Source organism: Aethalodelphis obliquidens, unplaced genomic scaffold (assembly GCF_003676395.1).
Source record: "Aethalodelphis obliquidens isolate GAN/ISIS:26980383/991018 unplaced genomic scaffold, ASM367639v1 scaffold10, whole genome shotgun sequence".
Taxonomy (NCBI): domain Eukaryota; kingdom Metazoa; phylum Chordata; class Mammalia; order Artiodactyla; family Delphinidae; genus Aethalodelphis; species Aethalodelphis obliquidens.
The window spans coordinates 2461615-2605793 of NW_020837954.1; positions in this window are offsets into that span (position 1 = coordinate 2461615).

A 144179-nucleotide genomic window follows, 5' to 3' on the forward strand; every position below is an offset into this window, starting at 1 on the left:
ATGTTGTTTAATGAGGGAGGACCTGATTACTGTGCTGGGTTGAGGAAGTCACTCTGGGTAGCATTACTTACCTTTACTATACTTGGCAGGTGAACAGTGACATCATACATCACGTCCGGTGCAACTCACACACCCATCCTGAGGTCCTATACAGGACAACAGAGGGATGAATGGAACTTTTACAGAGTACTTGGTGTTACTCCAATAAGTTATAAATGTGAGTGAGTAGGAGTCTCTGAAGGCTGGTGTTCAGAAGAATATCATAAATCAAAATGTCTTCATCTTTGAGAAGTATTCTGGAGGAAATATATAATACAATTCATCTTTATTCATTTTTTAAAGGACAGGGCAGGAGCAATTTATAGAAGCCATGGCTATCATTTTGTCTACCATATTGGGATCTATTCAGATTTTGCTGGTGTCATAGTTTGGTAATTCTTGGAGAAGAGCCAGGAGAGCCTGGAAGAATGACAACAACACATTTGTTTTGAAGATGAAAATGGAAATGGTACCATCAAAATTCAGCTGCAGGAATAAAATTCATCGTGAGAGAGTTATGCACAGGTACCAGGCCCATTAATAGGATGCTCTTAGGGATAAAAATGATTTTAGTAAGCATTTAATGATTTAATTAAAAATTGATTTTGACTTGGTCAGACAAAAACAGTGGTGTGTATGTAGTGTACCCATGCCATTCGAAGACAGGTTTGTAGACTTAAGCTTCTGTTTTCTAGTGAATTATCATCTGTTTACCCTGTTTTTTCTTCCAACCTTATATTGTCCACCTTGGCATATCCAAAGTCAATTAAAATGCATTCATACTGGCAATATCTACACTGATACTTGTGACCTTCCCATGATCAAGAACTAAGGGAAGAGTGATAACGTTTCCGGGCATGTTAGGAATCCTAAATTCTAGGTCCAGCTCCATCCCTAATAAGCTCTGTGACCTTGGGTAAGTCACATAATTTTATTAACCTTCAGTTTTCTCATCTGTGAAATGAAGTGGGACCATATGATTTTGAAAGTCCCTTCCATCTCTAAAATTATACTGTACTGTCAGCTGTCATTTCTACCAATTTGGAGGAGTAATGAGCTGCTGCTATACACAGTAGATTAATCCTCGCTGTTTCTACCTAATTGGCATGGGAAATGACAGAAACTAGGGTAAGAAGCAAGGATGTAACTGAGGGAGATGCAAGTGGGCACAGGCTGACAGCTCTCTGTACTCTGGTTGCCTTCCTATTATACATTAGCCCCATTGCCCAGATGCTCTTGACCACTTGTAGAGATGGCATCTGACCTTGGACTCTAGTGACCTCCAGTGATGCCTTTGGGCTAATGCTTGTTACCTGAAGACCCTTCTCAAATATATGTAGATTCCAGAACTGAATTCTGGGAATATCTTTGCTACTGTGGACAAGGAGTGAGTTGTTTAAGGGTGCCTCATCTATTACACATGGCAGAGTTATGGATTCAGAGTTTGTGCTATGAACATTTTTGTCAGTCTAGGGAAGCCTCTGGGACCACATGTGAGGGTAATGTTTTTAAATACATAAAATATACAAGATTACAAATAAGCCAACTGAATTGAAATATAGTTCCATCCATAAACCCTAGGTTCAGACCACTATAAGTATCCTTTTCCGCCAAGACTGTAAACTTCCTGAGACTGGGGACTGTGTCACTGGTTCACTGATGTGCCCTAGGTGCCTAATGCAGTGAATGGCTTAGACAGAACACTCTCTAGATGCATGCCTATGCATTTAACCACACTGTTTTGATACTCTCCCTTCTTTTAAAGTAAGTTCCTTGGAGATAAGAGCTGAGGTGTATCTACTGTTGCCTCTTCAGGTCTTGCATGGTGCTTCACACATAGTTGGTGCTCAAATAATATTTATTGAGTGGGTGCATGTATGAGCTGGCCCTGCACGTTTTTCACTGTCTTCTGGCAACTTTGAGTACTGGGTTATTGGCTGGTGATTCTGTTCTCTGGAGGTGCACGTTGGCCTGAAGTCTTGAAGAACTGAAGAGGAGGGTCAGTGTGATCATTAATCTTGTGTGTCAGCTTGGCATGTGAGATGGTCAGCTCAATAAAGTAAATTGCTCTTCCCAGGGTGGGTGGGCATCATCCAATCAATTGACGGGCCTGATTAGAGCAAAAGAACAAAAGACTGAGGGAGGGGAAATTCAACCTCCCCTCCCCCACCTTTTTTTCCAGCCTCAATGGCTGAGCTGTGACCTATCTCATCTTCCCCAGCCCTCAGACTGGGATTTACATCGCTGGCTCCCCTCGTTCTCTGGCCTTTGGACTCAGACTAGACCAGCTTGCAGACAGCAGATCATGGGAATTTTCAGCCTCTGTAATTACATGACTCGATCTCTCGCGATAAATATATATAAATATATTCCCCCCTCCACTAACAGTTAGCACTCTGTGATGAGGGAGTTGGCCCCTTCACCCAGGCCCCTCTCAGGAAATGTTTTCCTTTATGGAACACCATGGGGGACCTGATCTGGGCAGGTGGAGTGTGGGGCTTCCCAGGAAGCAAACGGCACAACTGGAGCCCACAGGGTGTGCTTCGTGGCTCTGGGTGTGTGGCGGGAGAGTGAGTGCAGGTCCAGATGGAATGGCAGGGAGAGGATGGGCTGGGATGTGCTGAGAGCCAGAAGCTGCTTAGAGGACAGCAGAATCAGCCCAGAGGCTCTGAGCAGAGTGCATCCACGCTCCCCAGAAAAAGCCTGATCTTGCGGGAGTTTTATGAGGCAGGTGTGGGAGTCCTGGAATGAGAAAAACCTGGGTGCCCTGGGTGTTGGAGGCCGCTCATCCCAGGCTTGCGAGGAGGCCGGCTCACACCACCTATCAAGCAAACACCAATCCTCCTGGATACCTCCCCTGATGCCACAGTTAGAATCACAGGGCACGGGTACCTCCCCAGGGGCATGGCCATATATGAGGGACCGGGCTGTGGACCAAAGGCTGTACAGAGGCAGGACAAACGCAAGCCTTAGCCAACGAGTGAACTGCGCATGTGCGCAGTGCCAAGTATATCACCTTCCAGGGGCCTGAGGCCCAGGACAGTGATGCAGGTTTAGGGGATGGCATGGTCCCCTGGTGCTCCAATCCGACTTTTGCCAAGGTTCAAGACTGCAGCATTCTGAACACACTATTCCATTACACATCCTCAGGGCCAAATGTTCCTCCTGGCGGTAGTGAGCTGTCTAGAATTAATCCCAGGAGGTGATTGCTGCCTCTTCCTCGAGCCTTTCCCCTGAAGATGTATGTATATCTCCTATTGTTTCCATTTCTCTATATACAGCCTTGACTACTACAGTCAGTGTAGTGCAGTAGAATGTGCAGGGAACTCCAAGGATAGAAAACCCCAGTTCTCCTTCTGTCTCTGCCATTTTTTAAAAAAATATCTTTATTGGAGTATAATTGCTTTACAGTGGTATGTTAGTTTCTGCTGTATGACAAAGGAATCAGCTACACATATACATATATTCCCATTTCTCCTCCCTCTTGCGTCTGCCTCCCACCCTCCCTATCCCACCCCTCTAGGTGGACACAAAGCACCGAGCTGATCTCCTTGTGCCATGTGGCTGCTTCCCACTAGCTATCTATTTTACATTTGGTAGTGTATATATGTCCATGCCACTCTCTCACTTCGTCCCAGCTTACCCTTCCCCCTCTCTGTGTCCTCAAGTCCATTCTCTACATCTACGTCTTTATTCCTGTCCTGCCCCTAGGTTCTTCAGAACAGTTTTTTTTTTTAATTTTAGATTCCATTTATATGTGTTAGCATATGGTATTTGTTTTTGTCTTTCTGACTTACTTCACTCTGTATAACAGTCTCTAGGTCCATCCACCTCACTGCAAATAACTCAATTTCGTTTCTTTTTATGGCTGAGTAATATTCCATTGTATATATGTGCCACATCTTTATCCATTCATCTGTCGATGGACACTTAGGTCGCTTCCATGTCCTGGCTATTGTAAATAGTGCTGCAATGAACATTGTGGTACATGACTCTTTTTGAATTATGGTTTTCTCAGGGTATATGCCCAGTAGTGGGATTGCTGGGTCATATGGTAGTTCTATTTTTATTTTTTTAAGGAACCTCTATACTGTTCTCCATAGTGGCTGTACCAATTTACATTCCCACCAACAGTGCAAGAGGGTTCCCTTTTCTCCACACCCTCTCCAGCATTTATTGTTTGTAGATTTTTTGATGATGGCCATTCTGACTGGTGTGAGGTGATACCTCATTGTGGTTTTGATTTGCATTTCTCTAATGATTAATGATGTTGAGCATCCTTTCATGTGTTTGTTGGCACTCTGTATATCTTCTTTTGGAGAAATGTCTATTTAGGTCTTCTGCCCATTTTTGGATTGGGTTGTTTGTTTTTTTGATATTGAGCTGCATGAGCTGCTTGTATAGTTTGGAGATTAATCCTTTGTTGCTTCATTTGCAAATATTTTCTCCCATTCTGAGGGTTGTCTTTTGGTCTTGTTTATGGTTTCCTTTGCTGTGCAAAGCAAAAGCTTTGAAGTTTCATTAGGTCCCATTTGTTTATTTTTGTTTTTATTTCTATTTCTCTTGGAGGTGGGTCAAAAAGGATCTTGCTGTGATTTATGTCATAGAGTGTTCTGCCTATATTTTCCTCTAAGAGTTTGATGGTGTCTGGCCTTACATTTAGGTCTTTAATCCATTTTGAGTGCATTTTTGTGTATGGTGTTAGGGAGTGTTCTAATTTCATTCTTTTACATGTAGCTGTCCAGTTTGTCTCTGCTGTTAACTAGCCAGAGACCAAACGAATGTCTGCTGTTTTCTTCTGTGTAATGTCCACTGTTTTCTCATGTGTATTGGATGAGATAATCTATTCCTTCCACATTCAGATTCTTTGCACCTGTGTGAAGGTCCATTGAATCTCAATAGAACAAACTTGTTGCTTAAACCAAATGTGGCTGTTGAGAATATTATTATAAGCATAGTTTCTCAAAATACCATGCAGTAAACCTAGCTTTTGGTAAGAGGTTCTCAGAGCTTTTCAATGAAGTTTAATAAACAAGATGTGTTGATAAATTTATGCCCAGGTGGTAGCTCAGAAATCTCTATAGCTTCCTGGAAAATGAAATGGCTCGTGTCTATAGCTGGGATTAGGAAAGCTGGCCCTGCCTGACAACTGAAACTAACATTCTCTTTTACTTTTTTTTTTTTTTTAATGAATTTATTTATTTATTTTTGGCTGCATTGGGTCTTCGTTGTTGTGCACGGGCTTTTCTCTAGTTGTGGTGAGTGGGGGCTACTCTTGGTTGCGGTGCACAGGCTTCTCATTGCAGTGGCTTTTCGTTGCAGAGCACAGGCTCTAGGCACACAGGCTTCTGTAGGTGTGGCACATGGGCTCAGTAGTTGTGGCTCGTGGGCTCTAGAGCACAGGTTCAGTAGCTGTGGCACACGGACTCAGTTGCTCCACGGCATGTGGGATCTTCCCGGACCAGGGTTCGAACCCATGTCTCCTGCACTGGCAGGTGGATTCTTAATCACTGTGCCACCAGGGAAGTCCCTCTTTTACTTCTTGAAGTTTGCTTCTTTTTTTTTTTTTTTTGCAGTACGCGGGCCTCTCACTGTTGTGGCCTCTACCGTTGCGGAGCACAGGCTCCACATGCACAGGCTCAGCGGCCATGGATCATGGGCCCAGCCGCTCCGCAGCGTGTGGGATCTTCCCGGACTGGGGCGCGGACCCATGTCCCCTGCGTCGGCAGGCGGACTCTCAACCACTGCGCCACCAGGGAAGCCCAAAATTTGCTTCTTTTGATCATCTCAGGATCAAATTGATTTTTTTTTCTTTTCCAGTGGAACTAGATGATAAATTATTACTTCTATAGTGTATTTTTGAAATGTACGCTTAGGGAGCTAATAAACAAATGTGAGTAAAAGAAATGTTCATTAGGCATTAATCTGATAGCGTCAGTATTTTTTTAAATGTTTACCTCTGTCCACACACACTTCCCCTCTGATATCTGTTGTGGTTTAAAGTTCTTTATAGTAGGATTACGCAAGGTGAACTAACTGATAAGCGGTACTTTGCTGAGAATGTCAATACTTTATTGCTTGATTAGGACCAGTGTTTCCTTTAGTCAGAAAGACAAAGACTGACAAAGCATACTCACTAATATTTACAGAGCATTTTGATGACTGTTAGGGTTGAAAAAAGGCAAGCATTTGATTAGGTCTCCTAAGCCTTAAAAGTAGCAAAAGCTTTCAAGTTGACTCGGGCCGTTAATTTCACAGAATTTCTAGAACCGAAAGGACCTTGAATGATGGTGTAATAGAGCTTGATTGTATAATCCAGTTTTCACACATTACAATGCTCACAGATTCTCTACGGCTTAAAATTATTCTATTAGTTCTGGTTGTTACTCGTTCACTCATTGCTCGTTTATTTATTTGTTCATTTATTTATTCATCATGCAATCAATGAGGCTGTGTAGTGTAGTGGGTAACAGCATGTGCTCAGGGTAAAATCCTGGTTTCTTCATTGTTAACTGTGTGACCTTACTCTCCAAGCTTCAGTGTCCTCATCTTTAAGATGGGGCTAATGAATGTGACTACTTCACAATTTTTTTTGAATGATTAAATGAGATAGCATGTGTAAAAATCTTAAAAGAGTACCGGCCACATATAAGTGGCTCAATAAATGTCAGGTACTCTTATAAATACCCCACAAGGTTGTTAGAAAGACTAAATAGATGATGAATATAGAGGTTTCAGCTAATCCCTGACACACAGAATCCTTCAATAAAGGTGAGTAATATTATTAGGACATTATATATATAGGCTCTGGGAACAGAAAGATAGGTAAGAGTCTCTTGAGTTTTTTATCTAAGGCTTCCTCTACATTCCTTTACATCTTATTTCTTTCTGGGAAGGAAACTAGATGAGAACATAACTTAGATTCCCTCCAGGTGCAGAAAGCAGCTAGAAAATACTAACAAAAGAACCGGAAGAGCTCAGCAGAGCCCATTACATTTCTTCCAGATCCACTGTTCAGTAACTTTCCCATAAAAGATAAAGGAATGAACTCATCTTAATTTAGAAGTTTCAGACTAAGGAAAAGAAAATGATAAAGGAGATTGAGTAGAGGTGGAAAAATAGTCTTTGATGAGAGATTTTTAAAAATTATTTTTTAGAAAGTGAATACCTAGAGGGGGATTGAATTGAATCCTATAATAATGAGCAGTGTGACTAAGGAGATATAAGAAACACTAAATGCTACCCAGAACTAGGAAGAGGGAGGTACTTGTTGAACTCTCATGGAGGTAAATTTGAGAAAATTAAGAGGGTGACTTCCACACATAAATGATAACATACTATAGAATTCATCATTTCAAGAAGTAGTGCATTTTTAAAAGATTCTGGGGAGATGACAAGAAGGTCATAAGTGGTTTTTAAGAGTAGCTGGATAAAGGTGATATCATGGAGGGAGGCCATGTTCTTATGGGATTTCCCATGAGACCTTTAGCAGCAAAGTCTACATTGAATGGACTGAAATTCTAATCCAATAAGGCCTTGCTTATGCTCCTGTGATTTTTTTCCTCCTGCTGCTGTGTGGGTGGGTCATTAGTTATTCTGCTAAATGGGGGCTTTTATTACAATTTGGAATACTTACAAAGAAGAAAATTCTACAACATTCTCCATGTTAACAATTCAGTGTGTAACTCTCTCATTTGTGGATGTTCATGTTTAGGATAAATTTAAGGTTGTCATAATCCAGCTGAAGCCATATTTTGCTTTCCTCTTAGAGGATGTTGAATTCAATTGCTCTTTCTAGTTAAATAATAGCCCTTAGTGTGCAAAGAAATAAATAATCAGGTTTATTTCATCTTTTTTGCAGAGATGTTATTCTCCACCCCTTTAATTATCTAGGTGACTGTCAAAATTTTCAGTAGTTCTCACATTGTGGAACATTCCATAGAGGTCCTACCTGTAGGTTTATATGTTCATTAACCCTTGTAAAGAAACACATACTATTTTATCTATTGAATCGCTAAGCATTTATCTACAAGCATTTATCTACATTTATCCCTCCAGATATATATCTTTTTACACATCTCTTGAACCAATGCGTTACTTAAAACTTATCTTTATTTACCTCTAGTGCCCCCATTAATTTACCGTTATCACTGCAATTCTGTTTTTAAAATTTAAGTATAGTTGCTTTACAATATCATGTTAGCTTCAGGTGTACAACATAGAGTGATTCAATATTTTAATAGATTACACACCATACAAGTTACTGTAAAATATTGATTATACTCTCTGTGCTGTACATTACATCCCTGTAATTTATTTATTTTATAGCTGGTAGTTTGTACCTCTTAATCCCCTTCACCTATATTTCCCCTCCCCCAACCCCTCTCCCTTCTGGTAACTACTAGTTTCTTTCTTGTATTTGTGAGTCTGTTTTGTTATATTTGGGTTTTTTTTTTTAAGATTCCATGTATAAGAGAAAACACACAGTATTTGTCTTTTAAATAAATAAATCTGTCTGATTTATTTCACTAGGCATAATACCCTCTAGCAAACATGTTGTTTTAAATGGCAAGATTTCCTTCTTTTTCTTATGGCTAAGTAATATTCCATTGTGTGTGTGGGTGTGTGTGTGTGACATATTTTTTTATCTATTCATCCTTTAGTGGACACTTAGGTTGCTTCCATATCTTGGCAATTGTAAATAATGCTGCTATGAATATCGGGGTGCATATATTTTTTGAATTATTGTTTTTGTTTTCTTCAGATAAATAGTCAGAAGTGGAAATGCTGGATCATAGGGTAGTTCTATTTTTAATTTTTTGAGGAAGCTCCATACTGTTTTCCACAGTGGCTGCACCAGTTTACATTCCTGCTAACAATGTTCTAGGGCTCACTTTTGCTGCATCCTTGCCAGCACTTGTTATTTCTTATCTTTTTGATGACAGACATTCTGACAGATGTGAGGTGATCTCTTGTTGTGGTTTTGATTTGCATGTCCCTGATGATTGGCGATGTCAAGCGTCTTTTCATCTGCCATTGCACCTCATTTTACTTTTTTCTGTGTGTATGTTGGTATTCACTTCCATTTAGCCATTTCATTATACTTTCTCACTACCACGTTCTCTTTGATTAGTTTTGGATTTCTCCCTGAGATAGAAGAGAAAGAAGCATGTTTGAGAAGAGAAAGAAGCATGTCTGCTTTCCCTTTACCCTTCAGTATGGCCTCAGTAAGGTTTTCTAATTTTGGTAGCCATGTTTGTGTGGTCACCAACTGGCAGGATCTCCAGGGCTTATTCTAGAAATGTTTTTTTCTGAGAGGATTTTCTGCTGTGGCTCTTTTCCATTCTTTGCCTGAACTGTTTACCGTCTAAGGAAACTACTACTGAATACTATTCATTCAAAACCTTCACAGATTTTATTCTAGTAACTTTTATGGGGGGAGGGGTTACCAGGTATTTTAAGTTTCCTTATAATCTAGCATTGTTGAAGTAATAAAAAAGATGACAAGATAGGCTGTCCATGTAGACTTCACTTTGTGTGATCTGTGTCAAAAGAAAAAAGATGAAAAACAGCTCTTATTTATTTTCCACAACATTTCTAACCAATTCTATGTTTCAATCTGTCAGCCTTTTATTGGGTCCTAAATGGAATGTCTCAGGCAGGGCAAACACTTTTGCAACGTTATTTGCTGAGATCCTGCTCAGAGGCAGATGTTCAGTGTTCCCAGTAAGATTTTTATATATGTAGAATAAGCAAACACGAATGTGGGTGACGTGCAGGACCCAAATGCTGCCCACCTTGTTTCCGGCGTGAGCCCGCTATTGCTTGAAATTCTCAAAAGTACAGTTACTGGCAAAATATTTCCTCATGGCATTGATTCAAGTTCAGATACCAATTAACATAAAGTAACATTAGGCTGGTTTAAAATAAAGTCTGGCTACCAACTGTTGCTGCAGTTTCACAACTTTCTTTGAAAAATGCCTCTCTTCATTTTTTATTCTTTTATCCATTCAGTAAATACTTACTGCATGCCTGACATGTGCCATGGCTCTGTAATTCCAGCCCAAATTGAAAAAAGATAAAATTATATCACCACTCTAAACAGACATTGAGAGTCAGTCTGCTGGCGGGGAATGGAAGAATTTCCATTATTTGGAAGGACAATAAAATTGCATGCAGACAAACACTTAATGGTCTGCACCTGCTACAACCTCTAAATTAAAACAGCCCTGTCAACCTGAAATAATTTTGGAAGTTATTTATTTTTCACTCCGTGTTCGCCTTTGGGTCAGGCCTAAGCAATCCTCAAGTTGAGCAGCTGCCCATCATCAGTATGGGATTTACTGAGTCAGTGCAGCTCAGGGGGGCTGGATGTTGAATCCTATGAGGTAAAGGTCCTCCCAGTAGGGGGCTGTAGATAGTGTCAGAGAACAAAAGAATCTCTGTGATGTTACTCGCTGGAGATGACGATTTTGAACGCACTCCAGTTGGATCCGTGAATCAGAGGGCCCTGTAGTGGGCTGGAAGGGCTTTCTCTGTGTAAGGAGGCTCTGGGTGAATGCCCAGTGGGTACTGGAGGCTGCCCTGGGAGCCTAGATGTATGTTCTGTTTGACTTTGTACTTCTAAACATGTCAGCTTGCTTTTAATTATTTAATCATAGTAAACACAGTTGTTTTATAATCTGAATCTGATAATTCCATTTATCGGATGACTGTGTTTCTATTTGTGTTTTTTATGTTCATTCTTATGTGGTATCTTGCTTCCTTTTTTTTTTTAACATGGTAACTTTTTTTAATTGAATGAAAGATTCTTTAAATTCTATAGTACTTTACAATTTTCAAAAGTTTTACACACGTGATTTCATATAATCCCATAATAATCCTTTTCCACTACAACTATATTGCCTCCCCTCCCCTCTCCCCACTGTACCTGTGAGTCTGCTTCTTTTCTGTTATATTCACTAGTTTCACAAACTTATCTTTTGTAAACCACTGATTTTAGTGTTTACAACAAAACTTGGGCTAAGCTGTTTTACCTCCTCCATAGTGAGAGTTACACAAAGACTTTTCTTTAAGGATTTTCACCTTTCATTATTTTACATTATTCTGAACGGTGTTTAACAAGGTTTGTTTGTTTATTTATTATTTATTTATTTATTGCGGTACGCGGGCCTCTCACTGTTGTGGCCTCTCCCGTTGCGGAGCACAGGCTCCGGACGCGCAGGTTCAGCGGCCATGGCTCATGGGCCCAGCCGCTCCGCGGCATGTGGGATCTTCCCGGACCGGGGCACAAACCCATGTCCCCTGCATCGGCAGGCGGACTCTCAACCACTGCGCCACCAGGGAAGCCCTATTTATTTATTTTTGAATTTTATTTTATTTAATTTTTTATACAGCAGGTTCTTATTAGTCATCAGTTTTATACACATCAGTGTATACATGTCAATCCCAATCTCCCCATTCATCACACCCCCGGCCCCCCACTGCTATCCCCACTTGGTGTCCATACGTTTGTTCTCTACATCTGTGTCTCAATTTCTGCCCTGCAAACCGGTTCATCTGTACCATTTTTCTAGTTTCCACATATATGCGTTAATATACGATATTTGTTTTTCTCTTTCTGACTTACTTCACTCTCTATGACAGACTCTAGATTCATCCACGTCTCTACAAATGACCCAGTTTTGCTCCCTTTTATGGCTGAGTAATATTCCATTGTATATATGTGCCACATCTTCTTTATCCATTCGTCTGTTGATGGGCATTTAGGTTGCTTCCATGACCTGGCTTGTAAATAGTGCTGCTATGAACATTGGGGTGCATGTGTCTTTCTGAATTATGGTTTTCTCTGGGTATGTGCCCAGTAGTGGGATTGCTGGGTCGTATGATAGTTCTATTTTTAGTTTTTTAAGGAATCTCCATACTGTTCTCCATAGTGGTTGTATCATTTTACATTCCCACCAACAGTGCAAGAGGGTTCCCTTTTCTCCATACCCTCTCCAGCTTTTGCTGTTTGTAGATTTTCTGATGATGCCCTTTTTAACTGGTGTGAGGAGATACCTCATTGTAGTTTTGATTTACATTTCTCTAATAATTAATGATGTTGAGCAGCTTTTCCTGTGCTTCTTGGCCATCTGTATGTCTTCTTTGGAGAAATGTCTATTTAGGTCTTCAGCCCATTTTTGGATTGGATTGTTTCTTTTCTTAATATTGAGCTGCATGAGCTGTTTATATATTTTAGAGATTAATCCTTTGTCCGTTGATTCGTTTGCAAATATTTTCTCCCATTCTGAGGGTTGGCTTTTTGTCTTGTTTGTAGTTTCCTTTGCTTTGCAAAAGCTTTTAAGTTTCCTTAGGTCCCATTTGTTTATTTTTGTTTTTATTTCCATTACTCTAGGAGGTGGATCAAAAAAGATCTTGCTGTGATTTATGTCAAAGAGTGTTCTTCCTATGTTTTCCTCTAAGAGTTTTATAGTGTCTGGTCTTATATTTAGGTCTCTAATCATTTTGAGTTAATTTTTTTGTATGGTGTTAGGGAGTGTTCTAATTTCATTCTTTTACATGTACTGTCCAGTTTTCCCAGCACCACTTATTGAAGAGACTGTCTTTTCTCCATTGTATATCCTTGCCTCCTTTGTTATACATTAGTTGACCAGAGGTGCGTGCGTTTATCTCTGAGCTTTCTATCCTGTTCCATTGATCTATGTTTGGTTTTTGTGCCAGTACCATATTGTCTTGATTACTGTAGCTTTGTAGTATAGTCTGAAGTCAGGGAGTCTGATTCCTCCAGCTCCGTTGTTTTCCCTCAAGACTGCTTCAGCTATTTGGGGTCTTTGGGTCTCCAAACAAATTTTAAGATTTTTTGTTCTAGTTCTGTAAAAAATGCCACTGGTAATTTGATAAGGATTGCATTGAGTCTGTAGATTGCTTTGGGTAGTATAGTCATTTTCACAATATTGATTCTTCCAATCCAAGAACATGGTATATTTCTCCATCTGTTTGTGTTATCTTTAATTTCTTTCATCAGTGTCTTATAGTTTTCTGCATACAGGTCTTTTGTCTCCCTAGGTAGGTTTATTCCTAGGTATTTTATTCTTTTTGTTGCAGTAGTAAATGGGAGTGTTTCCTTAATTTCTCTTTCAGATTTTTCATCATTAGTGTATAGGAATGCAAGAGATTTCTGTGCATTAATTTTGTATCCTGCAACTTTACCAAATTCATTGATTAGCTCTAGTAGCTTTCTGGTGGCATCTTTAGGGTTCTCTATGTATAGTATCATGTCATCTGCAAACAGTGACAGTTTTACTTCTTCTTTTCCAATTTGTATTCTTTTTATTTCTTTTTCTTCTCTGATTGCCGTGGCTAGGACTTCCAAAACTATGTTGAATAATAATGGTGAGAGTGGACATCCTTGTCTCATTCCTGATCTTAGAGGAAATGCTTTCAGTTTTTCACCATTGAGAATGATGTTTGCTGTGGGTTTGTCGTATATGGCCTTTATTATGTTGAGGTAGGTTCCCTCAGTGCCCACTTTCTGGAGAGTTTTTATGATAAATCAGTGTTGAATTTTGTCAAAAGCTTTTTCTGCGTCTATTGGGATGATCATATGGTTTTTATTCTTCAGTTTGTTAATATGGTGTATAACACTGATTGATATGCGTATATTGAAGAATGCTTGCATCCCTGGGATAAATCCCACTTGATCATGCTGTATGATCCTTTTAATGTGCTGTTGGATTCTGTTTGCTAGTAGTTTGTTGAAGATTTTTGCATCTATATTCATCAGTGATATTGGTCTGTAATTTTCTTTTTTTGTAGTATCTTTTCTGATTTTAGTATCAGGGTGATGGTGGCCTCATAGAATGAGTTTGGGAGTGTTCATTCCTCTGTAATATTTTGGAAGACTTTGAAGAGGATGGGTGTTAGCTTTTCTCTAAATGTTTGATAGAATTCACCTGTGAAGTCATCTGGTCCTGGACTTTCGTTTGTTGGAAGATTTTTACTCACAGTTACAAATTCATTACTTGTGATTGGTCTGTTCATATTTTCTATTTCATCCTGGTTTAGTCTTAGAAAGTTATACCTTTTTAAGAATTTGTCCATTTCTTCCATGTTGTGCATTTTAGTGGCATAGAGTTGCTTGTAGTAGTCTCTTAGGATGCTTTGTATTTATGTGTTGTCTGTTGTAACTTCTCCTTTTTCATTTCTAATTTTATTGATTTGAGTCCTCTCCCTGTTTTTCTTGATGAGTCTGCCTAATGGTTTATCAATTTTGTTTATCTTCTCAAAGAACCAGCTTTTAGTTTTATTGATCTTTGCTAGTGTTTTCTTTGTTTCTATTTCATTTATTTCTGCTCTGATCTTTATGATATCTTTCCCTCTGCTAACTTTGGGTTTTGTTTGTTCTTCTTTCTCTAGTTCCTTTAGGTGTAACGTTAGATTGTGTATTTGAGATTTTTCTTGTTTCTTGAAGTAGGCTTGTATTGCTATAACTTCCCTCTTAAAACTGCTTCTGCTGCATCCCATAGGTTTTGGATCATGGTGTTTTCATTGTCATTTGTCTCTAGGTATCTTTTGATTTCCTCTTTGATTTCCTCAGTGATCTCTTGGTCATTTAGTAACGTATTGTTTAGCCTCCATTTCTTTGTGTTTTTTACGTTTTTCTCCCTGTAATTGATTTCTAATCTCATAGTGTTGTAGTCAGAAAAGATGCTTGATAGGTTTTCAATTTTCTTAAGTTTACTGAGGCTTGATTTGTGACCCAAGATGATATCTATCCTGGAGAATGTTCCGTGTGCACTGGAGTAGAAAGTGTAATCTGCTGTTTTTAGGTGGAATGTCCTATAAATATCAAATAAATCTATGTGGTCTACTGTGTCATTTAAAGCTTGTGTTTCCTTATTAATTTTCTGTCTGGATGATCTGTCCATTGGTGTGTGAGGTGGTAAAGTCCCCCACTATTATTGTGTTACTGTTGATTTCCTCTTTTATAGCTGTTAGCACATTGCCTTATATATTGAGGTGCTCCTATGTTGGGTGCATATATATTTATAATTGTTATATCTTTCTCTTGGATTGATCCCTTGATCATTATGTAGTGTCCTTCCTTGTCTCTTGTAACATTCTTTATTTTAAAGTTTATTTTATCTGATATGAGTATAGCTACTCCAACTTTCTTTTGATTTCCATTTGCATGGAATATCTTTTTCCATCCCCTCACTTTCAGTCTGTATGTGTCCCCAGGTCTGAAGTGGGTCTCTTGTAGACAGCATATATATGGGTCTTGTTTTTGTGTCCATTCTGTGAGCCTGTGTCTTTTGGTTGGAGCATTTAATCCATTCACGTTTAAGGTAATTATCGATATGTATGTTCCTATTACTATTTTCTTAGTTGTTTTGGGTTTGTTTTTGTAGGCCCTTCTCTTCTCTTGTTTTTCCCACTTAGAGAAGTTCCTTTAGCATTTGCTTTAGAGCTGGTTTGGTGGTGCTAAATTCTCTTAGCTTTTGCTTGTCTGTAAAGCTTTTGATTTCTCCGTCGAATCTGAATGAGATCCTTGTCGGGTAGAGTAATCTTGGTTGTAGGTTCTTCCCTTTCATCACTTTAAGTATATCATGCCACTCCGTTCTGGCTTGTAGAGTTTCTGCTGAGAAATCAGCTGTTAACCTTATGGGGGTTCCCTTTTATGTTGTTTGTCATTTTTCCCTTGCTACTTTCATTAATTTTTCTTTGTGTTTAACTTTTTCCAGTTTGATTACTATGTGTCTCAGCATGTTTCTTCTTAGGTTTATCCTGTATGGGACTCTCTGTGCTTCCTGGACTTCGTTGGCTATTTCCTTTCCCATATCAGGGAAGTTTTCGACTATAATCTCTTCAAATATTTTCTCTGGTCCTTTCTCTCTCTCTTCTCCTTCTGGGACCCCTATAATGTGAATGTTGTTGCATTTAATTTTGTCCCAGAGGTCTCTTAGGATGTCTTCATTTTTTTTTTCTTTATTCTGTTCCACAGCAGTGAATTCCACCCTTCTGTCTTACAGGTCACTTACCTGTTCTTCTGCCTCATTTATTCTGCTATTGATTCCTTCTAGTGTATTTTTCATTTCAGTTATTGTATTGTTCACCTCTGTTTGTTCTTTAATTCTTCTAGGTCTTTGTTAAACATTTCCTACATATTCTTGTTCTTTGCCTCCATTCTTTTTCTGAGGTCCTGGATCATCTTTACTATCATTATTCTGAATTCTTTTTCAGAACGGTTGCCTATCTCAACTTCATTTAGTTGTTTTTCTGGAGTTTTATCTTGTCCCTTCATCTGGTGCATAGCCCTTTGTGTTTTCATCTTGTCTATCTTTCTGTGAGTGTGGTTTTTGTTCCAGAGGCTACAGGATTGTAGTTATTTTTGCTTCTGCTGTCTGCCCTCTGGTGGATGAGGCTGTCTTAGTTTTTTTTTTTTTTTTTAAATAAGTCATTCACCAATAGGATAGAACACTATACATTCATTATAAATTATGGGTTTTTTTCCTCTTTTTATTTAATTTATTTTCTTACACAGCAGGTTCTTATTAGGTATCTATTTTATATATATTAGTAGATTTATGTCAATCCCAGTTGAAAATTATTTTTTAAGAATATTTCCAGGGCTTCCCTGGTGGCGCAGTGGTTGAGCGTCACCCTGCTGATGCGGGGGACGCAGGTTTGTGCCCCGGTCCAGGAGAATCCCACATGCCACAGAGCGGCTGGGCCCATGGGCCATGGCCACTGAGCCTGCACGTCTGGAGCCTGTGCTCCGCAACGGGAGAGGCCACAACAGTGAGAGGCTCGCGTACCGAAAAAAAAAAAGAATATTTCCATTTATTTTTATTTATGGAGGCAATGTTTATGATGTTGTGAATTGAAAATACCCCAAATAATATGTACTGTATGATTGTATCAGTGTAAAAAGAAAATGAATAAAATGTACATTTCCTTTTTATAGTTTTCTACATTTCCAAGTGTTGTACAGGAGTCATGCATCACTTTTATATTTAGAAGTAAAATGTTATTGAAATATTACTTTCTAACACCATCCCTATTTTTTCTAGGCAAAAGTTAATATTCTTTTGTTTCTGAATACATACTGTTTAGTGATATTATATTTTTAAATGTAAATCTCTTACCTTAAACAATAGAAAGCATACCTATCTTATAATGTTTTTGGGAGAATCAAAAGAGATAATTCATGTAAAGCAATTAGTACAGTGCCTTGCATATAGTAAACAGTCAGTAAGTGCTGTTTTATAATCCTGTTTTGTGTCTTGAAAATTTTTGGAATGGATATGCTTTTGAGGGGGTGGGGAAAGTTGAGTGACACAGTGACTTTTGGGGTAATCACTTATTTCCATTGCCCTTAGGAGGTTGTCATCTCTTGCCTGTGAGTCCCCATCTTCTCATATGGGAGACTAAGGCTGTCCCCATGAGATCTGAAGAATGTAAGGGGCTGTTTTTTTAGAAAGGGTGTATATCTTCCTTGGAGTGCCATAAGAGTTTCAGAGCCCATATTCTTGCATACACACCTGTATTCCCTGTAGCCAACATGCTCCATTGGCAGGTGCTGCTGATGCAAAAGAGATGGGAGATTAATCAAAGCCAATTTATTTCTGTCAATTGCCTCTTAAAATTTTTTTCAGAGATGGTAGCTTTTTTCCTGCCCCTGGATTACTTTTCCCCCCACTCATAAATAATGGATATTTTAAGTATAAAAATACATATCCAATTCAGAGACTTGCAGTGCTGAGTTCAAGACATTAACTCACCCTAGATTTTTCACTCAGAGAAATGGCTTCTCCATGCCCTCTTCCAGTTCATGCTGAAGGCCTGATTTGGCAGATGGCCCATCTTTGGGGAAGTGGCTGTGTTAGTCTCCTCTTACCTCTGCACATGCTCACTGGTTACTTTTTTTTTTTTTTTTTTTTTTGCGGTACATGGGCCTCTCACTGTTGTGGCCTCTCGCCGTTGTGGAGCACAGGCTCCGGATGTGCAGGCTCAGCGGCCATGGCTCACGGGCCCAGCCGCTCCGCAGCATGTGGGATCTTCCCAGATCGGGGCACAAACCCGTGTCCCCTGCATCGGCAGGCGGACTCTCAACCGCTGCGCCACCAGGGAAGCCCTCACTGGTTACTTTTTAGACACTGCCAGGATGGGGGAGGAGGAGGAAAGAAGAGGTCAAGGGAAAGCATAGAAAAGTTCCTACTATGTTGGCGTCTGGTGTCCTCTCTAGTTTTTCTTTATTTGTTCAGCATCGAGAAAATATTATTTAATCTGAGAAGCTGGGTTTTTTTGTATAAGTTTAAAACTTAATTTTTTTTACTTTTAAACAATTTTTAAAGTTTACTTTTCATTTACAGTTATTACAAAATATTAGCTATGTTCCCCATGTTGTGCAACACATCCTTGAGCCTGTCTTACACCCAATAGTTTGTATCTCCCATTCCCCCCCGCAACTGGTAACCACTAATTTGTTCTCTGTGTCTGTGAGTCTGCTTCTTTTGTGTTATATTCACTAGTTTGTTTTACTTTTTAGATTCCACATATAAGTGATATCATACAGTGTTTGTATTACTCTGTCTGACTTATTTCACTTAGCATAATACCCTCCAAGTCCATCCATGTTTCTGTAAATGGCAGAACTTCATTCTTTTTTATGGCTGAGTAGTATTCCATTGTGTGTGTGTGTGTGTGTGTGTGTGTGTGTGTGTGTGTGTATACATATATATATACCACAGCTTCTTTATCCATTCATCTATTGAACATAAGTTGGACGAGACCATTGATTAGGCCAGCCACTTCTCCCCACCCTCTGCTTCTTTGTGGTCCACCCCACACACAGGCTCTTGATGGTAGAATCCCTCACCTTCCCAGGTGTCCTCTTGGGCCAGGCTCACTCTCCATATGGCCCACGTTTGGTCCATGGGAAAGATGCATATGCTACTGACTTCAACATGGGTGGCAGTGTGGTAATTTAACAATAACCCAGATAAGCCTGGATTTGCATCTTAGCTCTTCCACTGACCAGCTGTAACACTGGGCAAGTAAATCAACCTCATATTTCTTATTTAAAATTGGGATACTAGTAATACCTGTCTTATGGCTGTTGTGAGGATTAAGTGAGATAACGCACGTAAAGAACTTAGCACAGTGTCTGGCATGTGGCATGGTAATAGGCCAGTTAGTAAATGTCATCAAAATATAATCATGCCCATGTGGCTTTGTGACTGCAAAGCTATTTCAGGTAGTATCTCTCTGCCTCTAAAAGCCACCCTCTCCTCACCCTCTCTCTGGCCCTGTCGCCACTATACAGAGTGAAATGCTCCATCCAGTTTTCAGCCGAAGGTAACACCTGGGAGTTGATTCAGGCAGAGTCTGAAGCCTGGTTTATTAGCTCAAGACCATAATCTCTACAGGAACACAAATTCCTGTATGAGTCTGCCCCCCTGGCTCTAATCTGTGTAATTCCCTTCTCAGCCTTGATGCTAAAATGACCTTGGATAACTTTTCCACTCTGCTTTTTTGCATTCTGTCCCACCGTCTACTACAATGCCGCATTGATTTGACTAAGATGACAGCTTTGTCATTTGGAGAAAAAATTTTACATGTTTCCATAATACTTTTTGTAAAGCACAAAGCAATTTTGTCATTAAATCCTGAATGCTCTGTTTAGTTCCATTTCAAGATGGCTTTCCCAGAGCCAGATGAAAGTCTTCAAAATGACTTCTGACAACGATCAAATGACAATGGCATTCCTGCCACCATGTTATGTTGTTGCTAATCTGTGAGAAAAGGGTGACAGCCATTGAAGAGAGAATATAGTCAGTTTGACTAGAGAACTGCCCGTTTTGTAAGGTTATTAAAATCCCCCAAATTACCATTTTGAATTCTTTCATTTAAGATTTCACTACCTGACTTCTTTAACACATAATTTGGGGGCAGGGATTATATTAGTTTTTCATTTCCAAATAATCAGGGCTCAACATCTGTTGACACTAAATTGGACCACCCTATATTTGGTTCAGCGGTGTGGCAGAGTAGCTCATTTTTATATTAAAAATGTATGTGATAGTTAATAGATGTGGTGGTTTGTCCTTTTCTTAAACGTCAGATAAAATGCCTTTAAACTACTGTTCCCCTTTAACTTTAGCTGATAGAAATGTGCATTTAAATTTTCACTTGAGTATTTAAAAGATACATTTAAGATCAATACCCACGTAATAGACCAAGTTATTTGAAATTTTTCTTTTCAAGTGTTTTCTTCATTATTTCATTGATGCTATAGAGAAAGAACCTGGGCATCTGAGTGCACTGCACTTGTCTGGTGTCTGGATCAGTGTAACCTAATAATGAAAAGCTAGGCTATGATGGTACCACCACCTTCATAGGATTTCACAGAGGAAGGCAAATAGGATTTATGAAATACTACCATCTTATATATGTGACTCTTTTATAAATGTGACATTTATTCACCTTAAAAAATGCTTTCCTCCATTTTGTGTTAAGAGTGTAGAAATGATGCTCAGAAGTTCCTGATGTTTGGAATCTTGTTTTATCTAGTGAGGAGCTCTAAGTTTCTACCCTCATAACCGTGTCTCTCATGCAAGAGGGTTTCTGCAAACAAAGAGGAAAACAAAGGATTGCAAAATTAAATGGGAGGTAACAAAATACTTAGCAACTTTCCTTTCAAGACAGTAATACTTCGAATGATTAAAATTTTTTTTTCTGGTTTTGTTCCATAGCACATCTATGGTGTGCCGTGGTGTGCCTAGGAGTGGTTTTTGTTACATTTACCCTGCTTGAGTTCTATGACACACACTTCTTGAATCTGTGGCTTGAAGTTTTTCCTCATTTTTGAAAAATTCTTGGCTAGTGTCTCCTCAGATGTTGCTTCTGCTCCCTTTTTGGTATCTATGCCTCCTGGGACTCCAGTTACATTCGCACATCACCTTTTTATTGTGCCCCTTAGTTATCTTACTCTTTTTTTCTACAATTTGTAATCCTTTTTCTCTGTGTGCTTTAATCTGTATATCCAGTTCACTAACCTTTTCTTCAGCTGTATCCAAGTTGATGGAAAGGATGCTTTTTCTGCACATTTGTTTGTTGAGTAAATAGGGAGGAACCCCCACATGGCAAGCACTATTTTATGCATTGGGGGTGCATTAGTGAACAAAACAGACAAAAATTCTACCCTTGTGAAACTTATATTCTTGTGGAGGGAGACAGACTATAAACAAAAATATAATAAGTAGGACTTCCCTGGTGGTGCAGTGGTTAAGAATCCGCCTGCCCATGCAGGGGACAGGTTTGAGCTGTGGTCTGGGAAGATCCCACATGCTGCGGAGCAACTAAGCCCATGTGCCACAACTACTGAAGCCCGCGCCTAGAGCCCGTGCTCCCCAACAAGACAAGCCACCGCAATGAGAAGCCCACGCACCACAATGAAGAGTAGCCCCCACTCACCGCAACTAGAGAAAGCCCGCACAGCAACAAAGACCCAATGCAGCCAAAAATAAATAAATAAATTTATAAAATATATATATATATATATATAAAATAAGTATAGTATGTAGTATTGTAGAAGGTGTTAAGTACTATGGGAAAAAATACAGCAGAGTAACTGTAGCAGGTTAGGTATCATTAAGAAAGTGACCCTTGAGTAAAGGCTCTATGGAGGTGTGAAAGAGTGAATGACAGGGGGACAGCCAGTGCAAAGACTCTGTGTTTTAACTGGGTCAATCTGGCTGCTATTGAGAATATATTATAGAAGCAAGACTGGGAAAAAGAGACTAATTAGGGGAAATTGAAACAATCCTGGCTCTGACCAAGGTGGGAGCAGAGGAGGTGGTGAGAAGGGATTGAATTCTGGAAATTTTTTGATTGTAGGATTGACCGATGTGCCAATGGACTGGTTGTATAATATGGGAAAAAAAGAGATGTCAGGGTTGACTCCAAGCTTTGCTGCCAGTAGCTGAGATGGGGACAAGGTGTGAAGTGAGGTCCGAAGTTCAGTTTGGGGCACATTCAAGTGCTGATGCAATTAGGAAAACCACCACACTCTCAACGCTTTAGCAGTTTAATTTACTCATTGATCTTATCATTTTTTCACATGTTGTTATTATCTGTTTCTCCTATTAAAATATGAACTCCAAGAAAGCAGGCATCTTTTCCAACTTATGTCCCATTGGATCCTAGAATATTGCTTGACAAAAAGCATATGCTCTATAGATGTTTGTTAAATGAGTTAATGAATAGTTTTCCAAATTTGCAAAGTGAGTAGATTGGTATCTGTAATGCCTAGTTCTTCAGGGTAGTTGTGAGGGTTAGATATTATGTAAGAACACATAGATTTTCAAGCATAACATAGACAGAAGTGCCTCTTTGTATTTGTGACTTTTTGAATTAATACTGACATCTATATGACTCAGGAAGCAGACTAGCATAGTGATTAAAAGCCCAGGCTTTGGAGTCAGTGAGACTTTGGTTTGAATCTCAGTGGAGCTATTTTCTAGCTGAATGACTTTGGGAAAATTGCTTAATTTCTCTGTGCCTCCATTTCTCCTGAAACTTGGGGAAAAAAATATTATCCTTATAGGTATGTTGTGACTACTCAATAAAATTATGCTCATAAAGGGTGTGGATGACATAGTAAGTGCTCCAAAGTCAGAGTTATTATTATTATTCCGTCTCCTGGTTGATATGTCTGACTGTGAATATTCGTAATGTTTTCAAATGCCCCTATTATAGCTTTTCCCTTTTTATGTCTTCTGTGCAGACCTCATGCCTTCCCCATTGCATTTTATTTTTTCCATTTAATAGGGCTTCCCTTTGATCAGCCTTTTCCTTCCAAAATTAACTCCGTACTGCACATTTTTGAATGATGATTTTTTTCCCCAGGGACTGAGGATTAATGAAAAAGATAGGGGGAAATGTAACCAGATATATTAGGCAATAAAAGTGAGCAAAAATCAATTACCTGACTTTAAACTCAGGTATAGGGGCTTTTCATCCCCAAACCAGTCAGCATGCTGGGGTTTTTATCTTCAGGAAAAAGAAGTCCTGAAGGTGAAGTTCTGTCCTCTTGCTTTACACAATTACAGATGGGAAAATCAGTAAGGTGCTACAATAACACAGAAGGACTGAATGCAACGTGAATATTCTCAGTGTGATTGTATAACTTGTGACTCTCCCCACGCTCATTCTCAGAAGGCTGCCTCCTTACCTTTGTCTTACAAAGCTGTAATGAGTGAGTGAGCTGAGGGGAGAGAGGAAGGAGGAGGGGTCGGGAAGTGAAGGTTGATACACCACCCAGGGTGAACCCTCCTCTGAGTGGGACTCTACCCCATTGGGAGCCTGCCTGGAAATGCATGTTAGATCTTTTTCTGGAGGGTAAGCTATAAACCAGCAGTTACAGCTGCATTAAATGACTAACAACTACCTCCAATGACACTCTGTCCTTTCACGGGAAGTTTTTTGTTTTTTGTTTTTGCTTTAAAATTCGGGGTAGTAAAATCATACGCAACATACTGTATAAATGAAGTAGTAAAACTAACTTCAGCATACAACAGTTTGGTGGAAAGTGATGAATATCACACATGCTATTTGGTGCCTTTTAAGAAGGTTTCTGTCAAAGAGCTTTAGAAGTTAAACAAAAAAGGTGTTCTGTCCCTGTACCTGGTGTCCTGGGGAACTCCCTAGTGGGATTCTAAACATTTCTCAGGTGCCAAAAAAGACAGACTGGGGGCTGGGATGGCACACTCAGGGGGTGATGACACTCCTAGTTGAGGCTGGCTCGTGGGTCTGTCTGTCTATCATGTCCTGGATGGTAATGAAGTTGTATGGACACCATGAGGTCAGCTAAGGTGTGGGGTTTTTTTTTTTCTGTTTTTTTTTTTTTGTAAATAACACTGCAAAGTGGTATAACAGATGGTGTTATACCAAAGGACAAAGTTTCTACCCTGAGGCGCCGATGCCCTGGGAAGGGAGCCCAGGGAACAGAACAAACACAGCTTGCCCTGTGCTCGTTAAAGTTAAAACCCTTGACAGGGAATATAGAGATACAGGGCGATAACAAGGAGAGAATTTTACCTTCAAGTCTGAATTTCTTGACTTGTCTTGGGATAGGTACTCAGTGTTACCTGCATCAAATAGATAAAAGAATATCTCCTCTGTTGGCTATATTATTGGGCCCTGTAATTTAAGACCTCCTCTGCCCCCCCCTCCGGCTTTTCCTTCCTTCCTCTGACCCCAACCTACCCATTTTACTAAAACAAAGGCAAATCATATATGGGTCCACTGATTTGGACACAGAGGTAGTTGGCAGTCTGGCATTTCTGCTGTTTGCTTAGGACCATTATGACTGATTTTGTGGGGTTTCTGACCTCATGTTGTTTGGCTGGAAGAGAAAATGGTCATTATGTTGACTCCTCCTAAAGACCCGATTGTGGTCTTTAGGACCCATGGGTAGAAAAAAATCACAGCTGCATTAAGTGCCCCCAAAGAGAGTTACCTGAGGTGTTAGGGACATGAGAGGGGCATGCGATGTGTTTGAGGAGTCAGGAGAGGCTCCTTGGGGAAGTGATGCTGGAGGTGAGGTCTGGAGGAAGGGGAGCAGGGGATGAGGCAAAGAAGGAAGGTGTGAAGAGTAGAGGATTTATGCCTATTTTAACTTGATGAGTGAAGTTGATTTGGTTATGGTTGCTCGAAGAAATTCTCAGATGTTTTTCGTGATAATGCTCATTTCACTTGGGCATATAAAAACTAGGGCAGGAGACTATGGCGACAGCAAAAGAATCATGCCTAGAATTCTCTGTGTGGATTCTGCTAACTCAGGGTAACATCTCTGAAACTGGGACTATTTGGAGACTATGTCTTCTTGTTGAGTCTGTAGTTTCTTTTGGGTAAACGTCCAGGCCCCACTCCTGAGATTCTGAATTATTTCAATGGATGGGGCCCAGGCATTGGTACTTTCAAAATCTCCTCAAGTGACTTTAATGAGAAGCCAATGTTGAGAACTTCTATTTTATAAGGTCATCAAGAAAATATTGACAGGATTAAAAAAAAATGATAATATTCAATGTTGACAAGGGAATGAGAAATGTATAATTTACACACTTCCACTGAGAGTTTGAAATACTATGAACTTTCTGGAAGGCCATTGGATAATAAATTTCAAACACTTAACATTTTTGAGTACTTTGTTTTCCCCCCTTTCCACTTAAAGGGGTTTATGCTAAAGAAATCATCAGGTGTATGGACCGAAACTTTATAAAACTTTGTTCTTCAGAGTGTTTCTGTGGCAGAGATTAATTGGGAACCATTTAAAAGACTGACAATAGCAAACTAGTTAAATTAATTTTGATACCAATTATCTTTATAATGATATACACCTCTTAGAGATGGTACAGCAAAATGCTTAGTGATGGGAAAGTGCTCAAGAAATACCATAAAATGGGAAAAGCAAATACAAAGTGTAGTATGTACAATGCCTGTATTTTAAAAAAATGGAAAAACACATTATTTAGCTGTTAAATAAAATTACAGATATTTTTTAAGTTGTTTTTGCTTGTCTGAATTCTCTAAAGTCTTTACGTTTATGTATTATTTTCATAAAGAAAAGTTACAATTTTAACGTGAATATTAGTAAAGGAACGCGGGCATTGTTAGAAGGACAGATAGGTTACCCCATCAGGCATACCTCAAAGGACAGTATGAAAGAGGTATCCCAACTGGGCTGAATACCAACCTGGGTGCTTGATAAACATGCAGATATTGGATTCCTTGTTTATCAAATTCCCCAGGCAGTTCTGATATAGGGAGTAACTAACAAGCTTTTGGGAATTCCCAGGAGAATTTAGCCTTTGGGCATCTCGGTGGTCTTAGTTATTGTTCCTATCCTTTCCTAAGTCTCATGTTTTCTGATGGAGTTTCAGAGAATCTCAGCTAACGTGGATTTATTTGCCTGACAAGGATGAATTAGGTTGTGGTTTGGAGTTCAGTGGTAGCTCCGAAGGCCTCATGGATAACTAGAAAGCCATCCAGGACCCAGGGCAGCTAGAGTGGGGGCACCTCCCCGGAAACAGGTATCTGAGTTCCCTCTGCTGATTATGTTACGGTCACTCAGCTACTCAAGGCTACTATGCGTTCACTCCAGCCTTTAAATCACGTGGCTTCTGCTTACCTAGTTCTTCTCTTCTGCACAGCTTCTTGGGCTCCATTTGCTTCTCTTTTCTCTCCTCATGTCTTGCTGCTTCTGCTCTTTCTATTGAATCTCTCTTTCAGCCTCTAGTACTGAACACTGGGCTCAGTCATCCTGCTAGAGCCCCTCATACACCTAACACCTGCCTAGGAGCATCTGCCTTTGGGTCAGGCATTCATCCATCATCCTGTCCTGTGTGGTCAGGGCAGTGGGACATATGTTACAGAGTGTGGGCTATGTTGGGGAAAGCACAGACTCATTCATTCATTCATAGATGTGTTATTGAGCACTTGCTGTGTGCCAGGCACTGTGTTGTCCTCTCAGAAGCGGTTGTGGCTATGGCAGATCCTCAGAGCATTTTAGAACCTTCTATGCTATTTCCTTGTACCTGTGTTCAGCATTTAGACATTTTTAGTGGGCGTGGCTTATTGACTCACGATGGAAACGGTCACGGAGGAGAGGAGTCAAGGTTCTCTTTGGAACTCTCTCCTCCCTCTTTGTTGAGCCTGACCAACTGATTTTTCCCAGGGAGAGGCTGCCAAGCAACTTACTGCTCATCTCCACAGCAGCCTAGCTGGATCCTGGGATCAAACACTCCTGTGTGTTGTTCCTTCCGATATTTCAGTGATTTGATTATGGGGGTAATTAAAGGATTTCCCCCCTCTTGCCTTTCTATTTAGTATATGTTAATATCATAATGCAAATCATTTTAATTGCACATTTCCGTTCTAGCATGACCTTGATTGGTTGGAAGGCTGAGGCACAGTTCTTCCTTTAGGGCTGTCAGGGCTCCTGACACCAGCTTGAGGTGGGCATGTGGCAGATAAACAGATGAAGTGAGAGGCCTGCTACCCAGAAGAGGGAACTGCCCATGGAAAACAGACATCAGTACCCTGTCTCTATACTTCTCTTTTCTCGCCCGGCATTTGTGTAGACTTTATAAACCCAATTCCTTCTTTGGGGCAGTGATACCGTCTTCGCATCTTAGAAATTGGAGGCTCAGAGAATCAGTGCCCCATTATCAAATCTCAGTCCAGAACTTGTGCTTTTTGAAGCTTGGATTTTTATTAGAACTGGGCTTCTTGCTGCTCAGGGGGTGAAGCCTATGGAACCCACCTTTCTTCTATGAATTGGCACTACCTTTGGCTGTGGCCCAAAAAGCCTCAGAAGACCTCCTTCTACAGAAGCCAAGACCAAATTCCTTTTGTGGGAAACTAGAGCATGAATGCTTTCTTCTCAGTTCCCTTCCAAGCTCTGGACACGGAAAGCTCTGGTCCGTGCTCAGGTGGTCGCTTTCTTAAGAGATGTGCAGCCAGTCACACAGCTGAAAGGAGCTACCAGAAGTTGTTCAGAGGAGAGACCCCAGGAAGCAGGCAGAGGAAAAAGCATTCCTCTGTTGGTGCCTAGAAAAGGGCACGTGTTCAGCGTGAACAACATAAGCATTGTGTCCAGCAGTTCCAGATTCCATCCAGGGCTCGTCCATCTACTTCTACCTACTGATCATGCTTTAGCATGCTACTTAACCCGTCTGAGCCTCAGTTTCTTCATCTGTTAAATGGGAGTAATAATAATAGTCCTCTTGTGGTTGAAAGGATTGTCTGCTACATTGCCTAGCAGACAGTAGACATGCAACAAATATTAGCTATTTTATTACATATAGCAATACTGATTATTATAATTCTTAATATCAATTATCTTTATTACTCCTACTTGCAGTGAACTAATTTAAGGACCTTATTACTGCCTAATTTATTTTATCCAGAGCTTTAAAATATTCTCTTTGTTTATAGGTTTCTACCTTTGAATAATACTAGCACTTATTGAATACAGTAAATGCTGGTCACTGAATCTGAACTATCTCCAGCTACTTCTCAGTCTTTATTTTTTCCCACGGGACTTAGAAGCACTGGGAACATTTTATATTTATTAGTTTATTTATTGATAAATTGTTCTCCCACACCAGAATGCAAGCTCCAAGGGAAGTGGCTGTATAGCTCTTAGAATGCTACTGGTACATAGTAAATTGTTCAATTGGTGTTGAATGAATGAATGGATAAAAAAATAAAGAAGAACCAAAAAATAAATGAATGAATAAAGCAAGGCCTAAATTTAAATACCATGGATAAACAAAGGTAAACTGGACTGGCTTCTTCCCTTAAGGATTTTGAAGTCTAGATGTATGAGAGAATATGTAAAAGACTAATAGAGGGGAAAACATGATGAATGCTGAAAAGGAGGGAAAGATAAAGTTCTGTGCAAGGTCAGGAGTTAAAAAGATAACTTCCATCCGGAGGATCAAAGACTGCTTCTTGGAGAAGGGGTCTCTGTGCTTAGATTTGAAGGGGGTGGGGAGCTGTGGACGTGAATGGATGAAGGGCATTCCAGCTGGAGGGACAGCAGGAGTGAAGCCAGGTGAGGGAGACCTCAAGGACACTCATGGGTAGCAAATGAAACATGTCTTTTTCACTAATGCCACCCTACCCCATGCTCATGCCCACCTTCATCCCCCTTTGAAGCATGCATTATTCTTACAGTAGAACTGAAATTCTACTTTTCCACGGAAGCTTTTCAAGACCTCCTTAGCCTATCTGAGGTTTATCTGATACGAATTTTTATTGTTTTACCATTCATTTGGGGCTCTCATTGTATCTGTATTATTGTTACTTATTCTATTATTGTATGTCTTATCAAAATAGACAGCTGACAAGTTCTTTGAAGGGCAGGGGACAGGAACCTCTTCTTGTGAATTACAGCTGTGTATGTTTGCATACAGTCGTTACTCAGTAGATACTGGTTGCTTGACTGACTTAGGAAAGTAACCTAAAAAATGTTGCAAGAAGCCTTTCTTTTCAGCTTCTGGGCAGAATTGCTGCCTCAAATACTATTCCGTTTGGGCGGAGCTTGAAGAGCAAGTCCCTTTAGATACAGGATAAGAAGCTTCATTTGTGCAGGGGTTCACTTTATGGATCATGAGACTGAAGGCTAAAGAACTTGCTGCTTTCCCATGTCCTGGAGCTAGAGGTTCATGATGATATTTTGGGCTTGAAAGCTCAAAAAGGATTGTAGGACTTGATGTTTTACATCAGCCCAGGGAAACCTCCTGCTAGGAAGCCAAAACATAAAGCCTTTCAGAGTCTCCTGAGTATAAAGAATGTACCCACAGACCCTCTAAACCATGAATATTACTGAAATGAGCCTTTTGACTAACAGAGGGCTATTTTTGGGAATTGGAGCTGGAAGAGAAATTTGGAGCAGGGATCTGAGTCATTCCCTATTATTCCGGTTAATGACCACAACCCTGCTTGAGGGAAACTGACCATTGCTAAGTAATAAAAATAGATAAGGCCCAGGAGGCAACTAGGTAATTGTTATGGAACCTGAAGGCATTTTAAGAAGATAAGACTAGATGGAAAAGAAAATCTTACAGAAAAGAAAATCTAGCAAGAAATGAAAGTGCTCTGATACTTTTTAAAGCCTATGCTTAGGAATTAAAGCACTATCTTTGTTTGCAATTCAAACATTTATTACAATTGTATTTATTTCCATTCAAATAGCTTATTAGTAAATATCTCTTGGAAGGTTTTTAAAAAATTGCTAAATCATGACACTTTCACATGGAAGAGCCCAAATCTACATTAAACAAAAACTCAGATGTGTAAAGTCTCTTCCACAGAGAATTCGCAGCTGTTAACGGCAGCTGTTAAGGTCCACCAATGTGGGCCTTCAAAGTGAAAAATCAGCAGGTCAAAGGATAAAAAGCAGTTACAGAGCTGTGACCAACAGTGAATTTAGTTATGGTTAGTCTATGCTAAGTGATAGCAAGCAGTACATTGACCTGTAGACTCTCGCACCAATACTTCAAACTGTTGAATTTTCTTCCTTCTTTTATATGCTTTCTTCATCTTCTTTTTCACTCTTTTGTTTTGCTTTTCTTCTGTCTTTCTACCTCTAACTTTACCTGAACGTTTGTATGAATTTTTTTTCCTTTCTATTTTCCCTCTATGCCTTTTTTCTGTTTGCTGCTGTTGCTGTTGTTAAATCTTCTGATTCTCTCCCTCATTCCTCCTTTCATCCTCTTCTTTCTCTACGTGCAAAATTAAATGGCCATAATAAAATATATAATAATAATAAATTATTATCTATTTAATGGGGTATAATTTTCCATACTTTAAAATTTTAAATCAATTTAAATTTCTGTATGCTTATTTTTGGCCTCTTGAATTTGTTGCCTCATGACATTATGCCTGTTGTAGAACTTTATGAGCAATTACCACATCCCAGGGGCTGCAGGTGGTGGAGCTAAGAAGATACATACATCATTTTCCCTGGGCTTGAACCGCCCTCAGGGTATTGAGAGACTCAGGTTTGTGAGCAGATACTGCAGTGCAAGAGTATCAAGTACTGTAATACAAATAGGAATTCTAGCTGCAGGAGAGAAGAGAATGCAGAATTAACTCTGCCTGGGGTTGGTGAGGAAAATTCCTTAGAAAAGAGGATACTGCGGCTGGGGGTGGGCAGTATCCGAAAACAAGGATAGGGCTGCAGGTGGAAAAGAGAGAAGAGGGTATTAGGTTTTACTTGCATTTGACCTTCAACAGATTTTCCTCTGCAGTCCTCAGTGGCCTTAATGAAAAGGTGTTCTAAGTGATAAGTAGCTGAGACCCTTATGGCTTTTCCAGATTGTACCTTCCAGTAAAAAACACATGCAAATATATATATATATATATACACACACATATGTGTGTGTGTATATATGTGTATATATATATATATATATATATATATATTTTTTTTTTTTTTTTTTTTTTTTTTTTTTTGCGGTACGCGGGCCTCTCACTGTTGTAGGCTCTCCCGTTGCGGAGCACAGGCTCCGGATGCGCAGGCTTAGCGACCATGGCTCACAGGCCCAGCCGCTCCACGGCACGTGGGATCTTCCCAGATCGGGCCACGAACCCGTGTCCCCTGCATCAGCAGGCGGACTCTCAACCACTGCGTCACCAGGGAAGCCCAAGACATGCAAATATTGATAACTTCTGCCAGGAATAAGGGTTTCAGAGAGTTCTGTTGTGGGTTTCACGGCAGCTGCAGGGCATCATGAGGAGACAGAAAATGCTCACAACTTCCATTACAGCAGAATTTCTAAAACTATTCCAGAGAGATGGTAATAAATGTCAAATAGTTGGGGAAATAGTGAGATTTTTTTAAATGTCATGTGGGACTGTTCTAATATGCTATTTACCAAAAATCTTCCAAAGGGGATACATTAAGAAATAGTTTTCAAACTGATTTGACCTAGGCTTTTTTGCCCCCCATGGATTGGAATTGGGCATTCCTGACACAAAGCCCATGGCTTTCCCTCTAAACCAGGTCACCAGCACTTTCCTAACCACAGAAGAGAGACACCTTTCTTCTCCACCTTCTTCCTGGAGCCACTGCTCTAAGAACATGGTAGTAGCTCTTTGAACTGTGTGCCTGCCTGCCTGCCCACAGCCAAGAAAAGAGAAAACTGACACAGAGCTGGCTTCCTGGCTCCTTCCAAAGGCTCACTGTTAAGCGCTACATGGATTTAGCCACTTACAAGCTGTGTAACCTTAGGCAAGCCTCATAACTCCTCTGAACTGCTGCTTTCTTCCTTGATACTTCGTTCAAGGAGGTTAGGGGAATGCAGATGTTGCTAATAAGCCCTGGAGATGATACCTTTCCCAAGGACATTTGGATTTGGTTAGGGAGCTAGAAAAATAGGTCTTTCAGAGGCAAAAAAAGAAATCTTCTAGAGGTAGATTTTTAGGCATTTTGTCAGGCAGGAAGAAGCTTGTTTGGAAATAAATGGGTTAACAGGAGGCCCCAAGTTCCTGTAAATCAATACCACATGGTCTGTTTCATCTGGGCCTTTGTGTAAACTTTGGTTTCCCAGACTCTGCTCTAGAAAAGGATGCTCAGGGTGGACCAGAGAGGCAAACAAGGACATGGAAATCCAATTAATCCTCACCCTTCAGAAAAAGGCCATCTGGAGGCTTAATCTTGTGTCTTACAAATGGGCAGCTTTTTCCCTAGAAAACTACATTTGGTGGTGTTTACTGAATTCATCCAGTGCACCTTTATGGAGCTCTAAACATTTAAGAGATGTTCAGGAAAATGGCAGGCTTAAAGTGTTTCTGGGTAAACCTGCAGCTGTAGTGGTTTTCTTTCCATTCCCGAGTCCTAAGGAAGAGTCTTCTGAGTACAAGTGGAAGGAGAGATGAACTAAACAATCAAAGTAAGACCTTTGGCTTTCTGGAAGAAACCCAGGATTAGTTAAATGGTCCATCTGAATTATTTAATACAACTTACATAACTAGATTTTTATGTATGGCACCTACAACCTTCATTGCATTATGTCTCAGCAAGATAAGCTATTAGAAAAATAACTCAGTGAGGAGAGAATGTTTATAAGAGTTCTTAATTGCAAAGAAGCACGAGGGTCTTTGCGTTGAGGACAAAGGGTTAATGAGAGATTGTTCTGTGTTTTCTTAAGAGTCTTAGAAGTCAACCTGTGTTGTGTCTGTTGTGTTTGTCAGCACTCCTAGTCGTATAGAGGTCAATCTGCAAACCCATGGTTAGGTCCAGCTTTGGAAAATAACAAGCCTATAGTCAGGATCAGGGAGTTGGAGATGAAATAAGAGAAAATGAAAGAAAATAAATTTGAAAACTGGTCTTAACTCTTTGTCATTCTCTGAAATATCTATTTTTACACGGAACTATGAATTCTTGAGAATCCCCAGACATTAAAAAGCTTTCACTAAATATCATTCGAAGCATGAAAGAAAGGAATTCCAGCAACTTTCTTCAGTTTTCTACTCTATAGCCTACCCTCAAAATTTCTACATTTCCTCCTTACCATAACCATGTCCTGATTGTGCCCAGGTCAGTAGCGCTGAAATGTGTTCCCTGCAAAGCATGAACAACACACTTGGTTTTCTGAGAACTCTGTGTCTATATTGCGGGCTGGGTAGTGGGAAGAGGGAGGAATAGCATTTGGAGGTTGCTGCCTGTTCATCCAGGGAATATTGAATGTGGTAGAGGAGCTGCAGTGATCTTAAGGCTAGGTGTGAGCTTTACAGAAGTATCCCTAATGCCTATAGTGACACAGAAAGACAAGGGTTATTTGAGGCCGCTAACCTATCAGTTACAGAGACAGTCCTGAGTTGGTGGGAAACCCAGCTCCCTTTCACCTGTGTGCAGCTTCTAACGGCAGATATCATGACCTCCACTCAGCTATAGCTGAGTGGTAAGAAGCGTAAGGAACTAGTCTTTGTGGGGACTGGAGATGCTGGCGCACCTCTTCGTTCATTACCTTGGTGACATTGAAGGTAGGGTCCAAGGTCAGATGTAGGAACTATATAGCTCTGAAACGAACACTTCCACGTGGTGGCATACTGGCTGTGCAGGGTTCAGCCAGGGCAGTAGCAGGAACTGAAGCCCTCTAGTTACATGTGATTTTTTTCTTTAAGTCAAGGGCACAAATTGTTGGTAAACTTTGACTGATGAGTTATGTAAGCATCCACCTTTCTACTAAGACGCCATAGGGCAATTGTATCAAAAGTACGGCAAGAGGGCCAATTTTAGTCCTTTGATAGTTGGGAAGAAAGGAAAGAAAATTGTTCACCTTGACTACTGATAAGAACGAGTGCCATCTAGAGGCCCTGTATAGAAATGCACTTCGGTCTCAAGAATCATCCTTCCATGTGACCTTGAGCTGTGTCACTCGGTAATTGTGGTGCTCATGATTGATAATAAGGGAGAGGGAGCAGTAGGCATAGCTATATGGTAATGAAGTCAGGTATTATGAGGACTAAATTGTGTTGACACAAAGTGAGGAGCCAGACCTTATTAATTCCTAAATCCCTTTATCTCTTTCCAGGGTTGCTTCTAGTCAGTTGAGAGCTTTTTTTACTCCAGTCGTCTGATCTAGACTTTGGACTTTTAAGTTTTTTGGATTTTTTTTAAGCAGAATTAAAATGCTTAGAAATTATATTTCTTCTTTTGTGTTAGGAAAAGTAAATTATTGAGGTGACACATAATTTAAAAAGAGCCCTATGGGGGGACTTCCCTGTTGGCGCAGTGGTTAAGAATCTGCCTGCCAATGCAGGGGACACGGGTTTGAGCCCTGGTCTGGGAAGATCCCACACGCCGCGGAGTAACTAAGCCCATGAGCCACAACTACTGAGCCCACGTGCCGCAACTACTGAAGCCTGTGCACCTAGAGCTGCAGCGAGAGAAGCCACCGCGATAAGAAGCCCTTGCACCATGATGAAATGTAGCTCCCACTCACTGCAACTAGAGAAAGCCCACGCGCAGCCATGAAGACCCAATGCAGCCAAAAATAAATAAAATAAATAAATTTTAAAAAAAGCCCTATGGGGAGAAATTGTGGGAAATAACAACATAGGAAGTCCAAAACCATTCCTAATTTTGCTTGACTCATCTAATTGGATTACTGTATAGGCCATGTTCCTAAGGATTAGTTTCTTTCCCCCGTTTTGAAGCATACTCTTCAATAGTATCAAGCAAAATACTTCCCAACTTAGCTCTGATGTTCACCCTCCAATTTTCAGGCCTACAGTGAACCATAGATTTTGATAAGAGATCAAAAAGAGGTTTGAAGTCAATACAACATGCCACCATTATAATGCTATACACATGTGTTAGGATTTTCTTAGATTCTATCATTACGTTCAATGATTTCACCATTACCGTGTTAATATAAAGAGTAAGATGACCGGAGATAGTGACCAAGGTGGAAATTACCCCCAAAGAAACACAAATGAAGTTGGCAACAGACCTTGGAGTCTAGAGCCCCAGACTAAGAAACTACCTCTAAAATAAATTGCTTCTCCTACACCAGAGGAAACAGGCAGACACATGTTTGAGTTTAATGCCTGTAGTATTGGATTTTTCTGTTGTGGCTGTCACATAAGAAGTTTGGGCAAACTCCTTTGTTCTTTAGAAAAAGTCTGGCTCTTACAGTGGATGTTTCTGGATTCTGCTATAATAGGTGAGTTACAGAGAAGCAGTGCAAATGTCAACATCTTCAATGATATTATTTTTAGAATTTGTTCAGGAAAATACACACCCCTTGAGATGGTGATTAGTGGTATTCAGCTTACCAATAACATATAAAAAAATTATTGTGTCATTTGTCTCCAAACTTCAGTAGACAGTTGTAAAGGCTCAGTTTGCTTACCTCATTCTTTCAGTTAATTAAAAAGACTTTTTTATAGCCTCCTGTGTAGTGTAATTTATAACCAGCCTTTCTCCCTCCTGTTTTAATTACCATCTTTGCATAGTGATATTGAGCGTTTTGCCTTTTATGGACTGCTTATGCATTGTTTCCTGAGACCAGCCCTATAGCTGTTAATTAGAAAATAAAGAAGTTTTATGTATTTTAGTCCTCTTCAGCTAAGCAGATGTGTGGAATTGCCTGATTTATTTCTCCTTCTTTTTCCCCCAGTGAAAAGGAAAATCTTCCCTACCAAATAACAGTTTTCTTTTCAAAGCATGTTGTGTGTGAAGGTTAGGAAGAATGAAATGAGAGCCCATATATAAGTTAAAAATCTTCTGTCACTCTGACTACTACACGGAGAAGGCAGAAACTTTCAGGGTCTGAAAAAAACTCTTGACATTTCCGATTCATTGAATAAATAAATGAATAATTTCTTTGCTGATTAATGAGAATTAATAACAACATAATTCAGTGGTGGTGGAGAAAAGAAAAGCAAGAGGAAAACATTAGATGTTTTGGAAATACAGAATTTCAGACAATGGAAACTCTGGGGTAAATTTCTTGGTGTCAGTTTTGTTCAAAGAGTGTTAAACAAGTGTGTACAATCAGTAGAAATGGGCACCACTACGTGCTGGTGCCACTGGCTCCCGTATTCATTTCAAGTTTAGAGGTGGAGCTGGGAAGAGCATTCAGGGAAGAAAGTAACAGCACAGTCAGCCCAGGATATAGGAATGCAATGCTCTATGTTTACATGCTTTCCTTTTTATTCCTTCCTTCCCTTAAAAAATGAAGGAGAAACCCAAAACGGTGGAGGAATTTGCTCTGAATCCTCACAGCAATATCCCAGAGCACTCTTAGGCATAAGAAGGTATATAAATGTTCAAGTAATAAATGCAGCTGATTCATTTCTCATTTAAAAAATTAGGGCATTGTCGCAAAGTACTCTGAGGAGCAAGCAGAAAGATTGTATTTTAATTACCACAATATACAGATATTATTATTTCCAATTTAGAGATAAACTACTGAGTGACAAAATTAAAAGTCAAATCAAGGACTTTTCTTTCATCTGATTCATGACTGAGATGACAGGTGTGAGCAAACCTAAAACAGTTTCATTTTCTTCTTCTTGGGAAAGGTAAAATCAGGTAAAAAAGGTAAAAAAAAAAAGACTTCACCTTGCCTGAGCTTTGCCAAAAGACTCCCAAACATGAATCCAGTGGTAGAGAGTGGGGCTGTTTGGAAACCTGGAGATGGAGCTGGGTGGTTGAGTCACTCTATCATGCACACTTACTCCCCAGGCACAGCCCCCTCTAGATGGGAAGAGTTGTTAGTCTCTTTTCTCTTTCCAGCAAATCTTCAGGCCACACATATGCTTTGAGGCAGCCTTCACTCTCAAAGGCACTTTCTTGCCTTCCAGTGGGAAGCGAGTTAGCTTCATCCTCTACAGTTTTATGAATAAAGTTTTTATCTTCATGTTTCTATCATGTTATATTCTCTCATCATGGTACCAATCCCCCATTGTTATCCTCTAACATCAAAGAAAATGTATCTGAAATCTGTTGTATGCTTAGATTTTAGGAAGATGCACTAAGAGTTTTAGTCTGTTTGCACTATCTTAATAAATTCATGGGCTTGATGGGAAGAAATTCTAGTGATAGAGTTGTTGTCTTGCCCTAGATTCCAACATTTCTGAACATGAATTTTAGGATCAGGTTGTCAATTTCTGCAAAAAAAGCCAGCTGGGATTTTGATAGAGATTGAATTGAGTCTGTAGATTCACTTGGGAAATATTATCTTAACATTATTAAGTTTTTCAATTCATGAACATTGAACGTCTTTCCATTTATATAGATCTTTTAAAATTTCTCTCAGCAATGCTTTGCTTCTCAGTGTACAAGTCTTTCACTTCTTTTGTTAATTTTATACCTAAGTATTTATTTTTTTAGATGCTATTGTAAATGAAATTGCTTTCTTAATTTCATTTTTGGATTGTTCATTGCTAATGTGTAGAAAAATTGATTTTTATATATTGATCTTGTATCCTGCAACCTTGCTGAACTCATGTGTTAGTCCTACTCCTTTTGTGTAGATTCCTTAGAATCTTGTATATACAAGATCATGTCATCTGTAAACATGTCATCTGTAAACAGTGTAAACAGGCTAAAACCTTCAGTATAATGTTGAATGTAAGTGGCAAGAGGGGACATCCTTGTATTCTTCCTGTTTTTAGGGCAAAGCCTCCAGTCCTTCACCATTAAGTATGTCAGCTGTGGGTTTTTCATAGAGGCTTTTTATCAGGTTGAGGAATTTCCTTTCTATTACTACTTTGTTGAGTGTCTTTGTCATGAAATGATAAATTTAAAAAGCAGATTTTGTCAAGCTTTTTTTTTTTGAGTCTATTAAGATTATTACTCTTTTTTTTTGTCCTTTATTCTATTACTATGCTGTACTGAATACATTGATTTTCATATGTTAAACAATCTTGCATTCCTGGAATAAATCCCATTTGATCATGGTGTAGTGTAATCTTTTTTATACGGTGCTGGATTTAGTTTTGCTAGTATTTTATTGAGGATTTTTTTTAATATTCATAAGGGATATTGTCTGTAATTTACTTTTCTTGGGATGTCGTCCGAATTTGGTATCAGAATGATATCGACTTTATTATCCTTCAGTTGAGAAGGGTTCCCTCTTTCATTTTTGGGGAAGAGTTTGTGTATTTAATAAGAGATGTTATTTCTTCTTTACACTTTACCCTTGGTAAAGTTCACCAGTAAAACCATTGAGCCTGGTTTTTCCTTTTGGGAAGGGTTTTGATTATTAGATCAATCTCATTACTTGTAATAGTCTAGTCAGATTTACTATTTCTTCTTGAGTCAGGTTCGGTAGTTTGTGTCTTTCTAGGAATGTGTCTGTTTCATCTAGGTTATCTAATCTGTTGGCATATGATTATTCATAGTTTTTCTTTTTGATATTTTTATTTCTGAAGGATCAGCAGTGATGTCCGTGCTCTCATTTCCCGTTTTTGTAATTTAAGTCTTTCTCTTTTCTTCTTGGTCACTGTATCCTAAACTGTTTTTACAATCCTCGAGTGGTTTCAATCTGTAGTTTGAAAAACATGACCTTGGGCACATTAAGTAACCTCTTTGGCCCTCTATAACAAGAGAGCCTCTTAGGGGCCATTCAAGTTCTAACACTTTAAGACTCTATGGGATTTTTTTCTAGAGGATTTTAGGTTTCTTGTTACATTTTTCCCAAGATGGAGTCCTATTTAGGTAAACTGGTACATCTACAATAGTGATTCCCTTAATGTAATTCCCTGTCAGCAACTTCAGCACCACTTGGGAGCTTGTTAGAAATGCTAATTCTCAGACCTATGGAATCAGAAACTCTGGGGTGGAACCCAACAATCTGTGTTTTTTACAACCCTCCAGCTGATTCTGATATATGCTAAATCCTGAGAACCATTGGTCTGGAACAACTATCTTCTCTCAAACAGGCTCCTTACACCTTTAGTCTTCTGGTTTGAGTGTCTCTGTTTCCACAGCTCTTCCTTCCATCCCACCCCACACCCATTTTCTCTTGTGGAAAATCAGTTCTACAGTATCTCTAGGTACCAGCCTAGTACAGCAGGGCACTTCAGATAAAAAGTTAACTCCAGTCATTCCTAGCCTAATGTGTGCAGAGTTCCTGCAGAGATACCCCAAGGGTCTTGGGAAGGGAACAAGTCCAGTTTAGAGAAGAATTTTTGTGCACTCTAGTGGAAAAGAGCTACAGTTCCTCTTTACTCCCAGTTGTTGCTCATACCTTGTGCCCTGATAGATGCACTGGAATGCTGGGCTGTTTGGTTGCTGTTTTTATAGATATATAAGAATCGTTGCTTTTTTGTCTTCACATTTTTCATTTTTGCCATCTTAGGTTTTGCCAGCATAGGTGTTTCCCCTTCCCTGGGTCAGAAAAAGCCCCTTAAGATGTCTGTAATGTAATCGGGGTCCTCTAAACTAGTAAACACTTGTGACGGAGCTCTGTAGAGTGAGCTTTCATTCAGATGTTTATATTTCTTTGTGTTTATCTCCATTTTACTTCTTTGCTTGACATAGTATATAGAATATAAGTGAAATTTTTATGTTGAACAGTTCTAAGGAGCTAAAGGAAATGGATATTTAGCACATAATTCTCTTTTTTTTTTTCGAAAAAGAGGATGCCTACTGTATTCTGTGAATTTAGCCATTTTGATTTGTTAAAGCTAGTTTTCTGTTTCCATGGCCACACATTACTGCGTAGTTAGAAAGTCAAGAGACCTAGATTCTAATCTGAAAATTAGAAAATAGTAAATTAACTAACCATTAACTTGTACTCTTAAACAAATCACATACCATCTCTGACTCTCAATTCCTTTATCTATGAAATATAGATTACGCCTTCTTAAACCTACTCACAGCATTGCTGTTGGAACTTAATTAGCTACTTCAACTCATACAGTGCCTCTTATATGCTAGGCAACAGGAATAAAACAAAATGGGTGGAGTGGGGGATTCCTGTCCTCTTGGGGAATATATTCCTATTGGCAGTGGATAGACACTGCCAATAGGAATATACTCCCCGGAGTTAGGGGTATGCCTGGATTGTTCAAGGAGCAGAAAGGGGGCCAGAGTGCCTGGAGTGGAGTTAAGGTGGGGGAAATAGCAGTAAGTGAGGTTGAAGAGGTGACGTGGGTCATGGGGAGGACATGGCGAGTCTTGAGGCAATGGCAGGACTTTGACTTTTACTGTGAGTGATATGGGAGCCATCACAGAGTTTTAAACAGAGGAGTGATGTGATCTGGTTAATTTTTAAAACAATCACTCTGACTTCCACCATTGGGGTGGAAGGAAGAGACCAGTTATAAGGATGGTAGCGGTTTTCTATAGAGACGTTACCAAGGAGGTGGTGAGAAGTGGTCAGATTCTGGATATAACTTTGAAGGTAGATTCAACAGGTATGGCTGATGGATTAGATGCGTAATTTGAGAGAAAGACAGGAGTCAAGAATGACACCAACATGTCTAAAGTGAGGGAATGGACGGATAGAGTTGTCTCTCCATTTCTGTCTTCTCCCTTAATTGACACAATGTAGAGCAGAGATCTGTAGATGTCTTCTTTAAAATGACAACCTCTGTCCCTTGCTTCAGGCCACCCTCAGTCATCCAGAGCTTTTATCTCGGAGTGCTGGTCCCATAAGCTGCACTGTGGAAAGCAGTTCAGTTGTCAGCTAAGTAAGTTTGGGAGATGCTCCATTTTACATCTCCTTCAGAGGCTTACTGTCAAGGCTCTGAGATCTGCAGAGAAGACACCCATTTTACTTTGTTTAGTTCAGTATAGGCTTCCTTTCTTTCACTTTACAATATCTTGGATTAATTCACCTTCTGCTTACATTCCAAAGAACACGTTAAGATATATGTTGAGCAACACTGAACTAGACCACCTTCCCTTCAGGATCTCCTCCAAGCCTCTTATTAACTGTTGCCGCATAAATTTTTCCACAACACCCTTTTGACGTGTCATTCCTTTCTCCAAGGCCGCATGGGGAGACTCTTGTCCAGAGAATTAACTGTGGACTCCTCAGCCCCACTCTCAACTTTGTCCACAGTCCAGTCCCAACATTCCACCTGCAACCCTGGTGCTCATGTGCTCTCAGTCGTTTTCAGCTCCACTGGGTACATTCTGGTCCTTTCTCTGGGCCAGCCCATGGCTTTTCCACTTCAGTAATTTTTACTCATCATACATTGCCCAGCAAAAAAACTACTTCTTCAGGGCAGCTGCCTATGACCCCCACAGGCTGTGGCAGTCTTCTCCTGTCAAATCCTCCAGCACACACTGAACGTGTGACTCATGTCATCCTTAACATACATTGCCATGTGTCAATATTAACACTGAAAACTGTGTGCTTTTATTTAAAAATATATTTCCTTAAGGGCAAGGATTATCTCTTGGGCTTCTTTGTATCCCCCAGGATACCTTACCTAATAGCTTGTGTTTTATTGTTATTTTTAATTTTTTAATTAATTTTTTTATTGAAGTATAGTTGATTTACAATATTGTGTCAGTTTCAAGTATACAGCAAAGTGATTCAGTTTCATATATATATATGTACATATGTATGTATATATATGTGTGTGTGTATATGTTCTTTTGCAGATTCTTTTCTCTTATAGGTTATTAAAAAATACTGAGTATTTTCTCTGTGCTATACAGTAGGTCCTTGTTGTTTATCTATTTTATATATAGCAGTGTGCATATGTTAATTCCAAACTCCTACTTTATCCCTCTCCACCCCCTTCCCCTTTGGTAAACCATAAGTTTGTTTTTATGTCTGTGGGTCTATTTCTGTTTTGTAAATAAATTCTTTTCTATCATTTTTTTTTTTAGATTCCACATATAAGCGATAGCATATATTTGTCTTTGTCTGGCTTACTTCACTTAGTATAATAATCTCGAGGTCCATCCATGTTGCTACAAATGGCTTAGTAGCTTGTTTACTGTTTTTATAGACATGTTTATAAATTATTTCCTGAATTCAAGTGAGGTTGAATATGTTGTAAGAGCATAGTAACAGGATTTACTGTTTTCCAGTTTTATAGCCCTTTGTATTTGCCCTTATCCTGACTCACATTCTTCCCTTCTGTGTGCCTGGGGGCTTGCATGTATTTTGGTGGGTGGGTGCCTTTCTTCATGCAGCGCGTTGGTGATACCGTGACTGGAGCAGGCTCACGTGTGAGGAACTTACGGTGGTGGGAACTGAGGAAAGTTGGAACCAGGAAAGAACAGATTGGGGGGAAATCGAGGCAATTGTAGGGCTGGCCTTTTTGGAAAGGGCAGCCAGTAGTGGTGTGCATGGTGTCTATGAGACTTGATAAATGTGGGCTTGCTTTACCAGGGGTTGTACATTTGAGGGGGAGTGGATTGCTGGAGGGGGTACAGCAGTGAGTGATTCTTGAGGTCAGGCAAGCTGCCCTGTCATGGCCTGGAGGATCCATCCATCAGAGCAGTGCACATGCCAGGACCAAAGGAGGTAGGAAACAGGATTCAGCTTCCTAGGGAGGGGCTTGCAGGTGTCAGCCAAAGCATCCCAGGTAAGCCGGCCAGTCAGCTGTGCTAACAAGGACCTGGATGCTGGGCAGGGCCCCTGGGCATGCAAACTGGACCATCAGTAGCAGTTAGAGTCAGAGACTGGCTAGGTTTGCCCAGAGCTCATCCCGGGGAACAATTCATCTCCTAGACTTTGGAGGCACCCAGGGAAGTATGCCACTTACACCTTTACCTCTTTAAGACGCAGTTTCCTCCTCTATAAATTAGAGAACTTAATGCCTAGCTTGGAGTGTTGTTGGGACAACACTCCAAGGAAACGTTTTCATACATTCCAGGAAACGTTTTCTGGAAACGTTTTCATACATACATTCCAGTATCTGGCAACGGGGCACTGAAGCTCCTGTTGTGATCAGCATTAGCTCAGAAAATGGGTAGACAGAGCCTGTAGGGAAATCTATCAATAACAACAAGAGCTGTACAGGCCTGGGGAAGGTGAGGGCCGACAGGTAAGACAGCAAGCTAGATATCAAGCCCTAGACTCAGCGTGATAGATCACTCTATCTTTGGGGACCAAAAATGAAAAAGCATATGCTAAAAGAAAAGCCAGAAGAGGGTAATAATAAATGAGACAAATAACAAGCATCTTAGTGCTTACTAAGTGGCAGCTACTGTGCTAAGCACTTTCCTCTCCCCAACAAATCTACAGGGTAAGTACCATCACAACCCCATTTATTCATGTCAAACGGAGATATTCCAAGGCTGGGTTATGCAGCTAGTAAGCAGCAGAGCGTGGACTCAGGCCAGAAAGGAGAAGTCCCTGATGGTCTGGGATTTTGGACACTAGAATGGATGACTAGAATAGATGTTTAAAGCTTTTAGAGTCAGGAAAAAAACTTGCAGAGCCGGGGGAGTTGAAGCACAACCCTGCCTAAGATGGAAGAATGGACAAAAGCCCTGGGTTCCCACAAGGCAGTCTTTGGACTAGGTGAGACTTAACTGCATCAGAATCATCCAGAAATCTTTTTAGAAATACCATTTCTCAAGCCTCATCCCTGGAGGCTGTAATTCAGGAGGCCTTGGTGGTCCCAGGGGTCAGTACTGGAAAAGCCACAGGGAGGTTCTGAGAAGCAGCTGCCCTTGAGGGCCCCTCGGCCAGGTGGCTTTTCAAATTAGCATCCAGGGCCCTGTTCAAGGATACTTCCTTTATCCTTGCTTTGCAAGTTAGACAAGTAGGCTGTGCAGCTGAGATGGGCTCAGACTGGAATAATGATTTCTTTGGGCCCCAGTTACCTTCCAGATTCAGAGCCGGCAAACTGTATTCTAGGGCTTTCGGTGGAGGTGGTGCCGAGGATCACACAGGCGGCAAGGCCACGGGCTGACCACTGGATGGCATCCCTGTCCTTTCTTTTCCGGCCACATCGCTGCTTAGCATTCGCAGCTCCTGTTAGAGTGCTCAAGCCGCCTCTTGCCAGCGTCTGTCCTGACAATGGTGACATGCAGTCACTGGTGCCCACCAAGCCCCTCGACCTGCAGGGGTGAGGTTGCAGACCTAAGCAGACCCTGGGTGAATGGACAGAATGGGCACTTCTGAAGGTGAAGGAAAGTTTTGCATTTTATAAAAACAGCCTCCCCTAGTTCATCCTGGGATATGTTTACAGGTCATGCTGTCCATGACAGAATGAGGATGTTAAAGAGAAGCCCAGGAGCGATCAAATAATCATTTTCAACCCTGATCATCTCTGAGCCCATCATGCAGGTTAATGGGAAAATAAAATTTGTTTCCGTCCAAATGTTTAGAAGAAATTTTGTTCAGTGAGCAGGTTGTTTGTTTGTTTGTTATTTACTGCCCTCTGGTGGAAACACATTAGAAATTTAATTTTCTTAAGATACGCAAGATAAAAGGGAGCAAAGGGTGAGGTAGTATTTCTAAGACGAACAGAGTCTGGGAAAGTTAAACAAGTTTCTTATTTGGAAGGGCACTTTGAAAAGGGGTCAGTTGCTTTGCTGAGACAAACATTAAGCAGAATCTGTCATTTGGCTTAGATTTTTATGCCGTTCAAAGGATCAGAGGTCGCACAAAGCTTGATTTTTGAAAAACTGGACATTGAAACATGTTAGAACCATGCGTTCTTGCTTTCAAGAGCAAGGGTTTTATAGGGTTTCAAAAATCATTTTGTATTTCTGACCTTTGTTTTTTTCCCTTTGGTCTTCTCTTCTTTCATTAAATTTTTGGCTTTCTTTCAAAGTGAAAAATATCATTTCCAGGACATCTTCGCATTTCTGGAAGATACTGTGACCATGTTGGGCTTTCTTTGAGTTTGTCTTGCTGATAGGCTGTAATTCTTTCTAGAGTCTTGTGAATGCACTAGGAGAAAGGCCAAACTTAATTCCTGGAATTGAACCTCAGGCTTGCCATGGGGACACATGGCCAAATCCTGGATTTAGAGGAAATCTCAGCTCTGGGAACTGTATGGTATTTGGTGGGAAACAGAGAGAGAGAGAGCTGGACAGCTCCCAAACCTGCTATCCTTGTAGCATTTTACAGCCTGCAGTTTCTTTTCTTGGTGTTTTCAGCTCCAGAATAGCAACAGAGAGAACACCGAGCAACCAAGGGGAAATGTTTAGTCCCTCATATTTTCCCTACCTTAAAAATAATATCACATTCCCTTGCCTTTCCTCTCCCCTCACTTTCAATACCTGGAAAGTTTACTTATTGCATTAGGTTGCATACACATTCATGCTCTAAAACTGATATTATTTACTGCCCCTTAAAATAAATTAATCCACAACCCCTTTGCAATACCCAGCACAATCCAATCACAGTCCAGCTCATAGAGATCATAGAGGGTTCAAAGAGTCATCGGTTGTTTTGTTGTCTATTTCCCTGCTGGGTATCGTAAGCTCCTTGAAACCGGAAACAGTCTCATTTCATCTTTGTGAGAAAACGTGCTCACCTTGTATAAAGTTTAGAGATGGTAGATTGGGTTGTGCCTCTCTGGAGTCTTGTAGATTTGTGACTTTATTTATGGCTGTCAGATAACTGTAGGAAAACCCAGAACATATTTCTTGTCATAACGTGTATCATCCACATGCCATTTACCGAGGTCTCAGAAACTAGGATATCAGGTAAATAGAATGCTTTTTGAGGTTCTCATGCCCTGTAAGGTGTAACAGAGGAGGCCCCATGTGAGATGGCAACTAAGAATTATTGAGCATTTGCTATGAGCTGGATCACTTTTCCTGTTTAATTCTCACCATGGTTCTGTGAGGTGAGCGTGTTGAAAGTTTTTTGTTTTGCTTTTGTGGTGGTTCAAGAAGGCATATGATATAAGGAAGCAAATCTGTCTTGCACATAGAAAGATGCCTAGCCCCTCAGTCAGATGCCCAAGGGGTGCCACTTATCATAGAGAATTCGCTGGGGTTCAGGCTCTGCTCCTCCAATCTGCAGGCCTCGGCATTTTGCATAAGGAATCCACTGAAAGGAGACCTGAAGCTGACTCACGTTAACTAGATTTGGGTACGCACACGCACGTGCACATGCACACTCGATGGGCCGTGATCGTTCATTTCAGCCCGACCTACCTAGCACCTTCCTTAAAGCAAACTATGCAGGAAACTGGTGTGGCGAGTCTGATATCAGATCCAGAGTGAGTTTGATGATGTCGCAATTTTAAGGAGGCTTTGGGTCGTCTCATCTCGCATGAAGTGGGTCTGGCCAAACTCCTAGTCTCTCGGGTGAGCGCTACCAACGTCTGTTGCTGTTACTCTCCTTTTAATTTCTGTTATTTCTTATAAACCTCCTGCTGTTCACGTGATCTTTCTTCAAACATGGTTTAACGGCATTGCTTGTATTTGTGCTGAACTAAATTGCAATCTCGTTTCGGCCTCACTTCACCTCCTTGAGATTCTCTCCTGTTGCCTTTTTTGGAGCTTGAGACATTCCCAACTCACTACCAATGTGTTTAAGAAGTTTCTGAGTCTGTTCCCCTAGACGGCTGCTGTTTACCATGGCATGGGGATTTTGCTGCCTTAAACTTTCAGGGCACAGGTGTATTGTAAAGATTTTGGAGACAACTCATGGTATCCCCGTGAATAAACAATGGCATTGCCCTGCTATTTGTCCTCTTCTGTTCTTATTAAAAGGCAGTGGCTCCTTTAAAAACGAACAGTCTATATTCAGAGCAGGTTAATCCTGCTATGTTCTGGAAACTTGGCAGAATCATTAATAAGGGAACCAGTTGTGTGTAGATTTAAATTAATCAGCAAGCAACCAGCAGCTAGAAACCTAAGGGGAGGGGAGGCTCCTTCTCCTTGAAAAGAGACAATATACTCCCCTCTCACTGGGAAAACACACACACACACACACGCACACACACACACACACACACACACACACACACACACACACACACACACACACACACACACAGTCATGGAGAAGCAGACATATGGAGTGGCCATAATCTTTTCTCTCTCGTGGTTTCTGTCAAGCTGCATGAAAGAAAAAGTTGAAATCTCTGAAAGATGAGCTGCACCCCCAGGAGAATGTTTTCAGATTCCACAGGATGGAGAGACTGAGGTGGATTATATTCACCATTGTGAAGAGAGCTGTTTGGACTTCAACACCAAGCACACAGGGAGCCACGTTCAAGGTTCCATATCAAATTTGGTGAGAGTAGAATTGCAGAAGGAAGGAATAGAGAAAGGAGCAGGCCGTCAGGAAATCGGGGTTTTCCTGTCTCCAGTACTATGGGCCAGGCCCTTTCTCAGAATGCGTACTGATGACAGCTGGGATTAATTCTCACTCAGTAGTTTTGTTTTTCTTCTTCAGTTAAGGCATATGGAGACCAGTAGCGATGAAAAACTGAGAGCTTGACATTTGAAAAAGTTGTCTAGGACCTTGGATGTTTGAGTAAGTTCCAAACAAGGCCAAAAAAGATTCAAGATAAATTAGACAGCTGTTTATTTTGATTTAATTGAGATTTGCAAGACATCCAATTTACCCCTTTGCATTGTCACATGCTGTTTAATCCTAGTACTCCGTACTCTTAATGTTTAAGTGTTAATATTAATTACTCCTGTTTTTCTTTTAAAGGCATAAGTTAGTAGACAGTCAAGTGGTAGCCTCTTTGACTAGTGTTATTTGATATCTATGGCAAAAATTTCCACGTGAGTCATGAGGTCACTGCACAGTGGATAAAACTTTGAGCAGTGTGCCAGGGGACTGCCATTGTGACCCCGCCTCCACCGCCTACAAGAAGGTTCACTTGGGACAAATCCTTTACCTCTCTGAGTCTCGATTTCTCATGTGTAAACCTGGGCTAAGAAAAAATGTATCTTGCCTGGGTCACAGATTCATTGTGTTCGTCAGATGAAATAAAGTCAGAGCAATTCAGAAGTGCGCAGGAGCTTAGAAATTACTGTAAAAGTGCAATTTTTATATTTTGAAACAAATGCATTTTTTCAAACAGATTCACAGATCTGTCACTATCTCTGTGATCTTGGAGAAGTTGCTACACTGCCAAGGACCTTAGCTCCTTCACCTAGTCTATAACAGCAGAGGGGGCACGCCAGCCCTTCAGTGAGCTCTGGCTCTGAGGCAGGGGCGGTGTGAGCTGGGAAGCCTGCACTGTCCTCCACTGCAGCCCCTGCCCCGGGGGCGTCCTGGGGGAGACACTTGTCCCTCAGTTCACCAGAGTAGCTCCACCTTTATCTGATTTAATTAATCTTCTGAATAAATTTTTCTTTATTGAAAGGATTCTGCAGCTGAACAGGAACATAATGTTTGGAAACCATTGGATTAAGTTATTTATAATTTCCCTTCAAAAGTCCGCAACTGTATTTCTATTATCATTTTTGCCATAGTTGTTATTGTTCGTATCACAGGAGAGGCACCACCCCCGCTGGTGGCAGCACACTTAAAGGGCAGGCATAGAACTCAAGAGAAAATGTCAGCTCTTGGAAGACCGTCTTGCTCTGCCAACCTAAATGAATGCAGTGGTGGAAAACATTACGAAGGCTTTATTTAGGTCAGGCTAACTGGTTAGCAAAGGTGGGCCACTACTCGAGTAAGGAAGTGTGTATGAACCAGCATCCTCCGTCACCGAGCGGCTGTTGGTGATGTCATCACATTCAAGGAAACAGTGTTTTCATCCAGGTGTTTCCTTCCTGACATGGCACCAACACTCGTTCTCTAAGGCTCAGTCCTCTCCTGGACTCTGCAGGATGCCAATCGCCCAAAGCTTCATCTTTTAAACTAACAAGACATGCTCTAATCTTTTAAAAAGATACCGACTTATGTTTGTTCATTTTATAAAGTTGAGAAAAGCTAAGTGTGGATAAAAAAAAACTCCACAAATAAATGACCAGTCTGGGTGGTAAGAATAAGTGGAAATGTGACAAGAGGGCTATTTCTATCAGGTCCTATGTAATGTACATGATCAATCTCACACAAGCGTTCCTGCCTAAAGAACTGAGCTGAGATAAAGGTCTCAGATAAAGCTGTATTATCTCTCCACCTATCTATCTATCTATGGATTAGCCAATTAATCGGTATAGCTTGTATTAAAATAGCAAACAGGAGTTGAAATCTAACTGCATATATAAGGAGAAGATAAACAGCAAAATTGAATAGATTATTATTAATTTTAGCCATATATTGCCAATTAAAGATTAGTTAATATACAGTCATGGAATTTACTATTAGAGTACCTCATTGAGTTAAATGACTTAGTACTGATTTAATAGAGTCTTCAGAGTCTTCCAAAATCCTCCAAGAAATTTCTAATTTTTTCTCCTTTAAAAGGAATCTACCCATGTGTGACATACCTTGTGATTTTTCCTGCAGAGTATACTTCTCCATCATATTTACTGCTTCTAGTCCTCTAATTCCACAGTTTCCTCAGGCTGTTGTAGACAAAAATGACAAGCTTGATGCTAATATTATTGGGAAATGGTTTAGATATTGTGTTAATCTGAACCACAATGTACGTAAAAACTATCAACATTTAAAACATAGTTGATATTTTCTTTAACATTATTCAATATCATAAAACCTCACTGAAGATGTTTAATACAGTTTTTCTACAAAAGGATGTTAAACATTTGGATTAAAATAATGGCAAAGCAGTTAGGAGTTGAAATTTTCTTGTTTATTAATATTATGTTCTTATCTCTTTCCTCTAGTCTAACACAACCTATAAGGCTGACATGGTTGTTATTTTAAATTGCTTCTTAGTGGCTCTTGCTCTAAGACATGCAATATCTATTAAAAATATTAATGAGGGAGATTACAAACCTTCTTGGCAAAGATAAACAACATAAATGTTTTGATTAAAATGGATAAACTGAAATGGGATTGGAAGCTGGGGTAACAGCAGCCAGCTAGACAGAGATTTATTTCCACTCGAGGGCAAACTTCTACCATTTCCATATGGAGTCTGGAAATCGGGCCCTAACCTCTTAGAAAAAGGGGGCTGGGACTTCCCTGGCAGTCCAGTTAAGACTTCGCCTTCCAATGCAGGGGGTGCGGGTTCCATCCTTGGTCCGGGAGCTAAGGTCCCATATGCCTCGTGGCCAAAAAACCAAAAAATATAAAACAGAAGCAATATTGTAACAAATTCAATAAATACTTTAAAAAAAAAAAAAGAAAAAAGGGACCATTTCATTGCATGGAGGAGGTTATTGGCATATCTGTCCCTTTAAGAAAAGCATGTCCTTTGTGCTCTGAGTGCCGGGATATTTCACATTAAAATTTTGTTCCTTATGTTGCTGAGGTTTTGAGATTTAATGCACTATTTTATCTCTGGCACTTGGAGAGCATATAAAGAAAGCTAATTAATGCTCAACCATTTTTTATTTTCCTGTTGATTTTAAGAAATGATTTTGAGCTGCATAACATGAAAAACAGGGTAGGTACAAGGAAAGAGCTCCTGTAAAGAACTAGTTTGGCTAAACAAGTGTGTGAACACATACACATATATCAATGTAACATACATATGTGAATAATTTCATAAAAACAGAATCATATTTTACGTGGTGTTTTATAATCTGATTTTTATCATTATTTTATGGAATCTTCATGTACCAGTAAACAGAGTATTACATCATCTTTGTCTGTTACATAGTAGATACTCAATGAATGTTTCTTAAATCAATTTTTAATGGCTATGAAAGGCAGGATAGATATTCAGTGGACTGCATGATTTAGGCATTATTATACCTTAAAATAAAAGCAAGGAGGGGGATGAAATATGTGATCTCCAGTATCTAGAATGCAGGTTTCTAAAAGCTGATATATATCATAAAATCCTTCCAAATCTTTGAAGCACCTGTCAGCATTCTTTCATATTGATGCCTATTTGGAAAATATTTTCTTCTGCAGATCTTATGGTTAAATAGCTGGAGGGACATTAGAAGATCCAGGATAGGCTTCTAGTGGTATTTGTGGCAATTAGTCAATCAACAAACTGTGGCAGTTAGTCAATCAATAAACTAAGGTGCATGTTATTCTGATCTCAGCACTTATTAAGTATTGAAGGAGATATGGAATGTTAAAAGACATGATTGGGACTCTCTTGGTTGATCTGGTTATGACTATCAATGTTACCCATTCTTCAGGGCTTAGTTCAGGTCCTATGTATTGACCCCGTTGATCCTATTTCTTCTTCTGGAAAGTCAACAATTTTTGCTCACATACCTCCTCTCCCTGACTTCATGATGTGGCTGCTGACTCATCAACTTCACACAACCTGTGCTTCAACCACTCAAGTCTACACACAGTCTTCTAAAACACAGAGTTTTCTCTAAGTATATATTTTCCTTTCTCTTAAATGACTTCCCTAACTCTCTTCTCTTTTTGTTGAATCTCAATTATTTTTCAAAGGTCAGCTCAAACATTATCTCCTCTGGAAGGCCTTCTTGGGACCTCCCTAGGAAAAATTAATGATTCCCTCCTCAGTGCTTCCATATCATTGGTATATGCTTCTATTTTTTTTAACACTTAATCATAGTACTCTATTGTTTGTCTGTGTTTCTCTCCCAAGGAGGAATTCATCTTTCCATCTACAGCGCTGAGCATGTTTCCTGACAAATATGAAATCCTTAATATAACCAGTATATGAGTGGGCCTCCACGGAGAAACTCTGTTCTTGGGCTGGCATCAGCCTCAAGGACAAACTCTTCATACATGAAATCTTCAGAAAACAAATCTATCTTCAAAAAGCATTAGCAGTAATATAAATTTTATTAAAGATTTTGGGGAAGAAATAGAACTAAGTCTTTATGTCAAACACCAAATCGCTAACTACTCGATTAAAAATCTTTAGCTTTTTTCTTCTTACTTCTTTCTGTCAAACTTCTCTTCTGCATCCTCTAAGCAGAGGGGACATATCAGAATCTTCATGTGTGTATGTAATGGTGTTGGTGTGGGTGGCTGGTGGATGTAAGATGTATATAAAATGCACATAGAATTTAAACTGTTTATACATGGACTCTTGATAATTATGTTCAAGTGTGCAAGGCCCCCTGTGACTTGGCCACCCATCGCTCCAGCCCCATATTTTATAGTTCCCTCCCCTGGCTATTAAGCTTATAGTTCATAGTGCATAACAGGATGTTACATGACACTGTTTCCTTACTCATCTGCTTCCTTTTTCAGTAGTGCAGCGTTTCCCTTCTATATGGTTAGGCCACTCAAGATGGCTGTTCTTTTACTCTCTGTGCATCCCCTGATCAACAGTGCCTGCTTCACCTACACCCTACTTACATGACTGACCTTCCTACATACTTGCCCCAGGTCCCAGCTAAGTGTTGTTCTAGATTTAGATCAGAATATATCCACTATGGTAGCTTATCAAAGGGGCGGTGAAGGGCGTGCCCCTCTGCTGGTTTCCCTGGTAACTGAGGAGCCACACTGACATCAGTTCCCTCTATAACCTCCTCCTACCCCTAGGAGCCAAGACTGCTGCCGCGTCCTGCCCCGCTGTCCAGTGCACACAATGGGGTGTCGCTCCAGGACCTTGCTATCCATTAAACCATGGATGTCTCTGTCACTGACTCCAGGCTCTTTCTTCAGTCCTGAAGCTGGGTGAGTACAGGCCTCGGAGGCCTGGGGGGTATAGCCCAACACCATCTTTGCGTGAATAATCTCGATTCATTCTTCAAGTTCTCAAGAGTCCTATCTAAAATTTGCAAGTGTTCCTTCTCTGTGCACTTACATTAGTGGGAGAAACTGCTCTACAGAAAAAGCGAAAAGCATGAGTGAAAAATCAGACAAGGAGCGTGTTTTGCGCTGCAAACTAGAGAGGAAACATGCAGGGGAGGGAGGTGCAGATTATTACATGCTTTGCTTCATAGTCCTGCTGGTCTGTGAGCTTCTCAAAGTGGATACTACCTTGTGTACTTTTGCCTGGTGTATAATAACTCTTAATAAATGCATGTTGAAATGAACAATAATCTATCCCAAGTAGAATGTAAACTTTTCAGAGATCACAGCTTCTATGACTCTAAAAGCTTCATACGTGCTGTACTGGCACATATGTAATGTAAGGTTCATTATTCAGAAAATGCTTTTTGATTGATTTCACAGTTTCTCTCTTTGTTTTCTACCCAAAATTGCAAACTACATCTATAGAGATAAATCGCTAATTTGAGTTTTCATAATGCAAAATTTATTTGAATAGTTCACAAGAAATTTACCTGTGATGGGTCAATTCCAAATCTGCAGCTTGTTAAAGGCAATATTTGGCCTTAGTTGGACCAATTCAAACCTATCATTAAGATGAAATCCACTTTGTCTTGATCTATTTTTAGGTGATTATGTGGGGATTTGTAGGTGATCAGGATATTCCATTTGGTGCACTTAGAAAAGTTATTGCCATTGTTTCAACGAATAAGAGAGCTGTTTATTTTGTATGGCCGCGGGAAAATCCTTTAATCACTTTGAAACTCTGTTGTATTATATTCAAAACTGGAGATTATACCTCTATAACTGTCTGAAACATATGACTCACTTAGGCTCCATTTAGTTCTAAATATTTGATTCAACTACCTTGATTATCTACGTTAGGGATCAGCGAAGTGCAGCCAGTAGGCTAAATTTGGACCACCACCTGTTTTTGAAAATTCAGGTTTATTGTAACAGAGACACTCTCCTTTACATACTGCCTATGGCTCCTTTCAATGGCAGAGTTGAGTAGTTGCCGCAGAGACTCAGACTGTGTGGGTCTCTGACCATTTACAGAAAAAACGTTGGCCAGCTTCTGATCTCATCCCATTTTTATTGATGTATACTGATCAAATACATAGATCAAATAGTTGCTGCTATAGACTGAATGTCTGTGTTGTCTTCCCTGCCATCCCCCAAATCGTATGTTAAAATCTAAGCCCAAATGTGATGGTATTTAGAGGTGGGACCTTTGGAAAATGATGAGATCATGAGGGCTCGGCCCTTAAAAAAGTATTAGGGCCCTTATAAAAGACCTCAGAACCTCCCTGCCCCTTCTGCCCTATGAAGACACAGCAAAAAGACAGTTGTCAATGAACCAGGAAGCAAGCTCTCATCAGACAACTGCCTTATCAGAATCTGCCAGAGCCTTGATCTTGGACTTCCCAGCCTCCAGAAGTGTGAGAAATACATTTCTGTTGTTTGTAAGTCACCCAGCATGTGTGTTTTTTTTTTTTTAAAGATTTTTTGACGTGGACCATTTTTTAAAGTCTTTATTGAATTTGTAAAACACTGCTTCTGTTTTATGTTTTGGTTTTTTGGTACCGAGGCATGTGGGATCTTAGTTCCCCGACCAGGGATCGAACCTGTACCCCCTGTGCTAGAAGGCGAAGTCTTAACCACTGGACCGCCAGGAAAGTCCCTATGGTATTTTGTTATAATAGCCCAAATAGACTAAGACAGTTGCCAAATATCCACTTGGGTTTTTAATACCTTTTCCCTCTAGTCCACAACTGAAACTAAAGCAAGATAAAATTACTTAAAAAAGCAAATGTTTCCATAATACTGAAGAGCTTAAAAATTTTGACAATTGGACTTTTTATTTCTATCTGGACGCTGGTGTGCAGATGGCTCTGAGATGCCATAACTTGATGTTTTCTTTTTGTAAAATTTGAAGATCCAGTAATAATGTTCCTTACCATTAAAAGTGAACTTAAAGGTCTTCTTGTCTCTCCTGTCAAGCAAGAGAGTCATTACCTTACAACCTTCCTGACCTCTGTTGAGATCTCAGTTACTCTAGCTTTAGGCATGGACCATGCCGTAGCTAAACCAACAAAACTGGGAGATCCTTTCCTATGTTGTATTAAAGATTAGGTACTGAGAATATCAGTCATGCCTCTTCCCCAAATTAAAATGAGTATGAAAAATAGAGAGGAAACAATAAGAAAAATTTAATGCTGGGAAAATAGGTGCTACTTACAGTTCTAGTCAATGGGATCAGTCAACTAAAATTATAGATCCATAGTCAGACAACAAATGTCTGCTGTGAGTTATCTCTCTTGGCAGAAACATTAGGCGCTATTTAAGAACTTTCACTCAGATGCATAATTTATATATCTTTGAGAAAGTATGGTATTTATTTTTCATTGTATTCTGATAACCTACCCATATGATTATCATTATGATTATTCCCCTTGTCAGAGCCCTTATCACACTGTACACAATTAATGCAGTTTTTCCTCCATTTATTAAAAATTGAACATTTTCAATCAGTGGACCTAACCAAAACAAATAGCCTATGTTCTTTGCATATTTTTCTATGTTGGCAGAATTGTTTTATTTTTGTCTTTTGATTTAGACAAACAACAAAGAAAAAGAAAATAGGAAAAGAACGCAATTTGTCAGCAGAAGTAAGTAGGATGTCAAAAATAAAAGCTTTTTGATACTCATACCCATTATGGCAACACAGGGGTGTTTAATTTAGAAGTCAGGTATTTTGAAATGGAAAATCTCAGCATTCTGTGGAGGTCACACTCGCCTTGATATTTTCCCTTCTCCTTCATCCTTGTGCTTGAATCAAGGAAGAATTCCCAGTGCTATCATGCATTCCCTTCCATGGCTTCTCCCCCACTCTCCCATAAGCGATTTGCTCTTTTTTTTCTGGGCAAATGGGTCTGAGAAATGGAAGGGTCTGAGAAAAGAAATATTAAATCCAAGAAAAAATATTGCGAAAAATGGAGCTACTATTTGAAGTGTACTGAAAGTACAGTTTGGAATTGGTCTTAATCCCCCAGTTGCCTTCCCTTCAGCTCTACCTCAGCAGGTTGGCCTTTGTTTGTTTATAGGCTGGCATGATGGATGAGCTGGTACCAGGCCAATGTGTTTAAGTAAAACCTGGGAGGTCCTGGGTTAGCAGAACACAATTCGTGTAAAGCCTTGGGAACATCCAGCAGCTGTATTGCTATTTGTAGCATCAAGGAAACTGATGGGCCCAAATCACATCCCAGTTTTGTCTTCAAGAGAGAAAAGGAAATAATTTGAGAGCACATTCCCAAGCTTTGGACTCAATTCTTATCCAAGCAGAAAACTTTGAATCTCATTCTGCAAAACAGCAACAGAAACACATGGAGAATTTATAGTGAAGAATACTCTAGGCTTCAGACTCATTACAGACTTTCCCATCTGTCCTAAGATGGCAAAAAAGAATTACCTTAATTTCACAGGCAAGAAAATAGAGGTAGAGAGAGAATAAATGATTTCAGCAAATTGGAAAGGGAGGAAACTGAGCTTTAATCTGTTGGCATTCGTTTATCTAATCCTAGGATAGTACACTTTTAACATGGGGAAGTTTGCTTTGTTGTTGTTTTTGTTTACGCAGTCCAGATGTCATTGAATGCAGGGATTTTACAACATTCTCACTTGGGCATTCGGTCCTTGATTGAAAACCTATGGTGGGGCAACCCATTCAATCTTTGCATACTTTTTTTTTTTTTTTTTTTTTTTTGCGGTACGCAGGCCTCTCACTGCCGTGGCCTCTCCCATTGCGGAGCACAGGCTCCAAATGCACAGGCCCAGCGGCCATGGCCCACGGGCCCCGCCGCTCCACGGCACGTGGGATCCTCCCAGACTGGGGCACGAACCCGTGTCCCCTGCATATGCAGGTGGACCCTCAACCACTGCGCCACCAGGGAAGCCCCAATCTTTGCATACTTTTGATTGTTAGAAATTCACCTTTAGATTAACTAAACTCTGTTTCCAGTAGTTCTAGTATTTCTACTACTTGGAGCCATATGGAACAAATTCAATATCTATGTCACATCCAAGCCTTGAGAATATTTGAAGATGGTAGTCATATTCTCTTTGGGTTAAAATGTCCTATGTCCTTCAATGTTTCCTCAATCAGTTTGGGCTTAAGGCTTATCCTTACTGTTTTATCTTCCTAAGTGATTTCCTTTTCAACTAAAATCTGTTTTAAAAAACGCAAAATCCAAAAAAAAAAAAAGGCAACTCTTTAGGAATTATCTGAATATGGAAGTGTAGGTTTATCAATTTCTCTATTCCAGAGTGTGTGCTTCTGTGAATATCATCTTGAATTGAAAACCTCAGTGATCCTCCTGTGTTTCTCCTTTGCTCTCACACTACTACCACATTCACACCACTTCTGACACCGGATGTGTTTTTTTTCCCCACACCAAACAATTCTGTGGCTAGGTGTCCTTACAATTTCACTCAATTCCGTCACTATTTACCTAGAGATAGCATCAGATCCCACAGGTTAAGTACTGAAGTCCCCCTGACTTCAGATGCCAATCACAAGTAGTGGGTCTCCAGGTTACCTGCAGCTTCTGCCCGACTTGGCTACAAATCAGAGGTTCTCATGACCTCCTCCATCCTTGGACTTGATTAGTTTGCTAGAACAGCTCACAGAATTCAGGGAAACACTTATGTTTGCCACTTTATTAAAGGAAATGATAAAGGATACAGATGAACAGCCAGATGAAGAGATACATAGGGTGAGGTCTGGGAGGGTCCCAAGGGCAGTAATTTCTGTTCCTGTGGAATTGGGGTACATTATCCTCCTGGTACATGGTTGTATTCATCAACCTGGAAGCTCCCTAAACCCTGTACTTTTAGATTTTTATACCGACTTTGTATGTAGGCTTGATCAATCATTAACTCCATTCCCAGCTCCTCTCTCCTCTCTCTGGAGGATAGGGTTGGGACTAAAAATCCCAAGCTTCTTATCATGGCTTGGTCTACCTGGTGACCAGTCCCTGTTCAGGACACATCCAGGAGCCCACCAGAGTTGCCTCATCAGAACAAAAGTTACTCCTAATGCTCTTACCACTTAGGAATTTACAATGGTTTCAGGAGCTCTGTGCCAGAAACGGGGCCAGAGACCAAATATATATTTCTTATTATAAATCACAATATCACACACCTTATTAAAAATCACAGTATCACACACAATCTCAATATCATAAGAAATATATAAGAAATATATATCAATAAGAAATCCATATTTCTTATTATAAATCACAATATCACGCACCTTATTATAAATCACAATATCACACACAATCTCAATGTCACACATAGTCTCTCATTCTCTTTCCTTTTTCTTTCTCTCTCTTTTTTTTTTTTGAGGGGTCTCATTACTCTTTTTACTCAAACTCAGTTTATTGTCAACTAACCTCCTTAAGACCTTATCAGATGCCATGCTGTTGTGTCGTATCATTACCCCATCTTTTCAGGCTTGGTTGCTTTTCTAGTCTGAAATGCACATGCATTTATCTCCGTTGAACTTCATCTTATGAAGCCCAATTTCTTGGTCCAGTCTAACAAAACTTTTGCAGCTTCATTCTAACATTTAGCATGTTTAATATCCATCGTGAGTTTTATGTTACCCAAAAATGTGATGAGTTACCATCCAAGACTTAGAAAACAATTTGAATAACTAATGCCAGAACTAAAGGGAAGAAGACCTTCTTCCTTATCTGTATCCATTACTTAGTACCATTTGGGTCTGGATATTTGAAAATTGTAATCTTTCATCTAAATTGTTCATGTTTCCAGTTCAGTACACCAGGTTTTTGTTCAGATGATGGTGACTGACCTCATTAAACCCCTTGCTAACTTCCAAGCATACCATGTCCATGCTTGCTATGCTTCCTGCATGCTAAGTCTATCTAATCTAATAATCCTTTTAAATGAAGAAATTAGATCCAGTGACTGTAACTTGTTGGTAATGAATCTAAACTGAGTCCAGTAGCTCTCACTCTAGTGAAACTTTATGGAGAGTGACGTGTAGTGGAGACTGAATAACATTCATTAATTATGGCTCAAATATTGTCTGAAGTTTTGGGTTTTTAAGGATTATTCAACCAGCTACTGAAATCTTTTATTTTACATGCTTTGATTGAGGAGAAAATTAAGCACATAGGAAGCTGATATCACAACTATTTTTAAACAATTCCAGTGAAGCGTTCCAAATTTTCTGGATATTGAAAAGCTATATCTCAAACAGCCAGAGATATAAACATCTTGATCAGAACTTCTATGTACTGAGAAAACAGACAGGTAAAATCTGTGAAATCTATCTGACCCATGGGAAATTTGTCAAAGAATTTTTAGGAAGGAATAAGAGGAAATGTTTTCAGTTAGCCCAAGAAAGCTTCTTATTAGTCTTTGTATTTCAAAGGGAGTAGAGGGGATTACCAGCTTTATTTATTTTTTCTCTGCTCATTTCCCCTCGCTCAGCAGATGATTGCTTTGTTCTAGTGGACATGAGATGGAAGATAGAATGAGTCTGAGACTATGAAGAACAAAAACCAAAGAGCCATATAATCTTTGGAAGATTCCTTAGATGTCTCAAAGTCCAGATTTCAAACAAGGTCATAACTCTCTGTGATATCCCTGACAGATGGCCGTCCATTCTTTACCTGAATATCTCATGTAATAGGGAACTCATTATTAGTAAAGGAACTACGCTATTTTTAGAAAATTCTAAGCACTGAAGAGCTCTTTTTTATGAGTGGAAATTTGCCTCCCTGTAGCTTTCACCCTCTACTCTTTTGTGTGAAGATAGAGTAAGTTTAATGTTTCCTTTACCTGACAGCTCTTTAGATCTTAAAGGTTATGATCTAATTTTTTTTTTTTTTAAGTTGGGTATTTCAGTATGGACCCTCTTCCTGGGTCCAGAGAAAGGGTGGGGGAGGGCATGCAACTTCCATAGAGAAAGCATTGTAGGTTGGACTTAAGATCAGTGGACTTGCAATTTACTCTCAGTTCTTCCATTAAATGTGATTTGGAGTTTCTCATCTTTATGCCTCAGCTTTACCACCTGTAGAATGAAACTCAGCGTCTCTCTCCTAATTGCTTCAGAAGACTGTTATTGGGATGTGGTAAGAGAATGAATGATAAATATCTCTTTAAAAGTTATGTGTTTTGTAAATATACACACTTCAGAGAAAAAACAAAAGAAGCAATACTTGTGCCCCTGGCCAATGATCTGCATTCTCTGTCTGGGGATGCCTTCCCAATGCCTGATACAGTGGAATTGCTTCCTCTAGGCTCACTCTGTCCTAAATACATCTCCTTTATCATTCTTTTTGTCTCCAAGTCTCCTTTACTTGTTTTTTCCTAGCATCTCAGCCAGGAGATCTAAAGCTCTTCTTGTGTGTTGGTCCTCCTCTTCATCCCCGATCAGCTGCCATCAGTCGGGCACTCAAGCTTGTTCAGTCCCAATCAGTCAGACACTCAAGCTTGTTCTATTAGGAAAAAAACTTTTAAAATTTCAAATCATAGCTCCTATTCTGTTCAGTCCATCCTGCTTCATCATAATTTCAATGTTCACAAATATATTTAATCCCTAATTAAAGTGAAGTTAAATACAAGCTTCTTTGGGGTTGGCCACATATCACCTTATTCTTTCTTCTCCTCCTCAAACCGCTTACTCCTGCTCTGTAATCCTTGCTCCAAATCCTGCTTTTATATTACAAAAAAAATCAAATACCTACGCCTTCTCCTGCTAAAACCTTATTTCTAGTTTTTTAGTCTCTGTAACTGCTCAATACCTAGTTCCAGTTCCAATTTAAATCAGTCTTTCTGTAAGAATAATGCTGCACTCGTCTTTTTTTTTTTTTTTGCACTAGTCTTTTAATCTGCATGCTGTGAATATAACCAAAGGGGTCTAAAAAAAATAAAATAAAAACCAAAGAGCTTCTAGAATTGGAGAGAAGTGACTGTACATTGAGGATTCCAAATCTTTTTGTTTAAGAGGTACCAAATCTGGGGGCTTCTCTGGTGGCACAGTGGTAAAGAATCCACCTGCCAATGAAGGGGACACGGGTTCGAGCCCTGGTCCAGGAAGATCCCACATGTCACGGGGCAACAAACCCGTGCACCACAACTACTGAGCCTGCTCTCTAGAGCCCGCGAGCCACAACTACTGAGCCTGCATGCCACAACTATTGAAGCCCACACGCCTAGAGCCCATGCTCCACAACAAGAGAAGCCACTGCAATGAGAAGCCCATGCACCACAACAGAGTAGCCCCCGTTCACTGTAACTAGAGAAAGCCCACGCGCAGCAACGAAGACCCAATGCAGCCAAAACTAAATATATTAAATAAATAAATTTTTAAAAAAAGTACCAAATCTGGACACCAGGGTGAAATATTTGGGATAAGCCCACGTTATCCAGGTCTTACTTACCATGATCTCTCCAAAGGAAGAAAGAAGGCCAAGGCAAAAAGGAAATGGTGTGTCCTAAGAGACAGTATGTTTTTCCTCCCATAATATCGTTACTGGTGATGGTAATCACATTGCTCTGAAAAGAAAACATATTTCCATTTTATTTCATGGTCCTAATGAATAGATCTCCATTTATGCTATTACAAAGTCGTTTCAGAGTATGGGCTCTTTGCTTCCAGAGTAGTTAGAATAATGGATGATCTTTTCTGCAATTACTTGGGTATAATTAAATCTGTGGATTTTGCTGACGACTCTAACAGTCGGGCACTCAAGCTTGTTCTGAGGTTTATTATATCAATCGAATGGCAGCTCTCCTGCCTAACTCTGCTCTTAAAGATGGGTTTATGAATTTATGATATACAGTGCCCTTTTCAGAACATCCTGGGTACAGCTGGGAAGGGTTAGGGAGGAACAGGGAAACATGTTTTTACTAGGATGTATTCTAGTTGTACTTATGGCTGAGGAAGACATAGAACTTAGAGGTTTCATATGTGATAAATCTGCTTAGCTAGGCAGTAAACATCTAAGGGGAAATAGAACATCTGGGCTTAATCACTAGACTGACCAAAAGCAGCTTAAGAGCAGGGGTCTTGACCTATATATTTTTGTATCACTGACACCTAGCATGGTGATTGGCATATGGAAATTTCTCAATGAGCAATTACTGAATTGAGCAAGGCTTGGGAAAGTCACACTGAAACCAGGCACCTTGATTCAATGTTCAAGTTCTAGTTTCACAGCATTGTAGAGTTAGAAGATTTCGTGACCCTGTCTGTTTGGATATGAGTATTCCTACATGAACAGAAATCAAGTTGTAAATATTTCAAGCAGTAAAGATTTCCAATAGTTTGACAGTTATTCCAAATACCTAACCCAAATCTGCCAGTACACATCAAAGTTATTCTTTTTTTGTCCTTCCCTCAGTGAAAAATCTTTTCCTTCAAGTATAACACCTATAAAATTCCTTTATTAGAAAATAAATACTGTCTAAAAGACTTCTCAACTTCTTGGAAAATAACAACAATCAAAAAGTCAAAGAGGGGATAATTGGGGTTTAGAAAAGAAAATAGAAAAGAGGAAGAATTGGAGTATAGAAAAGAAATCATGGCTTCCAGAGGACTTATTTTCCCTTAGAAGGAAATGAAAAGGAGCTTCTTCTAACATAATCAGCATGTGATGCTTTTATCTCTGATTTCTTATTCTGGCTTCATGCTTCTTGTTAAGAATGCTGACTGTCCTAGGTGCCCAGTCTCTGTTTCAGAGGCAACAGAATATCAATGCCTTCTTCAAAACCCATCATTGTCTTTCCTTTTATCTTGACCAATACTGATATGTGGTCTCTCTGCATATCTTACCTAAATAATCTAAAATAGGACAGAGTACGCGAGGAGTATACTTCTGCATCACTGTAACATATATATCTTGACCCACTGACTTATCTCCACGTATTACCTTGCCAATTTCCAATCACATTACTGATTTTTCATTAGAGAATGAAGCTCAGTAGGCAAAGGTGACCCTTCTTCAATTTGGTTCAGAAAATTAAATTTTCACTTCCTTCCTTCCACATTTTTGCCATGGTGATCTCAGAATTTCAGGCAAATGAGAAATAGTGTTTCCTCACTCCAAAGATGGGTCCCCATGAGAAAGCCAACTTTTTCTTCTTTTGTCTGGACTTCATATCTATGCTTAGATCACATTTGAAGGAAGGAAGGAAGGAAAATAAGGAGGCGTGAGACCCTTCTTTGATTATTCTAAGGTTTTATATTTGGGTAAGTAGGTGGGAATCACATAAAAAGAATGATGTAAACAAATTAAGCTTTGGGGAAAGAAATCTCTTGCTTAATATCAATTAACTGGGTCATCTTATTTCCTCACTTCTGGAAGGCATGAGTTTGAATAATTATTTGGTAAGATCATTCTTTTAGTTCAAAACTCAAAGTAATCATAAATATCACAATGGGAATATGAAAAGTTCCAGGAAAGGAGTTATACAAAATTAACAATGATACAGCAAAGTGAAGATATCCTAGACTATTTAAAGATAGTGTTATGGGTATAAACGTCCCTGGTGACCAAGTCTGGTCTCTGGGGCAGAGGTTCTGGGTGTTCTTGGGCCAGCAGCATTGTCAACTCAGGGGAAATTGTTAAAAATGCAAATACTTGGTCCCACCCCAGACCTACTGAGTCAGAAGCTCTTGAGGGTAGACTGTTTCTGATGTGAACTCAAGTTTGAGAACCACTGGTCTAGTGCAAGAACTTTTGCCTCATGTAGAACTGGACTGAAATAATACGTCGATCACTTGTGGTCTCCAGACTCTGTGGAGATTATATTATAGGCACTTCCTGGAGCCTTAATTTTCTATTCAATGAGAGGTGATAATAACTCTTTCTTTCTAGGATTGTGGAGATGATTATATAACTGGGTAAGGTTTACATTTATGTAGTACTTAGTATGTATCAAGCGCTATTCAAAGGGCTTTGAATATAGTGCCTCATTTACTTCTCACGGACGACAACCTGACGAGACATGGCATTTTACAGATGAGGAAATGGAGGTAGAGAGAGGCTAAATAACTTGTCCAAGCTCACATAACTGGTAAATGCTGGAGACAGATTTGAGCCAGTCAGAATCTAGAGCCTTTGCTCTTAACTGCCTGTCATTTTGAAGGGACCTGATACATAGTAGGGACCCAATAAATGTTAATTCCTTTCGTACTTCATCCTCCTGGATGCCGTTGTAATTAACTATGAAGGATTCATTAATTGCTAGTTCAATCTGGTTTTATTAATAGGAAAAGTTTAACTGTAATTTAATGTAAATTGAAAACCAAATCAATGGAGATTCAAATTAATGCTTACAATATGAATTAGTCCTGAGCAGTTGAGGAAGCCAGTATAAAGAATCCTATGACCTTGACCTTTTCTCCCTCCCTTCTCTGTGCTTTAGGAGTTGAACATGGAAGAATTAATTGGAAGCTAGGTCAGTGGTTTTCACACTTTTTGGACCCAGGTCCTCTACACACTATTACAAATTACTGAAAACCTTAAAGAACTTTTGTTTATATGGGTTTTATCAGTCAGTGTTTACTGTATTAGAAATTAAAATAGAAATTGTTAAAATGTTTATTTCATTTACTTAAAAACAACAGTCACTGTTACCTATTAACATAAGTAACATATTTTAGTGAAAAATAACCATATTTGCAAAAGAAAAAAACATTAAAGAGAAGAGTCGTATTTTTCTAATTTATTACCAGTCTCTTTAATTGGTCTCTTTAATCTGGCTTAATGGAAGACAACTAGATTCTCATATCTGCTTCTGCATTCAATCTGTTACAATATCCCATGTCAGGTGGCCTCTGGAAAAACTCCCCTATGCATTTATAAGTTAAATAATTTCTTAGTATTTTTATAAAATAATTCTTAGTAAATAATTTCTTAGTATTATTATAGATAATACATTATTGTTATAAAAACAATAATTTTCTTAATATTATTATCATTTCTTAATATTATTATAAAAATAGTTTTGACTTCACAGGTCCCCTGAAAGGGCCTTGGGAAGGTCAGGGGTTATTGGATCATACTGTGGGAACCCTCTGGGCTAGTTGGTAGTTGGGTGAAAGTACAGAGTTAATCCAGAATATTAGTAATATATATCTTTCTTCTTCCTCATAGTAACAACTTTTGGGCACTAGTTCATCAGCTAAGAATAAACCAAAGTGAATTAATTTACATGAAACTATGTCAGGAGCCTCAAAGAGCAAGACACACAATAATGCAGCACAACTGTAAAATAGAACACACTTTATTTTGACCAGCTTATCATTATTAACTTTGACAGCTGAACAAAACCACTGCAGTATCAATGGAAATGAAGCAGAAATAAGATAGTGCGAACGAGGATCGGTGAATTTCCATGACAAAAAATAGAGTGTGTGTGTGTGTGTTTGTACTCGTTGCTCACAGATGTTTCAGAATGCCTGAAAAATACAGTGCTACAACATCTACTTGTGTGGGGGGATATGCAGAAGTTTAGTATTTCTGTCTCTTATTAAAAAGTGTATATTTGAAATTGAGTTTAAAGAATACCTGAAGTTTACTAATAGTAACATAGATCCATTCCAACAAATACTTTTTTGGTGCCAATCTTTGTGCAAGAAAATGACTAGACAGTTCCCCTTAAACTTCTGGAAGCTTATTTTTCATCAGTAAGGATGTGTGAAGTGAGGATGACGTGATGGAGTGAAGGGAACATTTGCCAATATTCGCTTTATATCCAGGCAGTCTACAGACAGATTGTTGTTTACTATTTTACCGACTGCTTCAAACAACCGAGAATTGCACTTAATGTCGAGGAAAAATTTTAGATAAATTTACCACAGCCTCTTTGCTATTTCATGTTCTGAATTTCTTCAACTTCATACTTTCCATGTGAATGTAACATGCTTATCAACCCCAGTTTTGATGTTCTTAAGACAGATAAAATGTAGTTTCTATATAAGCACAGAAAAAGTTCAAGTACTTTGTACTATATGTATGCATGACATTCCAATTCAGTCTCAGTGCCACTGTTGAGTCTGGTAAAATTACAATATTTTAAACAGGATGACTCATGATATGATAATGCAGTTTAGCCAGAAGTGGTCCATAAAATATATACAATGAACAAAATGTTTAGTGGAGTATAGATTATATTTGGCATGTTCGGTAGGTATTTTATAAGCACATCTGAAATTTTATATCATCTTCAACAGATGGGAAATAAACAGCAGGAGATGTTATTTTTTTTATCATACATTGGGAGAAAAAGAGTAATAATGTTAGGAAAAAACGTATTAAGGCTAAAAACCTATATGAAATCTTTTTAAAACCCATTTTAAAATCTTGAGGAAAAAAGAAATAAAAAGTTGAAATGTTTCAACATCTGTTATCAGTAATGACAGCCCTAAAAAATCAGTTGCTGTTAGGTAAGGAAAATATTTTCTGGTTAAAATACGGCCAGCTGGTTTTTGAGATGCTGGGAGCAAGTTCTTGCTGAGTAGATAAAGTGGAAGAAAACTTTAAAAACTGAAGTGTGAGGCAAATTAAGACAAAGTTCAAGTCTCAGATACTGGTGTAGATTTGAATACAATTGGGAAAGTTTGGAACTTTAAAGGGAAGGAAGCCAATTCACGTGGAGATGGAAAATCACACACACACCCCATATTGTCTTTTTGTTAGAGGGGCATTTTGAGGCAGCTTTGGGTGCTGCCTTGAACCCTGGCTAAACCTTGGGAGGACAGCTTTTCATCCTGTCACTTTTGTTCAAAAGTGTAGTTCAAGTTTTCACCATCTCTCCCTGATGTTTGTTTGCTGCCTCCAAACTGGTACATCAGAAGCAAAGCTTTTCCAGCTGTGCTTACCCCTCCGTATTTCTTCCATGGTATTGTTACTGAATTGGTGCATTGGACCTGCGCTGGGATCCTAGCCTGGGCAGAGACCCCTTGTCTGGGTCAGGGAGGTTCTTTTTCTGATCAGATTCACGCAGCCAATAACAAAAACGATGATGAGACTGGAACAACACAAACTTTATTCAATCGTCAAAGAATACAGAAGTGGGAACCTAGTCTGCAAATCAATTTTTCAACACAATTCCAGCAGAGACTCCAAATATATCAGAGGGTCGAGGTAAAAGGGAGGGATTTGGAAAGAGTGGGAAGAATATTCATGAGTTATCTGAGAACAGGGGTATGGTTTGGACCTGGAACTGATGCAATTCCTTTTTCAGTCCTTGTATGGGCTTTTCCAGTGGTTGTCATGGCAATCGTCAACTGTTGTGGTGGTGGTGGGTGTGTCGTTTAGCACATGCTCGTGTATTACAATGAGCATATAATGAGGCTCCAGTTCTACTGGAAGTCAAATCGTCTGCATATTGGCCCTAGTTGGTTCCAACCAGTTCTTGTTTTTCTTGGCTTTGCAGCTTCCTCCTGAAACTTAGATAAGAGTAATTGGTTTCCATTCGAGGGAGGGGCAGGGGTATGATTCTGGGGCAACAGCCTTGGTAACAGTAATTCTCTTACAAATAGATACGGTCGTGCCATTCCCAAGCTGCCTGGGCTTTGCTGGCTCTGTTTCCCCAGCCTGGCCTGTAAGACTCTTCATTCTCTGACCAACACACTTCTCCAACGTCATCCTTGATCACCACATTTTCACTCTTCCACAGAGTGAGCACCTTTAAATTCCTCTGTGCTTTGCACATTCTCTTTCTCCAGTCTGGAGAAATGTGCTTCTCCATGAACTTCTCTATATCTTGTAGGGAAGCAAAATTTGCCACTCCAAAAGATGTCTCTGGCGTGAGGATTCATTTAGGCTGATTTTTTTTTTTTTTTGCGGTACGTGGGCCTCTCACTGTTGTGGCCTCTCCCGTTGCGGAGCACAGGCTCTGGACGCACAGGCTCAGCGGCCATGGCTCACGGGCCCAGCCGCTCCGCAGCATGTGGGATCTTCCCGGACTGGGGCACAAACCCATGTCCCCTGCATCGGCAGGCAGACTCTCAACCACTGCGCCACCAGGGAAGCCCATAGGCTGATTATTTTTAAGAATCAGAAGATTCAGGAAGTTTTTCTTGGTATCACTCCCTTAACTGCCTAGAGGAATTCAGAGAAAGGGCCTGTTCCCAGAATAGAGCTATCACCAGAAATATCTGCAAAGAATATAGGCTAGGTATGGTGGGGGAAATGGGGCAGGACCTTGAGATCAGAGTCCACTCTGTGTCCCATTGTCTCTGTAGTGGCCCCAACAAACATCTGTTTACCAAACATTTACTTTTCCATCTCTGTGTGAATTGCCTTCTTCCCTTTTGAGGTCCCAAACTACTACCCTCAACTTCTCTTTTTTTAATTGATGTATAATATTGCTATAAAATATTATATAAGTTACAGGTGTACAATATAGTGATTCACAAGTTTTAAAAGTTATACTCCACTTATAGTTATTAAAAAATACTGGCTATATTTCCCGTGTGGTACAATATATCCTTGTAGCTTATTTTATACCTAACAGTTTGTACCTCTTCCTCCCCTACAGCCCTATATTGCTTCTCCCCACTTCCCTTTCCCCGCTGGTAACTGCTTTTGTTTTCTATATCTGTGAGTCTGCTTCTTTTTTGTTATATTCATTAATTTCCCAATATCCTCTTTTGTCTTTAGCTGAAGATGGTGTTTAAGGTGAGGGATTCAGCCATCTTGGTGAATTTTCCTCAGTTTTCCTGAGTTTCTCCCATGTATATGTGTTATTAAACTTTTGTTTAATTTCCTCCAGTTCATCTGTCTCATGTCAGTTTAATTCTCAGCCAGAGAAACTTAGAAGGGTAGAGGAAAATTTCTTCCTCTGCAGCACTAGGAAGGTCTTTCTTGCTCATCTCATAAAATACTGGCCAAATATTTCTTCCCTGGAAAAGTGTCTCCAGGTCTCTCAGGCAGGGTCCCTCTGCTTCTCTCAGTACTCTTGACAAGGAGACTCTACTCACAACTTTCTGGAAATGTTTATTACATGGTGCATTCATTACAGTTTTGTTAAAAGATAAATTGAGGCATACTAAACTTCTTGAGTTTATCTGAGCAAAAACTGATTCCAATCAGGCCATGTCAAAGCAGAAGTGGTTAGGAGTTCTTCACCTATAGGAGCTCGGGGAGAGACTTTTATAGGGAAAAGGCAGAAGCTAAGTAAGGAAATGATTGGTTGGCTATAGCTTAAAGCCTAGTTGGCTCTTTGTGATGTGTTGTCCTTAGGTTCCAATCTTGTGCCTCTGAGATATTTACATGCGTAGATTTTGGGGTTGCTTGTGCAGGCTGCCCCACTTTACAGCCACCTCAGTCTGATGGCCTCCGTGTTTAATTAATTTAACAGTTTCCCTGGATTACAGGCTCCTTCTGGACAGAATCTGGTGTGTTCGTCTCTGTAGCCCCAGAAAAAAGCACTTTCTCTGTGATCAAGAAACATCTGTTGCTTGAACGATTCACTGGCGAGAATCTCTGAAATGCCTTTAGCAGTCATGGAAACTTGTCATCCCAGAATTAGAAATGAGTCTACAAATGTAAACCTCCATGAGAGAATAATTGAGGTAGTGGTGGTGGGTGGATTAATTTGAAAGCAAAGGCCAAATGCCCTTCTCCGAAGAACGTGAGGCAGAAGGGCAGAGAGGACAAGGGATCTGTGAGAAAGGGAAACAACAATGGGGGAGCTCCACAGACGAGGGAGGCTAAGGACAAGCAAAGGAAGAGAAGGGCCTCATTCTTTATATTAAAGTTCCTTCTCTGAAGGACAGTCTGATAGAGGCCTTTAGAATTAGCGGGAGAACATTTCATTTGTAAATTGTGCTTAAAATTGCTAAGTGCTTTGTTTCTGTAAAAGGTGGTAGACCTGGCAAAGAGTTAATGCCATTTCAGAGAAAGGTGATAAGAACAGATAACTCTAAAGTAATTTTTCATCAACCCAGGGAGGGTTATGGGAAGACACTTGTGTCCCCCTCTGCGATACTCCTATGTCTTGGTCAGTTGTTCGTGCCTGGCCCATACTGCCTTTCGTGGTCAAAGACAATATCTACTTGCCATTTGGGACCACAAAAAGCAAAGGGCCTGCACTGTAGGTTTAGGGATTTGAAAAGGCCTGGCCATCTCTCACTTTCAGGGCTGGCTAGTCAGATCCTTGGGTCACCCACCTGCAGTGTCTTCAATCCTCTCCGGGCTTTCCAGCCCACCGTCCTCACCTTTGACTTTCAGCCTCCCTTGGTCTCTCTCTGCCTCCCAGGTTAGGATGCACCTGAGTTAGTCAATCCATCAATCTGTTAGAGACTGAGTGTGCTAAGCCTATTTCCCCTCAAACCACGCAATCTTTCTCAAAGAAGCTGAACTGGGAAGGAAACTATTAGCTGAGAGGAATGAAGTACTACATAATGGACTTCCAGGCCTTAATTGACGGAAGGATTTTGCCCTCTAATTATGCAGCGTGGCTAGTGGCTTAGTTTGTCTATGCATAAGGCCGACCTTGCCCACGATCTTTACATTATCTCTGTGCATAGTTCATATGGGTACTGAAAAGAATAAAATCCAACGCTCACACGTGGGGAAAATACTGAACAGATCGAGTTCAGATAGAATGTAATCCAGATTTATTTATCCAGCTAATGAAATTCTACTTAACTAGGGTGAAAAGTGGGAACATGCCACCGGCTCAGTCAACACTAGGGGGATGGGAGGAGGCTGACCTTTGTATATGTGAGAGGCTCCCAGAGCAGCGGGGAGGATAGACCAGCTTCTGCCCCCAGCCCTCTTCTTACTTAGGCCGTAATGAAGCTCAGAGGAGCTCAGCTCTGCACCGCCAACTGAGTTGTGCCTCTCCCACCACTAATACCCACGAATCTAGAAAAGTAGCTGGGGAAGCAATTAGAGAAGAGAATTTTTTTTTTCAGAGTCTTACTGCCTTTTGTACAAGATCAGGGTTTTGTTGCTTCTGTTTTTTTTTTTTTTTCCAGCACAGAGACAAAGGAAATAAAGCAGTCCAAGACCTTAACATCAAATTTCTGCTTACAAATTGCTAGAGGAGGAAATAAAGTGTACATGAAAGAGCCTCCACACACATACCCAAAACACAAATGTTTCAAATTATAAATCTTCATACCTATGCACCTTGGTTTTTTTCATGTCATATTAATATGTTAATTTAAAAGATATTGACCATGTTCTGTTTGCAAAACACTGAGTAATAAGTGTGGAAAGAAGAAAAGAAATTAGCCCTGCATTTCTGGAGCAGATTTGATGGAGCAGGAGCCATAGATAAGAATCTTCAATGCAAGGATTTAGCAAGGATGCATAATAATGATTAGGCCAATAACGTCCTTTTGAGCTCATCTTATATCTTCTCAGCTTCACCTCTTCCCAGCCACTTTTGCAGAGACCAGTTCTGTACTGGCTTTAGTCTGCTTTGCACCACAGCAGTCTGACAGTGCCTCACCTTAGTCTCTGCCTCCTGCTTCCTGTCCTGGGTCTTATCTGAAGCTGTGGCATAGGACACCTGCAAGACCACTGACTAGTACTTTCATGACCTGGAAATGGGGAGTTAAGGTGAGGGTGGGGGTGAAGGGCATCTTTGACCCATCAGGAACAGCTGATGGGGAAATGCTTCCTCGTGTTGTCATCCAGGACACAATTCTGAGGCATGCTTCAGAAAGTTCTCTGTGGGGTTCTGTGCAATCCATCCCATCACTTGCGATGGTAACCACTCCTGCTACTGGCTTTCTATCCTTCCTGTATTCCTGCTTCCTGGGCTTACTTCCCAAACCATTTATGTGCACATGGGCCTTTGCTTCAGGCTATATTTTCAGGGGGAATCCAGGCTAAGAAAAATAATAATATTTAATATTTTTGCACATTTACTGTGTATCGAGCATTCCACTGAGCACTCAGTATGTCGTAGCTGAGCTGATTGTTTCTAGATATCTCTTAAGGTAGGAAGAAGTATTATTATTCTCATTTTACAAGTAAAGAAACAGGTTTTAAAAGTTCAGTAACTTGTCCAACATCATACTCCTGGTGACAGTGCCAAAATTTAAGCTTTGTTTAATGTCTAAACTCTTAGGGCAACAACAGAAAGCTTAAAGGTGTATGGTTAGTGTGGTGTGCAAAGTGGTACCCTCCCTTACTTTGTCCCTCTTCTCTGTGTACAGCCATGTGGTTTGGATGGGTCTGGCCTTGGGCCTCTTTCCCAGCTACAGTGGGGGGGGGGGGAGGCCCTGAATTGGTCCAAACCTGATTAATCCCACCATTCTTGTCATAATGATTGCTTCAGATACATCAGGCCTCCCCCCATAAAACACAGCCTTTCCCAGGTCACAGCGCTAGGTTCACGCATGAGCACAGGACCCAAGATGCTTCCATGGGAGGCCGCTAACTGCTTCACATCGAAGTGCTCAGTGCTCTTTGGGCCTCTTCTCCATCTGTATTCGCTTATCTGGTGATCTCATTTGGTCTTATGGCTTTAAATACCATTTAGGCACAAAAGCCCCCAAATATTTGTCTCACCCAGACCTCTTCTCAAAACTCTAGATTTAATTTTTATATCAGCTACCTCTTAGACATTTCCACTTAGATGTCTAGTAGACGTATACAACTTAACATGTCCAAAAGGGAACTCCAGATCCCCTTCTTTCTCATCTCAGTGGATGCCAACTCCAAACTTCCAACTGCTCAGGTCAAAACTTTGGAGGTATCCCTGAATTTTCCCTTTTGCGCTCATGTACAATTATTCATCAAAAAATAATTGGCTATACATTTAAAGTGTAGGTGGAATCTGATGGTGACTCTGCACTGTGCTACCACTACCCAGCCCACGTCACTGCACCTTTTGCCTGGATTCTTGCCCACCTGGCTCCTCTGTACTTCCACAGCCTACCTCCTGCCTACTCCTACTGTAGCACTTCCCTGCTTTGACACTTTCATTTAACCTTTGCAAAGTGCTTCCATCACTCATACAGAATTAAGTGGTTATGGATTCAATGCTGGTGACGGATATACATCTCAATTAGGCCTTTGGAACAGTAATTTTTTGGCGAATGTTGAAATACCCTGGAGGCTTACAGAGCAATATTTTAAATAACATTTATGACAGAGAAGGGGAAACTGTTCCTTTCTTGAACTGACTCATATCCTGAGAAGTCAAAATCATTGCTTAGGACAATTTTTATATATTCACCTATAACTTGGATACCTTAATATAGGGAAAGAGCTCCAGGCCAGGAGTTAGGAGAGCTGATATTAGTTCTACCTAATTAACTTTTTTTCCTTAGATAAGTCACTTATGTTTCTGAGTTATTTAATCTCCTCATGTGTAAAACGGGATAAATAATACCTGCTTCCATACCTCACAAAACTGTTGTCTGTTTGAAATGATATAACTTATAAATGACAGTTTTTTTAACTGGTTCTCATGAAATTCTGCTAAAAGATGTAGGGGAATTCCCATGTCCCCAGAATTATATTTAAAATTGGGTCTGTGTATATGCATAATGCACTTGATCTTTTTTCTAGAAATAGATTCCGTAGTTTTCATCACCTTCTCAAGATGACCAGAGAGATCAAGATTTTCTGGTAGAGGTGCTTTGTAAATTATAACATACTATTCACATGAAACTACCATCTACTGGACTCCTTAAATCATCCGGATGACCTTGTTGTATATGGGGGCAGGACTCTTTATTAAGAAATTGTGACTTTGGACTTTAAAAACCAACAATGAATCAGTAAGGTTTGTGTGTCTGTAGCTGGTTAGCAAGGTTGGTAAGCATGACTTCACAGAAAATTGTCCAGCCTATAGAGTTCAACAAGCCCGATACTGCTCTAATCTAGACCTAACTGGGAGATTCTGAAGACCATTGAGATACCTGCCACTAAAATATCTGAAGAGCTCTCCTACTGTAATTCTCCAGACATAAAAGGTTACTACATTGTTAATTTCCTTCCAGTTTAGTTCCTTCCCCGCTCCCCACCACTTGCTTGCTTCCTTCCTTCTTTCCCTCCCTCCCTCCCTCCCTCCCTCCTTCCCTTCATCATTTCTCTCTTCTTTCCTTCCCCAGACATTTATTGAATGCCCTGGGGACCTTGAACAGCCCTGTGCTGGCATTGGTTCCTGGAGGACTAGAGCAGCCCTGTCCTGTAGGTGTGGAAAGGGTACACCCTGGTTTTTAGAAGTATGTGTAGAACTGGGAGTCTGAGGCCTGTCTGGGAGGCCAGCTCTGCTATTCAAATCACTCTGTGACCCTCTGTCGGTCACTTAACCTGCTGTGCTGCTTTTTGCTCATCTGTAAAATTGCTCTCCCTCTTGGGCTCGTTGTGAGGATAAAAGAAAATAATAGGTGGCAAAGTGCACTGAATGGTGAAAGTCTAATACTAAATCAAAGTATTATCATTTTAGAAGTTTATCCCTGAGTAGTGCTGATACTGACATACGGAAATTAAAGCTGCAATTAGAGGCCTGCTTCATCTTTAATCTACCGATAATAAAGCATTCTCCAAGCAGTGACCCAATTTCAGGTGCCCTATGGTTATTTGCAACTTTTCTTCTTATTCTTGGTATAAGTATAGCAGCTCAGAATCTTTGAGGATAATTCTGATATCAACTGGTCAGTCATCTTGCTGCTTTAAATATGGGTTCAGAGAATTTATCATTAACGCTATCAGGAACTTTATTAATGGATGTAGTCCTGTGTGATGGTTTTGTTTAGTTCAACAAATCTTGACTAAAGCTTGCTATAGGACAGACCTTGGGGATACGGGGATGGGAAATGTACATCCTAGACCTGATGGTGCTAACAGTCTTGTGAAGAGGAGACCTATTTTAAAAATGTGTTCAAAGCGATGAGAATATCACTATAACAGATCTCCTTTAGTGAACATATGCTACATGCTAGGCACGGTGCTAAAGCTTTTCTTAAATTATCAATTTTAAGCTTCATGATGACATAAGCATGTAGGTAATTTTATACCCATTTTCACAAGGGGCACTTGAGCCTCTGAGATATTAGGCAATTTGGCCAGGATCACACAGCTAAGAAGTTTCAGCGAGGACACAAAGTTTGGTCTGTTTGACTTGTGGATGTTGTAAGGAAACAGAGGAAAACAGCTTCCAGAGAAGACCAGAAAATCTGCTAAAGGACTGCACTGAAGACTAAATTGAGCCATGTACCTGTCTAGTGCTGGAGGGTGGGATATGTTCTCTTTAACAGACGTAGTTGGATTAGATCTTGATTTTGGAAAACCAGCTAAATGTTTATCAAAGAGCCCTACCCTCACTTGGATAATTCCAAGATACAAACAGGTATAGGTAACTCTAACGTTTTTATCATCCAAATCTCAAACCTCTAAAGTAAAAAATAAAATTTCTTTTCTCATGAGAGCTATATATTTGATAAACCAAGCTAATCAAGTATTAGCTGCGTTAGTGATATCTGTTCTATATTTGACTCAGACAATAAAATTAACAAAGACCAGGTTGGGCTGGGGCTTTCATTTGTGTATTTCTTGCATTTACAGTATTCTTTGATAATGATGTTTTCTTATTCTCCTGATAATTACTCATTCCCAAAGTTCCACTGTGAGAGTTTCATTCCTTTACCTGAGAACTTTGGACTCAGATCATAAGTACATCCTGAGAATAGAAACCTTTTAAATCAGGAATTGGCAAACAATGAACCGTGGGCAAAATCTGGACTGTGACCCATTTTGGTATAGCTTGCAAGAGCTAAGGATGGTTTTTATATTTTAAAAATATTGTTTAAAAAGAAAAGAATGTGTAACAGAGACCATTAAGTGGCACACAAAAGTCTAGCTATCTGGCCCTTTGAGAAGAAGTTTGGTGGCCCCTGCTTTAAATTATAATGACTGGTTTATTTCCTCAGGGAAGGGCAGGTTCTCAAGGAGAAGAGAGAAAGGCCTTATGGGCCCTGGCGCTACGGGTCTGTGGGAGCAGGGAGACGCACCACTCAGTTCTCTCCTCAAAAGAACACTTTCTCAATTGGTTCAAGCTCGTGGAGTAGAAGGATGTGTGCTCACTCCCTCTTGCGAGAGCACCGGAACCACAACTAACCTGAACAATCATCGACAGAAAGACACTGGAACTCACCAAAAAAAATACCCCACATCCAAAGACAAAGGAGAAGCCACAAAGAGACAGAAGGAGGGGTGCAATCACAATAAAATCAAATCCCATAACCACTGGGTGGGCGACTCACAAACTGGAGAACAATTATACCACAGAAGTCCACCCACTGGAGTGAAGGTTCTGAGCCCCATATCAGGCTTCCCAACATGGGGGTCTGCCAACGGGAGGAGGAATCCCCACAGAATTGGACTTCGAAGGCCAGCAGGATTTGATTGCAGGACTTTGACAGGACTGGGGGAAACAGAGACTCCACTCTTGGAGGGCACACACAAAGTAGTGTGCACACCAGTACCCAGGCAGTAGGAGCAGTGACCCCATAGGAGACTGAACCAGACCTACCTGCTAGTGTTGGAGGGTCTCCTGCAGAGGTGGGTGTGGCTGTGGCTCACTACGGGGACAAGGACACTGGAAGCAGAAGTTCTGGGAAGTATTCATTGGTGGAACCCTCCTGGAGTCCGCCATTAGGCCCACAAAAGAGCCTGCATGCTCCAGTGCTGGGTCACCTCAGGCCAAATAACCAACGGGAGGGAACACAGCCCCACCCATCAGCAGACAAGTGGATTAAAGTTTTTCTGAGCTCTGCCCACCAGAGCAACACCCAGCTCTACCCACCACCAGTCCCTCCCATCAGGAAGCTTACACAAGCCTCTTAGATAGCCTCATCCACCAGAGGGCAGACAGCAGAAGCAAGAAGAACTACAGTCCTTCAGCCCTTGGAATGAAAACCACAATCACAGAAAGACAGACAAAATGAAAAGGCGGAGGACTATATACCACATGAAGGAACAAGATAAAACCCCAGAAAAACAACTAAATGAAGTGGAGATAGGCAACCTTCCAGAAAAAGAATTCAGAATAATGATAGTGAAGTTGATCCAGGACCCTGGAAAAAGAAATGAGGCAAGGATTGAGAAGATGCAAGAAATGTTTAACAAAGACCTAGAAGAATTAAAAACAAACAAACAGAGATGAATAATACAATAACTGAAATGAAAACTACACTAGAAGGAATCAATAGCAGAATAACTGAGGCAGAAGAACGGATAAGTGACCTGGAAGACAGAATGGTGGAATTCACTGATGCAGAACAGAATAAAGAAAAAAGAATGAAAAGAAATGAAGACAGCCAGAGAGACCTCTGGGACAAGATTAAATGCAACAACATTCACAGTATAGGAGTCCCAGAAGGAGAAGAGAGAGAGAAAGGACCAGAAAAAATATTTGAAGAGATTATAGTCGAAAACTTCCCTGATATGGGAAAGTAAATAGCCAGCCAAGTCCAGGAAGCGCAGCAAGTCCCATACAGGATAAACCCAAGGAGAAACATGCCAAGACACATAGTAATCAAACTGACAAAGATTAAAGACAAAGAAAAATTACTGAAAGCAACAACGGAAAAATGACAAATAACATACAAGGGAACTCCCATAAGGTTAACAGCTGATTTCTCAGCAGAAACTCTACAAGCCAGAACGGAGTGGCATGATATACTTAAAGTGATGAAAGGGAAGAACCTACGAACAAGGTTACTCTACCCGGCAAGGACCTCATTCAGATTCGATGGAGAAATCAAAACCGTTACAGACAAGTAAAAGCTAAGAGAATTCAGCACCACCAAACCAGCTCTAAAGCAAATGCTAAAGGAACTTGTCTAAGTTGGAAACACAAGAGAAGAAAAGGACCTGCAAAAACAAACCCAAAACAATTAAGAAAATGGTCATAGGAACATACATATCGATAATTACCTTAACGGTGAATGGATTAAGTGCTCCAACCAAAAGACAGAGGCTTGCTGAATGGATACAAAAACAAGACCCATATATATGCTGTCTACAAGAGACCCACTTCAGACCTAGGAACACATACAGACTGAAAGTGAGGGGATGGAAAAAGATATTCCATGCAAATGGAAATCAAAAGAAAGCTGGAGTAGCAATACTCATATCAGATAAGATAGACTTTAAAATAAAGAATGTTACAAGAGACAAGAAAGAACACTACATAATGATCAGGGGATCAATCCAAGAAGACGATATAACAATTATAAATATATATGCACCCAACATAGGACCACCTCAATACATAAGGCAACTGCTAACAGCTCTAAAAGAGGAAATCGACAGTCACACAATAATAGTGAGGGACTTTAACACCTCACTTACACCAATGGACAGATCATCCAAACAGAAAATTAATAAGGAAACACAAGCTTTAAATGACACAATAGACCAGATAGATTTAATTGATATTTATAGGACATTCCATCCAAAAACAGCAGAATACACTTTCTTCTCAAGTGTGCACAGAGCATTCTCCAGGATAGATCACGTCTTGGATCACAAATCAAGCCACAGTTAATTTAAGAAAATTGAAATCATATCAAGCATCTTTTCTGACCACAACGCTCTGAGATTAGAAATGAATTACAGGGAAAAAAACGTAAAAAACACAAACACATGGAGGCTAAACAATACGTTACTAAATAACCAAGAGATCACTGAAGAAATCAAAGAGGAAATCAAAAAATACCTAGAGACAAATGACAATGAAAACACGATGATCCAAAACCTATGGGATGCAGCAAAAGCAGTTCTAAGAGGGAAGATTATAGCTATACAAGCCTACCTCAAGAAACAAGAAAAATCTCAAATAAACAATCTAACCTTACACCTAAAGGAACTAGAGAAAGAAGAACAAACAAAACCCAAAGTTAGCAGAGGGAAAGAAATCATAAAGATCAGAGCAGAAATAAATGAAATAGAAACAAAGAAAACACTAGCAAAGATCAATAAAACAAAAAGCTGGTTCTTTGAGAAGATAAACGAAATTGACAAACCATTAGCCAGACTCATCAAGAAAAAGAGGGAGAGGACTTGATTCAATAAAATTAGAAATGAAAAAGGAGAAGTTACAACAGACACCGCAGAAATACAAAGTATCCTAAGAGACTACTACAAGCAACTCTATGCAAATACAATGGACAACCTGGAAGAAATGGACAAATTCTTAGAAAGGTATAACCTTCCAAGACTGAACCAGGAAGAAATGGAAAATATGAACAGACCAATCACAAGTAATGAAATTGGAACTGTGATTAAAAATCTTCCAACAAACAAAAGTCCAGGACCAGATGGCTTCACAGGTGAATTCTATGAAATATTTAGAGAAGAGCTAACACCCATCCTTCTCAAACTCTTCCAAAAAAATTGCAGATGAAGGAACACTCCCAAACTCATTCTTTGAGGCCACCATCACCCTGATACCAAAACCAGACAAGGATACTACAAAAAAAGAAAATTACAGACCAATATCACTGATGAATATAGATGCAAGAATTCTCAACAAAATACTAGCAAACAGAATCCAACAACACATTAAAAGGATCCTACACCACAATCAAGTGGGATTTAGCCCAGGGATGCAAGGATTCTTCAATATACCAAATTAATCAATGTGATACACCATATTAACAAATTGAAGAATAAAAACCATATGATCATCTCAATAGATGCAGAAAAAGCTTTTGACAAAATTAAATACCCATTTATGATAAAAACTCTGCAGAAAGTGGGCAGTGACAGAACCTACCTCAACATTATAAAGGCCATATATGACAATCCCACAACAAACATATTCCCAATAGTGAAAAGTTGAAAGCATTTCCTCTCAGATCAGGAACAAGACAAGGATGTCCACTCTTGCCACTATTATTCAACATAGTTTTGGAAGTCCTAGCTACGGCAATCAGAGAAGAAAAAGAAATAAAAGGAATGCAAATTGGAAAAGAAGAAGTAAAACTGTCACTCTTTGCAGATGACATGATACTACACATAGAGAATCCCAACAATGCCACCAGAAAACTACTAGAGCTAATCAATGAATTTGGTAAAGTAGCAGGATACAAAATTAATGCACAGCAATCTCTTGCATTCCTATACACTAACAATGAAAGATCAGAAAGAGAAATTAAGGAAACAATCCCATTCACCATTGCAACAAAAAGGATAAAATACCTGGAATAAACCTACCTAAGGAGGTAAAAGACCTGTATGCAGAAAACTATAAGTCACTGATGAAAGAAATCAAAGATGACACAAACAGATGGAGAGATATACCATGTTCTTGGACTGGAAGAATCAATATCATGAAAAAGACTATACTATCCAAAGCAATCTACAGATTAAATGCAATCCCTATCAAATTACCAATGGCATTTTTTTACAGACCTAGAACAAGAAAATCTTAAAATTTGTACGGAGACACAAAAGGCCCCGAATAGCCAAAGCAATCTTGAGGGGAAAAAACGGAGCTGGAAGAATCAGACTCCCTGACTTCAGACTATACCATGAAGCTACAGTAATCAAGACAATATGGTACTGGCACAACAACAGAAATATAGGTCAATGGAACATGATAGAAAGCCCAGAGATAAACCCACACACCTATGTTCAACTAATCTATGACAAAGGAGGCACTGATATGCGATAGAGAAAAGACAGTGTCTTCCATAAGTGGTGCTGGGAAAACTGAACAGCTACATGTAAAAGAATGAAATTAGAACACTGCCTAACACCATACACAAAAATAAACTAAAAATGGATTAAAGACCTAAATATAAGACTGGACACTATAAAACACTTAGAGGAAAACATAGGAAGAACACTCTCTGACGTAAATCACAGCAAGATTTTTTTTGACCCACCTCCTAGAGTAATGAAGATAAAAACAAAAATAAACAAATGGGACCTAATGAAACTTAAAAGCTTTTGCAAAGCAAAGGAAACCATAAACGAGATGAAAAGACAACCCTCAGAATGGGAGAAAATATTTTCACACAAATCAATGGACAAAGGATTAATCTCTAATATATATAAACAGTTCATGCAGCTCAATATTAAAAAAACAAACAACCCAATCAGAAAATGGGCAGAAGACCTAAATAGACATTTCTCAATAAAAGACCTACAAGTTGCCAAGAGGCAAATGAAAAGCTGCTCAACATCACTAATGATTATAGAAATGCAAATCAAAACTACAATGAGGTATCACCTCACACCAGTTAGAATGGGCATCATCAAAAAATCTAGAAACAATAAATGCTGGAGAGGGTATGGAGGAAAGGGAACCCTCTTGCACTGTTTGTGGGAATGTAAATTGATAAAGCCATTATGGAGAACAGTATGGAGGTTCCTTACAAAACTAAAAATAGAATTACTATATGATCCAGCAATCCCACTACTGGGCATATACACTGAGAAAACCATAATTCCAAAAAAGACATGCACCCCAGTGTTCATTGCAGCACTATTTACTATAGCCAGGTCATGGAAGCAACCTAAATGCCCATCGACAGATGGATGGATAAAGAAGATTTGGTACATATATACAATGGAATATTAGTCATAAAAATGAACGAAATTGGGTCATTTGTAGAGACATGGATGGATCTAGAGACTGTCATACAGAGTGAAGTAAGTCAGAAAGGGAACAACAAATATCATATATTAACACATATATGTGGAATCGAGAAAAATGGTACAGATGAACTGGTTTGCCAGGCCGAAATAGAGACACAGGTGTAGAGAACAAATGTATGGACACCAATGGGGGAAAGGGGGGTGGGATGAATTGGGAGATTGAGATTGACATATATACACTGATATGTATAAAATAGATAACTAATAGGAACCTCCTGTATAGCACAGGGAACTCCATTTCGCTGTACAGTAGAGACTAACACAACATTGTAAAACAACTGTACCCCAATAAAAAGAATTATAATAAAAAAATTTTTAAAAAAACCTCATGAAGACAATGACATTAGAATAGGTTCTGAATGACATGTAACCTTTGGATATTCAGAGATGAAAGTGCTTCAGGTACACAGAGGAAAAAGCAGGCCATTTAGTTTTTGGTTTTTTTTTTTAACATCTTTATTGGAGTATAATTGCTTTACCATGGTGTGTTCATTTCTGCTATATAACAAAGTGAATCAGCTATACATATACATATATCCCCATATCCCCTCCCTCTTGTGTTTGGCCATTTGGTTTTGGTATGAAGGGAGAGAGGCAAGAGAAAACACTACAGAGTTTACTGGGGGAAAGGTTATAAAAAGAATTGCTAATGTGGTCAAATGTTGTAGAAGGAAGATGAAATGGACTAAAAAGAGAGTATTAGATTTATTATCAGTGAGAGAAAAGAGGACTGGCAAGAGCACTGAAGATTGGTTAGTGAAAAAGTATAGACAATGGATTTTTGAATAAAAGTCTAATGGATTAGGAAAAAAGAAAAAAACAACACTTTCTTCCTCCAGGAAGGCAGTTCCCATCTATGACTCCTCCAGGAGGTGCCTCAGCTTTTGTGCTGAGGCCAGGTTCTTCCTGGCAGTGATGGGTTCCTGAATACGCCACCTCAAAACATGCCTCTTTGGCATCTGGATTATTTTGAGCTAAAGGCTATTGAGAACCAGCAGGTGCAGAGAAAGCTCTAAAGGCCTGTACCAGATAGAGGAGGACTCTTAACTGTTATCAGTGGAGAAGGTAGGAACTTAAATCTGCATAACAAACCTTATTTTTTTATTTTAATTTTTTTAATGTTTATATATTTTTAATTTTATTATTTTTTTTTTACAGTAGGTTCTTGTTGGTTATCTACTTTAAATATAGTAGTGTATGCATGTCAATCCCAAACTCCCAATTTATCCCTCCCCCAACCCTTCCACCTGATAACCATAAATTCATTTTCTGAGTCTGTTTCTGTTTTATAAATAAGTTCATTTGTATCTTTTTTTAAGATTCCACATATAAGTGTTAGCATATGATATTTATCTTTCTCTGTCTGACTTACTTCACTTAGTATGATAATCTCCAGATCCACCCATGTTGCTACAAATGGCATTATTTCCTTCTTTTTAATGGCTGAGTAATATTCCATTGTATTATGTACCACATCTTCTTCATCCATTCATCTGTTGATGGACGTTTAGGTTGCCACGTCTTGGCTATTGTAAACAGTGCTGCAATGAACATTGGGGTGCATGTATCCTTTTGAACCATGTTTTTCTCTGGATATATGCCCAATACTGGGATTGCTGTATCATATGGTAGCTCTATTTTTAGTTTTTTTAAGGAACCTCCATACTTTTCTCCATAGTGGCTGGACCAATTTACATTCCCACCAACAGTGTAGAAGAGTTTCCTTTTCTCCACACACTCTCCAGCATTTATTGTTAGATTATTTTGATGATGGCCATTCTGACTAGTGTGAGGTTATACCTAGTTGTAGTTTTGATTTGCATTTCTCTAATAATTAGTGATGTTGAGCATCTTTTCATGTGCCTCTTGGCTATCTGTATGTCTTCTTTGGAGAAATGTCTACTTAGGTCTTCTGCCCATTTTTTGATTGGATTGTTTGTTTTTTGGATATTGAGCCACATGAGCTGTTTGTAAATTTTTGAGACTAATCCCTTGTTGGTCTCATCCTTTGCGACTGTTTTCTCCCATTTTATGGGTTGTCTTTTTGTTTTGATAACAAACCTTATTAAAAACCCTGTTCACCATACTTTTCCTGGATGCCTTCCTGTAACTTGCCTCCACACCCAGAAGCTCAAATGCCCTTTTTCTTTGTCTAGTCTAACGTGGTATATAAGTTCAAGTTCTAACCACCTCTTTGGGTTACTCATCACTGGGTGCTCCCGTGTGTACCTGTGTGATACACATGTTAATAAACTTCTGTTTGTTTGTCTGCTGTTAATCTGTCTTTTCCCCATCTGATTTATAGGGCCCCAGCTGGAGTATTTAAGTTGAGTAGAGGAAAGACGGTTTTTTTCCCTCCCCTACAGCAGCCTCAGCCAGTGTCTGAACATGACAGGTGTCAAATGGGTTATGTGGGGATAAGAAGCTTTACTTAAAATTTAGCATTGGCCTGGACATAGGAGGTGATCAAGAAAGGAAAGAAGATATCCAGATAAGAATTTTGAGATAGGGAAACACAATTTTACTTGAACATTGTATGAGAGTCAGTTGCATAAGCTCAGGAGGTGATAGCTAGGGTTGCCAGACTTAGCAAATGAAAATTTAGGATACCCAGCTGCATTTGCATTTCAGATATAGACAACAAATCTTTTAGTATGTGTATATTCCTTAAGATAAGCATTTCTTAAATAGGACTGCCAGAGTAGTTTGCCTGTTAGAGGGTGAAAGAAAAAATATGTATTTTAGCATTGAGTATGCCCCAAATATTGCATGAGATATATAGAAAGAAAACTATTCACAGTTTACTTGAAATTCAGTATAACTGCTTGTCCTTAATTTTGTCTGGCAGCTCTAGTTATGATATCTGCTTAAAGAAAATCTGCTTAAAGACAAATCATGTCTTAATTCATCAGAAAACCTAGTCTTTTAAGGTTAGATTTGAATTTGAGATGCCTTAGTCTAACGTGTTTATTTTTGGATGAGAGTAGGAAGTGTCCTGTTCTGGGTCATGGAGCCAGTAGTCTCAGGACCACATCTCAACCTTGAGCTCTCTGACTCCCAGTTCAGATCTCTTTCTACCCCATTACTCAGTCTCCTTCCAAAAAAAGATACATTTCTGGCACCTATGATTCAGCACTGTTCTTTTGAGTTTTTCTATCCTCTTTCTTATCAAATAGGTCCTCATCATGAAATGGCTTTTTTATTTTTGTCAATGCACATTCTGAGTAGTTAGTAGACTTCTCAAAGTTTTACACCTGTCTGTCTGGGTCCACATATCCATATTTCTATTTTCGAGATTAAAATAGTTATTGTAGAAAATTCAGAAAGCATAAAACAGTTCTAAGAAGAAAATAAAAATTGCCCGTAATTTTCTATGTTTGTGGATAGCTACCACTAGCATTTTGGTGGGACCCTTATTTTTCTGTTTAAAAAAAACTGAGGTACAAAATTATATATTATTTATTAATTATATATAATTATATACATGATTATAATCTATATATATTTGTATCTATTAACTATATAAAATACACATTATGTATTTTATAATTTTATATTAAATTTATTTTGATGTATTTGTTTTTCATACACTTTAATGTTTAATTATATAATTATATAAAATATGTTATATATTTATAACATCTATTATATTTTAAATATTTCAAATATATATATATAAACCTATCTATATATTTTATAACCTGCTTGTATAAATTAACAATATTCTTATGTATTTTTATTTTATTAATATTTTCTACTACAGGATACTTAATGGCTGGATAGGACTCTGTTACATGGATACACTATGCTTTAATCAATCACTTTCCTGTTAAAATTCATCGAGTCTATTTTTTTCCCCCTGATAGTAATTGATGCTCTGATGAACATTATTATAGATAAAACTTTGCATACTTTACTGATCCTTTCCACATTTAAAGGGTAGATGTCAATTACTGAGTTGTAGAGGAAGCTCATTTTAAAGGTTATTGATTTATATATATTACCAAAATATTCTGCAGAAAGATTAGGCCAGTAAATAGCTAATAAGCAAGGTATGGGAGGATACCTTTCCCACACCTTTGTCAACCAGTGGTTATTGGCAATTAAAAAGTGTCCCAAAGAGAAGTAATACTATGACAAAAAGTTATTTCATTTTTATTTCATTGGTAACAGAAGAGAGGCAGAAATTTTTCATGTATATATAGGCCATTCATACTTTTTCTATAGTGATTTGTTCATTTTTCTTTTTGCTTGTATGTATTATTCCCCGATTGGAATGTTCATTTTTCTTACTAACTGAAAATTTAAAAATATTATTAAGATTCTTAATCTTTTGTTTTATTGCATACCATAAATATTTTTTTTAGTTTATCTTACATTTTTAATTTTATTTATGAATGTTTTCATTATGCAAAAGTTCTGAGTTTGTGTGTAATTAATTCTGTCAATTTTTCCTCATAGTCTTTGAAGTTATGGTGAGAAAGACCCTTCTTCATTTGCAAAATATAAATACTCATCTGTATTTTTCTTCATTTTTTAATGAACAAATTGAGCTGTCTGCATTTAACTCTTTAACCCAGCCTGAATTTTTTTGGTGTTTTCTTCTTGATTTTTACAATCTGGACATTTTAAGCACATTGAAAGAAAAAAAAAATCTGTAATGAAAACAGACTTTTTCACATATAGTCATTTCTCCCATTTCTGCATAGAAAAAGTACATGTGCAAAGAATGTGTAAATGTTATGACCCCCAGGGAGCTCTCAAGAGAGAACACTTCTTTAATGTCTTAATGCTTCAAAGGACCTGAGAACAAAGAAGGTTTTTCTTTTTCTATTGACCTATTATATTTGCATAATCTTTTCTGATGTCACATAGAAGAAGAGAGAAGACTTGTTATGGCAACAGAAGGCAGAACTAGGACAGATGGGTGAAAGTTACACAGAGACAGAGCTCAGCTCAGAATAGGGAAGACAGTGCTGCCTGGAAGTCATTGTTCTGACCTTCCAGCCTAAGGCTTCACCCAGAGAGCGCCTTTCTTAGGATGCTTTATGATGAGAGTTACTGGGCAGGTACCCCATCATCATGAGAACGATGTTTTTCAGTCAAACAATTTAAACCTCACAGTTCAGTTATTATTTATTATCCCCAAACCAGGCTCTTAAAACAACCATTTTATTTTGCTCACAATTTTGTGGGTGAGGAATTGGGGTAGTTTTGGCCTGGGATCTCTCATGAGGTTGTGGTTAGTTGCTGGTTGGGGTGCATTAACCTAAGGCTCTGCTGGGCTGGATGTCCCGGATGGTTCAGTCACATGGCTGGCAGAGGATGCTGGGTGTTGGCTGAGAGCTCAGTGAGGACTGTTGACCTGAGCTCCTACACGTGGTTTCTCAAGCATGGTGGCCTCAGGGTAGTCAGACTTACATGGCACCTGGAGGAGTTTCCCCAGAGCAGGTATCCCAAGAGAACCAGGTGTACGATGAATACTGTAGTCTTTTCTGAGCTAGTTTTGGTAGTCACATAGTGTCACTTCTGTCGTACTCTGCTGATTAGAGCAGTCACAAGCCCAACCAGTTTCAAGGTGAGGGGTATGTACTCCACTTCTCATTGGAAGGAGTGTAAAAAAATTTGAGACCATTTTTTAAAACTGCACATCTATTGATACATGTTTCTATTACCCTGCCTCCTCTTCACCCATGGTTTGTTTCACGGCTCCACTCTGCTTTGTCCCAATGCAGAGATACAGTTGAGGGTGGGAGTTTGCCATAGGGGGACATTGGATCTCTGCCTGTTTATAAGACATCTCAAGCAAACCGTTTGGAGATTTTGTTATTTCAATGTTGTACAGAGTTACTACCTTTAGATTTGTTGAACATCAAACACTTAACACATAGTGAAATTAGAATGTGATTCATTTATTTCCAGAGAAACTCTAACTTAGCTAGGGAGAGATGGTGTGAATATGTTACATTGTCCCTGGCTTCCATTTAAAATATCTGTGCTAGGGTTCTAAGCTTGACCTTGGTTGCTGATCCATAACTCTCTGGCACGACAGGCTGAATCTGCTGCCCCTTCATGGATTTCTGGGATTGACCATCTCTGACCCCAGGCTGGGTTCAGCCTTTGGTCAGCAGCCCTGCTAAGCAGGCTACATGATACAAAGAATGTTATGTAGGATTCCTTCCCTGGGTGGAATGTCCTTTAAAATTCTGCATTCCTTTGAGACAAACCTTTGAGAGCCTAGATAGGCTCAATAGGCAAGAGCCCCATCATTTAAAGCGGAGAACACTGAGTTACAAATGAATTTATGTAATTCAGTGGCGTTGCCATAACCTGGAAGCTGAAGAGTCGGGCAGGCAGCCCCTGCATTTGCTATCTGGCTGCGTCTGCAGAGCTGCTGTGCCTGCTTTAATTAGGGCACGTTTACAGTTCCAGAAGGGTGTGAAGGCAGCATCTATCTGTGCATTTATGTCCCAATAACATCACAGTGGCCTAGGGTTTATTTGCATCAATTGCCCTGGGGTGTGGATAGCTTTCTGATTGCTAGCCTTGCTCGGTGCAGCCTGGCAGGGACCACAGCAGTGGACTGGGGAAGGAGTGAAGTTGTGTAACAGCAGCTGCAGTGCTGAGCTGTGCTGCGTCTTTTAAGGGGATGGCAACCAAGACCACGGGATTTGGCCTAATGAGACAGTGAAAACTGGATGTGGTGAGTTGGATCTCCCTTTTTGACCTACTTTAGAAGCTGTTCAAGTATTAAAAAAAAAAAAAGAGCAAATGAACTGGGCAGAAAACTCTAGCTATAAAATACATTGTAGATTCAATTAACCATTTTGAAGGTCCATTTTTCTCAATGAAATATATGTTCACCAAATTTAAGTCCTAATATATGTGGCTATCATCTAGGGATCAAACTTTGTAAGCAAGCTCTCTCCTATTTACCCTTTTGCTTCCTAATCTGTCCTTTTGTTCTCCTGTAATATCATAGCTAGCCTTCAGGTTACCTATGCTTGGAGAAGGTTTCCTGTCTTAAAAAGTAAAGATACCAAAACTCTCTGGCATTAGCAAATGTTGGCCCAATATCAAGGCCCTTCTCTTGAGGACCTTTCATGTGATCATGGATCCAGACCCCCTGCTTAGTTTCAGATCTTGATCCTTCATTGTCAGCTGAAGCCTGCCCAGTGCTCCTGCCTTTGTTCTCCTTTTCTTGAGTTCATAAGCTATCGCCTCTTATGTCTCAGTGTGACACCCAGAGATGTAGCCACTGGACATTGTTTAGCTGTCAGGTGATATTTGTTTAGCATGAAGACACATTCAGGAATACCTTCCCACTAAAGTAATGAAGAACAGAGTCAATGTATTTCTCCCTAGAAGCAGGGGATTGAGTAGGATTGTGCTTTATCTTCTGTTGAGATCTCTCTTCTGTTGAGTTCATTAATTCATTCAACACTTATTTACTTAGTGCTTAATATGTGCAAGGTGCTGGAACACAGCAAGAAAATTTGACATCATAAAAAGTGCTGTGAATGGGACTTTACTGGTGGCGCAGTGGTTAAGGCTCAGCGCTCCCAATGCAGGAGGCCCAGGTTCCATCCCTGGCCAAGGAGCTAGATCCCACATGCATGCCGCAACTAAGAGTTTGCATGCCACAACTGAGGCACCCACGTGCCGCAACTGAAGGAGTCTACTTGCTGCAACTGAGACCCAGTGCAACCAAATAAATAAATATAAATTTTTTAAAAAGTGCTATGAAGAAAATTTAAGCAAAATAATGTGATAGAGGGTGATTAAGGACCAGGGCTTGAAAAACGTTATAAATTCGGTGGCCAGCAAAGTCATCTCTAAGGGAATAGAGACCCAAATGACAAAGACTAACCAGGCAATGATTTGGGGGCAAAAACATTCAGGCAGATGAAATGTGTAAAGGTCCTAAAGAGGGAAGGATCCCAACAAGGGCACATAGGCAGAGGTGAAGTGAAATGAGGTGCAAGAAGATGTTTAAAGGCTGGGCCGAGAAGTTTAGATTGTGTCCTTAATAGTTGTGGTAATGCTGTTGTAGAGGTTTAAAGCAAGAGAATGGTACAGTCTGATTTTATGTTAGGGCTAAGACTGGAAGCACAGATGCCAGCTAAAAGCCTAGATCCATGTTTCAGGTAAGAGATGATGGTGAAATGTGTGAGAGTGTAGTATCCCTACTAGACAGGGTTGGCCAAAGAATGGCTAGGACTTGATGGATTTATATGGAGAATGAAAGAGAAAGAGCAAGGTCAAGGATGGTCTCAGTTTTCAGCCTGAACATCTGAATAGGTTGTGTCATTTACTGAGACGGGTAAGGCTAGAGGGGAAGCAAATTTGGAAGAAATGGATACTTGTATCTGGGGTACAGAGGAAAGGTAAGATTTGGGAATTTTCAGTTTAAACATGGTATCTAAATCCACTGGACAAGATGCAAGTAGTTCTTTAATTCAAGTGTTATAAAGACAAGTCCAAAAGACAGGGGTAAAGAAATAATTTCTTAGCTTATAAAAGAGACTGAGAAGTGGCTTAATGTGTCTGTTGTACAGAAGAGCAAGAAAAGAAAAAATGGGCTCCACCTGAAGTAGAAGGGATTTACTGGGGCTAAACAGACAGGTAAACCAAACTGAACACCTGAAGCGAATCTGGAGCACACTTCATCATGATTTTTTTATAACTACATGTAAATGTATAGCTAAACGTACATATCATATGTGTATATCTCAATGCATTTTCACAAAATAAAAATATCTATGTAACCAGCACGTAGATCAAGAAACAACATTGCTAATACCACAGAAACCCACTCGTGCTATTCACTAGTAGAAAAATGACTTCTAATAGCATAGGTTAATTTTGCCTCCTTTAAAACTTTATATGAATGGGATCATACAGCTTTTACTATTTTGTATCTGTCTATTTTTACTCAACATCAGGTTTGCGAGATTTATTTATACTGTGGCAGATCCACCCTGTGATGAACAGTATCCCATTGTAGGAAGATACTAGAATTCGTTTACCCATTCTACTCTTGATGGGCATTTGAGTAGTTTCTAGTTTTGGGCTAATATGAATAATGCTATCATAACCTTCCGGTATATGTCTTTGGTGAACATATTTACACCATTCTACTGGGTGTGTAACTAGTAATGGGATTGCTCCATCATGGTGTACGCTTATGTTCAGCCTTAATAGATACTGCCAAACATTTTCCAAAGTGGCTGTTAGCAATTTACACTTGCATTAGCGGTATATAAGGGTTACGGTTGTTCCAAAGCCTTGACAACATTTGGTATTATCGGTCCTTTTCATTTTAACAGTTTTGATTGGTGTGTAAGTGGTATCTCATTTTAGTTTTAATCTGCACTTCCCTAATGACTAACGAATTTGAACATATTCTCGTATTTTATTGCTCACTTGAGTATTCTCTTGTGAAGTGTAATTTCAAGGCTTTGGATCATTTTTCTATTGCACTTTCTGTCTTTTTCTTACTGGATTATAGGAGTACGTTATGTATTCTATCAGTGTCTTCTCAGATGTGTGGGTTGTGAATATCCTTTTTTCACTCCATATGTTGCCTTTTCATTCTCTTTTAATGGTGTTTTGTGATAAACAGAAGTGATTAATATTAATGTAGTCAAGTTTTGTTTTTCCCTTATGGTTAATTTTTTATTGACCTTGTGTATCTTAAGGTCACAGAATTTTTTCTCATATATTTTTCTGTAGAAGATCTTTTGATTTATTTGTCATTTAGATGTACACCACATTCAGAATTGGGGTATGTGTGTGGTGTGAGGTATGGATGCAGATATATATTTTTCCCTCTGTGAATATTCAATTGACCTAGCACCAGTGTTTGAAAAGTCCACTCTTCCCCCACTACAGCACAGTGTTGCCTTTGTCATTAATCGGGTGACTGTAAATGTGTGGGTTCATAAACGTTTTCAACATTGAACTGACCTTCACCTTCCTCCACCAAATGGTAACCATAAAAAACCAATACCTAAACTTGAAATATAATTTAAGGTCTTCTAGTCCAGTGGTTCTTAACATGTGGTCCCTGGGCAGCAGCAACAGCATTACTTGGTACCTTGTTAGAAATGCAAATTTCAGGGCTCCATCCCAGACCTATTGAATCAGAAACTCTAGGGTTGGGGTGCAGAAATCTGCATTTTAACAAACACTCCAGGTGACTGTGATTCAAGTTCAGGTTAGAGAAAAGCAATCCTAGCACATCATCTTTTCATAGATGAAGGTACTGAGAGCAACCCAAACAGCGTTTTTTGTTTGTTTTGTTTTGTTTTAATCAACCATGATGAAAATATAGCAGTTTTACTGACATGGAGCACATCTGAGAACTTCAAAATATTTAACATTTCTAACCTGCACAAAATGGTTAGTACATTTAGTTTAATAGGAATTTTTTGTGAGTGGAGATTTTTAGAGGATGGGCGACTGGAAGGGTTTAGAACCTCTTTCCCTGTGCCACTGCATGCCCCCAAACACTGGTTGGGCCAACAGAGGAAATACCCCAAGGCAGAAAAATGATGGTCTAAGAGATTTCTCCAAGACGATTCAACCTATTATTTACGACATGTACCCATCTCTTTGAAAGCTTTTCAGACCTATTTTTAATCTCAAGTCTAATTTCATTGGTTGAAGGATAGTTTTCTTATCCTTCTCTACATATCTTTTCTAAAAACTTTTATTGAAGTATAGTTGATTTACAGTGTTGTGTTAATTTCTGCTGTACAGCAAAGTGATTCAGTTATACATTCATTCTTTTTATATTCTTTTCCATTATGGTTTATCACAGGATATTGAATATAGTTCCCTGTGCTATACAGTAGGACCTTGTTTATCCATTCTGTATATACCAGTTTGCATCTGCTAATCCCAAACTCCCACTTCATCCCTATCCTACTCCCTCTCCCTGTTGGCAACCACAAGTCTATTCTCTATGTCTGTGAGTCTGTTTCTGTTTTGTAGTTAAGTTCATTTGTGTCATATTTGAGATTCCACGTATAAGTGATATCACATGGTGTTTGCGTCTCTTTTTCTGACTTACTTCACTTAGTATGATAATCTCTAGGTCCATCCATGTTGCTGCAAGTGGCGTTACTTCATTCTTTTTTATGGCTGGGTAATACTCAATTGTATATATATACCACAACTTCTACATATCTTAATATTTAAGTGGGTACAGCCCTAGTCCCAGAACCACACAAATGGAGGCAGCTCCATGGTCCCAGGCTCTGTGAGTTGTTGCTCTCTCCTTAGCAGTACCTAGGAGGACTATGTAGCCCTTCTTAGGCTCAACAACTGCATGATCACCTCCTTCAGCTCCTGGAATGAGCCATCACCCCAGAGGTGTCTCTGAGTTCCTCCTTACAAGAGAATATTTAGCAGATGTCCAGAAAAGGCCATATGACTTGTTGCCCAGTACTTCTTCTGTTCTTGAAATCACATGGTAAGACAGGTGTGTGCTGCACAGAGGCTGCTTTCTGAATGTAGATAAGATCTGGGAATTGCCTACAAGATATGTCTAAACCTCCACTGATTAGAATAAGCAGAGAAAAGAGCAGAGAGAGGTACTCAAGGCTTTTCAAACTAAGCTCAACTTCTCTCCTCTGCTTGCTAGCCGATTGATATTTTTTCACTCATCTGCCTTATTCTAAGGCTGAATCTTCAGGTAGGCAATCTTGGAAATATGCGAATCAATTCATATGTGTTGGTTCTCTCTTGCTCCCTCTGTTCTGCGAGTTTGGGCCAAGCATTCTAATTCTCTTGCTTTCCTGTACTAGACAGTAGCTATTTCTTCTTAGAAACTTAGCTTCGTGGGACTTTCTAATGATAAATGAGTCAGGATTTCCAAGACTGCAAATGAAAAGGAGATCCTAAACTCTCAGGTATTATGAGTATTGTTGTTATTAAATTTTATCTTCTTTTGGAAATTGCCTTTTCCTGTTTGCTTCTGTTTTAGTATGCTACCTTTTCATGACCTTCACATTATCTGTTTGCAGAATGCGTAGGTCTGATGCTTCACACTTAACACGGGACTTTTCATCTTCAAAGAACTCTTCAAATAAGCTAACTGAAAGGAAACTACAGAAGAGTACAAAGTTAACATTAAAAAAAAAAAAAGGCCTCTAAACACGGACCTAGAAAGATGATGGCAAAAAAGCAAGTCAATCAAAAACATATTTATGAGACTAAATTGAAGGTTTGGAGCAAAGTCTGGCTGGAGGTCAGGTGGCAGTATTCCCCGGGGATGTGTGCCTTTGCTCTATCTTGCTATTTATCAGTCAGGGTGTTCAAACTTGGAAAAACTTGCCTGTGCTACTGATTCTCAATTGCAAGACCAACCCACTGGCATTTTCTCACCCTCTTGCTGCTTGTAGCCAGAACTGGTAAATAGAAGTTCAAGTTTAGAAGTAGATGAGTGATACCTCTCCAAACTCTACTCCCATGGAAAGTTGGGACTCCATTTGGGTGAGCAGCTGTTCTGGCTTTTGTAATTGTAGTTGGACTTTTTGATTTGCTAGTTTGATTTTGTTTGCACCATGCATCGGTATTTTCCCAGCTGATAATGGAAGGAAATAGCATGTTTGAGTTGGAGAGCTCCAAGGATCTGTATAATGTGAGGCCAGGTACCTTCACGGCTCTAACCCAGTATCTAACATAATCCCTGGCCCAGCGATTATTGATAGTAGGCATTGGTAGTAGAGTGAATAAGTCAATTAATGAATCACCTTGGGTCCCTTGGAAAACCCTTGGATGGCTAATGTTAAAGGCTACCTGAACATGACCCTCTGCCTGCTTGACCTTCTCTTTTTATGGGTGACTTTTAGGAAATATAACACACTCATGATCCAGGTTTCTTCCTGTGTAACACAATAACTGGATTTTGTGAATAGTATCTCTAGTTCATTCAAGTTCCTTATTGCCTTGAAGCTCTCTGACATATACATGCTGTTTTTCTCCATTATGAGCTGAGAAGAAGATTTGCATATGTTCTGAGTCATTTACTTCACACCAGCAAATAATAAGTACTGAACCACATTCCAAAGTCCAGGTGTGCTGCTGACCCCATATAAAATAACGATATTTTATGGAAATCTCTTCTCTACCCCAAGCTGTGAAACATGGCCACAGTACCTCGTATGATGAAAGTAACATTTTATTGTTAAATGAAACCTAGACTCTCAGTATTTGGGAATAGAGGGAAATGGGAAAGATCTTTGAGGCTCAATTTCTTTTCTCCTGAATTTCACCTGACTCTTGGGAATCTCAAGTCATTTATGCCTGCCACCTCCATGTAGACCTTCCATATATTGGGTTGGCCAAAAAGATCGTTTGGGATTTTACGTAAGAGGTGACAGAAAAACCTGAACTTCCACCTCTGTAACATTTTGGCCAGGTGTGGATACCTGATTCTCTATTATTCCATAACAGAGCTGAGACAAGGCCAACAGAGAAAGGGTTGTTATTTCTTGTCCAATAAGGCAAGCGCTTAAGAGTGTTTCTGGCATCAGACAGAAGTAGGTTCAAGTCACTGTCTGCCAATTTTTAACAGTCTGACTCTAAGCAGTTCACTACCCGTCTGAGTCTCACTTTCTTCATCTATGGAATAGGGAGGTATATAATACTCATTTCCTGGGACTACTGTCAGCACTGAATGAGATAATTCCAGGAAAATGTAGCATGGTCTCTGGCACATAGTAAATGTTCAGTAAATGTTTGATATTATTTTTATAACAAAATGCTATTATAGATCAGGAGATAGCAAAAGAGAGAGCAACACAAAAAGGAACAGAAATCCACATGATTGGGTTTCCAAGGGATGGCTTCCTTCCTGGGCTTCCAGGATTCGACCTGCTCTAACTACTGTTACGCCTCAGTGGGTGGGCCCCCATCTTGGGACATGGCAACTCGCAGCCTGAGCCTAGACCCAAGGGTGTGCAACCAGGGCCTGACAGGATTTTCTTCTCCCTTCTGCTTAAGACCCTCCTTCTCAGTTTCATTTTCCTGACTGAGAAGCTGCCTCTTGCCAGACGATAGAAACTAGAGCTGATTTGCCCTCTGAGGAAAGGCCCCTGCTGATGTGGGAGAGGAAAGGGTGGCCTCAGCAGGGAAACAATGGAATATAGCAAAACAAGCCTAATGCATATGCAAGATATGCACGGAAATAGCAGCAACAGGGACGTTCCATTATATCTACAACTTTTTCTCACTATTCTGTGATTTTCCTTATTACCTTCAGATGTGTTCTCCCACACACAATTAAGACTTGTGTTCCATTCTTTTCCTTAAATTCCATCTGGGCAGTATCTTCCCTGGCAGAATAGCTCTTCATCCTCAAGCAGTAATACAAAACCCAGAGACAGGGATTGGTGCCTAACAGCAAGGGGAAGCTCCATGGCCTGCTGATGGAGGAGGTTGACGGGATGCTACCGAGCAGTCCTGATGGAGCAGCTCTGATGCTCAGGGGCCCTAAAGAAGAGAGAAGGTATCTCCCCCTGGTAGAGCAGATCCTGTGAAGATCTTCAGAAAGCCTCGTGCCACTTCCCCATTCCAGGAAACGTTAGGAGTACGTATCACAGAACAGATTTTGCTTGGAAATTTTGTGTGTGTGTGTGCTTATCTCAGGGAGTACAATTGAAATAAGAAAGTGAAAAAAAATACATCCATGGCTTGTTGAGAGTTGTTCCATACAGTCAAGGCCTATAGAACAGGTGAGACTATGGGGAGGCAGATTCCATAAAGGTTAAGACAGAGGCAGGCTTGCCATGGTTTCAGATCCAGGCTGTGTCTCTTAGTAGCCATGAGTTCTTGGGCACTTTCCGTAACCTTGCTAAGTTATAGTCTTTAAAAGGGCATCTACCTTATAGATATCTACCTTTAGCATAACAGTATCTACCTTATAGAAAATACAATTAGGTAGTACCTAATGGTATCTACCTTATAGGTTGATATAGATTAAATAATGTGTATAAAGCACTTGGCATTTTATACTGCTCATTAGTATTAGTAATTCCTCTTCACTCTCTGGGACCCAGAAGAGCTCCTTGCAGGGAACAGGCGCCTTTAAAAGCTCTGGCAGATGCTGAGGGGATCAGGGAACAATTTTAACTTGAAAGTAATAGCCCTAGCTAGTGACAGATACTGTTCTTTAAACCATCCCAATGCTGGTGACAAGGCCATGTGACTCTTTCCCTTTCCAACTTGTCCCCTCTCTGTGGCATAATAGCCTTTAAGTAACTTCATCCCAAAAATATATTTTAGGGACACATCTATCACAGGTGGTATGATGGTGAATTTGGTGTCGACTTGACTGGGCTAAGGGATGTCCAGATAGCTGGTAAAATGTTATTTCTGGGTGCTTCTCTGGAAGAGATTAGCATTTGGATTGGTAGACTGAGTAAAGAAGATCACCCTCACCAATGCAGGACACCAGCGCATGACAGGATTTTATCCATTGAGAATCCGAATAGTACAGAAAGGCAAAGGTAAATTCTCTCTGCTTGAGCCGGGACAGGCATCTTCTCCCACCCTCAGACCTTGGTGTTCTTGGTTCCTGGGGCTTCAGACTTGGACCAGGACACATCACCGACCCACCCTGACCCCCTTCGGACTCAGACTGGGTCTCACACCATTGGCTCTCCTGGTCCTCAGGCCTTTAGGTTTGGACTGAAACTACATCCCCAGCTTTCCTTGGCCTCCAGCTTGCAGATGGCAGATCGTGGGACCTCTCATCCGCCATAATAACATGAGCAAACCCCTTATAATAAATCTCTTTCTATATATCTCTGTATATCTGATGGGTTCTGTCTCTCTGGAGAAGGCTGGCTAATACAAGAGGAGTAAATAAACTCAGGCAGCTCTAGCTGGCTCTGCCTGGGAATAATTTTTTCATTTGCACTGTTAACGATACTTATCGGATCAGCATGGTTTAACTCCATCTATAAAATAAGGCAAACAGAAAAGAGATTCTTCTCTAAGGTCAGAGCTCATCCCATGTTTGTGACTCTAAGGTTCAGACTCTGGGCCCTGCCTGCCTAGACCACTGAAGCTTTTAGTTCCTCCTGATTTGTCACTCCTTTGTGGGGTCAGCTTCTCATCTGCTAAGTTCTTTGGCTTTGTCATCTCTTGGCCTCCCCATCTTTCTACAGGGCCCAACCACCTGGTTGCTGTATCAGCCAGAGTTCAGTTTGGAAAGCAGAAATGACTCTCGGTATTTTAAGCCACAGTTGTTTATTGCAAGGAATCAGATGCTTTCCAAACCATTGGGAAGCCTGGGGGAAGGGGTTCTAACATTGGTCTCCAGGGATGACTCCCAGAGCACTTGTATTGACTCTGAGACATCCACTGAACAACTGATTCCAGAAGACATTGGTAAGACTGCAATCCAGGGACGGAGCAACTTCCATTTCTGCCACCTTTGCCATTGGTGCATGACCCTCAATGAGCTGGTGATGGAGTCTGGTTACCGCTTCCCCTACAAGGGCCTCCTCACCCCCAGGAAGCTGGAGAATGGACACCGGAACAGGGTGGCAGAAGAACTTGACATTTCCATGGCCTTCTTGCCCCAAAGGACTTGCTTCTATCTTTCAGATCTCTTCCAAATGGATCTAGTATTTGAAATCTAATTCCCATCCAGCCCCCTGGTTGCACAGGAGACTGGAAAATGTAGTTTTTAGCTTTTTGCCTTTACAGTATAGAAGGACACACTGAAGGTAATTAGCTAGTACCCAGATAGGAAGATAGAAGATTCAGGTGGACCAGGGATTGAGATCAGGCTGTTCATCAGCTAAAGATGTAGAGTAGAGTGGTTATCAGGAGTACAGAGGTGAGAGAAGCAGTCAACAAAGATGAAAAAACAGCTTTGGGAAACTGAGTGGCAGAGAGTTATGAGCTGAAGTAAAGGGTACAGTGAAAAGCTGTCACGATTCAAACAAGGAGGACCGTCAAAGACGGGTAGACCCAGCAACAGAAATGGAAATGGAACGTAGCCACTTTCGGAGTTGTGGGCTTCTAGTGCTTGCCTTGTCCAGAGCCTCAACTTACCTGAAGTAGGCAGGCCTAAGGCTGCAGATGGACATAGGCTCATTTGGCTGGAACAGGGAAGGGGGAAAGGCAGAGAGCAAAGCAACCTGGACACCAAGTCCCAGATCCCACTCGACCCTCAGAACCTCTCTGCCCCTCCCTGCCCACACTTCCCCCCAACACTGGCCAGACTAAGTTGGTACCTGCAGACATCTGCATCTCTCCTACTTTCTGCAGCACTTTCTTCAGGTTGCAAACTCTTAAATATCCTATACTGAGGTCTGCATAATTATATAAAAGCAGTGTAACTATGTTTTGAGTGTACTGGGAAAAGGTGCTAAAAACAGGATTATATGTGAGCCTGACTGTGATAACACTTCCTTATTAATATATTTATTTTAAGGAATCAATTTTATTTATTTATTTTTGGTTGTGTTGGGTCTTCATTGCTGCATGTGGGCCCTCTCCAGTTGTGGTGAGTGGGGGCCACTCTTCATGGTACACGGGCCTCCCACTGCGGTGGCTTCTCTTGTTGAGGAGCACGGGCTCTAGGCACACGGGCTTCAGCAGTTATGGCACACGGGCTCAGTAGTCATGTCTCACGGGCTCTAGAGTGCAGGCTTAGTAGTTGAGGCACACGGGCTTTGTTGCTCCGAGGCATGTGGGATCCCCCTGACCAGGGATTGAACCCGTGTCCCCTGCATTGGCAGGCGGATTTCCAACTACTGTGCCACCAGGGAAATCCCTCCTTATTAACATTAACTACTTCCTTATTAATGAAAACAAAATACTAAGCCCCTTTAAGAAGCATAATTATGTAAACATTTCCAAAGCAGTGGAAATAATTTATACCAACTGCAAAATAATAGTAAGCATTACAATGAAAACAGGAGATAATAAGAAAAAGAATACATATACACACATAGAGGTACACATCTATAAGTACATGTCTGCACACACATACTTACACATATACACAGAAATCATCTTAAACTAAGAAAAAGAAGAACAACCAAAAAAAACCCCCCAAACCTCATATAACGTGAACTCTTCGCACTTAAAAGGTAAAATGTAGCAAGCAGTACTCACAAGCTAAAAATTACTTCCTTGGCAAAATAAGGTCTTTTGTGAAAGGAGTTTTTCAGCAGACACATTTTGACAATTGACACCCCATGAATACCATTTGTTAAAAACATTTTTTTGCTCTAATTTGATGAACCAGGAAGTGGAAATCGATAGGACTTTGCCAGATGTGTTCTTTGTCGATGCCCCGTCTTTCTCTCCTTTGCTCCTGTTCTGTAGTAGATAAGAGATAGGAGGAGCCCAGAACACAATATATGGATTTTTTTTTCAAACTAACAGCAAAGGAAGCTACAGAACACTTTTAACTCCAGAAATGTTTTCAGCACCATGTTGCAGATTTGCTATGTAGCAGGACAAGCTGATTTCAAGCCCAAAGGTAGGTTGGGAGTTTATATGATCCCCCAGAACTTTAGGGAGAACCTTCCTCACTGGAGCACTCATCCCTACCTCTCAGCCCTGCTGGTTTCCATGACAACCAGGCCAGTGTCTAGTTCAGTTTTGCAAATACTTCCCAAAGCCCATTAGGCCTAAAATCTTCTTTATAGCCTCTCAAATCTGCCTTATTTCAACCAACTTTCCTATGGCCCCCACTCACTTTAATCTTCCTCAACTTGTGAGGTGAGAAACGCAAGATTCTATAGCAACAAATTTACCTAATAGCCATACAGAGACAGATATGAGAGAAAACCAAGGAAAAGAAGCTAAAGTAGTGCCCAGGTTACCTTCATGTCAGCTGCCTGATGGTCACTCAATTTCTCATCTTCTTTTAGACTCTGGGATAATGGTCGTGCACATATTTGCTTGGCTCTTCTGAGCGGATGTGCTCCAAGAGGATAAAATAAAAGTGATGATGCAACACAGTAGCAGAAACACTGTTCTAAGAGTAAAGACTTGAGCTCTGACCTTGAGTTTCTGTCTCAGTGACCTTGAACTACTCTGAAAGTACAAATGGGTTAGAGGATCTCTGGAGAAACTTCCTAGTTTTATCATTCTATGACCTAGTGTGATCAGGACAAGTCTTCCCACCTTCAAATAAATTGGTGTTTCCCTAATCAAATATTCTTCCTGCAGGTTGGTGATTAAACAGGCCAATCCTAATCTTGACTCAAGAATAAGACAGAAAAAGCAACCTGTTACTGTTTAGAGAGAGAACTTCCAAGTATTCCTTCAAAAGGGCCCATTTTGTTCCACAGTTCACAGAGCAGGAATGGAACTTTTAGGGACATCTCTAAAGATATAGTATTTCTCTTTCATTAAGTCTGTGCTCAGACACATGCTGGCATTCACCTGACAGCTTTATCACTGATTTAAGTGTTTCAAAATCATTCTATATTAACTAAACTGTTCACGAAAAATCTTACCAGAAAACGTTCTGTAAAACAAAGCTATATTAAGGAGTAGTTGGTCCAAAGTAAAGATATGTTTATTTCTTCTGCAATTCTGCTCATCCCGACATGTCAGACATCCTAATTATCTTCAGCCACCCACCAAACTCAACCCAAAGGCTAATGTAGCAAATGAACCCCTTGAGGGTTATTTATATGTGACCCTCATTTATAAATGACATTGGTCATTTACATATGAAACAATGCATGTTTGTCATAGCACTGTTATAAGATCATTTTCTTAATATCACGTCAGATATTTAATTTTCTTACAGAAACTCCATATGAGTGAGAGTTTCGTAGTAGACCTGATAGAGATTACACCTGAGGGGTCTGGAGGAAGAAGTGTTATGGTGGAGGAAATTGCAGTTTTGAGGATGCTGGGTCCCTGGTGGGGTAGGAGGAGGTCTTCTTACTGAGTGCTATTTGTCCCAACTAGTTATGGTGAAGTCCTGATTTTTATTTTCCTTGGAGTTAAGGAAACTTGATTTCTTTTTTTTTTTTAATTTTGTGATTTCTGACTTCCCAGTTGCAGTGTATTGTATCAGGAGATACTATGAAACCAGTCCAATCATTCGTATGTGTTTTGTAGAATCTGCTAACTGTGGGTGCTTGCAGGGTATTGTCTCAGGAAGGCCTGGACCAGTCCCTTTTTCTAAATCTAGGCAACCCACACCTACTGTTAGAGTTAATTTGATTGGATTAAAATTTGAGTCCCATGCCATGTTGAATGAGCCATGTTCAGATGCTTCTGTATAGTGTTGCATTTCATCATGGAAATGTTAGGTCATTGAGAGGGAATAAATGTCAGTAGATATAGAAAACATATGGCCTTTGGAATCTTGGTGATAAATGGACATCTTTTCATTTTCTTAAGGTTTCCTGTGTTGCCTGAGAAGTAGGAGTTATTTTTCTATGGAAGGTTAAGGATTTTGCTGAATGCTTTGCTTTTTCACTGTACTGGGTCCTAAGAACAGTCATTTCATTACATTTCACTCAGTTACCGTAGGCTTGGCATAAAACACGGTCACACATACACACACAAACACCTAAAAGTACAAAGCCTGCAGAGCATTGTTCCAAAGTAAAATGAGATCTTTAAAAAATAAGCTAAAGGCTCAATAACTAATCAGTTTTCAAACAACTGCATTAATCCAGGAAAGAAGCCTTTTTATCCCTAATGTCCCCAAAGGACTTGCAGTGTTCAACATTCTGTCGCCATCTTGCAGACCTTTGCCTTGGAAGGTACTTCCACAGTATTACTCAACATATTTGGAGAAAATTCAGGAAGAGGCTTATACATCAAAGTGCAGGGAAGCCAACTTAAGCTTTAGAATAAATACTCCAATCTCGTATCTTTTCATATTAGTTATTTGCTCTAATCCTTGCAAAGCAACCTCTAATAGTGAGGGGAGGGGCTGGGAAAAGAGGAGGAAGGGAGACTACTGGGTTTGAATATCTGATTGAAAACAAACAAAAATGAAAATTCCAGCATTCTTAAAATGTGAATTGGAGCGTGCGAGTATGAAGAGGGAGAAAGGAAAAGTGTTCAAAATATTTATAGTCTTCTTATCATAAAAACATATCCCCCCAGTGAGAATAATTTTTCACCAGGATTTACTGTAATTTAACTGGTGAGTTCTGATTACCATCTGGGAGAAATAGAAACTAAATCCTTGTCATTACACTCTCATGTTCGTGAGATAGAGAAACAAATAGTATCTATCACATAAATTTGATTTTTCTTTTTGGTACGGATTAAATTTGGTTACTATATGTAAATTGTTTAGAATAGTACCTGGTGCATTGTAAGTCTTGTATAAGAGTTTGCTATTACGATCATTATATCTAGTAATAATGGTAAGTAACATTTAACAGTCCCTCAATACAGGGTTTCTTAGCCGCGGCACTACTGACGTTTTGGGATGGATAATCGTTTATTGTGAGGGCTGTCAGGCGCATGGCAGCATATTTAGCAGTACCCCTGGCTTCTACCCCTTGGATGTCGGTGGTCCCTCTACCCCATCCAGTTGTAACAACCAAAGAAGTCTCCAAACTGCCAGATGTCCCTAGAGGAGCGAAGTCGTGCTCATCTGGGAAACACTGCCTTAATTTATCCCTGGCACTAAAACCGGTGCCGTATTTGTGTTACGCATTTAATAGGTACTATTTTCACCCCTATTTTATAGATGCAGTGAAACGTTAGGTAATTGCCAGAGTCACACAGCCAAACATGCTAACGCCAGGATTCACATTTTTCACTCTGACACGACCCACTACATTATAATGTGTGTGAAGCTCTTAGCAGAGCAAATGACAATAATTATTTATTATTATTTCCAAGATAGTTGCTTCTTGTCATCTGGGATATTGGTGATGCAGTTAGTTGATTTCTAGAAAGAAAATACTTTCCATGCCCTGCCTCTTGTTACCATGAGATTCAGCTAAAATACTGGTAAAATAATGATATGGATATATTAGAGTTCCTCCAGTTTCCTGTTTATTTCAGCTGTCAAAATAATGTCTTTTCATCACAATTAAACACTAATTGTGCATCTAAAGATATGAGACACTGTCCTACAAATATCTTTAAAAAACTGAGAAAGACTGGTTCTCCTGTGAGAGTTTGTCTTTCCCCCATCTTTGTCTGTAACTAAGGAGCCTGCGTGTTAGGATAGTGGGCCCCTGCCTCCTGGGAGCACCTGTCCCAGGCCAGGGCGGTGAGTCTGCCACCTGGGAATTTAAACCTTAGGATACCAGAGAGGCTGTGTTTTCCCTCTTCTGGGGATGAAGGTGAGAGAGAGAATCTTTGGGAGTTAGTGGTGGTAAGGCTTCCACCATGTGGAGAGAGGCGAGCTGCAGTGATAGATACCCTGATACTCAGAGAGAAGCAAAGATGAGAGACAGAGTCTTGGAAGTCTTTAAATACCTGGCTTCTGTTGTTTCTGAGGCTGAGCTGCACTTCTGAGCCCCACGTATCTGGATTGTTCAGCCCATCTTTGATACCTGTGCCAGTGAGGTTCTTTGGACTGCTAGAAAAAATAGCCTGTCCTTTACAACCAAGAGGCTCAATTAATATTGCACCTATGGTCAAGAAGCTTACAAGACTTGAGAGATACCTGGTGGCACAGATCATGGAGGCCAGTGCATGCCTACCACATTCAGAACCTTTCATGGGGATTTGATAACTCTTGAAGCATTACGAAGGCTGGATTGGTGAGGTCATATATTGGGAACTAGGAGACCCCTTGGGAGCTATTGCGGAAGTTCAGGGAAAAAGAAGTGGGCTCTCAAAGTGCAGATAAGATGAAGAAGAACTGAGATAAATCAGAGAAGAGCAGAAGATGTTGAATAAGAATCTCAAAGTACATAGTGTGATACAGGAATCAGAGAGTCGATGTTTATAACTGTGTTCCTTTGGGAACTTGGGGGTAACTTAGAAGCCAGCAAATCCTAGCCTGGCTGTAAGTAACTAGGGAGGCTTTATTATCCTTGGTTAGACAGAGAGCCACATGGAGATGAGCAATGCATTTATTCACTCAACAAATATTTACTAAGAGCTTACCACCAGTGGATGATTTTCTAGGTGCTTGGAAAGATTAGAGGACCACAAAGACAAAAATCTGTGTCTCCTGGTCCTTCCATTCTAACAGGAGAGGTGGACAACATGTGCAGACTTGAAAGTGTCAGGGAATGAGGTTGGGGAAATTTGCAATTTAAAATCAGAGAGGGTCCTTTGAAAAGATAACATGTGTTTGTCTCAGAGATGCTTTTTTTTTTTTTGCGGTATGCGGGCCTCTCACTGTTGTGGCCTCTGCCGTTGCGGAGCACAGGCTCCGGACGCGCAGGCTCAGCGGCCATGGCTCACGGGCCCAGCTGCTCCGCGGTATGTGGGATCTTTCTGGACCAGGGCATGGACCCGTGTCCCCTGCATCGACAGGCGGACTCTCAACCACTGTGCCACCAGGGAAGCCCTCAGAGATGCTTTTTAAACCAAGACTTATGTAGACGTCAGGAAACCTCTATCTTCAGCATAGAATTTACAATTTTCTCACAATTTCGTCCTTCTCTAAACATAGCAGAACCACCCATTTTTATGTCTAAAAGGGAGAGAGATGCATGATGGGTACATATGGGATGTATTAGCTCACTACTGCAATCTTTGCCCTTAGTCCTGGAAGTTCTCCATCTTCTTCCTGTGGCTTCCTGCCAACTGTCATAAGCACGGAAGGTATTCATCTTTATCATCTGTCCTAGAACATGGGACTGCTCTCAGATTTAGGGTCAGTAGGTACACATAACCAGAATTACATAGATCCCACATAACTAGCAGGAGAAAGAGAAAAGGCATTAAAAGACAATGCTGTAACCCAGGCTCTCACCCAGTATGTTGGTTTAATACATGTAAAATGCAGGCAGGAGCTTAGGTATTGCTGTAGACCAGTGCTGCCTGACGGAACTCTCTACCATGATGGAAATGTTTCTATCTGTGCTGTGCAATATAGTAGCCACCATGCACAAGCAATTGAGAACTTGAAATATGACTAGAGTGCCAAAGAAACTATGCCTTAATTTAACTAGCCACGTGTGGCTAATGACTACTGGATTTGACCAGTAGCCTGGGCCCTTGATTTTTATACAGAGTCCAGAATATCCTCTGAATCCTAGCTGAAGCCACTGTAATATCATTAGCTATTCATTTTAAAATGAAAATTTCTAGAAGCTGAATTATACTTTTAGGCAAGCATCTCTCAGGAGAAATGGTTCTAAAGTTATCCTTCTGGATTGAGTGTCAAGAGAGAAATTGTGTCCCCCAGTTTATGCAGCTGCTAGAAAAGGAGGCATATTTAGCAGTTTTACTAACAGCAAAATTGCATTCTCTCCGGAACCCATTCCACAGAGCAAACAGGTTCTTGGTTCCACTTCTGGTGACGCCAAGCTATGCCCCTTCTGGGGGGTCCTATTTAGAGAGTCACCAAGTGGGAGGGGTATATGTGGATGGCTGCAATGCAGGGTCTGTCTTTTTTCTTCTCCTGTTAAGCTGCCAAAGGCATCTCCCTGTGCTTACAATAGATTCCCCTACCTCCTCTCTCCTCTCCTCTTCCTCCAGGGGAGATAATTGGACTATGTGATTTCCATTAAATGTAATGTAACACATGCAGATGAAACACAATAGCACAATGCATTAAGATAGAATCTCTTGGAAAAAAATGGTCTGGGTGTTTTTCCATTTGTTAAAATTAGCTAACAAATTATTTTTGTTTTGCACAATTAAATGCAAAGATTTCATTTACTCTTTTTAAAGGTTAGTTGCATTCCATACTCTTGTGAACAAATGATCTTGTTTCTCTAAGAGAAACATTGCAATTATTTTGTTGTTGTTTTGCCATATATGTGTATATGTAATACGTCTGTGTATATATATTTTAAAAATATATACAGATATTCACATACTCACCAACAGACCACATAGTGGTGCTCTAAACCTGCCAAAATCACACAGAAGAGCTTTGCAATTGTTAGGTGAAAATGCAGTGAGCCTGATTGCAGTTAGAATTCTCTCTGAAATGGACTACTGATAAGTTTCCTTTAAAAATATGTCTTCCAGCATTCATCATTTTGCAAGATAGATCCTTTGTACACACTCTAAAGTGACGAGTTGAACAAACAGCACTAAAGGAGAAAAAGCCATTTGAGAAAGCCCTGTCTCATCCATAAACCTGAAATAACCATTTCTTTTTCCTTCCATAATTATCATATTATTAGTTTTTAATTAGGTTCATGCCACAGCTCAGTGGCTAGGTTAAGAATCACATGCTGTGGACAAAAGGCAAAATGAGTTCAACAGTATCTATTTCAGGCACCTTATTTAATCAGTCTCCTTGTCCCATCCCCAAACCCTTTTGGCTGACAGTTGTGTTTGGTCGGCTGCGAAACAGTTCAGAAGGTCAAGGTCAGAGTGTTCTGGTACCAACATATGCTGTCAGGAACTAAACAGTTGGCTTTATTCTTTGAAGGTGTTTGGGTTTTACCAGTTAGATGGAGGAAACAAGAACAGTGAATTCTGTAACATAGCACACATGTGAAAGTGCAGTGTGATAAAAACAACATTGTTTTTTCAGCCAGACTGAATTGTGCTGGGGACTACTGTATGTTCAAAGCCAATTGTCTTTTCTTTCATGACTGGCCTTAGCTATGACACTACATCCCTGCGGGGCACTATAATTCACATGTAATTTAATTTTGTTTAGAATCGTGGGAATGTATGATTGGGGATGACTAGGGTAAACACTCTCTTTGCTTTCTTGTGGTGATTCAGGAGAAGTGTGGAAATTGTACTTCAGTAGGCATTTAGAAAAGATTTTGTCTTATATTTAGGTTATTTACAAATCAGATGGTCTATGTATCAGTTGTCTATTGTCATGTTAAGGCTGTGTAACAAATAACAACAAAACCTGGTGGCTTAAACAGTAAGCATTTCTTTATCTCATGAATATGCAGGTCTGCTGCTGGGTGGGTCCTTTGGTTACAGATAGGTTTAACTAATCTCAGTTGGGCTCCTTCCTGTGACTGTAGTTAGATGCAAGTCAGCTGGGTGCAGGCTGTTTAGGATGGGACAGCTGAGATCTCCTCCACGTGGTCTCACATCCTCCAGTAGGCTGGTCCAGGCTTGTCCTCCCGGCAGGAGCTGGGTTCCTAGGGAGGGGGACAGCAGAAGTATCCTAGGCCCCTGCAGACATATGCTCAGGGCTTGCACATTGTCACTTCTGCCACATTCTGTTCAACAGAACAAGTCACAAGGCAGCCCAGATTCAAGGGATGGGAAATAGACTTCACCTCTTGATGGAAGGAGAATCAGGGCCATTCAGTCAGGAGAATCATTCATTTTGGGATGAATCTACCATAATATGTGTGTTTTTACAAAGGTAATAGAACTGAACTCTAAAAATACATTAGTAGCAAGCTTGTGAGAAGTCTAACTTAGTTTGAGATTTAAACCCTGTCCACTGCTATCAGAGCATGTGGGATACGTAAGAAGTAAAAATGAGTAATCTAAAGGAAAACAATCGTAAAACTTCACTTGTTTATGACATTGATCACCTCGATTATTGAACTAGAGCAATGTTTGTCCATCTTATGGAAAAGCCTGAATGAACTTTTTGGCCATCCCAATACACTGTATTTCGTACCATCCACAGGCTAGCTCAGAACTCCAGTGAAACCAATCAAAGTGTTGTCCATTGAAGATAAGAATCTATAATACATGATCAATTAAACCTGTATAGTCATAATAATGGCTATTTCTTTGTGACTTGGACAAAATACAAACAGAAAACCATTAAGCTAGAATGTTTACAATGAGATCCTTCCTGAAGAAATTTTTAGAATCCTCTTGCATCAAGCTTTATGTAACACAGAGATTCACGTCATAACCCTCGTTAGCCTGTGTGGCAGGTGTTAGTCGTGTTTACCAGTGGATAGAGTTCATTATTGTATTCATTTCCCTTCTGTTCTGAACATAAAACCATTCAAATTGCAACACAGGAGCAAAAAACAAAACAGACAGTCATTGACGTCTCCAGCAAATCTTTGTTCTTGTTATTAGATCACAGTTCTTCATATACAAGCTGCTGGAGGCTGGTGGGTACATGTGTGAGCTTCTACTTTTTTGCTGTAATTGTGGGATGTCTAAAATGAAGACAAACGCTGGGATGATCCCTTTGGTCATTGGTTTTCAAAATTGGTGCACATTAGAATCATTGGAGAATCTTTTAAAATACTATCTTTTCCTCACCCAAGGTAAACTCAATCTGAATCTCTGGTGAGGAGGGCCCAGGCATCAGTATTTTTAACAATTTCCCGGGTGATTCTAACGTTTAGCTAAGGTTGAGAACCACACTTTCAGTGAATGACCAAAGGATGCGGTGTTAATTTGATTCAAGATTCAAGTCTACTCATGTACCCGTTGCTTTATTCTTGTCCTTTATTTAAGTCTGTAAATGCACAATGTTGCTTAAACATCCATATTAAAAGTTAAAAACTAAATCAATTGTCTTTATGTATATACAATTGATTTTTTTTTTTTTTTTTTTTTTGCGGTACGCGGGCCTCTCACTGTTGTGGCCTCTCCCGTTGCGGAGCACAGGCTCAGCGGCCATGGCTCATGGGCCCAGCAGCTCCGCGGCATGTGGGATCCTCCCGGACTGGGGCACGAACCCGTGTCCCCTGCATCAGCAGGTGGACTCTCAACCACTGCGCCACCAGGGAAACCCCTACAACTGATTATGTTTATCTGGATCCTTAGGTCTTTGGAGACAGATGTCTAAGTATATCTAGTGTCTCTGGCAACTTATGAGTTCTTATTGGGAAGAATTAGGAAGATTTGCTGACAACCTCCTCTCAAGCATAAGTAAAATCCTAAGTTATGGTTTTGACTACATAGACCTAGTCTGTTAGGCCTGAAGGTAGTGCATGTTCTCCCTTATTACTGCTCAACAATCCTGAGGAAAGATGAGAAAAACACACCCAACATCAAAATCTTCTTTCTCAGCAGCCTAAGACCAAAGATGAAAAAAGACCAGAAATCTGGAGGAAAAGTTTACCCTCCTTTTCTTTGTTTTCTTATTAAAAGTTTACTTTGAGTCTCCTTTCTGTCTCAATCTCCATGGAATGAAAGAAGGAAAAATGGGTCAGTAGAGGTTTCATTGTCATTGTACAAAGTTATGAGAGAGAAAACTATGCTTAACCACATGACAGCTCCCTGAGCTGGAAAGATGCATGGTCTTTTCCCTTCCAAGTAGCTGGGGATAGACTAAAATCCACTGTTCAGGTATGGTATTGAATGAACCAGACAGTGTTTTCTTGCAGCCTCATTGTCTAACAGATTTATTCACCAGACACTTAAGTCTCATAAACAGGGACTGTCTGAGGATTGCTGCTCCTTTTCGACCACTGGTCATTTCTGACTTGTTCAATATATGATGCATATCAATGGAAATGATAGTTAATAGAACAATTATTGTGTGCCCTGGACTAGGGCTGTGCTAGGTACTTTTTTCTCTTTTTTTTTGGTACTTTTTCATAAAGTATCTTATTTAATTCTTACAGCAGTCCTGTAAAATAGGTACTGTTATTATCCACCTTTTGGAGATACTGAAATGAACAATTAAGTTCAAATGACTCTCCCAAGGTTATTCAACAACTCATCTATCTGGTGGGTATGTTGGGTAACTGAATCTGTATTATTTAAAATCATTATATAGTGTATCAGGTATGCAAATAGAAAGTTGATTCTGTCTAAAATCCAAGAAAACTTGGGCTGGTGTTGTGACTTCTTTAACATGTATTATGGTAGTGAATGTGTTATAGATACACTCATACACACACACACACACACAATTATGCCACAGTTCCTTATCCTTATGGATACACACATAGACACACACACACACAATTATGCCACTACTTTCTTCCCTATGACCAGAAAAGTTAAGTGAAATTGCATTTTTTTTTTTTTTGTGGTACGCGGGCCTCTCACTGTTGTGGCCTCTCCCGTTGCGGAGCACAGGCTCCGGACGCGCAGGCTCAGCGGCCATGGCTCACAGGCCCAGCCGCTCCGCGGCATGTGGGATCTTCCTGGACCGGGGCACGAACCCGTGTCCCCTGCATCGGCAGGCGGACTCTCAACCACTGCGCCACCAGGGAAGCCCTGAAATTGCATTTTTATACACTGTCACCTCTCCATTGTCTTTGTTCTCTCCAACAGCAAACTGTATTTTTCGTCAGGTGAATTCTGTTCCTTCTGTTGTCTTTGTCTTCCAGAACTGAGAGGATTGAGAAAAGTTGCTTTAAATATATGCTGTAAAACTTCAAAGTCTATTTCCAGACTTAGAAACATTGAAGAAGTTTGGGTAATTAATTTGGTTTGGTATCTTCTTTTTCTCTTTAAGCAAAACTGGTCTCCCGTGAGATGCTCTTTCTCCGTTTCCCCCGTAGTTCCAATACAGTGAGGAATTCCTTTTAGTGAATTATACTTTTTCTCAATTCTAAGAAAGGCTCTTGTTTCTGGATCCCCCTGTGGTTTCACTTAGGCCAGGTTGGATGGCCCACCATGCTAAGTTGAACTTTCTGGAACAGAATTCGCTCAATAAACTGTCATCTCTCTGAAATTTTGGATGTGTTTTCAAAACAGCAAATGTGTATTTTGGGAGCCAATTTTTGAAAGGTCAAAACATTGCATTTTCAAAATCTGGACTAGATTTCTGTTTCCACACACTTGTTCTGGCACATTTAGTTATCTGTAAGGGTAGGCAAAGAGGTTAGCCATCTCTCATTAAATTGCATATACATATATGTATATATGTATATACACATATATGTATATATGCTAAGATATGTCTAGAATATAGAACATAAACGTTTTAGAAGGAAAAATATCAAACAAAATTGTGCAATAGCCAATCTATTGGATATGTACGGTTGGAATTTATTTACAGTTGGAATGCAACTAGGCTCTGCTAGTGAGAAGTCGTTGGTACACATAGCTTGGTGGGGCAGGACCTAAGGTTGTTACCTATGAACAGCTGTTGGGTTGACTGCATATCATGCCAAGTTTGGTTTTCTTCAACAATCAGAATGTAGTTGCTGTATTGTACTGTAAGCTACTTGAACTTGACTGCACTAAGATCTATTAAAGAAATGATTACATCAACATGCATCATTTGGCACAACAGAAATGAAGCTACTGTATTAGAACGTTTTCTTACAATCAGTGTTTCTCAATTTGCCTCAACATTTATTTTCAATAAGTGTCTAGCTTTACCTTGGCATTTATCTAGCAACAGCAAACTATTATTTTATGACAGTGTTCCAGCCCAATGATATTATCTCTCATATGGATATTTTGAAAACTACGTGTGGTAATTAGGAAGAGGCGAAAGTAAAGGAAATAGCTAGGTAAATGATAGTATGATTCAGATTCATATTCAGTAAGATAAAAACATAGGAAAAGCATGAAATGTATTTTGAAATTTATACCGATAACTTTGCCCCAAATGGCCCCCAATACCTCTTATTTAGGCCAAATATTTTCTTGTATTTCTCCTTCCTTCTATATTTCTCTTGTCTGCCAACAATGAGAGCTGTGGGAGTTTTGATTAAAATCCTTAAACATTTTATGATGAAATCCTGAGAATTTATACTTCATCTCCTACTAGGTACATTGTACAAGAGTATATACATGTATAACTGTTTATTTATTCTTGGGGAAAGGACCAAAAGCTGGCTTATTTCAAATATGCAAATCTGTAATAGCTTCAAGGGTCAGTCAACTGGAAAGAAGATTCTAGCCTTTGCTCATGGATAGTGACATCTAGAGGGTATTAATAGTAGGGTTACCTTTGCTTATTCCATCCCTCTGGCCAATTTTGTCTTTTAAAAAAAATCTATTTTCTTATATTTTTTTGTTTTATTGAGAGTGATAGTTTTCCTTTATCATAAATAAAGCACATACACAGTAGATTCTGAAGAGATGTAGGTTCTAATCCACACTCTACTACTCCTGCTAATCACCTATGGAATTTTTGGACAAGGCACTGCAACTATTTGGGTTTGATTTTCCTCATCTATCAAATGGAGAACCCTAGTCTACTTGATACCTTAAGTCTTTCCAGTGTTATCCGCTATTAAAACATCATCAAAACACCAAAATTGTAGTAAGTCAAAAACACCAACATTCTGGTAACCTAAACTATTGTTTGCATGACCTTCCTTGAATTCTATTAGTTTTCAAAATATACATCTGTGCATTTACTCATTCAATCCTACTGCTGGAGTCAGACCAAAGTATTGTTGCTACCCAAGTTTTAACTTTCCATCTCCCATGTAAATGAACTATCTGTACAGGGCATTGTTTTCTTCCGAGGGTCATATCCCAGGTTTTGGTGGTCAGGTTGCTGTGTTCTGTATCTTGTGAATTTGATAGCTAGGTCCTGAGCAGTAATAACGCTTTATCGTAGATAAGTGGCACTCCATGTCTGAGGAAGAGAATCAAGGCCAGGATTTTTGAGACCTTCTCATTTTTCATGCAGATGCTTGATCATTGCTCTTGGCTGAGATAATCTGCCAAGTTGAAATAACAGTGCAGGTAATATTGATGGCGCTATGATATGATTAATATCACCCAAAGTATCATCATAAAGTAAAGAGAAAGAAGCATGCTGAGTTAAGTCAAACTTTTCATATGTATTCCTTTTAGAATACACTTTGAACCTTGGGCTTTTTTTTTATTAGAGAGGAATCTTTTACCAGATGACTTGACCATAACTCATTAAGAAACTTTGGAGGAAATATTACTTGAGTCAGTGGAAATAATATGAATAGAAGTCTTGTTTTTTTTTTTTTTGAATGGAGGTATTTTGTTAGAAGCACTTCTAGAAGGATCTCCTTTTTTAGAATTAAAAAAACCCATTCTTAAGTAATAAAGATAACTTAGGCAGGGTAAATAGAATCAATTAATTCTCCTTTTATTAAGGCAAAATAATCCATCATTCTACATTCCTGTCTCTGAGCATCTAATTCCGTTGTGTTTTTGTTATCAAACACATTTATTGAATTGTATACCTTTATAGTTTCACAATTTATCTCCAGATAAAAACAATTGGAATATATTAATTAGAGAGAGACCAAAGTAATGTCTAATTGTAAAAGAAAACTGAATTTACCCTGATTTCAAATCTCCTATTTGCTTTGTAATCACCAACAGAACAATTCTGTAAAATCATTCTGCGGCTAATGACTTTGGGGGAAGTGTAAGGTGAATCACCTAATAGCCTCATTAGCTCAGATCACTGGTTAAAGCTACCCCATGTTCAGATCCTAAGGCTTTCAGTACCTTACCCACTAATCTCAAAAGTCATAGTTTCCCATAAGTCTCCAAATACGGTCTTAAATGTGGTTCAGTTCATTTCTTTTAGATAACTTGTTAACCACAGTCAAATCAAGAATTATCTCTTTTGGATTGAGCAATGTTATTAAGATCAAAGGAAAAAACGAGTCATAACTCATCATATTGACCCACTAACTAATCCATGATGTGTGCTATCATCCAGCATCTAAAGCTGTTGTGAGAAGACCACAGGCAACCTGCTGGTCAGCAATTTGGTTCTATCTGACTCAATTTGGCAAATATTTATTATAAGTATTTTCAGGGCCATAAGAGATAGAAAGATATATAAATTCTAGAACCTATCCTCTAAGAATCTGTAATCAATTTGAAGGGATATTATCAGTCTATGTGTGTGTGTGTATATATATATATATATAATGATAATTCAAAGTAAAAATATAAATGCTGTAAGAGTGGTAAAATATGAAACAAGGGTTCTAAGGAAGGAATAATGCCTTTAAGTTGGGTGGGTCAGAAAAATTTCAGGTACTAATAGGATATGATAGGCAGAAGTGGGGGAATAACATTAGCAATGGCAAAAGTGGTGTGGATCGAATGTGGGGAGCAGGCTGTCATTCCACTTTGGCAATCATCTAGGGCAGGGGTCGGCAAATATTGTCCATAAAGGGCCAGATAGCAAATGTTTTGGGATTTGTGGGGCATATGATCTCTGTCATCACTATTCAAGTCTGCCTGTGTGACACGAAAGCAGCCATAGACAACATAGAGATAAGAGTGTACATGTTAGTAGTAGACGTAGACAGTGGTGTAGAAGGCTAAGTTTGGAGCTAACAATACATAAGTGAATGAGTTTGGCTGTATTTCAATAAAACTTGATTCAGTAAAGTGGTGGTCTGGATTTGGCCTATGGAGTGGGCTGTATGTAGTTGGTCTTTGCCTATTTTAGAGGCTTAAACTATGTGGCAGTGGGAGATAAAATAATATGACCCATATTGCTAAGCCATATTGCTTAAATCTGCTGGTGAGGAATTTGTGCTTAAGTCAGTGGTAAATAGAGAACCCTTGTTAGTTATTGAGTAAGCAGAATAAAACAAACACAAACAAAAAGCTGACATTTATTTCATGCTAATTATATACTAGGTACTGAGATATGTACTCCCTAAGGACGGAATTTGACACAAAGTTGACTGTCTAGTGGGGGGATTTTCCTTGAGTTAAGGCATCCTTCTAAGGACCCCTTATATCAGAACATGAGCAAAAGCCTTATATGCTGGTACTAAAGACTATTTCTAAATCTGCCCAGAGAACCTTGTAACTCATTAACACAGAACAAATCAATTAAATGAGCATTTGTGATATTCCTACTATGTGTCAGATAATGGGCTGAATGCTGTGTATGCAGAGCTGAATAAAGCGTTAGTCCGTGCTTCCATGCAGCTCACAGTCTAGTAGAGTCTAAAGATATGTAAATAAATTATTATAGTTCTAACGGACATATAGCAGGATGTATAATCTGAAACTGTACTAATTATAAGTGAGTGATTCTATTTAAGGCGGTCAAGAAAAACATCACAGAAGAAGTGATATGTAAGATGGGTGTTGAAGAATATTTAAGCATATGTCTCCAGAGAAAAAATGAGACAATTCCAGGAGAGGGTACAAAACCACCAAGGTGTTAAAGCAGATTAAACGTGGCTACTAGTTCACTGCATGTCTTAATTTAATGTAAATAATTTTAACTAGGCATAAAATTGTTAACTGGGTCATGAAAGGCAAGAAAATAAAAAGAACAATAACTGATTACAGAGGTAGTAATCACAGCAACCAAGGCTAGGGGAACAGTGGGAAGAAATTGGAATTACTAAAACCTAGAAGTCTGGAGAAGAAGCTGTGTGGGACTGGAGCTCAGACATCTGAGGAAGGGGAGCTAGGTGCCTGGTACTGGTGTCTCTGAGGGGCCCACTATGAGGCTGGTTCTGCAAATGATAGAAAAATTGCAAACAGAATTCCGTTGCTTATATGGGAAGAAACGGCTACTTCTGGGCCAAAGAAGCGTTACTAGGATAATGTTCACAGTAACAGGAAGTAAACAGGAAGCACGCAGGAAACAGGATGGAATTATTCCTTTTTTCCTTCTCTAGCCTTGCAGCCTCCATCTCTCAAAAATAGAGAGATGCCAGCAAGGCAGAAATGCTATTTGCAGAGCGCCAGCCTCAGCATCACAAAGCCAAGTATAGAGAAGGGCGGGTCTGGAGCTGAGAGACAAAAGTGTAGTAACTGGCACTTTCAGTATATCTAGCATATAAGGTAGGTATTTGAAAATTAGGCAGGAGATGTAGTTTCATACCAAGTGAGGGGTCTGTTCTGTAGGCAATGTAAGCCACCCAACAACGCATGGAAGAATTAGTATACAGCATCATTCCTGGTTTTATAGCGCAGTGTATTCTCAGTCCTGGCAAAAGCTTGCTTAGTGTTGCTTAGTGTTTTCTTCAGAATGGTTCAGTAATGGTAACGGATGTTCTGTATGTTCTGAAACAGTTACCACTAATAAGCGGTGCCAATGCTTGGCCTAACAATGGCTTACTCATATGTTTCAGAGCTATTAGTGACTATTAGTGACTATTGTATTAAATTTGTTTTTACTAAGGGAGATCCACTGCCGACTCAGTGGAGTATATGTGTGTGTGTGTGTATGTGCGTGCATACAGCTTTTTCCAATTCAGGCTTTGTTCTTCTGTGTATAAATTGAAGCTATTTTTAGCTTACGTGTTTTAGAACATTGCGCTGAGCATTCTCTATGCAGGGTGCTAAATGCTCAGGCTAGGCTGTGAATTCTCTAGACCAGGCAGGTGAATTATAAGAGCAAAGGAAAGGAGAGGAGAGAAAGTCATGGGCAGGAGAGCTGGGCATATCAGAGGTGTGTGGCCAGTAAGTGCCCAAAAGGATGAACCCCTTTGTTTGTCTTCTCTGGAAATGTTATGCTGCTGGACCAAGAAAGACTGAAACATTGAAAAGTGTTCAGAATTGAGCAGAGATATTATGCTGGACCAAGAAAGACTAAAAAAAACTTAAAAGAGTAAAGAGTGAGGAGTGGGGGATTTCAAGGGGAACTGTTCTACTTAATTCAGTGGATAGAGATAAATCCCATTCTCGCTCATTAACTTGAGTTTTTAATACCTTAAGGTCGTCATATAATTTTAATAGGGGCATTTAAAATGTGATGGGCTAGAGGAAGATTGAAACTAATAAGTAAATTCAGAATTGTTAACATAGACATACTGATGGGTTTCCTTAGTCGCAAATGTTTGCCTTATTCTTTTCTGTGACAAATCTTTAAAAGTAATTATTAATGCTTCCAAATAATTTTAAAAGAACTAAAAAACTGAAGCAAAATTATTTCTTCAGTATAGAATATTTTTCTATGCCTAGTGTGTCATCATTTACTGGACTTGATATTAATAAATTATTGCAATAGAATCTAATACCAGTGGATTCTTATGTGACAGAAACAAATTTTCATTGAAAGTGAGAACATATGATCAGAGACAGGGGGCTTGAATTGAAGATCACCACTGCATTAAAATAAAAAATAATGAAAATTATACTAGAAAAGAAAAATACGTCAGGTGGGAGTATGCTATAAAGTATAGATTGTCAAAAAAATTTTCTATTAACTCTTCATGTGACTATGGATTTAATATGTCAACATTTACCCCTAAAAAATGCATTATATCTTGTTAGGCGATCTGTCTTGGAATTACAAGTACTTTGGCTTGCTTTGGTTTGAAGTCTTTGATAATAAGCCATAGATTTCTTATAGACCAATAAATACCTCAAACTACAAACCCTCATTAAAATACACAGGTAATAACTACAATATTAAGCTATATATATAGTATGAGAGGCGAGTGGATAAGAGACACCACTAGCCTCTGGAATTTAGTAAACTTACAAGAAGCAGTATAGCTGGAACCTAGGAGGCATTTGTCCATAATGTTTGTACCCTCTTTTAGAGACAGACCCAAAGCCAGGTGGGATAGTGAAGCAGAAGCTTCCGGGAAACTCCAGGAAGCTCTGGGTGAGGACCAGAACATCTGTGATGCGGTGGGTCTGCATCTCCATGGGGGCTTCACAGCTGTTTCAGGGCAAGCATTCCCATTCCTGATGCTCTTCCCTTGGTTCTGTGGTCTGAAGGTTTGTGTCCCCCTCCCAAGTTCATATGTTGAAATCCCAGTGCCCAATGTGATGGTATGAGGAGGTAGGGCTTTGAGAGGTGCTTAGGTCATGAGGGTAGGACTCTCCTGAATAGGATTAGTGACCTTATAAAAGAGACCTCACAGAGTTCCCTCACCCCTTCCACCATGTGAGGATACAGTGAGAAGTCTACAGTCTGGAAGAGGGTCCTCCTTGGACCCTGTTGGCATTCTGATCTCGGACTTCCAGCCTCCAGAACTGTGAGAAATAAATTTCTGTTGTTTATAAGCTGCCCAGTCTGTGGTGTACTTTTACAGTAGCCCCAAAGGACTAAGACAGTCGGGCTTACTGCTGTATAGAGGCAGAATTATTCACCTACCACGAAAAGCAAGCCTGGTTAAATAAATGATGGGCCCAGTGCAAATGAAAATGGGGGCCCCTTGCTCAAAAACGATTAAGAGTTTGAAGATGATGACCACAGAGCATTAAACCAGTCATGGGGTCATTCTAAGTATGGAAATCTGTGAAACTGCACTGGCCACACGCCCATGAAGCAGCCCTACTGGGGATGGAGTTAGGATTTGTTCTTTCATTTCATTAATTCACTCATTTTGCTAGCATATGCTTAGCATCTACTGTGTTGTGGCTTTGTGATCAGTGTTAGGGGTACGTCAGGGAACAAAACAGACAAGTGCTCTGTTCTTAGGAAATTTGTGTTTTGTGTATGTGGTTGTAGATATTGGGAAGATTTGGCAATGGGGTTCTGATCTTTCTCTAAACATTTCCAAATCATCTTTCAGAAGTCTTGAGACTACCAGAGTCAACGTAGGGTCAACAACTTGTGGCATTATTTTGTATGTAAATAATATTGTCTGCTACAGCATTTATTCTTCTATGGTCATTGTAGAAGTCTGTCATCCTAGCAAAAGAAAAATTCTAAACCCTTTCTAGTCTCTTGAGCCCATCTACCTTTACTTACTTACACGTTTGATGTCTGATCATAGTTTCCTTTCTTTCATCTGGAATCCCTTCTGCAGACTAGAATCAGAAATAGAACACATTCATCTGAGTTTGAGTTCTCAGGTCCCTAGAAATATTAACATAATTGATCAATCAACAGGGATTTCTGGTACCTGTTCTGTGTCTGGCACAGAGGACAAGATCAGAACCACAGAAAGGGTAACACTCGCTCATGTTGTAAGTAAGGGCAGTAATACCCTTATTGAGTATTGACCCTGTGCCACGCTTGGTCATAAATATTGTCACCTACATTCACATATTCAATCTTCAATCCAGTGAGATTGTTGGTATTACTAACGATCAGAGAGAAAAATAACGTCTCAAGTTAAGACAACTAACAAGTGTCAAAGTGGCATATACCTAAGTGTTAAGTGGAGCATCTTTCTGAACTATTTTAATTGGGAAAATCTTCATGTATGAGGTGCCACTGGCATGGAAGGATGTCTCCTTCCCTTGCCCCCTTGTCTGAGAACTGCCTGCACCCCTCCCCGATCCCAATGTGCGGGACCATGTTTGTGGTAGGAGATCCCATGTGCCTTCCATGACCTTAGTTGCTTGAACTAAATGTTATACCTGGATCCATTAGATGCTCTCTTGAGAGCCTAAAATCTGGACTCAATTTAATTATCCTTTGTTCTCTGGGAAGTAATGTAAATAAGGCCTAGGACTTTCTTGTTTGCTTTTGTGCATTTGGAAGCAGCAAAGTCAGTCTGAGGTAGGGACAGAGAAGAAGGGGAGAGTTAGAGCCTTGTTAAGACAGAAAGGAAGAGGGAAGGCGAGAAAGAGCAAGACAGAGACAGACACACAGAGACACACAGGAAAGCGTAGAAAAGACAGAGGTACATGCAGACTCGCACTACACAGAGGAACAGAAAGATCGAGACAGAGAGAGACAAAGAAAAAGACACAGAGAAAGAAAAAGGAGAGAGAGAGAGAGATTGAGAGACTAAGAAATAGCAGTGTCCTTTTCACTGATACAGGCCATATGTGACTCTATTGTCAGCTATCTGGGTGATGACCAGGATAAGATTCCACTACAGAACCAAGGAGTTGTTTATTTCTCTGTCCTTTTAACCCCACAACCCATCGCTGCTACTTTCCAATCCTTTGGATTCATTTTACACTAATCATGTAGCAGTGCGTTCTTTTTCTTCTTTCCATATTTTTTCTGTTCCTAGATAAACCTGCACAGCTGGTATTTATTTGGGTTTCCTTTTATAGCTTGAAAAATATTTAGGCATGTTTACCACAAGTGGGAATCTGGAAGCAGTTTATGTATACATACATATTGGCACATTTCTGTTTTGAAACAGGTTGGTAATAAACACATTCATTTTAAAAATATCAGCTGATTAATAGACTATAGCAGTTAACAGTAACTCCTTTCTTTCCATCAGGCTCTTCCTGCTTCCAGCTCCCAGTCTTTGAAAACCAAGGCTGGTTTTTGAAAGAAACATTTAGGAGGATGTGATTAAGAAATCAAATGCTGAATATCTCTGCAAACTCTTTAGTTTCTATGGAAATAACCAAGTAAAATTTAATTCCCTTATCAGACACTAAAAGCTTAAAATGATTCCTATTAAACTGACAAATGCAGTAGTGGGTGCCTCTTATCAGAGAAGAGCATCGTCCTGTTGCCGTTTCATTGTTGGAATCTCTCTGCTTTGCTTTATGAGTGCATTCCCTGGAATCCGGGGATAGAGCTCTTTATCACTCTTCATGGCCTGGAGTATGGGCCGTAGCTCCTTACCTGGTGGAATGCTGCCAGTACAGCTTCCTTTAAGACTGAAAAATCGATTGACGTAGTTCTCAGAACAGTGGTGTGAGAATTCAGACTAATTTTGCATCATCATGTGTCATTTGTGGGGACCTTACATTTACTCCTTGCTTAGTAAATATTTTGTTGTGTCATTGCTGGGCATGCTCTGGTTTGGTCTGTGGGTCTGATTTATACTAAATGTATCACCCAAACTTTTCAGAGGGATCCAGTGAAAAGATCGAGGGTCTCTGGAACAGCAGGCAGGTTACCAGCTCTACAGGGAACCCAACGTTGTTGTGGTCTAGAGGAAACCCTGGAAGTCAGGGTGTCACATCTCGAAACAAACTGAAGTTACTGTCTGTGGGTAATAACTCCAAAGTCAGGTGAACTATCTCTAAGTAGGTAATCAAAGGATAAATCCAAATAGCTCCAAGGAGAAATGGAGAACAGAGACACAGTTAGACAGTTGACTCTTGAACAACACAAGTTTGAACTACAACTGTCCACTTATAAGTGGATTTTTTCCTATAAACTCTATAGTACTCCACAACCTGAGGCTGGTTGAACCTGAGGATGCAGAACTGCAGATACAGAGGGCCAGCTATGGGACTGGAGCATCCTCAGATTTTGCAGTCCTTGACAGGCCCTGGAACCAATCCCCCAGGCAGGCTGATGGACGACTGTATATGGCTTTGATCTGAAGGTTCAAGTGTCTCAGAAGAGTTCTTCACACCTAATCCCAAATGGATCCCTTCTGGATCCATTACTGTGTGTTATGCTATAGTCTGTGGATTTCAAGAGTTGATAATGTGCTTTGGATAACCTTGGATGTGCTACGTATTTGGGATCTGTTCTACTTCCAGCTAGAGTTATGTTTCTAGAATTTGTCTTTCCGTCTTTTTAATTATTAGAACCACTATATTTTAGAATAGAAGCCAGTTTCATAAATTATATCTCCCTTCTCAATTGATAACAAAATATTTGTTTAAAATGTTCAGAATCCACCTGTTTCTGGTGAAACTTGTCCCACCTGTTTCTTTTTCTTTTTGTTTTTAAAATTTTGTCTGCATTGGATCTTTGTTGCTGCACGCGGGCTTTCTCTAGTTGCGGCGAGCGGGGGCTACTTTTCGTTGCGGTGCACGGGCTTCTCACTGAGGTGGCGTCTCTTGTTGCGGTACGTGGGCTTCAGTAGTTGCTGCACGCGGGCTCAGTAGTTGTGGCGCACGGGCTCTAGAGCGCAGGCTCAGTAGTTGTGGTGCACAGACTTAGTTGCTCCGCAGCATGTGAGGTCTTCCCGGACCAGGGATCAAACCCATGTCCCCTGCATTGGTAGGCGGATTCTTAACCACTGCGCAACCAGGGAAGTCCTTTTTCTTGTTTTAGACATCATGGTCTCTCCTCCCTAACCAGTGGCATGGGCACACTCAAAAGTAATGTGAAGCATAAATAAAACCTGTGTTTATAAAGTCAGATGTGTTGAAGAAAGGAGAGGTACACTGATCAGAGAAAGCCTGGTCACACCACTTTTACAGGTGTCTGTAGGTATTACAATGAATGATTTTTAAAAGTTGAAGAGGACTTAATATTTCCTGTGTGGCAGCACCATCATCACTTCCTGTCTCCATACGTTTATCCATGCTCTTACCTCTGTCTAAAATTCTCATCCCCATTTGATCGCCCTGTTGCCGTCTGTTCATTCTACAGAACCCATATCAATTGTTACTTCCTCTGTGAAGCTTTACCTAAACTCTCTAGAAAGTGGTTGTCACTCCCTTCTGGGATCAGCAACCGCTTACGTACAGTGTGACACAGATTATTTAGGCACCATGGTGATCATTTCACTCCTTGAAGTCAGCGAATATTCTTTAATCATCTTTGCTGCATTAGCACCTATAACAGTGGGTCCCATGGTAGTTGCTCAATATATATTTATTGAATAAATACAAAAGGAATTCACTAAATAAATTATGATGTGGACGTTAATAGAAAACTTCACAGGTATTGGGAATCATGGGGGATATATTTCTAATATAATATCAAGTGATGACTGCAGGTTATAAAACAGTATTTGTAACATGATTCAGATTGTGTTCGTGTATACATACATATGGACAGAAAAAGATCCTAGAAAGATATAACTACACAAAAATATCGCAGTATTCATTTCTTGGTGGTGGTGTTACAGATAATTTCTCTATTTTGTAATTTCTACACTGAGTGTGCATTTTGTAACCTAGGAAAAAGTTAATTATAAAAAGAAACTCGAGCCATTTAAAAACTTCCTCTGACTCTCTTGACAGAAGTTCCTTCCATGCTGTTACTCAGTTGTCATTTTTAATCCCATGTAGCATTTTTCTTTTCTTGATGGGCTAGTATTTAGGTATGGGGACTGCCATTACTGGCCTAGAAGTCAGTTGTACAAATAAATATCCCCTCTGAATTCTCTCTAGTTTACAAATGGTTCTGAACGTAAACATAAATTAGGATGGAACATATGGGTATCCTGCTGACGAGCCCAGTTTCAGTTGAGATAAAACAAGTGAAGGCACAGAAGAGAGGGAGATGAGGGGGTCATGGCATCACTCGGGTATTTTAATTCTTCTTTGATATTTTAGTTTTCAATTTTCCAATGGAAAAAATCCTAAAATGAAAAGCAACAGTCTCCACCCTTCTATTTTGTGCTCTAGTTTTGACTGTCGTTGTTTTTATAAAAATTGCATTCTCGCCTTTTCAGAGAAGGATTAATACCTGCAAATCTCGTTATTGTGCAATTGTCCCCTGGTGGTTACTTTGTTTGCACATTGTAATTATGGATAGCATTAATTGTTCACGAAACTACCATTTTTCTATTTTTGCATATATTTCAAATACGCATTATAACTTCTCCATCTGCTGTAGAGTGACTCCATCACACGGCGGCATGACGATGCATTTATCTTTTGCACTGCCCTGCACAGGGTTGGTGCAATTTGTAAAGAATTCATATTATTATTTTGGAACAGAGCTAAGTGTTGGGTTCAGTGTAAATCCCCTCAAAGCTCTTCTTGCCATAATAGCAATATTTTTTTCCAGAGATGCCATAATTCTGGGTTGCATTTGTTGCTTCCTTTGGTAACCAAATGTCCCATCATTGCAAATTGATGGCAGTAAAATTGACCTTTATTATGGCCTTTTTATTCGCTTAACTCAGAAGGATTTACAACATTATATTTTGTTACCACATTGACTGTTAATGGGAACGATAAAAGAATGACTGAATTCTACATATCCTTTTTATTTTCTAATGGCCTTGGCATTATTTATCAACTAGGCTTTCAGATTTTAAGATTTCTCTTTTGGACGATACAGGAAGGGTTTTGTAAAACCAAAACTTTCTTATGTGAGATGCGCATTTCGCTACATACTGTCAAAATAATTAAATGCTTGTTGTAAATTTGGGCACTTAAAATGACAAAACCATTGCATGTAGAATAATGGAAGAAACAAAAAATTCTGAAGAAAAAACCCCAAACACCTACAAGGTAATTCAAACTGCTTCATCTGTAAATAATGAGAATTTAATGAGGCTTCTATCCCCAAATCTCTCTTTTCTAAGTGCATAATGCATTTATTGTCATATTAATTGTCTTTCCCATGGCAGCCTTAGGATATCGTTCCCTGAGGAAAGGTTACATTCTTTGGCCGGAAAAGTGATGGCCTGTGGAGGCCCAGCCTGGGGATTGCTCAGGACTCCTTTCAAAAGGAAAGGAAGGTTCTCTGGATTCGAAAGCCTCAGCTGTGAGGGCTGGGTCTTCACGTGTGGTTATCAGAGAAAAGGAGGATAATTGTTCTCGGAGACATGGGAGTGATGTGAAGACCTGGGTAGGATTTGCTACCTCAGTTCCTTGCAGCTGGTTAGAGATGACTAGAGAGGCCTCAGCGTGAGAAGTTGTTGACCATAGACAGGGGGGAAAAAGTGCACATGTAGTCCACAGGCTCTGTCTCTGCTAATAAATCTGAGTTTCTGCCAACTTGCTGCCATTTTAACCAGTAACTATTTCTCCAGTTTACAAAGAGGCAAATGTTTTAAAAACTATCTTCTTTCTCTCTTTCTCTTTCTTTTCTACAATAGCATTTCACTGACTGAATCTTTTAGTTTTAAAATAGAATCTGAAACACTACTAGATTGATCCTTGTTTATGCCTTTTAATGGGTCTTTAGATATTTCATGTTATGCACTTTAGTTTTTAATTGAATTTTTTGGTTTGGAAATAGTAAAACATTTGCATAGCTTAAAAAAAAAAACTGGCCTGAACTCTTCAAAAAGTCAGTGTTATCAAAATTTTGTAAAAGCCTCAAAACTCAAACAAGAACAAACACAAAAATCCAAGTATATAATACTAAAAAGTATCAAAACAATGTAACAGGAGAAATACCGAGAGGCATGACTCTCATCTCTACCCGTTCTATCTCATTTTCCAGCCCCACACACCTGAGAGATGATTAATAGTTCATATTTGTTCATGTATACGTACCCTAGTTAACTTAACTAGCTCCAGACTGAAAAACACTGGGCAATTTCCAAATGTTTGATTACAACCAATATTGCAGGAAATAGTTTTGTGTATACATTATTTGTCATGTGTGCTACTGTACCTGTAGGATGAATTCCCAGGATTAGAATTGCTGAGTCAAATGCTAAATGTATTTATCATTTTGTTAAATATGCCCCCAAAATATCCTCCCTAGGGCATTCCCACCAGTAATGCAGGAGAATGCCCTTTTCCCTACAGCCTTGCCAATGAAGCATCTTGTCAAAATGTTGGTTTTGCAAAATTGATGGGTAAAACTGATATACCAGCGTATTTTTTTTTTTTTTTTTTTTTTTTTTTTTGCGGTACGCGGGCCTCTCACTGTTGTGGTCTCTCCTGTTGCGGAACACAGGCTCCGGACGCGCAGGCTCAGCGGCCATGGCTCACGGGCCTAGCCGCTCCGCGGCACGTGGGATCTTCCCGGACCGGGACACGAACCCGTGTCCCCTGCATCGGCAGGTGAACTCTCAACCACTGTGCCACCAGGGTAGCCCTACCAGCGTATTTTTAATTTGTATCCTCTTAGTATGAATGAGGTTGGGCATATTTTTATACTTGTAAGGTTCATTTATATTGTCTTTTTTTGTTTTTGTTAATTGTCCATAGTCCCTGCCCATATTTCGACTAGGTTGTTCCATTTCGTACTGACTTCTAGGGTCTCTTTAAATATTGGGAATATTATCCCTTTTAATATCACGTGAGTTGTTCGCATTTTTCCATATTTATCATTTGACGTTTGTCTTTGCTTGTAGTGCTTTTTGTTTGTTTTGCCAAGCAGAAGTTTTTAATATCTGTGTTGAAATTTAATGAATTTTCCTTGTGTTCTTTATAATTTAGACTTAATTTCTTAGCTGGTTTTTTTTTTTTCCTATTTCTATCTTGAGGTCTGTTTGTTTATTTCGTATCTTCCTGTTGGTGGAGGTTTAATTCCTGATATCTTGTATCTTTTACAATTCCAATAACTTCCTTAAGATTTTTCTTAATTCATATTCATAACTTTCATCTTCTCTTTGACAAAATTCTTCTAGTGGGTTTTCATCCTTAGGAATATTATATTGCTCTTTTCCATACTTTTATTTATATGGAATACATGCCTTTCTTAATAGTCATTGTTTTCCTGGATTACCAAGAGAAGGGTTCTGTGGTGTGGGAGTGTCCAGGTACTTTGAGGGTTTACACCTCAGGGACTCTACTTCTATTGCTCCAGAGATAAGAAAAGGGCTCTCCTTAATATATGGAAAGTACTCCTCCATTTCCCTCCCCGCCTTTCAGAGGCTGTACACGATAGGGGATCAGAGCGTAGAATCTGGAGCCAGACTTCCTGGGTTGAGAACTGGTCCTGTAGCTTATTAGCTGATGATCTTGGGCAAACTTGTGCCTCAGTTTGCTCATCAGTAAAATGGGACTAGAAAGAGAACCCGAATCTTAAGATTACTGAGATTAAATGAGCTAATATATGTAAGTGCTAAGACCAGTGCCCAGCACATAGTGTTTGCACTTGCTCTGCAATGGTGAGAAAATGCAAATGAGTCCAGTGGTTTCCTTCTGCCCTGCGTTTGCTCTCATTGACCACAGCACTTCTGCCTTGTTCAGGAGACCCCAGGGCTTCCTTGCTTCTTCACACTGTCATAGGATACAGCCCTTGCCCACCAAAGGGAGCATCCTCCTTTAGAAGGTAATATGGAAGGTTCTCTCAGGGATCTGCCCTCAGTGGGTTTCCCTGGACATATCCTGGATCGTCTCTCTCTCTTTCCCTCACTGAGAGTGCCCTGTGCCACCTGAGTTCTGCTCACAGCAGCTCCTCTCAGGAGAGACCCTCTCCTCTGAGACACGTCGTTGGCTGGAACGTTCTGACCTCTACCATCACTGGACTCCCTCCAAACACCTTATTTTTCCCCTAGAGCACGCGCGTAACTTCTGGCATAGGCTTGATGGTCAGATAAAACTTGAGCAATACCAGCTCACAACCTGGAGTTCGTGGGTATTATCTGAACCCCAGGTTCACTGAAAATTTGTGGGTTTCTCCATTATCTTTGTTTCTCTGGATGATTTCCAAGAAGTAGTGGGAGATTCCAGACTAAGCCTCCACTATCTTCCTACTGGAACCGGTGTGTGTTGGTTGGTTCTCCCCCGACCCCATGACACCCCCAGGTATTTCTTTCAAGAACCTGGATTGGAGTTTTGATTTGGGGCATTTACCACAGTATCCAACATGCTGTAAGACGAATGCATGATCGAGTGAAAGAATTTCCATGAAACGTTCTGACTGAGAGCACGACCTCCTCCAGGTTCAGATCTTCTGTAGCACAGGCTTCTGAGGGGCTACTGGGGGGTCTGGGCTCCCCAATACTTTGCGAGGCGTCCTCTCTGCCCTTCATGCTGCGGGAACTCCTCTCCCCATGTGGCTTCACAGAGCCCCAGGACCACCACAGAGCGAGAACTCATGACCTGGAAGTGACAAGAAATTTTCTATCTCTGTGATTTATTCCAGTTTGGGGAAGGAGGGACTTCCAGGGCATCGACTCCTCTGGGAATTCAATGGGTTTCACAGCAGTATTTGCATTTTTCATTTGTCTTTTGTCTCCATCTAAGGTTTTTGACCATTTACATTGAGCTAGGCACTGGGCTACAAGGGTGAATGCTTTACGTCAGTAACTAATGTTTTCTTCACAGCCGTCCTCTGAGAGTTGGTTGTGATTATATCCATTTTATAGATAAGGAAAGTGGCATGCAGAAATTCATACACCTTTCCAAAGGCATATGGCTTACATAGCAAAACTGGGATTTCACCTTTGGCAGTCTGACTCTTGAGGTCTGTGGTCAACAAATGTTTTATCCTTCGGTATCATGTTGACACTTAAGGGAACTTCAGACTGCATAAATAGTGTCGAAATTGCACTTAATATTAAGCAAGTGGACAGGAGGGCAAATAGGATTCTAGAAATCTCAAGAAAGCTCCGTTTGGGTTAACAGTAGCTGAGGCAAATGTCACTTGGTGTGTAGTCCGGGAAAATGGGTTTGCAGTGAACCCAGCCTCAGTAATAATAATAATTAATAGGTTGTAAGGGCTTAACTATATGCCTGGTACTTTTCTAAGCGTTCATGCATTTACTAACTTCACCCTGACAGTACTTGTAAGGAATGGGCTGTGTTATTATGGCCTCATCAGATGAGAAATCTGAGGGCAGAGGGAGCAAGTACTTTGCCCAAGGACACATGGTAGTAAGTGGCAGAGCTCAGAAAACAACCTAGACGGTAGGGCTCTGGAGCACACGTGAGCCTTGCCCTGTGAGGGCGGGTGAATATGAATAAGCCCCTGAACTCCGTGGTCTTCATCCACCCATGGTGGACCATTACTAGTCGAGATCTGATTCACAGCCTTGATCGGAAAAAAACCACTCTCCATGTCTCAAAAGAGAGTTATGAACACTTAGAAAATCACAACCTAGAAATGTGTATATTTTTATAGAACATGAAGTAATTCTCAGGGGACTAGTAAGACCATGATTTCAACTGGAGTTGTTTAGGAGCTGCTTTCATTTAAGAGCATCTTCACCTTTCAAAAAGAGTTACATGTACAAATAGTAGAGACACAGCCACTTATGGTACGATACATTATATCCAAATATTTTTATCATCCTCATATGTGCATAACCTTTTCATCTAAAGCATCTTCTCAGGCTTTCAACCATTAATGATTTTGTTTCCACAGCAATCATTTCAAAAAACAATATGCTTCCAGTAGGTGAGGTCAAGGAATATTAGTTTATTTTTACTTCAGTCTTTTATTCTTTGTTGGTTTAGTTTGTAGTGATTTGTCCACAATAACAACATGTGTGACTTGGAGAATATCTAAGGAAGAAAAGAGCCTGAAGATGGTTAATTACTAAAACAACCTGTTTCTTTTCACACTGAGGAAAGAATTGTCACCCAGTGCAGGATGGCAGAGATTAAAAAAAAAAGTATGAAAGCTGAACACATCTGTTTCTTTGTTTGCTTTAAGAATAGAAGCCTCTCGTTTTTTGTTTTTTTTTTCCTGTTGATTTCACAAGGTAAGGCACTGAAGGAGTAGACCCAGAGAGGCTTCATAAAGTAGTTCAAAACTCGACACGTTTTCTCCGCCTCCACTATTGTCCTGTTCTCTATTCAGCCTGCAACAATTAGAAAGAGCCTTTTGTGTGATGAGCACTCAGGCTGGCCTTTGTAGATCTACACAAGAAATATGGACTCTGTCCTAGAAGGTTTACAATCTAAAGCTGTAGAAAGTTATACTCAACTAATAGAAATGTAAAAAGTTCAGAATATCTTCTATAAGTTCTAAACAGAAACAACCATCTTGACATGAAATTAAATTGGCTGATTTAAGCTCAACAGGTATACATATGTATGTATATCTGTATGTATGTATGTTGTTATATATTATTAAATTGTCAAGGGCATTCTATAGCCTATGGATACAAAGCAAATCAGTTCTGGGAAAAATATAACACTTGCATCATCATGTTTAATTTTTTAAACTACATTAGTGTAACAGTTGCAATATTGTTGTTATCTGTGACTGTGGCTGATAGAGTGTAAGCGAGGGTATATTTAATAAGCAGTATTTCAGGTAAACTGAGGGTGAAGTTAAATATTGAATTTTTTATATATTTCATTTTTATTTCAGAATATTTTCTGTAAGTTATCCCCTTTTATCAGCAACGCTGTCGTGATGTTTAGATAGGTATTGATAAGCTTTTCTAATTTAAGTATGTAGCACATTTAGAAAATTACTGGAGGATTCCAATTGGCTATTGACTACTAGAGCCATCTACCTATTCATACCTCTGACTTTCAACCACATTGTTTATACGTAGACACATAGAGTCGTCTCCCTTCTCCTTTTCAGTACCTTTCTTGTCTCCATGCCAATCCAGAGTACCCATCCAAAGATAATTATCAAAAAGATTTGAGGAAAATCTAATCAACAGACTGTAAGGAACGGCACCAAGAAACGGGGGAGAGCTTAAACAAGCTTTATGTGGGAACGCTCCCGGGCGAGGTTCACTGGTCCGAGAGAAAGGAGCCAGAGAAGTCGCGCCCGGGCGAGGGTTTGGGCAGAATTTATAAGGGAAGAAGGGAAAGAGGTGTGGTGAATCCGGGAGGGCGCAGGTTATTCCTTATTTGGTGGTCTCTTTGGGTATCGTGGCAATATCCGGTGCCGTTTGCATCAGTCTTGGGACCGTTAGTCCTGCCCCTCGAAAGGCGGGAAGGCTGGCCCGGGTGGAAAGTCCCCAGGTCAGTTCGTGGAACTGGGTGGTCCGGAAAGTCTCCAGGTCAGTTTCAACCTGTGAGTCTGATTGCGTTCCCCTGCCTCGGGCCAGTTGGCCTTACACAGACCAACTCTAGGCTTACTCAGATAGTGGGGTATTAGGTACTACAGATATTACAGAGAAAATAGTTGTAGTCTTTTTCTGCTAAAATATACCTAAACAAACAAAAGTAGTTGGAGAAACAGTACTCTTTGCAGATGAACAGGAACCAGTAATTCAGGATAAAGCTACAAAGTGCCGTGTAGATAAGGTGTGGGTGGGATCTGCTCAGAGGAGGGCCAGGGCACTGGGACTAGGGGATGAAAAGGCCAGGGAGAGCTGCTCAGAGAAAGAGGGGCTCGCGCTGGGTTCCGAAGGAAGAATGGGATTTAAATGCGATTATTTTCATTTCATTTAGGCAGAAGATTAATTTATGATTTATACTTGTAGACTCTTTCAGTACAATTCTCAGGGCTTTAAATGTTCATTTTCATTCTCTGTCCAGCCACACCAGCCTCCAAACTATATTGAATCAAAAGAAAGTTTCAATCTTTGTGCTCTTGCATTATTGAACACTCTGAATATTCCCCAGGCCTGCTCTTTCTGCAAACACTTTCCTACCATATGCAACTGTCTGAGAAAATCTGCTTGTATGCAGTAGATTGCTGTTATTCATTATTCATTACAACATTATTTAGTTGAACAACCTACCAAAGAAAACTTGGTTCTGTAGGGGGAAATGTACAAACTCAGAGAACTAAATTATTTTACTATAAATGCTTTAAAAAGAGCAAGCTTTATGGTCCTCATTATTTGGTCTGTGCTGAGGAAAACAGGTTTTCTGCAATGGAAAGTAAGCCGTAAAGGACAGAAGCTGTGTGATCCAATGTATTCAATAGAAGTTGCAGATATAGCTCTGCCAGCAGCGCACTAAATGAATAAAGATCATTAAAATGTTTACAATCCTTAATCAAATAATAAGCATTTATTGAGTAGCTACTTTGTGCCTAGGACTTTTAATTTCAGGAAACACATTTTACCGGCCTGGTTGTCATAGTGAGATGACTCTTACATTCCTTAGCATGTTGGGGTGAATGGACTTCTTTGTGATGACCGTCCCTGCAAACTTGCTGTAGCTTGTTTTTCCTTACTTCAGGAGGAAATCTTGAGTTTTTCTAGTTACTCTATGGTAATAAAATGTCCAATTCTGTCTATTACTCAAACTGTAAGCCATCATCCAAAATAAGATGTCTCCCTTCCCTCAGCTCTCTACTCCTTCTCTTACCCTATCTTCTCTTCCACTTTCTATGGTCCCTCTGAGTTGGGGCCTTGGGAGGTCCACTATTCTCTAGGATGACCCAGTCTGACTCGCGGGAAATTCACCATCCTTTGCCTTGACCACTCAGAATGAGCAGGTCATCCCAAAGCAGCTGCTTTTCTTTGATCTGACATCAGAGCATCTTGAATGTGTCAATACCAGTTCCTGTGTTCCTCAAAGCCCAGAGGACCCACTAAAGAGCTCTGAGTAGTTCTCTCGAAATATCCTTCACTTGCCTTAGGAGCTCCCCCTTTACCTTGCCACACGGTAGGGGACAGGGCTTCATGAAACACTCACAATTCTTCCCACAGACATCTCTTATACAGCCCTTTAGCTTCCCTTGAAAACACTTTATCTTCTAGTATATAGCCCAATTGTAGGTGATGAACTGATGGTTAGAATTAATTTCAACTCTTTTAGCATGTATTTTATAGGTGAGCTAGTACCTCAATTAGGATTTAGTTTTGGGGGGTATGCTTTATTATTCTTGGTCTTGGGACAAAAGAACACACAGTTTGCTTTTTTCCTCTTAAATAAATGGATACTATCTTAATAGCTAACTCTTTATGGTTCTTTGTTAATGAGATGGGGCATAACCACGAAGATATTTTGCACCAAATTTCACTTTTGACCTTAAAACAAATACTTAAGTGTTGTCTGACTTAAATATGTTAGACAGTTTCCCACTAGTACAAAGAGACGTATAGACCATATTGGCTGCGAAAAGCATCTATCTGTCAGTAATTTATTACCCATCAGGTACTTTTGAAAAAACAAACTCATTGTGTCATGTTAAAATGACATATTAACAATTATTAAGAAATTAACAGTTTTGAAAGAAATTGCTGCTGTGGAAAGAACATTCTAAATGTGAGTTTTTTTCATTTATGCTTTTCATTCTTTATATTCAGGTTATATAATATTGTGTCAAAAGCAATATGCATGCCATATATAATAATTTTCATATCTGTTCACTTCAATATTTTAGAAATGGAATTTTCTAACTGGTTCTGAAAATCTTCTAAAGAAATAGATTTTTATGTGTGTCTGAACACCTTTGTTAAAAATGCTGTATCTTATTAGTTTTCCAGTACAACTGAGTGACATCAGGGAAGATGAAAATTTACAAGCTGAATTTCACAAATAAGAAATTGGCAGAGGGGATTGAAAAGTGATTGTCATGATTCAGTTAGCACAGCCAAAGGTGGCCCTGTCTTGGCTCTATGTGTTTTTGTGAGGTTAAATATCCAATTAGAGTGAATTTCGAATCAAAGCTTCAAATCACTGTGTCCTAAAATGTTAAACTAATATTTTCAAATTAATAAAATATTGAATCACATATTTTCACTAAAATATTATTATTAATGGTAATTTTTTTTTTTTTTTTTTTATGGTACGCGGGCCTCTCACTGTTGTGGCCTCTCCCGTTGTGGAGCACAGGCTCCGGACGCACAGGCTCAGCGGCCATGGCTCACGGGCCCAGCCGCTCCGTGGCATGTGGGATCTTCCTGGACCGGGGCACGAACCCGCGTCCCCTGCATCGACAGGCAGACTCTCAACCACTGTGCCACCAGGGAGGCCCCTATTGGTAATTTTTAAGTGGCTGCAAACAGTTTTTTGAACTGACAATGAAATAACATTTAAGATTAAAATAACTGTATATTATTATTTTTAAAGCTTTTTAATGCTTTTACATTGGTGTATTATTAGTACATCCATGTAAAAAATAAATATACAACAAATAAATGTATATGCAAGCATGGGGTATGTCCCCCACGTTCATTAATGTGGTAGGCAATAAGGCAGCATTTGGAGAGCCGGGTTCTTCATTAGCTGCAGAGACTGCTCTGAAATGTAAGCATGTTCACCCCATGTCACTCTTGATTTCTCATTCTTTGTGATTCTCCACTGCCTCCAGGATGGATTCCAACTCTTTAGCAGGGCACACTGGGACTTTTCATGGTCTGACTTTTGCTTATTTTCTCCACTGTTGTCTCCGGCCATGTTCTCCCTTGCAGATACACTAAGCTATTTGTAGGTCCCTAAATGGACAATATGCTCTCATATCTCTAGTCTCCACAGTTTTGCAAATGTTGCCACCTCAGCCTAGAACTGACATCTGTACCTTATCACTCTTTTCTCCCTCACACCCCAGACTCTTTCTGTGTCTGATTAACTTTGACACATTCCTCAAGATGTGCCTCACATAACATATGTGCTGTGTCTCCATACCTGTGGAAGCTTGGCTGCGTATATCAATATTTTATAATAATAATAATAAAACATTTGCTGAGTATTTTGTATGGGCCAGGTACTTGACATAGGTTGGTTCATAAGCCTCACAATAGCTCTAAGAAAAAAAAAAATATTATTACTAACCCCATTTCACAGATGGGGAAACTGAGGCCCAGAGGGGATAAATAACTTACTCAAGGAAATACTGATATTAAATGGCAGAAATGGGGATTAAATTGGACAGTTTAACTGTAGAATCATGCCTTTATAAATCTAAATGTAGTGGGCTGAATACTGTCCCTAAAAAGATATTGTCCAAGCCCTAACCCTTTGTAGCTGTGAATGTGACCTTATTTGGAAGTAGGGTCTTTGCAGATATAATTAATGTAAAGATCTGATACCATCGTGAATTATGGTTACCATCCTGGATTATTGTGGGCCACAAACCTAATGGTGGATGTCCTTAGACAAAAATGAAGACATTGAGAGATAGAAGGGAGACCGTGTGAGGAGAGAGGCAGAGACTGGAGTTATGCTGACATAAGGCAGGGAATGCCAGGAGTTATCAGAAGCTGGAAAAAGCAAGGAAAGATATTCCCCTGGAGTCTCTGGAGGCAGCATGGCCCTGCCAACACCTTGATTTCGGACATCTGGCCTCCATAATTCTGAAAGAATAAATTTCTGCCGCTTTAAGCCACTAAGTTTGTAGTGATTTGTTATGGGAACCCCAGGAAACCAATAGACCAATCTATTTTGCTTTTTAAAGCCATTCAATAAATAGTTTTGAATGAATGAATGCATCTATTGAATGTCTCCTGTGTTCCAGGCACTGTAGTGAACACTGGGAATAGGAAGATTATTAAAACCTACTTGCTTGTCTTCAAATATCTCACTATCTCGTATCTTCAAAGTCTTTCTCTGTACATTGCTTCTCTCCTGCTTAAGCTCTGCATTACCTTTTGCCTTGTCCAGTACAAAGTTGCTAACAACTCTCTTTTTCTTCTCTTCAAATTACCTTCAGTATTTCCGCCAGAGTTCCCTTTCTAAAAATATTTAAACTCTGTAGAAAAAAATTCTCCTAAAATATTTAAGCTCTATAGTTTCTTTCCACTCTTCAGAAAATAAAGTCTAAACTTGTTAGCATATCATTCAAAGGCTCCTTCATCTGGATGTTTCCATGACCTCTCTTCAGGCCCCCTTTAATGCAGCTACATGGATCTAGTGCTCATCTGGTCCAAGGCACCTTCACCTTGGACCGGGTCACAACTGCCTCCTAACGGGCCTCTTGCTGTGTGAGGACATTGATTCAGAGCCTGTTACTCCCCTGCTTGAAACCTGCCAATGGTTTGTCATCTCACTCAAAGTAAAGCCCCAGTCCTTTTCATGACCTATAAGCTCCCTCTCCCACGTGATCCCTTAGACCCTCTGCTCCCTGGCCTCCTGAGAGGTCATGAAAGTACTAGAGACAGTCCTACCTTGGGGCCTTTTCACTAGCTGTCTCATTGCCCGTATTAATTTTCTCGAGAAAGCCCCCTGGTAACTTCCTCATGTCCTTAGGGTCTTTACTTAAATTCACCATCTCAGAGAGGTTCCCCTGGCCTCGGCATCCCCATGACAGTTTATGTCCTCCTTCTCTGCTCATTTTTTTTTTTTTCATAGCACTTACCAATATACTATGAGTTTTCCTTATTAATTATACTTGTTGTCTGTCTCTCCTATAAAAATGTCAGCTCCGTAAGGGAAGGGTTTGTGCCTGTCTTGTTCATAGCTATCTGCCCAGAAGAGGGCCTGGCACATGGCAGGGCACAATGCCTATTTATTGAACGACTTATGTACTTGATATTTTGAATAGATCAAGGTTCATCAAGGTACCTCAGAGAATACCTCAGCACAGCTCTGTGAACGAAAGCAGAATGGGTTGAAAGAGGAGAGGGCTGAGTCTTAGAAATGTCAGCCCCCCTGGGACTGGTCTAGTTCTGCTGGGATGGACTTGCTGTAGATGCTGAGGAGGTTGAGACTTATGGATGGCATTCTTCGCCCAAGCATCTTCCAAGAAACAATTGGGGGGAGTCCTGGTAAGTCCCGACGCCTGCAGAAGCACAGCAGCGGTATTCAGAGGTGGAAGAGACATACAGGCAGTTGGCAGCAGGGAAATCCGTCGGCAGGGGGCAGCATTCGCTTCATTAGGCTGGGGCTTGGGCCACTCCTCAGGCTGTAGGTGGAGGGGAGAAAAAGAGAAGGCAGAACACGCATTCTGAAGGGTCTCTGTAACTGTGGTCTGGCTGGCTCGTTGGCTGATGGCAAACCTAAGCATTAGGAATGCATTAGGAATTCTGTTCTAAAGTCTGGGTTACTTTGAGGGGGAATAGGTTCAAGATGAAGTTCTGTTTTCATCCATGAGGGAGTAAGGTCAGAACTAATAGGAAAGAAATTTGAATGATGAGTTCCAGTATGGGAAGCTCAATTCTTCTAAACACCTTTGACCTAAATCCCAGAGGTTATCGGATTAAGATGAAAAGTGTGCCGAGAGAGGAAGGTTGGCGATCAGAGGGCAGACACGTCCCTGGCCCTTGCCTTTGCTCTGCTTCTTCGTCAGCAGTGCTTTCTTGATCATTCTGTTTCTAACTAACTCAGGTGTGTGTGACCAAGGAAGGTCAAATCAGACCCACGGCTATATTTTGGTTTGTCAAGACAGTTTTAAAATTGACTTTGAAATCTTTTCAGTGCAACGTTGATGGTACAGTTTGCTGCCAGCTCTGGCCCTCTAGTGTTCCTCAGATTTTGTTACCTGGCTGGCCCTCAAGGCATTTTGTTCTGCTACCTCTAATTGTTCTCCTTACCCTCCAGGGGCCAGCCCAAGCCTCTTCTGACTTCCTTCCCCTCACAATTAATTGCTCTCATTACATATTATGGTGACTTTATTTCGCACATTGTGTTTTTCTTTGCCTTATGAATAACTGTTTACATATACGTCTTCTGCTTAAGATTGAAAACTTGAGGCCATGAAAACTTGAGGCCGGAAACTAAGTCTGAGTCATTGTGTGCTGCTTCAGTGTCTAATAGAACATCTTGAACTTAGAAATGTTCAACAGATATTTCAACTGGATTTATTACTCAGAGTAAACTTTGCACATCCTGGAAGACAAGAATGCTTCAGAAAGTCACAGGTTTATCCAGTTTTGCATCACATTTGTTATTTATGTCATCATTAAAGTTAATCACAGAGAAAAAGATCAGTTTGCAAATGCTCAACGCAGTCTGCCTGCTTCATGATTCAGATAACTGAATCATGCTGGTTAAAGTCAAATGATTAAGCTAATTGCATTGAGTGACCACTTCTCAAGTAAGCAATCCCTTTCTCTCCAGCAGTCTTTGAATAGCTGATGCAATCAGTTGTGTATACATACAAATAATGCAGCATCACGTGACTTCAAAATGAAACTGTATTTTGGGATTTGTGTAGAGACAGTTCTAGATTTCTTTGTTATTGTCTATTTTTAAAGGGGGTTGGAGTAGGGATGACAAAGAAGGGTTTATTGGGGTCGGGATGAAAAAGAAGGGTATATTGGCAGAAAAACTAGAAGCTTTGTCGTGGTCCTGGATCTCTGCTAGCCTGGTGCTGGAATGAGTACAAGCGAGGTTTTGAAAAAACAACAAAAAAGAAATCTCTCTGCTTTGATAACAAGGTAAACCTGGAAATCAGAAGGAATGCCCAAAGGGCGGCTTTGATCTGCCTTCTGCTTTTGAACTTGGGGGGGATGATGTGGGATGGGCTCCTGAGCCCTGCACCTGCTGCTGCCCTGTTCTCTAAATCTAGTCTTTTAAACTCATATTGTTCTGGTGACAACTAAATGAGTCACGGTACTAACAGCAAGAGTTTCGCGGAGGCAGAGACTAACTTTTTAGTTAATAGGATGGGGAACAATGGGAGGTGTCAGATAGTTACCACCTTCTAGATCCTTCAAGCTTAATTGAACCATTAGTGACTCCTTTCCACCCCCCACCCCCATTGGCTACTTTAAGGGGAAAAAAACCCCACGTTTATAAATGTGAAGTCACACTGTCACCTCCCAGAGTGTCAGCACATAATATTTTACATGACAAACTCTCAATTATTCATCCAAAGAAGGGATACATTTCAAGCATTTTTTGTTTTGGGGATGAATCACACATTTTCCTGATGCAAGTTTTCCTATTAAGTTTGGCTTAGACTGGTAACAAACTCGAATTCCCTGAGCTCCCCACCACTGATGATGGTAGAAGACAATGTGAACATCATGTGCTAGGTGACAGGGGAACCAGCCTGACTTAACATAATACGGCGATCCCGTATTAAGGGATAGGCAGTGGACCGTGTGTGTGTGTGTGTGTGTGTGTGTGTGTGTGTGTGTGCGCGCGTGTGCGCGCGCGCACTTCCTATTCATATGTGCTGTGGTTAGCTACTAATCTTTTTTCCTGCTAATGTGTTTTATTAGTGTGTGTTTCTGTACAAGGTTAGGTATGAGAGCCTTCTTTATTCCGTGGAGGAAAACTGTAGCTGCTCATTTAATTGACCCCTTGAAACATAATTTTTTCTTTCCTGGTGAAAGCAGAAAAGGACACTGTTATTCCATTTCACTTATTTCCTTTGGATTTATTGGCTCCCTTTTCTGTCCTCAGGGATCTGCCTGAAATCTAGGCAACTGTAGTTGTTACAAGGCTTTGGGGAGAGATCAGCAGTGGCCATGGCGATAATCATGCAGTAAATAAAAGTACATTTTGCCTTTCATGTAGATTTTTGGTTTGCTGTGTATGAATAAAGGTTTGAAGTATGAGCCAGGATGGAAATCAATTTCAGAGGTGCCAGCAGCTGCTGGATCTTTTATCCTGGGTGTTCATTCCATGTCTTTTGTACCAGAATGTGTCTAAAATTAATTGAGAAAATACTACAAAAATGTGCCTTTTGAGGGTGAGGGGAATCCTCAGACTTAGAAGCTGTAATAGCTCTTAAAGATTTTCTGATCCAACTACAAATGAGCTTAAAATGACACTCAAAATAGTTTCCCAAAGTTACGCAGATTAGCGAGAATGTCAGGGCTCCACCGGATGCCTTGACTCTGAGTCTGGTTCTAGTTCTATTTTCCCAAGACCATGTTTAGATATCCTGCTATATTTCTCCTCGAGGAGAAATACACAAAGCCCCAAAGTGGGTCACCTTTGAATAAGCAGATATCAGAAGGTTGAAATGAACCGTGTGATGCCAGGAAACAAGGGGTGAGCTCGGAGGACCAATCCTGCACACCCTATCCTTCCTTCACCCCCGTCACTGTATCCACCAGCATCTACCATGTCTCTATAAGGCTGGGTTATGTGCTTTCTCTATGTAGTAGGGAATTGGTCCCTGTTCTCATGAAGCTTCCCTGAGGATGAAGATGGGAATACCAAGGATCTCGCCTTTCCCCAGAGGGGGTGGAGATGCTCCTGGCCTTTCAAATCTGGGGGTCCTACATCTGCCCTTTCTGTGGCCATATTTCCTGCTTTGTAATCTTCTATGCCTATGGCATTAACATTTAAAAAAAAATCACTTCTAAGAGTTTTAGAGAGAGAATCTGGAAGGTTTGCAAACCTTCTCTTTCTGGACTGCTTATTCTGCCAACTTCCCTAACTCTTTTGGCTGGTGTAGCCATTTGACTTTTCTGTTGGGCAGGTAGTAGTAATTTGAGGGGTCCCTAATTAGATTCCAGCAGCTCAATTCCCTGGTTCATTTACCCTGAACCACCTTCAAATTGAATTGGTTTTTTCTCACCGCCAACCCAAGCAGGAGTGGATCCTGGGGAATTACGGAGAAATAACAGCCTTCTTCTCCTCTTCCCCAGCTTCTGACTCATTCGCCTGCCCTTTTGTTCCTCTCTTCCATTATGGCTTCACGACCGCGTGCCCTGCGCCTTCTGCTTAAGCTGTCTGAGCTCGTTTCCTCCATGAACCATCGTGATGTACAACACGTACAGTCCCGGGGCCAGATGAATGGTTTTCCATTAGAAATACACTGTGCCATCTGGGGCACCTGGGAGGAGAATGCCACAAAGACGCCCCCATCTTTCAGACACTCGGAAAGGAAGATTTGTACCACTCTGCCCAGCTCGCCTTGACGACTGCAGTATAACGTGCCGTTCCTCACTTCCGAAATCTGCATTTTCTCTCCCTTCCTCTTTCTCCTCAGTATCTCAGGGCACGGCGTGGCTTGGGGAGGGTGGTCTTAGGATGCGATTCTGTGATTCTGTGAGCACCGAAAGGTAACACACAATGACAGTGTGAGCTGTCGACACAGATAAAAGGAGTCCCTCCGTGAAAGCAATCAGGTGAAATGCTTGCTTTTAAAAAGGGGCTTAAAGAACAAGAAGACTGTTTGGTTTTAAAAGAGCCAGGCCCTTCACTGGGCCACAGAATTAGCGTTCGCTTATTTTAGCATGTGTGTTATTTCTTCTGTGATTGAAAGTGATTGGTGGGGAGAAATCTTGGTTGAACACAAACCTCCTTAGCTGATTTCTTTTGTGTGTGTGTGTGCCTGTGTGCACCTCTCTTTTTCTAAAGCCTGTTAAGACAATGCAGTTGCCTTAAAAAAAAAATCCTGATTAGTATTCTGCATGAGGTACAGTCTTCATTGCAGTAGATACATAAAATCTATCTTCACTTTCACCACCTGTCACCTGAGAATTTTAGAATGATCTAGCTTTGAGATTGCAGGAAGCAACCTTTTTGATTCTCATCTTTGCTCGCTACCTTCTCCACCCACCGCAACCCTTGCTTTGTCATTGGCACTGCATCTACAGTGAACTCCAGTCCATTTTTATTCCTTTGTCAACTGCTTTTATTCATGGGCAACTGAAGGCACATGTTTACTAGGGGATAGAAATAGAAACACAATAAAAACCAGTTTGATAGATGATCTAGCCTATTCTTCACACTTCCCTGTTGTTTTATTGATTTACAGAACACAAAGACTAATCCGAATTTACATTGCTTGTGTTTCCCCTGATCTCAGAGGACTTGTTCCCCTTTGCTCAGATTAACCAAACCAATTTTGTCTTTGTATCCAGTAGCCTCTGTGACAGTCGAATAGCCCGTCAACTAATCAACGTATGCGGCAAAAACTAATTTTACTTTAACCAAACATCCGAACATGGTGTTGACACAATTAAATGATTTCTGTGTTCTACCATGTATCTGACACACACCCCAGGGAGCAGGTAAGAGCTCCGGCTGAAATCATGCACACGCGCTCCTGCATCAAATTAAATATTTTCCCCTTAATCCTACCACCAGCAGCTGTTAGGTACCATGGCTTATTGCATATGGCCTACATAATGAGACTGATCCAGGCGGTTCCGGCTTCTCCACTGAATGCTGAGTAGCTCTCTTCCCCCCAAGGACATGAAGAGTTACTGCTATTGAAAGAAGTACCCATGGCGATGAAGTGTCTGGGCATACATGTTTGGAGATGAGCGAAGAAAGCATTTAAAGCCGGAGCTTCCACCTTGATTAAAATAAAAGGGATTGGCGCTCTGCAAGGACTTGAATGAAACTGGCAAAGTCCCCAGAGTTATGGCAGGATGAAGAGGAAGACAGGGTAGGTACGGCAAGGGAGGAAATCTTTACTGTCTTCGAAACCTGTCAAAAAATTAGGTCAACATGATTTTGTATTTTAATGAAATAACTTAAGGGTAAGCCTGAGACTTGGAGGCCGCTAAGACTTTTATGCTAGAGTGGCTTGTCATGCTTGACGTAATGTCTGTTTCCTTTTGAGAGGTAGCGAAGCTAATGTTCTCCATGGCTAATCGGCCTTTAGCTGCTCCTGTCCTTTTAAATTCTCAGTAGCTGGAACATCAATACGGATGTGCCTGTCTCTCACAGTCTAAATACGGGGCAGACTGCACATCATCATTTCAATTGTCAAAACAGATGAAAGGATTTCTGATACTCCAATTAAACTAACCTGGAAAAATCATTTTAAAATATGCTCCATCAAATAACCTGAATGTTAAAACACCAGAACCTTCCAACCGTTTCCTTCGCTGGCGTCATTAGCGTCCCACCGCCCTCCCCCCCCAACACAGTCCTTATCTGATCTGATTACTTTTAGAATGAATTTGGTTTTGAACATGAAAGCTGAGGAAGCTAAATTGGAAGAATAATGGCTTGGCATTTTATGCCATTGGGTTGAAATTGCAGGCGTAGGAGTCAGGCCTGTTCTTCCGACTCGTGCTTGGCTATTTCTCCTTTAATTTACCGAACTTGAAATGGATTGCTGGTTCCAAATTACACTACACTTAAGGGACTTGCAAAGAATGCTTGTGATTTAGGATCTTACATTATTGCCTTGATGAAAAATTATGCAGACACACTCACAGCCCTACAAGAAAACTGCTTCTTGTAAAACAAGAGTATTTGACAAACACCAGGAAGCTGAAGACGATAAAACACATTCTAAGCTCCTTTTCTTATTAATCGAGAAGGGGGGTCCTGTGTTAAGGGCAACCTGAGGTATTGAATGGGAAAGAATCAGTGCAAGAGGGTATATAATAGAGGATCAAGGTGGTCAGAAAGAGTAGCATGGTCTGAATGACTATATTAAAATTCTCTCATTTGAAGCCACGTAGATTAAGGCATAATTTCTCAATACCAGGATTGCAATTGCATTCAAGTGCCCAAAGTAACTTTCATTACAACCAACACTAGTATCTCCAAGTGGAAGGGGCATTGTTAATGAATGAGCAATACTTATCTTTATCAGTATTACTTGCTTAAAAGAGATACATACTTTAAGTCCAAAGTTTTGCTTTATACTCTGGCTTTAGCCTATCTATTTTCATATTAATTGGTACGTGTAAAATTGATACACTAGAAATGTTACATATTTTAGAGAGTTCAGAGACAAATGCGAGGTTGAGTATTTCAGGTTTCAAATTAGTAACTCAACCCTGAGCGTCCTCTTTCAGCAGCCACGCTCACCGCCCTGCCACTCATCCTGTGCCTGAAGCATACCAAGGAGAAAGGGAAATAAAGCTGTGTTGTTTAACCTCCAAGTATGGCCCAGAATATGGTCAATCTCACAGATATGCCGAGTACACCTGAACAGAGGGCATATTCTGCTGTTTGTGGGTAGAGTGTTCCATAAAGTTCATTAGGTTAAGTTCAGTAATGTTTCTCAAGTCTCCTATATCCTTGCTGGTTATTGACCTATTTGTAGTATCAGTGGCTGGAAGAGGAGTCTTTAGGTCTCTGAGTATAATTGTGGACTTGTCTATTTTTAGTTCTTTCAGTTTCTGATTTATGTATTCTGAGCTCTCTGTTGGTAGGTGGACATGCATTTAGGTTTGTTACGCTTCCTTAGAGAATTTTCCCTTTTATCATTACGTAATGTACTGCTTTATTCCTGGTGATTTTCCTAATTTGGAAATCTATACTTTCTCATATTAATATAGCCAATGCAGCTTTTTTCTTTTTAATAGTGTTTGCATGGTATCTTTTTCTATAGTTTTAGTTTCACTGTATCATTATAATTAAAGTGGATTTTTGTAGACAGCTTATACAGAGTTTGATCTATCTTTTAAATCCAATCTGACAATCTCTGTCTTTTAATTGTTGCCTTTAGACCATTTATATTCGAAGTAGTTACTGATATATCAGTATTTGTCTATTCTTTTATCATTTTTCTGTTTGTTCCCTCTGATTTTTTTTTCTCTTTTTTTTAATCCTCTTTTAGTTTACTTGAATATTTTTAGTATCTCATTTAATTCATCCATTAACATTTGACTATATCTTTTTGTATTAAGTTTTATTTGTTGCTCTAGGGATTATAATACACATACCTCATTTTCTAGTCTATTTATAACTCATATTTTACCACTTTAAGTAAAATCTAGAA